The 125,187-nt window shown below is 36.9% G+C and overlaps 3 protein-coding genes across 7 annotated transcripts; all 3 read right to left on the bottom strand.

Annotated features, from left to right (window-relative positions):
• Positions 1-5,424: 5,424 nt before the first annotated feature.
• Positions 5,425-25,437, bottom strand: LOC149794447 (uncharacterized). The gene is made up of 5 exons (XM_089968697.1): positions 24,761-25,437; positions 21,996-22,209; positions 20,074-20,234; positions 12,229-12,444; positions 5,425-9,737 (listed from the first exon to the last, which is right to left on the bottom strand). Exons 1-5 carry the CDS (start codon positions 24,852-24,854, stop codon positions 9,289-9,291), a joined length of 1,134 nt encoding a protein of 377 aa, XP_089824823.1. The 5' UTR covers positions 24,855-25,437; the 3' UTR covers positions 5,425-9,288.
• Positions 25,438-28,523: 3,086 nt separating this feature from the next.
• Positions 28,524-48,183, bottom strand: LOC149794446 (uncharacterized). The gene is made up of 6 exons (XM_089968696.1): positions 47,444-48,183; positions 37,072-37,352; positions 36,622-36,782; positions 35,278-35,504; positions 31,033-31,112; positions 28,524-30,448 (listed from the first exon to the last, which is right to left on the bottom strand). Exons 1-6 carry the CDS (start codon positions 47,761-47,763, stop codon positions 30,237-30,239), a joined length of 1,281 nt encoding a protein of 426 aa, XP_089824822.1. The 5' UTR covers positions 47,764-48,183; the 3' UTR covers positions 28,524-30,236.
• Positions 48,184-54,619: 6,436 nt separating this feature from the next.
• On the bottom strand, positions 54,620-124,895 carry LOC149794445 (uncharacterized). Of its 5 annotated transcripts, XM_089968690.1 has the most exons (12): positions 124,760-124,895; positions 118,805-118,977; positions 114,872-115,079; positions 86,434-86,733; positions 82,474-82,773; positions 77,505-77,614; positions 75,968-76,118; positions 64,891-65,579; positions 64,215-64,375; positions 60,150-60,373; positions 58,177-58,256; positions 54,620-56,090 (listed from the first exon to the last, which is right to left on the bottom strand). In XM_089968690.1, the coding sequence occupies exons 3-12, from the start codon at positions 114,928-114,930 to the stop codon at positions 55,879-55,881; spliced, it is 2,286 nt and encodes a 761-aa protein (XP_089824816.1). In that variant the 5' UTR covers positions 114,931-115,079; positions 118,805-118,977; positions 124,760-124,895; the 3' UTR covers positions 54,620-55,878. The 5 variants fall into 5 exon arrangements, with proteins under 5 accessions (XP_089824816.1, XP_089824819.1, XP_089824818.1 ...); XM_089968693.1 differs by lacking the exon at positions 82,474-82,773; XM_089968692.1 differs by lacking the exon at positions 86,434-86,733.
• Between the last annotated feature and the right edge of the window lie 292 nt (positions 124,896-125,187).

Genomic DNA, 125,187 nt, shown 5'->3' with positions numbered 1-125,187 from the left:
ACATAAGTCATGTAAACTTGATCCAATTCCAACATCACTACTGCTTGAGTGCATAGATCCAGTATTGCCTTCACTAACTGATGTTATTAGTACCTCTCTCTCATCAAGGGAATTCCCATCATGTTTCATAACTGCCATTGTTAAGCCTCTGCTGAAGAAACCAACACTAGACCATAACGATTTAAAGAACTACCGCCCAGTTTCTAATCTCCCATTCATATAACATTTTTTAGAAAAGGTTGTTCTATCCCAGCTTGTATCTCATCTGAATTCAAACAGTATTTTTAACAATGTACAATCTGCATATCGCCCATGCCACAGTACTGAAACTACTCTTCTAAAATTAGTTAATGACATTCTCTCTGCTTTGGATAATAAACCAGCAAGATGCTTACGCTCCTCTTCTGACAATTGTATACTCATTATTCCCACTACGAAAACAAAGTCATATGGACAACGTTCTTTTGCATACCAGGGTCCAGCAACGTGGAATGAATTGCCTACTGAACTTAGACACAAAGGCACAGTGATCACTTTCAAGAGTGCTCTCAAAACTCACTTATTTCGACTGCAAGAACAGACTTAAAGACATAATAATGTTTCCTACCTTAAATATTCTCAGCATGTTTTTTGCTATGTTTTCTAATTTCATGGTGTTTGTTTTTGTAATCATATCATTATATATGTTTTTATGCTATAGGCGTTGTCTAATGTTGTAAAGCGTTTAGAGCATCTAAAGGTTAGGAGCTATACAAAGTCCTCATTATTATTATTATTATTATTTAGTTTCTATATATTTATAAATGAATTAACACAGTAAACAAACCATCAGACGAAGTAAAAGATGTCGATGGTGGTAACAAAGGGTGAGCAAGAATGAATAAATGACCGAATAAAGTAAAATTGGAACCACAAATGGGACTATTGTGATGATGAGGCGATCAATTTGAAATAAATTATATTAAAATATACTATAGCGTGTCCAAGGAAATATTTTGTTAATTAGTAACACAATTTCAAATTATAGTTTTAATGAAACCGGAAAAAAGGCTTGCTGTGATTAAATAAAGAGACGACATCATGGTATTGTGACAGTAGATAGATTTGATTTTCAGATTATGCAATCCTTTCTTACGTTTCCTTTGGTTGGTCAGTATATTGTGGTTCTCATGCAAACGGATGAAAACGTCCCGTGATATAATAAATTTACTTCCTGTGATACAGCTGCATCCAAAATAACGGGTACAAACGATTCTGAAGAATTCAAGAGACAAAACGCACATGGTCAAGCTAAGCGCAATGCTCAGGTGTAAACCGTCCGGTCAACATTAAAAACATAAAAAAACACAAACAAGTTCTACAGACTCTACAAGTAAGAAAACATATTTTGCAACATTACACATATACAGTAACATTTCCGTGCAGCTAGTGAAATCTTTAAGCACATTCGTTAAATTGGAAACTAGAAGAGCTTCTATGATGTTCTGTCCACCGTCGTTCGACCGTCCAAGTTTGTTACTGTTACTCGTACTTGGAGGATTGAGATGAAACGAACATTCATTCTGTGGTTGCGCCGCTCAGGCGTCAATACGTCCGTACAAGCGGCCATCGTGAAAATCTCACCGCTTCTTCTCCTGAACGGAAAGTTATGTTTACATGGTGGTTTCACCAGAAGACTTCGCATTACGTTTAACTGTACCAAAATGATAAAGAGGACATCTTTAAAAAAATAAGTTGTCGTTACTCCTCTAGAAAGAAAACAGATACTAACATGGGATTTTAACAGAAGGCTTCTTATGTTGTTATCCATCTGGTCCGAATTGAAAATAATGCCTCTCAGACATCCAATATATCTGCTATTATGACTATCGCGAACATTTTCCAAACACTGCTTCTTCTAAATGAATGGTAATATCAATATGAGTTTGTCTTTGATAAACATCTTTTGATGTTTCGTTGTCTCTAAATACAAATTGTGCCTTTGTGATGTCGGATATGGCGGCCATAATGACCATATTGAAAATATTTGTATCACTACTTCTTTTAAATGGCTGGTTATATCGAGATTGTGCTTGCAGCTAAACTAGGGCAGATGCCACCAATTAACTCCAATGCAAATAATATCACTGTTGATGTTAGCCTTAACATTCATGTTATTTGCGAACTGCTCATCGTCAAAAGCGATACGAGTCCAGACAAATCAGATGTGAATATGACTAGCTCGCCAGATTTTGACAGTTTCACTAACACAAAAACAGAACTTGACACAGAATGTGGAAACAGACTCGATTCTCATCATCAGTTACACAGCTAAATGTGGCTACACTTTCTCACAAAGATGTGGCTACCACATTGACTGCACCAGGTATAGCCAATTATGCAGGCAATATGACCGGTCGTATTAATGTATCCTATAAAAATGTTGTAGACCCATTGGGTAAACCTCACGAACCGAATAACGCAAATAACGATTTGGCCAACAGATTTTGACGCATCGAATTTTTATTTCAGTGTGGAAATTTCAATTGCTACACTGACAATTATAATAGGTCAAACCCAAGGAAAACATGTGAAGTGAGTCTAACAATAGTAGATTTAGGTAATTAAATGTGGGTGGCGTAATATATGTTGATATATAGTCATCGGGTTTTATCTCACTATCTTCTGAGATGGAACGTTACTGATACACTTGAAGACCGACTTGATACTGCTTTTTCTGCTACCACGAGAGATGGCATCGTACGCAAGATGTAATTCTTTGAGTCCATCTTACTAATCTCTCATCTATTAAGCCATTATTATCTGGTAAAAGGACGCATGTCCAACATGTTGCCTCTCCATTATAAGCATATGATAATTTGATAACATTTCTCCTCCGATATAAATTCCTTTTTCACATATTGAAGGCCTCTTGCGATTGTTGCGGTAGACTGGTTTCTCTCTTTTCATAAGAAAACACGTCGTCAGAAATTCTGAAATAGTTTCGTTATCGGCCTAGGATCTTTGATTCTTTTATTCCTGCCATTGTGGTGTCTTTAGTCATGGTTTGGTGGAATGTTAAAGGTCAAGGTTTTTCCAGATCCAATTAATCTATTTTGAATTTGATTATTGGCTGTATTAATGTTATTTTCTGAAGCCTAGGTTATGTTTTATATGACGAGAATTGTTCATTTGGAAATAAACCTGAACTATGTAAAACAAATTTTATTATCTCGAAAACACTTTTTTTTTGCTAAATGTCAGTTCAATATCCAACAACCAGTAGTAACTTTCCAAAGCCCAATATAATTGATTGTGCTAGAGTTCAATGTCACACTGTGCTCTGTATCGTCTAATTCGTATTTCTTCGTGGATGCAAAGAATTAATAAAGTCACCCGATATCACATGATTAATGTTTTTTGTGCACGAAATTGATGTCTACTATTAGAGTCCTAATATGTGAGATTTTCTATTTTCTTCTGTAAATACAATCGGCCTCCATTGGCTGTTTATCATATTTGGCGTGTAATGTTTAGTTATTTCTGCCTCCTATCTTCTCATTTCCTGCAGCGTACACTATTTTGGTCTCCTTAATGTTGCACACACGTTACTTTTTTGTATTCCTTTTCCATCTCCTTATCCGTTTTTCTATGTTTCATTTGTAACATTCTATACTGATTGTTTCCTTTATTTGTTGAAGTCTAATAACAGTTACTGGTAGATTTCAAATGGAAGTTCTGTTAAACTCACGCCGAACGGAACGTGTTCCAGTGGAATGACGGTATCTTAGAAATCCATATTTCTGCAAACTGCAAAATGTTTAATGAACATGATCCATTTGAGGTGATAGCTCTTCCCAAACCATGCTTATTCGAGTGTGTGTGTGTGTGTGTGTGTGTGTGTGTGTGTTTGATCTAAGTGATAGAAAGTTTGTGGATACAGTTTTATCGTACCTTTAACAACTTTAGTCATATCGCTACGATGTCTGTAGTGTGGCAGTTTATAGCAATTTATGGCAATAGGGCATCATGCCGCAGACATGTAACATCATATCTCACCCAGTCACATTATTATGGCACAAGTCCTAACACAAAGCTCTTGAGGCAGCTGGTAGTATAATTGTTATAGTCTTTGGTACGACTCGGTCGGGGTTAGAACGCGGACCTTCCGCATCAGAGGCGGACACTCTAACCACTTAGGCCATTGGAGCGGTTCTGAAGATGTATTTAAATTGTACGATGTATAATTTTGTCCTCGAAATCTACATTGTTGATAAAGTTGTTTCCGTATATTTTGTGAATAAAACCGTAGAGACGTTTAAATGTCCTTGGGATTGTTTTTGTTATAAATTCACGCACCCGCACTTGTAACCCTTCACGCAGTATTCATTTTGTGCGTTTAATATGTTGTTCATATCTTGTAACTGTTTATCTTTGCACTTCTTCTTTAATGTCATTTAATGCACAGCAAGGACGTTGATTAGATTGTTTTTTCCTTATCACATTTTTCACGTCCACCATTTTACTGATAAATTGTGATTTAAAACAGGCTCACCCAAAACGTAAAGTACATAATATAGTAATAAAACAGGTCAACACTCAGGAATATCGTCCAAAGTCAGGACGGAATATAGGATAATAATTATCAGTACCAAAGACTTTGCTGAACTTGGTCTATCATGAAAAAATAAATTACAGAAGAAAGAAATATAGGACAAAAGGGATCAAATCCCTTCGCAAGCTATATTATTCTTGAAATATTATGACGTCTTTGTGCATGGAATGAGAATATGAAAAAGATATTAAGTACGGAATGCTTATTAGATAACAGGCCATACCATAGTAATTAGGTGCATCTATGCTAAGTACCTATGTGTATATATATATATATATATATATATATATATATATATATATATATATATATATATATATATATATATATATATATAAAATCGATATCCACTGTAATGAGTTGATAGCTAGAGAAAGGTTTGACTATACATACTAAAGCTTAGTTTACAAGAGTGCATTTTGTTTAAATCAAATAGATTTTCCAATAAGGAAGGTCCACTTAATAAAATCCTTGGATTTTTTTTATTGAAGTCATTTGTAGTCTTTTCCACTTCCATTTGTTTGAACATGGAGGATGTCACTTAACGTGACTGATACAGATCCATCCTTACTGAACAACACATTGTCTTATTTGACAACGCTGATCATTACTGACAAACACCCATCTGTCCTGATCAGCACCTATATCCACCAATCCAAACGTATTCTTATAGACTCTTCTGAAATTCAGCGTCACTGTCATTAATCATTTCCTGTTTCTACCATAATGGATGAATTTCAGGAAAAATTAAACAGACTTATAAACACGTAAGAAAAACAAGCTAAATACCAACTTTCATTTACTGTTGAACAAAAGGAAGTACAACAAAATGCCATCAATCGAAGACATTTTAATCATGCGAGGAAATGAACTAGTTGATAAGACAACAAAACACTCATTAGAGAGAAATAATTCATAAATTGGATAAATATTTTAGTACGTTTGCTTTCCAGTGAGAAAGCTAAAATAAAGAACAAATTGTTCTAAGGTTATTTATCCTCAAGTAGAAAAACGTTTCCAATGGTTACTTGTACCACGAGAACAAAGAGAGATAAGAGAATATAAAGATACTGTCAAAGCTGGGGCACCAAACACAGAAACTGCTAACAGAAAACTGAAATATTGTTACCAACCGATAAAAGATGTCGAAATAGAAAGATTGAGAATGAAGAAATGATGGTAAAGATAATATATGTTAAATGCACTTGCCAAATTTTAATTATGGGTTCATAATTAAATGAAAATATGGAGAACACGACTTCTGCAAATGCAACACGGAACACGTTAATGAAATCCCAATTGTAAACTTCCTCTCACGGATAGATTAAAAATGTGTAACTGTTGCTACTACGGCTAACGAGATAGTAAAGACAACGTCGATAGTTGCTCTATCTGCATCAAATTTTGTAAAAAAACTTGTGTAATAACCTCGAGTGAATTAAATCATATCTTTCAGTGTCCAATAGGTGTTTTATAGGGTTGCATGTTGTCACCTTTGATGTTCTCACTTTTTCTAAATGACCTGCAAAATACACTTTCTGATGGCAACAGTGGTAATGACATAGAAACCTTATTGAACCTTTTTCTTGTTATTTATGCAGATACACTGGTATTATTGGCCAATACAGCAATTTAAATAGATCATTTATTAGATATGCTTATCCAATATTGTGACTATTGCAAACTTTAGTATAAATCTTTATTAAACCAAGGTAGTGGTTTTACGAAAGGGCAGTTATATAAGAGGTTAGGAAAAATTGTATATTGGGGTCAAGACTTAATGTTGGTTCTATTTATAAATACTTAGACGTTGTTATCTCATATAAGGAATTCTGAACGAATGTCACTAAATCATTAGTAGCACAAACATACAAGACAATGCGCGCTCTGGAAAGTTTAACATTAGGGCAAATTGTCGGTAAATACGTTATTTAAAGATTTTGACGCTAGAGTTCTGCCCTTTTTGATCTATGTTTTTGAAATACGTGAACTCCGTGACATAAAAAGAGAGCATGATAATGCTTGCAAATATGTCTTACAGTTAGGCATATAGAATCCTAATTGTTTTGTGAACGGATAATTAGGTAGTAACTATCTGAATATGTCTAAATTGTGAGACCCTTCAAATATTGGTTGTAACTATCTGCAATGTCAGATAGTTATGTTATCAAATACAGCTCTCTTTGCTTGAGGGTACAAACAGTAGCTCTATAATTTTGGTCCATACTGTTGAGAAATGTTTTTTTAGTTATCGTTTTGGAATGACATCGCATAATACGGCGAAGGGAACAAAGAGACCTTTATGGACACAAAAGATAAGATTTAAAGATAGACTTACACAAAATAGCAATGCAGATGTGAATATCATTGGCTGGCTGAGAGTATCTAGGATATTAAAGACAGATTTATTGGTTGAAGCTTTTTTGCTCTGCTTGTTTATTTCTTCTTTTAGGAATATATAATTGTAAATTGAGAAGCGGGTTACGTCATGTTAAGGTTAATTCAGCAAACATTGGGAAACTGAAACACGATGATATAATGTTGAACATGTACGTGCCAATTGTTATTACAAGTCTTTTTGATGAAAAAGGACGAAAAACGACCAAGAATAATCCATTATGATGGATGAATTGAGAGCATGTATGCTTGTGAATTCCTATTTCATCTATTATGTTAATGCATACATGTAGTTAATATTTTGATCAAGTAAATATCATTTGGTATCTAATCGACAATATAATTACATTTTTATCACTAAACATTTTCCGATTTACATCTAAAACTTAAAATCTGCGTATTATTCAATACATTTTTTAAACTCAATGCCGTATAACATCCCTAAAATGTCAAAAATATGTCTGCGACGCATGTAGATACAGTCCTGTGACATCCAGCTACAACTAAAGTGAGGTCAAAGGTCTCGCTTTAGATCTGTGAGAATCAAATCGGATCATGTTCATTAATATACCACTAAGAAATTGATTAGTAGTGGACTGCGCATTATTCTCCAAGGTGGGAAAAGGGTAAAACTCCCAAAAACTGTTATATATGGCAATCTTTGAATTTACAAGAAAGTCCATGAAACAACATATTTTAGTGATATATATCGTAATTATTTCTTCTCAAACTATACAATAAATGAGTACATTTTAAAAAGGAAAAGATGTGTATGTGATTAGTTACTTTTACTGTAAATGATTCTTGTTTCACATTGTGTGTTAAAATACCGTTCCATTTTCGTCCTGATGTTTGATGATCTAGACTATATTCACTAGTGAACGGCAATGATTGTCGTAAAACGCAGAAGGCGATCTTTATAGGAAAAGATAGGTGTACTAGTGCTAAATCGCTGTCATTCAATAATATTTCAACAACCCGAAAATGAATATTTTTTATTTAAACAATCTACCTTTACATCAAAAGACACAGACTGAAGATGACTGGAACTTTCTATCCTTTCATGTTTAGTCTTTGAATTTTCAAACCTACAGATGATTCAATTCTCAGAGATAAGTTGGTTGATCATAGTGATATGTATATTTAATTTGGATTGTTTGTTAGTAACGTTTTAATTCATTATATGCTATGGATAATTGTATTTTGGTCTTGACCTGGCCCAAAATCATCAAATTCATTTTCTACCTGAATTATTGTGATTGAACAAAAGACTGTTGGCAAAACACAACGACAGAGGCCACTAAAGGCACATCAACAACGTTAGCGTTGAATTTATCTTGGAATACCACTAAAGTTTATTAAAAACTTAATTCATTGGGACTTGTGTTAGAAATTATACGATAATTTGGTATTTAATCCGCAATACCGTAAGTTCTTTGTTTTACATTTTCACCTTATATACTAGGGAAATAAATTATTTGTTGAAGTTTAAAAGGCTTGTTGCTTCTCACACTTTTCTATAGATTCGTAATAACAGGAAGCATTGGTTATATATTGTTCTCTTTTTCAAAATATGGAAGATGAACTGTTGATCACTGCACTTAAGCTCTGACCGATTGTGAGTGTTCTTAAGGATTTGTTGTATCTCTCGTTGTCCATATTCTTTTGAGACGTACATAGATGTTGTTCATGACCATTTCATGCTGAATATATATGAGGTCCATTTTCATGCTTCATTGATGTGTTTGGTACATGCAGATTGGAGTACATGCAGATTGGAGACGATTGGAGTCAGATGTTACTACATTCATTTTAATTCTTCCATCAAATGAAATTTATATCGAATGATGTGAATTAAAATCTTACAAGTATTTATTATATAATTCATAAAAATATACTTGCTTCTGAGAATTCATTAAGCTTTGATTAAGCTTTGTTTTAGGAGCAAGTTTTGTACATAAAGAAAAGAAAGTTTTCTTTCCCCGGGTAAATAAATAATTCATCTGGTGGTACACTCACTCCAACAGACTTCTTTCACCAAATAAACAGAAAGCAAAATATAGAAAGGAAACAAAGATGCATTTGAAGTCGCGACTTCATCGCTCGTTAAACTATCACATTTGTTTGCACTACACGGCAAAAGCTATATAATATTAATATAAGAACAGAAATTATCCTATATGTATTTATACGATACTTCGAACCAGACTCTAAATATTAAAATAATTCCCTCTTTAATGAGACATAGCAGACCGAACTAATTTGTTAACAATTGTGTCCAACTGGCTATATAACCTTCATCTTGTGAGAAGGAAATACACAACAAGGATTAGAATAAAACCAAAAATAGCAACATGGAAAATGTCCCTAGCGACCACATGAGCCTGAATTATTCCGTTGATCCTGGTGCACCACATGTGTATCTCAGGCAGGATAGATTGAATGTAAGTGATCTCTTCTATCGGTTCTTGTTCAGCTTTAGGAATGGAGACATTACGTAGAAGCTTAAGCAGCTGATTGTTCAGAGTTACACTCCTTTCATCCCATTCGCACAGACTGTCTGCTGAAGAATTCAGGAATCCAACGGTATCGCACCAGTTTGTTATTTTAAAAAGCTTGTATTCTTTGAAACCACGGAATCCAAATGCGCCAGCAATATCGTTTTCGATGGCGTCTAGAGTTTCCTTGGATACCTCACCAGTCTCCACCTTATCCATTTTGGTCAGCACAACGTACATGGCCACATCTGTAAAGAATGGCATTTCAATTTCCATGAAAATATCTTAAGAGGGCATAAATAACATGCACAGATTCTTGTTTTAAGCAAGGACATCGCAAATGTTGATGATAATAAAGCTAACAGATTATACATATGGCTTCAAAGGTGGTATAATGACCAGTCAATCAGATGCAAGATTATCTAATTAATATACTTCGCTCGGTCTTTATTGATACATGCCAAGAGCCTGATAATACTAAGTTTGATTAATATCAGATCACAAATATGGCTTCCAAAGTGACACAATACTTAGCCAGTGAGATGTAAGGTTACATCAATTATACAAGGGAGCCTCGTCAATATCAAAACTAATCCAAGTTCTTGATTACATAAGCACGTATTTCACGTTGGATCAAAATCGAATTAGAAATGTTTCTTCCAGAGCGGTAACAATCTCAGCCAATCCAATGTAAGTATGCGACGACATCGCTCATTGCCGAGCTCATCGAGGACTTTAAGGACATATTCCAACTTTAATCAAAATCAGATCACTTAAAAAATATTACCTCCGGAATGGTAATGAGCTAAATTACCATATGCATGATCACCTAATCAATCAGTGTTAATTTCGCTGCTTACCGAACCTTCTTCGATATTGATAGTATAAGTATATATTTCAAATGTAATCATAATCGAAGCAAAAATATGGCCTGCAGAATGGAAAGAAAAAAATTAGCCAATCAGGTTAAAGATCACCGCATTAGTATGCACAAATCTTCATCAATATCATACATACTTTTTTGAGCTTTGGATGATGCAAGCTCATTATTCCAAGTTCGACTGAAATGGGGCAATCTAAATTAACTCAATATTGGTAACAGGAACTTGCTGACGGACGATGTACAACGGACGCAGGGCAATGACATAAGCTCTGTAGGCCTTATGGCCAGATGAGCTAACATTAATAGAGTTTACAAAATATGATACGACCCACTCCAGAACCTACCAAGAACCCCTTCCAATTAAAAAGACATTTTATTAGTTTTAAATTTGTACATTCTCGCGTATTAGTTTTAAATTTGTACATTCTCGCGTCTTGTAGCTCTGTATAACTTAATGTAATTTTGACTATAGCTAAATTAAGTGGAAACTTTTGAACTCTACTAGGTCCTGTATCGTATCTTCTAATACAGACATTATTAACTTATTGTGTCTTTGCTGTCCATGCATCTGCAAGCGGCCGTAAATCTTCCTTTTTAATAACGGCTTTTTTAAGAACAGATTTTAGACGGAAAATTTTGCAACATAAAACAGCTTTTATTTCAAGGATTGTAACATAGTTTAATCAAACTGGATATTCTTGACAAGCGCACTGTTATAAAACGAGGAGGAGTAACGTTTTATTTACATATTTAATGACATGACGAATGAGCGTATTCCTTCCAAAATTTTGAAAATCCAATCTTCGTATATACCTTACCATGACAACAGAATAATAAATAATATCCCCTGGAACTACAAAAGAATAAGGCTTAATTATTCCTGGTATATCAGCAAACAAAGACTTAATACCCTGTTACGCCAGCATAATAGGACCTAAAATCCCCTGATATGATATCATTATAAGATGTAATACCCGCTGGAATAATATCATAATAAGGTTTCATATCAATGGTATGATAGCAGAATAAGACCTAATGCCCTCTGATATTACAGAGAAATAAGACCTAATAACTACTGATATTGCAGCGGAATAAGACCTAGTAAATTTTGATACTACATATCCCGATAGAACAAAGAAATTCAGCAAGTATATACCACCACTTTGCTATCATAGGGACGGTGTTATTGGTCATGAAAAGTTAAAAGTAATGAAACATTTTTGATTATTTCTTTAACATTTGTTGCAAGTAAAGACGACTCAGGTGTGACTCTTCCCAAAAATTTATTAATGTAAGAAGGCAATTGTTTGATATCCAGGATTAGGCCAAGGAAGTTGATAATTTCTCTTTATTTTAACTTGACATCCCATCTGCTATTGACATCCGTCAACCCACGACTTTGTAGATACGTATATATCTGAATAAGAAATAGGTCCTTTTAATTTCACAAGTTGCACTCTTTTCCCAGAATTGTCCATCGTATCGATTCATCTTACATAGTTAATCTTTTACTTCCCTTGGCTATCGCGTGGATCCTTCATTTATAATTTTTCCTCCTTTGGCCATCGTATCGTTCCTCGTATACCAATACTGTCTCTAACTGACCGTACAGACGATCTATTTATCAGTGTACAGAATTGTCTGTATTTCCCCCATCACCTTCATTATCTCGAACTGACCGTACAGACGATCTATTCATCAGTGTACTGAATCATCTGTATTGTCCCCATCACCTTAATTAATTAAGCAGAACAGATGAGCCGCGCTTTATCGTGACTGCAATCCAAATTTATTCAATTTATGAATTTGTTGTACATTAAAAATGAGTGAAATTATTGATGCGTAAATATTCTCACCCACAGGACTAAGTGTATGTTTTGGTCTTATAACCTCTAGAAGGCACTCAATCAACTTCGTTGGAACGGGCGCTGATGCGACACTGTGTACAAAAATAACAACATCCGTCTTCCATTCCTCTTTGCTTTTCGTATAAACACGTCTTAAGAATCCCACTCCACGATCTCTCAGTAGATTCAACAAGGCATTTATTTGGATACCCGGCTGAAGATAGCCTGCAGAAATTTTGAGATGTAATAATGGTGCAGGAAAATGGAAGAGGAAAGAAATATCGACATACATTGTGCTAATTGTCGTTTGGTAATCACATTACAAATCAAACTGTCCTAACGTAGATGGTCAATAGAAGCTTTGAAAGCAAACGTCTATATAAGTTACTCACCTGAACTGGGGTAAATCCTTATAAAAAAATCATCGCATACATCATAGTATGGCCATATGCGAACAGAGAAACAGTAAATTAATGAAACAGTTATACAAAATTAGGCGCATACGAACTTTTTAAATTAACGTTTAATAATTACCAACACTATTCAAGCATTCTAAACATATAATGTAGCATGACTGAATACAGAGCATTTAACGTTGTCAATTAGCATCGCATTGCTTTACATATTTTATCGTTTAAACATTGAGAAAACAAAACACAAATAATATCCGTAGCTTACAAGCGACATAAATATCCAAGAATCACTTTAGTTGATTTAACTTTTTGGAATTCTAAATCGTGCTCTAAAATGGTGTTTACTTGCGTTTTAAAGGTTCTCAGATGCTCAACTTTTGTGTTTTGACGGCTTGTCAATATGTTTGTTGCTGGACAATCACATTTAAGACCAGTCATACGTCTTCATTAACATCCAAAAACAATTTTACGTCTTTACGTCCAAAATACAATCTTACGTCTTCATTAACGTCCAAAATACAAAAATACAATTTTCTTGCGCATTTAAGAGAGTTTAGAATGCACTTTTTTGTGTGTTTCAGATGCTTCGGAATGATACGTTTATAATGTGTTCAATACAGTTTGTGATAGATAATGTGTTTTAAAAAACTTCTTAAATTCTATGTTTATGTCTTGTATAGTCTCTGCAATGATATATTTTGTCTCACAATAATGTCTCTAAAAATGAGATTTGTATGTATTACATGGTCTTTAAATGTATTTGTCTCATACAAAGATGAGATGCTTACGTCATGTATTGTCTATAAAATGATATAATTACCACGTTTAAATGTGATAGTAATTTTGCCTGTAAAATATCATAAGAGATCTACTTAAAAATGGCATTCCCAGAGAGTCTAAAACGATGTTTTAAATATGATTTTGACAGAGTTTAAACCCTTTTTCTAAAAATTCTTATAGGAATCTTAAAATGGTGATATATATATATATATATATATATATATATATATATATATATATATATATATATACCCAAGGGAACAACGAATGCCGATACGGCTTGGCCCCAACGGCGTCGCAGGGGTTGCCGGAATGACGTTGAAGTCAATGTCAGACCGCCTAAGGGACTCCGTCTCCAGAATTTCTGTCGGGGTTTACTCCCTTAGCCTTTCCCATGAGTGGGTATAGCCGCAAGGCAGCAGAGGTTTGGAATCGGAGTCTTCCTTCTCCTAAATGAGCTACCATCCAAGGTTTACGAGTCCCATCTACCCGAAGGAACTGGTTTTAGGGCGCCAAAGAAGAAATACGAAGACTCCAGCTCTTCGTTTTGCAAACTGGAACATCAGGACCATGTGTCCTGGATTGACCTCTGACCTACAGCAGATCGACGATGCACGAAAGACTGCCGTCATTGACAGAGAACTCTCCCGACTGAACATCGACATTGCCTGCCTCCAGTGGACCCGACTGGCTGACAGCGGCACCATCAGGGAAGCCAATTACACGTTCGTTTAGCAGGGGAAGCCCTCGGATGAACCTAGGCAGCACGGTGTAGGCTTTGCCGTAAAGAACACGCTAGTCTCCTTCCTTGAACCTCCGTCACCAGGTACTGAGAGAATCCTTGCTCTCCGGCTGTCAACGTCCTTAGGCCCGATCAACATCTTCAGCGTGTACGCCCCAACCCTCTGCTCCACCCACGAGAAGAAAGACAAGTTTTATGAGGCTCTGGATCAGGCAATATCCAGTATCCCCAACAAAGAAGGTCTTTACTTACTAGGAGACTTCAATACTAGAGTGGGAGCTGACCATAAGGCCTGGTCCACCTGTCTCGGCTTTTACGGAAGGGGAAAGATCAACGAGAATGGTCAGCGACTGCTGCAGATATGCTGCTCCCACAGCCTATGTGTGACCAACACTTTCTTCAAATGCAAGGAGATCCACCAGGTGTCATGGAGACACCCACGTTCACGCCACTGGCACCAGCTAGACCTCGTCATCACAAGGCCTGCAGAACTGGCCAGTGTCCTCCTCACCCGCAGCTACCACAGTGCCGACTGCGACACGGACCATTCCCTCGTGGCCAGCAAGTTGCGAATATTACCCAAGAAGCTGCACCACGCCAAGAAGAAGGGTCCCCCACGCATCAACACATGTTGTGCAAGCAACCCAAAGAAAACACAGCAGTTCATCAGCAAACTGCAGGAAGCTTTCACCAAAGTGACACCTGATGACACCATTGACTCCAAGTGGTCCCATCTCTGTGACTCTGTGTACAATTCAGCCATCACAGCTTACGGGAAGAGGGAGCGAAAAAATGTCGACTGGTATGAGGCAAACTGGGAGGAGATGGAGCCCGTGACTGAGGCAAAGAGGAAAGCCCTCCTGGCATACAAGGCTGCACCTAGCCCCAGAACACTACAAGCCCTCAGGACTACTAGGAACAACGCCCAGAAGACCGGCCGCCGCTGTGCCAACACCTACTGGCTGAACCTTTGCAACAGTATACAGACAGCTGCCAACACCTGGGATGCAAGAGGAATGTATGAGGGTATCAAGAAGGCGACAGTCCCCCCCCCCACCTCCAAGACCGCCCCCTCAAGTCGAAGACGGGCGAAGTCATCACAAACCAGGGGAAACAACTGCAGCGATGGGTTAAGCACTATCTCGAGCTATATGCAACCGAAAACAACGTCACTGACACTGCCCTGGACGCCATTCCAGACCTGCCTGTCATGGAGGAGCTAGACACACAGCCCACCCTGGAAGAGCTCGGAAAAGCCATCGATTGCCTTGCCTGTGGAAAGGCTCCTAGAAGCGACGGCATTCCGCCTGAAGTCCTCAAGAGCGGGAAACCAGCACTGCTCCAGCCCATACACATACTCCTCTGCCTCTGCTAGGAACAGTGATACATCCCACAGCACATGCGTGACGCCAAGATCGTTACTTTGTGCAAGAACAAAGGAGACCATAGCGACTGCAGCAACTACCGGGGCATCTCCCTCCTCAGCATCGTCGGAAAGGCTTTCGCCCGTGTTGCATTGGCGCGTTTGCAGATCCTAGTCTCCTGCGTCTACCCAGAGTCCCAGTGTGGATTTCGAGCCAGCAGGTCAACTGTAGACATGATCTTCTCACAACGCCAGCTGCAGTAGAAGTGTCGCGAGCAGCAGATGCCCCTCTACATTGCCTTCATAGACCTGACGAAGGCGTTTGACCTGGTCAGTCGGAGTAGACTCTTCAGACTCCTGCAGAAGATCGGCTGCCCCCCACGTCTACTTGCTGTCCTCATGTCGTTCCACGAGAACATACACAGCACAGTGTGCTTCAATGGCGCAACATCGGAGGCCTTCCCAGTCATCAGTGGGGTCAAACAAGGCTGTGTGCTTGCGCCGACGCTCTTCGCATATTCTTCTCCATGCTTCTCCAGTACGCCTTCAAGGACGGCAGCGAGGGAGTGTACATCCTTACCAGGGCTGACGGCAAGCTGTTCAACATCGCCTGTTTCCATGCTAAGACTAAAGTCACAGAGGTACTCATCCGCGAATAGCTCTTCGCCGACGATGCAGCCTTGACATCACACACGGAAGATGGACTTCAGCAGCTAGTATGCCGCCTCTCCCACGTTTGCGAGGAATTTTGACTGACCATCAGTTTGAAGAAAACGAACGTCATGACGCAGGACGCAGACTCCCCTCCCTCTGTCACCATCGATGGGTACAACTTAGAAGTTATTGCGAATTTCACATACGTCGGGTCCAACATCTCCAGCTCACTCTCCATTGATTCTGAGGTGAGCGGCAGGATTGCCAAGGCAGCCGCAGTGATGGCAGTGATGGCAAGACCTAACCAGAGGTTCTGGAACAACCCCAATCTCACCGAGAAGACCAAACTGCGTGCCTGCCAAACCTGCGTGCTCAGATCACTCCTTTACAGCAGCGAAACATGGACCACCTATGCAAGACACGAGAGGAAACTCAACAGCTTCCACCTGAGATGTCTGCGGCGCATTCTGCACATCCAGTAGCAGGACAAAGTACCCAACACAGAGGTTCTAGAACGCGCCAACATCAACAGCATGCTCTCCATTCTCAGCGAGAGGCGCCTTCGCTGGCTCGGCCATGTCAAGAGAATGGACCCAGGCCGCATTCCCAAGGACCTGTTATATGGGGAGTTAACAGAAGGTGCGCGACAGACTGGACGACCACGTCTGCGCTACAAAGATGTTTGTAAGAAGGACATGAAGACGGCCAACATCAATGTCAACAACTGGGAGAGCTGTGCTAGCGACCGTTCCACGTGGCGTCTAGTTGTCAGGCAGGGAATTCAAAAAGCAGAGGAAGACAGGAAAAAAAAACAAGCTAAAAAGAGAGCTAGAAAGAAGGATAAACAAAAGCTTACTCTGGAGCTACACCATCGTCTCCCGTAGATGGACGGATGCCAAGATATATATATATATATATATATATATATATATATATATATATATATATATATATATATATATATATATATATATATATATATATATATATATATATATATATAAACTCGCCAGAACGATAGCAAGAAGTAACAAGGAGCTAACATCTGTCTAAAAGTATAGGCCATGATATTCAACAATCATATTTGTTATACTTGTTTCCAGAACTTTTAGCGCATGTGTATAATTCTCAGTATATATTCCTGACTTAGTTAGCAATGAACTTTATGTGTCAGTCAAGTCTCTCTGAATGTTTCAAAATTACCTATATAATCATATAGATAAATATGTGTTTTAGTTAACAATGCAATGTTATCATCATCAGTGTATTTGCTATTTATCCTTTGGAAGGGTAGATGCTAGTTCCTTCAAACTGATTTTAAGAAATTGTGAAGATGAAATCAATTGTAACTGCCCCAAAATGACATAAAAGTTCCATGTTATTACATATGCATATTCTTCTTTCATTTGATGCCACAGTACCAGACATTATTAAATACCCAGTATATTCCCTCAGACTATAAAATACCACGGGGAATTTTGTTTAATATGGAGATATTTAAATTGTATATCATAGGCTCAATGTGCCGCAACTCTAGGTACCAGTCTTATGGCAAAGGCCTCTAACCTTATCATCGGCTTCATATATCAAATGATAAATATGGCGAAGATTTACATTTTTTTCCATCATTCATCTGTGATGTTCTTGCTAGCTGGATTTATTAAACAAAATCAGAATGTTTTCCGTTTGAACATTTAAACTACTAAGAAATTTTTCAACATGATTTTGTGGGGTGGGGGAGGGTGTTGGGGTGTTTGCGTGATTTGGAGTTGTAACGTAGCTTCAACAATTTTTCAGTCGTATCACTGCGATGTCTACAGTGTGGCAGTTATCGTGATGTCTAGCAATGGGGCATCATGCTTCAGACATGTAGCATCTTGTCCCACCCAGTCACATTCTCCTAACACCAGGACAACCAGTCCTAATACTAGCCTCTTTATGCTGAGCGCCAAGCGAAGCAGCTGCTAGTACCATTTTTCATAAGTCTTTGGTATGACTTGGCCGGGGTTTGAACCCGAGACCTGCTGCATCCGAGGTGGACGCTCTAATCACAGGGCCACTCAACATGATTGTATCCGCGGAATAATACTTGGTTGATTTTAGTGCATCAAATCTAAAAATAATATATGAAAACTACACGAGGTTGCTCCATAATTTGTTCTGTACAATCCCCTTTATTGTTTTGTTTTTTTTGTTCTTGTATTTTTTAATGCTTAAACATCAACATATATTTAAAATGGAACTTTTATCCTATGTTAATAATTTTAAAACATTCAAATATGTTTATCTTTCTCGTGTAGCCGAAGGCATTTTTAAACGATGAATAATAACCTCATTTATACAAAAAAAGAGCCTCTTGAAATATACAGAATGAAAGAATTACGACAATGAATTACATGAGCAATGTCATACGTTGTTCCAGGAAAGACATGTTGGCAGAAAATATGAAATCAATTGAAAGTATTATTATTTATATTGGGTAGCTGTCTATAACGATCCTACAAATGATGATAGTGGACATTTTGATATACTCATTTACTTGATATGAAAATATTCAGTATATGCAATAAATGATATAATGGTTTACTATTGGTATATTTAGTAAATGCGCCTGGAGTATGAACATTCTTAATAAAAATGGAATTGATGTAACCAATGAATTTAAAACAGTCTTGAACGCTAAGCTGCCTGAGAAATTATACTTTGACCAGCGTTGTGAATTTTATAATTAAATATTAAAAAGTATCTCTGCATTAAAACAATATTGAAATGTACGAAGCTTATAATGAAACTATAGTTAATGAAAGGAAATTACCAACATTAAAAATTTCATTTGGAAACACTTCACAGCAAATAACACAAATACATTTTTTGATGTTTAGCAAAAATTATATATTAATATAATTAAAAAAATACATGTGTTAAAATGACAAGTATAGAGACTACTAAAAAAGGAGCAACTTATTCAAGAAATGTATACAGTGATTATGTTTTTAAAAAAGCATTTTTGGGACTATATTATACATGATCATATCATTTTGGAGACTATTTGAGACATAGACATATCACTTGAGGGAACATATGAGACATACACGTCACGTCGGAAACTCTGATATATACGAATATATAAGATATAAGCATATACTTTAATAGATCATAAGACTAACACATCATTTAAGAAATCATATGATATATAAACATATCGTTTTATAGGCTATTCAATAATATGAGTATAATTTTTTTACATATATATCGTTTCTAAACCCTTAAAACATATAAAAACGTATATTCCAATGCCTCTCCAACGCACTGAACATATTTTTGAGATTGATACTCTTACACGTGCTGCAAAACCCATAAACATACTATTCTTATATATCTAAACACATCAAACGACCATTCCAGAGACTCTAAAATACAAAATAAATACTATTTTAAAGAGTGGTCTTCAAAACCTCATTTTATATCATCTTACGTTAGGTAGTGAGGCATTGTATTGACAACCTCAAAATCTCTTCGTATTTTAAGAATCAATTGTGTATTTCTCTCAACTAAAACGTAATGTTAGGAATTGAATAGCTGTAAAAAAAAAAAAATAGGGGGAGGGTAACTCGCGCATATCGCCTTCCATAATAAGCAAAAACCATGCCTCTTGGATAAGTATTAAACATGCTTGCATATTCTGGTAAGTACTGAAATAAACTACAGGCAATAGGTAAATAGATTCATAAATAGATGCATTTATTGATTGATAAATATTTTAAACACGTGTTTGTTTTATTTTTGTATGCTATGCATTGTTTCATGGGGAACATTGACAGGACTAAATGTAATTATTGATGCTTAACATTCAAGGAGAAAAACAATCCTTTAAAACTTTCGGATCAAGGCATTGTTCATACCAAATATTTTCAGCGATAAAACTTCTTTTATTTCATCCGTGTTGGCATCTGAAAGTCCGACAAAGTCGTCCAGATTTGGCAGATATGGTTGAATGATGCGAGCGGTTTCCTCATTTTGTGAGCCTTGCAGGTGATCTTGTGTTATCCCAAAATGCTCATATCTGATGAAGAAAAAGATTGCCAAGTATCACAACAAATTTTCTATAACTATTACATTCATATAGGCTCCATGAGAATTAATTTTTAATATAGTGCTGGAATCACGAATTCGTCCAAAATTACAGCCCTCTCCTCTCGCTGTTTGCACTTGATATCTTAGATACGCAAAAGGATGGTATGATTGGAGTGATACTTTGCTTTAATCTTTACGGTTGTTTATTTTTGTCTTCATTTTTTTTTACACCCGCTATTAATATTATATATTAATTCCAATTTATTCTGTCAAACGACGGTAACTCTAAGTCTTATCCATTTCTGTGCGACAAAGACACTGTTTACTGTCTCTAGTTTCAAAACCAAAACAGATGCGTTAAAGTGTCCCCCTAAAATATTTTCTTTTGTGAGAAACACAGTGTGGAGTGAGTAATGTGTAAACGGTTGTGGAACGAAACCCCGAGAAAGGAAAGAGTGAGGTACAAGAGATATGAGGTGGAGAAATATAGAGCAGACAGCGTATCATTGTAAAATCAGCACTGAACAAACATCAACGTGGTATGTATTTCGACAGATGTTGCATAGACCCCACCCCTAAAAAACTCACAAAATCAGAGCACCACGAACAGTACATATTACGCAAGACGAGTGTTTAATAGACTTCTGTGTATGTACTAGCATAACATTGTTGACTCTGGATATTACTGACCAACGGGCCTCAGTGACCTGTTATAGTTTGCAGTCTTGTACTTTACGTACGGTGCAGATAGAATAAATGTTCTTATTAGACTTAGCATGGATTTGACCTATGACTTTTAGGCCCCAACATGTATAGGTTCAATTCGTAGCCTAAGTGCAAGCAATCCACAAAGAATGGTAAAGAAACGTACTCTTTAACAGTCTTTAGTCTGCAAAAACCTATTTTACTTTGAGCCACATGGACACTGACAGTTGACCTTCAGAGTCCTAAATTACTATGGCTCATTCTTATACGAAACATTTGTCAATAATCAAAGCTATTATGCTAAAAATATATGATCTTAGTCTTTGATCTTTCGAGTCCATAAAATGATGTGATACTTGTCTCCTTCAAGTACAAGCGATAACTCATTCCGGTGACGGTACAATTTCAAGAAATGATTTTTTTGCGCAGATACGTTTTGCATATTTCAGCCAATGTGACCTTTACATTGCAGCTTTGGTCCCGTTCCAAGAGTATTAATAGGCTTGTTCTTTACTGTACAAGCATTATAAAATATTTGCTTCATGTCTTGTGATGAAGAACCAAATATATTGTACCGATACTATTTACATCTCCTTTCAGCAACCACTACCAGCACCTTTAACCATTTTGCCGCCGGGTCACCCCCATAGTTTGGTCTAGGTCTGTGATGTAGAACCAGTGTTATTATGCTAAATTAATTTTTATTTGGGTCACGTTGATCATGATCATAAACATTTTGACTCCCAAATCACTAGCTTCTTTCCTACTCCTAGAGCAAGCCACCGACACGGTATGGTAAATATAGATCTTGTACAACACAGGTTATTGTACGGAAACGAGAAAAGTAACATACAGACTGATGTCCTAAGGAGTTATGGACGTACGTATACAATGACTGATAACGACTTACCATCATAACCTCGTCCTATTTGTAAGACCCATAATGGATGCGTACCTGTGATATTCGTTATGTTAGACGTGATAGTTTGATCCACGTCTGATAATGACCTCCTCATTGTATCATTATCTTCAATAAAGGACTCACCTGTGAGCAGCATAAGTATGTGTTTGTTGTACGCCCTGTCCTACACTTGCTACAGGAAGAAATTTCCCAAGAATAAGGCTTACAAGACTGTTGACAAACGATGATTTTCCAGCAGAAGGAATGCCCACCAAAAGAATATTTTTCACTTTTCTCTGTAGTTTAAGATTACGAATTGTTTCATCCAGTAACCTGCCATTTTCTTCACGTATTTGTGCTGTAAACAGAAAGAAATGAAATAATAATACAATATGTATTCCAAAGCTTTTCAAAAAAATCATACAAGTTGTTGCAATGCATTCATGTATATTCCCCATATGTCCCTCCATCTGCAAATTCACTCAGTTTTGATCTGATATTGCCATACTGTAACCGTCTGCAAGAGTGGTGTTATGCTTAGTCCCGACGCATAGAGTTTATGGGAGGGGTCCAGTATCAAATATACAACATTTTTAATTACAATATAAGATCAAAGATTTTCAATATAAACTTCACATATGCAGATACATCAATAAAGAGCATTAGGTGCTATATTTTGTATGATGATCCCTGGCTTTGTCTGAGGGTTGAGTACGGAGGTTTGAGATGGTATTCACTAAAAAGTCGGTAGATTTAACGATGGTGATCTATTGCCTTTGCTCTTGCTTTCTTAATCAACCATAGTACTACCAAACCCAATGTGCACACTGTACATAATATATAGTTTCACATTTCGCATAAACTAAGTATCTGATTCGTGTCACTTGACGCCGATTTTGTGTGAACTGCATAAGTTGCAAGGTGCAATTTTCCCCTAGGAATTACACATAAACGATTAGGCAACCGTTGCAAGGTGCAATTTTCCCCTAGGAATTACGCATAAACGATTAGGCAACCGTTGCATAGTGCAAGTTTACTTGAGTATTTTAAAGAGATCTTAGTAAAACATGATATTTAGTTATTAATGTTTCTCTTGACTTTCAAACTTTGGAATGAAGTGTAATCTGTCTTTTGGCATATTAATTACAGCACAGTCCTGCTATCATTATTTCAAATCACCGAACACGTGAATCCTTTCTAACGATCAAAAAAAACAAACTCATAAAAGGAACTGAGAGTAGGTATAACGCTATACGGTAATAATTTTTCAATTTTCGAAGGACAGATGATATCGCCTACTTACATTGTCCTTGCCACATAAAGCCAGCGGACAAAGAAAATTCATGGTTAATATTTTAATCTGTCAGTTGGTTAATTAAGATATTTGATTTGATAATAATTAACACCGCAAGTTCACTTAATTCAAGACCTGAGTTTTTTAAAAAAAAAAAAACACTATAATAATAACTTTAATTTTAACGTTATATATCAATGTTTGCCATTTATAAATCAATAGACACGATAAGCTTTTCTAAAGTTTTGAAGCATCTCCTCTCCTATTTTATTAAAATCGAGTCCACTGATAGGTACCAATAGAATGTCACGTTCTACTAACATTCTAATTCACTAGTCAAATCACAGCTTTCAAATTTCTGAAGTGAAAACCGTTATTTGAAACATATTACAAACGATACCTCTCTCTCTCTCTAACACCAAAATCAACATCTTATCTAAGAGTACTAAAGCTAAGCAGACGGCCAACTCCAAAGGCCAGGGGAACGTGAACTTTTATCAGTGTTTGTGAGATCTCCGTGCGGAGGTAGGATATATTGGATTTAATCAGAATGAATGAGGTTGCTTTACCTGTACTAGCAAAATCATATATATATATATATATATATATATATATATATATATATATATATATATATATATATATATATATATATATGCTTACTTATTTCGACTGCAAGAACAAACTTAAAAACCTAATAATGTTTCCTACCTTAAATATTTTCAACATGTTTTTTATGTTTTCTAATTTCATGTTGTTTGTTTTTTGTAATCATATCATTATATATGTTTTTTATCTTATAGGTGTTGTCTAATGTTGTAAAGCGCTTAGAGCTTCTAAAGATTAGGCGCTATACAAAGTCCTCATTATTATTATTATTATATAATATATATATATATATATATATATATATATATATATATATATATATATATATATATATATATATATATATATATATATATATATAATTGCAATAAAGACTCATCCATCAAGTATACTTGACATACATAACTTTACTTTGTTCAAATATTGTCAGTAATCCAAGATGAAAGATATCAAAACTACATGTGTTAAGACATGTACATTCATAATAGGTATTTTCTTTTTTTTTTTTTTATCTTGCGGTGGCGTAAGGTGGGGACTAGATATTGGAGTTTGTTATGCATTAGAAGATATATTTTCAAGATAAAGCTATCACTGTAAACAGAGTCTGTCGCATAATATGTACACGCTGTGTGCTTGCTTTACAGAATGCATCTGACTCTAAAATGCTGGTCTTACCTGGCTATATTTTAAGGCTACTCTTCATTTTTGCTTGACGTTGACACAAATTCGTAATATTATAACAATCGTCAAGGGTTAGTTTGATATTGAAGTTCATCAAGTGATGACTACATGCTGACATATTTTTAATACAAATAGTCTCCTATTTATACACGACACATTTTTATTACAAATAGTCGCATATTTATGCACGACACATTTTTATTACAAATAGTCGCATATTTATACACGCTTCTATATTAATAGATTTACGAGACGAAAGACACTTATGTCACTACGATAACACCAGAGAGAGAGAGAGAGAGAGAGAGATTAGAAACCAGATTACCTAGTCTATCCGGAATGCTCGGTCGAAGTTGTTCTAACTGTATGTTCATGGTGGTAAATCGTATGAGACAGCCTACACTAAACATCCATGACATAGACTCAATGTTCAGTTCTAGATAGCACTGACGTTTCCCATAATATGCGAGCGTGGCAAAAGCAAATATAGAAGAGAGATCTTCATTTACATGTAAAGTGTAGCTGTTAAGTCTATAAATAACCAAATCTTATGGAAAACTATTACGTCAAATTACAACACACTCAACTACGCTACAATAAATAGGACCATTACGCCTAAATGAATGAAGCAGCACATAAGTAACCATTCGACTCTACAGATAAGTAACATTATCGTTATTCAACAAGGAAGTAAGCACCGATACAACACAGCATGGTAATAATCGTGTTGTTCCACTTTTCATTCACGATAGTGGGTCCATGTATTAATGCATTTAAAGGTGACATTGTTTGTAACAGCACTAGCTGATTAATGAAGTATATATGTATCACAGGACTGAAACTTTCTCGAGTCAAAGAAATACAAACACGAACACATGAATTTTCAGTAATAGCTGTAAAAAGGGACACACATTTTAAGACTGTGCAGATATCCCCTGCCCCAACCCCTTCCAATTTTCCCATAATGCATTGTACCAGATTTGCACTAATAGTGTGAATCATTCGCATACTAAATATATATACAGTCGTAATAAGATTATATACAACTCTCTCTCTCTCTCTCTCTCTCTCGTACACGTACATACAGTCATCCGCACTTCAATGTGCTAAGTTAAACGCCAAGTACATTTTATTATTCAATGCTAACCTGTTATTCTCGTCTGTCAGACAACTGATAAAATTGGACACGCTTACACTGCACTTAGACTAATAATAACTAGGACAGAAGGAGTCATGTTCTCTTCCACAGACAAATCTTGAGAATTTTCACAACATCAGGATTGACGCCAGGGGACACTTCAAATGGAAGTGCAATCTTCTGATTCTGATAAGGACTCCAAGGTGAGAATTAAAGCAAACTATAATGAAAGATGCAGTGCAAATTTAGAAGAAAAAAAGGATGGTAGATAGTCTCATATGCTATGAACTTTGTTTTACTGATGAGATTATATGTGCCTGAAATCGGGGGTGCGTAAACATAATTCTGCTGTATACAGTGACAAACAAGAGACTCCTGTTTCTATGACTGAAAATAAATAAATATATTGAAAACAACCGCTCCCTTTAACCCAATTAATGTGCTATTAAAAATCTGACCCCTAGTCCAATGCTTGTTAGTTTTATTTAACCTTAGGCGTGTGTTCGCGTCCAGCAATCATAGCTCAGAGCGAACGATTCGAGTAAGGTGAAACCGGTGGCACAAAAAATGCATACCCAATTACGCAAAGAACAAATAAAGACAAGTGTTCGCAACGTTCATCATGGATTAAATTCATGGTCATTGAATGTATTCATCGTACAATTTTCCACGTTTTATGTTCTTATCTATAATTCGATGAAAATATTAATAAATATATATTACAAGTTAGTAACATTTATGTCGTCAGCAAATAAAAAGAAATCGAAAAATTAAAAAACGTGCACGAGACACGATGCATCAGATTCCATGACGTCACACGACGTAAGTCAGTATATACATTCTTCGCAAGCTTTGTTTCCTTCCAGGTTTTAGCCATTCAGTATTTTCACCTTAAATGTGTTTGTTTCAAATATTTACCCGATGTTCGTTTCACTACCTTACTAAACATTTTATAGCCAATCCCCACTATTGAGACACTAATGACAGCCTATTGGCCTGCCTTTCGATAACTTCCAATCGACCCTCAAACCGGTACTGGGCAAATAGAGCCGCTTTGTAGGCATCGGTGATGATCACGTTTATATGTACGCCGCCCGGATATCATTTTTAAGGGTTTTATAGCCATTCAGCTTTTTCTAAAATAAGCGTGAACTCGTCGTCCGTGGTGGCATTCTGGAGGGGGCGCGATTCAAGATTAGCAATAGAAATATGTTTGCTCTTGGCATCTTTTCGTGCATGTTAAGCTTCACTCGAAGTCGAAGTGTTTACTGCTCAGATAGAGGAAGGAGGCCGCAAGTGAGCAACACGCCATCGACACGGGTCGCTAATGTAGTTAGCACGTCAACGCCTCTCGATGCCGACGAATATAGCACCGGTCCTGGTCGCCATGCCGTCAATAAAGTTAACGGCGCGTCTATTCTTTAAACGGAGTGAACGCTGATGTTCGATTTTAACATGAAGTTGAGCCTAGATATTGCCTCTCGTTTAATGCAATACATCTAGGGACTCTTTTCAGGGACAATCCTTGCGACGTTGGAGGCATCGCAATGCGGTCCCAGGCACACACGTTTAATTTGGCTAGGGTATGACCTCTGTAAGCATCAAGCATTAATGTGATCGTCAACCGTGGTGGTTGTTTGCACCATCCGGATGCAAAGACGTAGCCGGACGTAGAGACAACAATGACAGACATGAGTAAAATCTATTATGAACATTCTTTACTTTTTCAAAGTTAAACGACGTAGTCGTCGCAGCCTGGACCTGAGGTTCCAGACCGGCAGATCGCATAGGGAAGCGTCAAACTCTTTACCAGGTTATGTTATGCTATTAGTCTCACCCACCAATGTGAAACAGTAATTTCGCCCAAAACATCGGTGAGTAGGATAACATAAGGGCCATCGGCGCTCGCCATATTATAATTCCTTCTAAAATAAACAAGATGAGGTCGGACACCTTAAGACGTATATCAGAAGCCGTCAATCTACATTACAGTGTAGACTTAATATTAAAACAAATCGTGTTTGACAAATGAACTTAAGAAATCCCATGATATTATATATAAGAGGGCCTTCCTAAAAGACAATTTACAGGAATCCATCACGAATATAAACACTGAAGTTTGATTTCCGCTATGCACATATACAGCTAGATGTTTGAACGCTTTATTTTTTATAGCTTTTTTCTTTCTTTTTCAGTTCTTTTCTTTCTCTTTTTCCTGAATAACCACGTCTGAAATATGAAAATGAGTATATGTGAAAGGATTGTTGTTTTTCTTCTTTACTTTCATGTAATTTTGTTTACTAGGAATTTGATATTTTCCAGAAAATTCAGTTTGAATTGAGTTTTTTCTTAGATACCTAATAATAGAAACACTTGTTTCTATTTTTGACTTAGTTCCTGGCCTTGATTGAGGGCCAAGTAAACAACTTTTGCTAGGAGTAAAAATAACTGGTTCTTATCAAGGACATACAGGAGCTATGTGACTTTTACATGTAAACATGATCACGTCATCCTTTATTTCGCAGTATATTTCGCAATTACGCATTCCCGAAATGCGAAATACTTAGTGTTAATAATGATGTTTAGAGAGAGAGAGAGAGAGAGATCTCCGAGTCCAGGGCTTTTAACACCTGATGTCAAGTTGTTTTCTTCTGTTGTGACCAGAAATGAACTTTTGAGTTTTTTAATTATTTGTTAAGTTTCTTCAGATTATTTGGACTCTAAAAGATTAATTAGTTTTTCTAGAAATATTATTGTATTCATACAGAATTCTTGAAGAAGGACATTTATTGAAAATTCTGTTTGGATTTCCAAGACCGAAGGATAAATTAGTATGTTTCAACAAGGAACTGTACACGTCAACACAGTACAGGCTACAGCACACGTCATCGCCTTCCATCTTGGATTCTTCGTCGGGACTCAAACTTGAAATCATTAGAACATTTCAATATTCGGACTGCGAAACCTTTATTCGTGGATTATTCTTGTATTATTTTTGGATTTGATTCTGGAAACCGTAAGTTCTCATATGTTTTCATTTTTACAGTATTTTTCCAGGGAAGTACATTATTTGTTACATTTTTCAAAGCTTGTTGTTTTCACTCTTTCTTGCGTTACTGTTTATTCGAGTCTAAACACGTAACAATATATTATTATACCATTTACCATCTACACAAAAACTCAGTTGAAAAATCTTAATTTCCGGTCGTATTCTATATTCGTGAGCCGAGGCCTTCATCAGCTTGTTTAACGGAAATATTAATGCAACTAAATTCAAAGCTTGCAAAACTCATACCAGCCACTTTCAGTTTTACCCCAAGATCCAGTAGGCAAGGTAAGACCTAAGGGGCAATGTGAAATGCATTTCTGCGTTGTCAGTTCGTGCCAATAAAGGGCATGCATATGATGGCTACGGTTTACAAGTTAAGAATGGGGTAAGGATGTCCTTTGTAAGAAACCCAAGGATATACTGTGGAAGTCCTAACAGTTTCCAATTTTCGACTGATGCCAATTCATTCTTTAGGAATGGACCTGTGGGTCAGTGCATAAATTTGCATATTCATGCCTGTAAGTATATATGTGGTCATGGAGTGGGGATCTCAATAGTTAGTATATTGTGATCCAGGGTCTAACTCAGTGTGTCTTGGGGTTGAACCAAGGGGGTGATCGGTAAATTCCAGTTTGCCCTATACTGATACATGCAAATTTTCAGAAGGTAAGACACACAACTCTAGAGTTATATGAGTTGCTGTTTACAAACATCGACGGGGATCCTACATGAAGAAGAGAGTTTAAGTTTCTTAGACATAGACTGATCGCATCTTTGCATGATTACTCTTGAACCGCATAAATCGTGATTTCAAATGAAGTAGGGATTTTCTTGAATATTTATCTTTACCTTACAAGGTTTATTCCAGTTACTTCGCGCACATCTTGTTACATAATTTGTATCATCCTTTCTCTATTAAGAGCAAAATAAATCATTTTCAGAAAAATATTAATCCAATATCCAACAATATCCAATTTATCCAACCCTCTGAGTAAAATAGATTTATGCCACAAATTATTCATGATATAGTCTTTTCTATCCAAATATATCCGCAAATGGCATACTTACATACGGGGACTGTATTGTTAGTTTCCAAACCACCAAAACATAGATGAGAATAACGTAATGTTCTTACACCAGATATCTGGAGATTCAAACTAAGGAACTGTGATGGAAAACGGACAGCATACTTTTCATTTTATCCAGAAGATTGTTTACTAATACGCTCACAAATGTTTTACTGAACATGAGGTACACGACCAATTTACAGGGTCGTTCAAGGACTATTATTATGATACTAATTTCCGGTCACGAACCATATTTCCAGTCAGCTGGTTAGCTTCCGTGATGTTTTTGTAACATCATTAAACTGACTTTTTCACATATGTTTAGACTCAACTGAAGACGAACTTAACTCAAACTAGGCTTTTGTGTTTCAATGTTTTTCAACGAATTCTTATCTTAAATTGGGCATACACGTCTTTAGAAGCATAAAATCAATAACTAAAGAACTAACCAAAAAATAATTATTTAACCAACTATCAAAACAACTATGACATACTTGCCAACCAAATATTGCATTTATAAGGTACAATGACACAAAATAAAATCTAATTAATGACCCTTAAGTTCGTCTGTAACAATTTTACTTAAATGCTCTTTCTGAAATTGTGTCAGTTGATCATATGCACTTATAAAACGAGAACGCCGATTCAAATCAGACAACTCTCGTTGCCTTGTTACGGACGCCAGAGCTTCATTGTACAGTTTCGTGGAATCTAGTTGCTTGGAGTCTTGATCTCGCACGTAGAAAATTACTATTCTTCCTAAAATTAAAAATATTTATTTAGTAAATACATCATCACTTTCTAAATATGGAATGTAAACCAGCAGTATGTTAATTAGTATTCATTCAGGTTAAAGACGTTACTGTTAATTTTTGTAAATGAGAAAATTCTTTATGCATTGCTTTGATATACAAAATGGAAATAAAATAAAGCATTATGTGTTTCAACACTGAGTTTATTTTATAACATGAGTCGGTGGTTAATTGAGGAAATGAGCTTATATTATAATGAACTGTACTAGCTTTCGCATGATGCATGCCAAATATAAAAAGAATTTATCAGAGAATGTAGGAACTATTAGTAAATAAGAAACTTAGCCAAAATCATAATATATGTATTTTCTGATAGGGACTTTCGCGGCTAGAGGATAAAATTAGGTGAACAAGTATGTTACACCCGGAACTGTACTTGCTTCAAAATTATCCTTACTAAGCATGACGAGAATCTATAAGGGTTTCTAAATTACATCCAAATGAAAAACTTTAAAAAATAAAATTAACAAAGTGTTGACACGTCCTGACAAATTAAACGTAACTTCCACGCTCGACACAAATTACACCTACCTCCCATTTTTTGTATTGCTTGAACTGTGGTCAGCCTAAGGTCACCAAGTCCTAAAGTTGGGTCCTCAAGGATCACATTTCTAAGGGGAAAAATTGAACATACTAATCTTACTTATACGTTACTACCAGGCATGGGCAGGATATGTGTTAGGACTCTATGGTCACAAACTTATATAAAAGAAATGAAGCAAAACCAAAACGTTTTATGAAACTTAACAAGCAATTTAATTATCAAAGTTGTAAATGAAAAATGTTAGGAGAACCTACAGTGTTATGAAGTAAATCTAAACTAGTCCCCATAAAGTTCTATGAAAGTCCTAAATGAAAAAAAAAATTACTTATAAATTTCAATACCGGAAATGTACTAATCCTCCGATAACCGTAACGTTGTCCAGATGGCGAAGTCCATAATTCCTTCGAATTTGTTATAGCAGTCACAAAATAATCTCATAGTCAAATAATGAGCACATTATATTTCCACTGAACAGTTCAAACAAATGTTGTTCTCTGGAAAAATATCTCAGTATAACATAAAATATTTCTGCAGACATACAATAGGAACACATAACGGTCCCCTTATATACACCGTATATTGCGACTGTACGTCGCAATAGACCCCACGTGACATCATAAACTATTGGTTTTGTGTCAATAAAGAATATTCACGTGACCTCGCACAACCAATGTGAAGCCATATAATTACTCTGGAAACATTGATATCCCATCAGTTACTGAGAAACTACGCCATAGGCGCCAATTTAAGTATTATTCTTCAGTTTATTATTACTAATTGTCAACATACGTAAACATCTATTTATAAATCCTATGTAATACTATACTCAAGTCACGTAGGCAAGACTGAAGAAAAAATATTCTGCACAAATTTCTGCCCTGAACAAGAATTTTAAAAACTCGATAAAAGAATTATGCACCAGGAATTACAAAAATTATAGATATCCATACCACATGAAAAAGATGTATCAATTTCTTTATAGATACTTTGAGAAGGTCGGGATATATATATATATATATATATATATATATATATATATATATATATATATATATATATATATATATATATATATATATATATATATAAAGAGAGAAAGAGACAGGTACGGAATCTTGTGTATAGATGATACATATAGAATCTACGTTGGGGTTTGGACCGTGACAAGGAAATCCAAGTCAAGGGGTTACATTATTTGTCTCCCCACGAGGCTTGCCGAGGTGGGGAAGCTATATAATGTAACCCCGCGACTGGGATTTTCTTGTCTCGATCCGAACCCCAACGTAGATTCTTTTTTCACCCAATAATTTGCTTTAAAGTAGAAAAGAACTTCTCACTTGTGCAATATAGTTCACGCGCCAATGTTTACATGCGGTGCATTAATACAAATAAGTTAATGAAGACTGTGGCGTGACCGTGTCATCCAAAGTACACATTTTTTATGCGTGAGCCTAAAAAAAATAACAACATAAAATATTGTATAGTATTGAGATATTATGACATTTAATATATGAATGTTATATGAAATTAACAATAAATAGTTAATATTTATTACAAGAAAATGTTTCATTTTCATTAGTTACAATTTAGAAAATTATATTGTAAATAATGAAACGATACTGGGCCCACACCTATGTTGTAGTGTATAGGCTATTATTATAACAAAAAGTTATATGTAGCATGAGTGTCCGTGCTTGGGTTATTCACGGGTAATTAGTGATCTGTGTCAATATCGTATATAACTCGTTTTCAATGGAGGAGGTCAAACTATTTGTGACATATTTGTGTTTTCCTTACTACTGATTGTAAAATTACCTCCGTGGATAAAAGACCCTCCCTATACGGACCCTGGCGGATAACCATGTGCTAAACTTTCAAGTTCACTGATTCTTTGAAAATTTATTTTTCTGTCTTGGAAATATGACACGTGCTACCATGAAATTTGCTTATGGATTAATGTGTTGACGGATAAATGATTCCTTCTGGCTGGTAAGTGCATTATTTGTCATTAAATATTATAGGTATACTTTTGATTCAGCTGGGGCACAATGCAGATGCTTAACAAAATTAGAATAAAGCATGTTTAACATAATACATTTTCTGGCTGTTGCTAAGTTTTTTCTAGTTATTAAGAGAGTTGGAAGTCTATGAAGCGTATAGGTCTATAGTCTATGTGCATGGATCAGTATTTTCTGTCATAGTTCATTTCACACAGCATTGAGAATTTTATCCTATCTGTAGCAGTCATTTTTCAGGTCAGCGTCATTAAATGTAGCTAACAGTATATAATTTGTTTCCCACGAAATATTTAAAACTAGTTACGTAGCTTTAACTACATTTAATGACGCTAACCTGAAAATGTATTTAGCTAGGCCTGCATATAGGATAAAATTAACCATGCTGTGTGGAACGTACTAGCATAATACCAAAAAGCTCGACATCGTATGCGTGTGTGTCTTTGTCACTCTTGAAATATTTTTGTTTGGTGTGTTCTCAAAGATGGATTTACCTTATGTTACTATGTTTTTTACTATGTTTTTGTTATATAGTTGTTATTGTTGTTGTTTGATTTTAGAACAACTACGTCAGGCATAGCAGAAGACAACAAGTGTTTCTTTTTTAAAAGTAGTTCTGAGCTCGTAGACACCTTGACTGAGACGACTGGTCTGAGATGACTAGACTGAGATAAGAAAAGTAAGGTTAGCAAAACAGCTAGATTTCTCTGTCGCATGGGTGGGAAATGGTACATTTACTATACATCCACTTTGAGACGTGGGCCGTAATTGGGTCCATTCCGAATTTCAGTATTTCACTTCATGTTTCCATCCTTCTGTACTTATTGTCCTGGCGAAAACTCCCATACGTTAAACTTGCATTAAACGTTGCTTCATAGGATGAACATGGCATGCACCATAAGTAATTCAATGTGATCCGCATTCCTTAATTTACTATCAACTGCTTATCTTGCTCAGGCGTCGGTTCCATGACCTTTTAAAGTATATAGTGTTTTGACACGATACTTACAAATTGTATTGAATCTAAGGGTGGACCTTTGACCTTTGTCTTCAACTCATTCAAAATTACTTAAAATGTGTGTACATCCTCCTTTTCCGGGCTACAACTTCAATACTTCTACATACAAGCATGTCAAAATCGGGATATTGTTACTTACTTTATGTGGTAAACGATTATTAAAATTATTTCTGTGCTCTGATCCTAATACAGTGACCTCTTTTACGGGATTGTGACCATTACATGGAGATGGTTGTTTCTGTTCCAACTGCAACACCGTTTAGTCAGTTGCCAACAAAGGTGCATTGCATACGAATCTGGCGACTGAATCTTCCACAGGCAGAAACTAAGCTCGTGTTTTCAACTTTCTATGCATTATTCACCACTCTTTTTCTACAGAAGCGTAAACACTTATGCTCAAATGCAGTCTCATCATTGTTATTATTATTATTATTATTAGTAGTAGTAGTAGTAGTAGTAACAATAGTAGTAGTGGTAGTATTCCCATCATCATCATCATGATCATCATTATCATCAATAAAAATCGACTACCCAATGTTTTAAATCTGGATCACTAAGACGCTTTCTGTAAAAGTTCTTTCAATGCTATTTATTGCATAAATTGTGAAAACTGTTGTTTCAGATTGTTTCTATTAATGTAATGCTATCCATATATGATCTCACATCAGCAAGTCGATTATTAAAAGGTCTATATGCCATAATGTGTTGTGTCAAAACTGGTCAAATTCTGCTGAGCGATTTTTATGACGATGTTTTTAAATGAATATCTGTTTTAACAGAGGCAGTTATGCATGATGGTGGAGCGGCATCAATTACATATATTTGACAGGGCTTAATTATAGGATGCATTTTTACAAAGGTTGCCGAGTTATGTTGTCCGGTTTACGAAAATAAGTTTTTTTTTGTAGGGGAGGTGTTTTACAGTTTTGTATTCATATATTTAGCAAATAATGGTCATACTTTCTGGTGGATTGGCATGATTTATAAATATATGAAAACCCTTTATGCCAAAATACTTTCTTTGAAAAAAAAAGTTAGTTAAGGTGAGGTTAATAATTTGTGAGAACGCATTTTAGTTTTTAGTTTTTTATGTTTAGTGGCAATCGAATTCAATTGCATTATTTATGAATACAGCGAAGTATGCCAGAAAGGAGTCTTTATATTTTTTAATAATATAATTAAAAGCCTCATTTTCATACCTCTCATTAAAGTCTACAAACAGAAAGTAGAGGGAGACTGGCGGGATGTTCAATATTTCTTCATGTCTCCGTATAATGAATTCCACAGGCTGAATGGTTAGCAGCTGAGTAACAGACTGGGTCATGCGCATGTGTAATGGGTGAGTCTCCTGATAGAAACTAATGACACAGAGCTTCCTTTCTAAACGAGAATTGACTCGAACTTGACTCAAGATTCTTCCGGCAGTCTGAAACCGGAATATTTTCAAAATATATCGAGTGAAGGAGTGGATTCGTACTATGCCGTCTGAGAGAAATATGAGAACTGAATGTGCGAGATTAAGAAAATATAACAGGAATCAACGGTTCTCTCATTCCATATTATTTTAAGTCATAAGCAGGAGAACAAAACACACAAAAAACAACAAAGCATGGTGTACATTTCTGTGAACAACTGAATGTTGTATACAAGTACTACAACTACTACTACCATATTGTTATTATCATAAATTGTGGTTGGTAGTAGTAGCAGTAGTAGTAGTGGTAGAACCAACACATCATTATTATGATTAATATTAGTTTTTGTTGTTATTGTTATTATTGTTGTTGTTGTTGTTGCTGAAACCTGCCGATCAGAGGTAACTCTGAAAGATACGAAGCTACTTGTTATGAAGAAATATTTTTAAATTTTGTAACGTTAATATCGAAAATGAATTCCATTTAATTACTGACTGTCCACCATATGAGTAATTACAAAAAATAGTAACCCACGTTTATATAAAAATTTAAACTTTAGAAACATTTAGAACTTTTATACAAATTGATAGCAGTAAAATTGTGATGACTACTTTATCAATGTTTTTTATACAATCCTTTAAGGTTAGAGAAACCGTTTTATTATCGACTCCTGCTACCTAAGACTCATGATCAATATGACAATACTTGCTTTATGCAGGCTTTAACGTTCTCTTCAAATTAGCTTTTGCGATTACTGTGTAATATATATCTGTATTTCACCTAATTCGGAAAATGCAATAATGGTTACTTTCACGAACAACACTTCCAATTTGTTACGCACTAAAATATCTTGATGCATGGATATGTGTCACTGACATGTGGCTTGTATTGCAAATAAATAAATATTATTATTATTATCATTATTATTATTATTATTGAAGTAAGTATTAGTAATTAGTATTAGAAATATTACTTTATTACCAGGACTACTTCATTGCAAAGAAACGAATTTTTAAAAGCATATGGCGCAAGATCGTCACATCTTCAATTTTAGAAAGTAACAAAATTATCAAGTATAAAGAGAGAAATGTGACAGTTCGTCATTTATATTAAACAGACAACTCTTACCGAATACGGTGCTGGATTTTGCCTTTCTCCACCATTTACTTGGTGCTGTTCTACCTGGATTGTCCCAGTAAGATGCTGATTAGTGTCCCTACTGGCAACAAGGTATATAATAACCAGGACAAGTAGAACTGTATTGATCATTATCACCACAATCAAGGACACTGTAATGAAATATCAAAGTCGTCACATTGGACATGATGAGCTAAAAGGCTTGACAGGACTTACAAGTGCTTCTTTGCTGAAAATGAACCATAGGGAGTATTGAGTCTAACTTAACAAAAAACCTTATGTAAATGTCATTAACGTCTCTCTCTCTCTCTCTCTCTCTCTCTCTCTCTCTCTCTCTCTCTCTCTCTCTGTAAATATACATACATGCATTTACTGCAATGATAAAATGTACCGATATATTTTTTCTAAGATGCAGTGACAATTCGCTTTAAATGTATATACCTTTATCAAACGTATTCTCCTTAATAACTGATTTTATGTGCTTCAAACTCCCTTCAAAGTCCTTGATGCGAACTGTGGTTTGTTTAAGATCTTGCAGGCTAGCTTCGACACCAGACAAGCGTTTCGAAAACTCTTTTGTGAATTCCAGTAGGTCAGGAAAATGTCCAGGATCAATTTTCGAAGGGTTGCCCGGTTGAGAATAAGGTGCAGAGATAAAATGGCTATAGAATGCCATGGCGAGGGCAATAACAGCAATAACAAGTGCAAATGCATCAAGACGGCTGAAAATAAAGAAAAGAGAAGAAGTAATAGCATAAAGAAATGGGCTATCTGTATTATGTATGTATGTATGTATGTATGTATGTATCTGTGTTTGTATATATCTATGCATTTATGTGTACGTACATGTATATATTGTATAACTGACGGAGTACCCCTCCCCCAGCTCAATTTTTACATAAAAGTCAGTGTGTAGGCATTTGATCTTGCTTGATACTACTTAATGTTACGAACCGTGTTATAGTGTGTATTGCTACAGCGATAAAACAAGTCTGTCATATAATGACCCTCATGAAACGGGAAGGTTGATAAATAATGTTGTTTATTTATCTTATTTTGACACTGTAAACTTCTTCCTCTCATACCGTGTTATTATCATTATTATTATTATTATTATTATTATTATTTCTCAGCCTTAAGTCCCGTGTGGTCCTTTTGATTATTCTCAAAAAATCGAAAGTATTTAGGAGGCCGGCCATTTTCCATGGAACCTCAGGTTAATATGCTACAAAATAAAAGTCATTTATGTAGTTTATTATGATACAAACCACAAATGCTTCCATTCTTTAGAGACAGACAAAACAAATTCAGCATGAAAAAACACTTTTTCCGCGTTATCTTTTTTATTTATTTTTTAAAAACAAAATTCTAGTTTTTATTTTCCTAAGGGTGCTAAACAGGCAGACCCTATTTTGTCATTAGAAAATTCAAAACGAGAGATCAAAATAACAGTAAATATTTTATTATCAGCTAGAGTACATTGATTGGTATTTATGAAATTAATAACGAATTCTGTAAAAATCTAGGAACTATTTAGAACTATGTTTTGTATTCCCTTTCCAACAGACTGGATCTTAGCTGAAAAGTAATAAGTGGTCTCATACCAATATATTGTTTTTAAAATTTACGTATATTTACATCCTTAGACACCAAGTACGCACGATAAACTTGGCCTTGGCTCAGACAACAGTCATATAATTTCCCGTGTTAGCGTGTGTGGCATTACCGTCTGCAGGCATGAAAAAAAAACCAGCTTCCTCTTATATAATCCTTTCTAAAGGAACCTTGACACTGACTTTAAAAACTCAACACCCTTCTTTCCTATCCCCAGTGGGAGTGTGGTGATCAAGCCGTAGGTCATGGCCCTAAATAGCTGAGATAAGTCCACTTCCAGAGGTGACCACTTTGTATATTGTGTTAAGACCCTATGGTCATAAACTAAGTAACAGAAAGAAGCAATGCCAACAAGTTTTGTAAAACTTAACAGTTAATTTAATTATCAAAGTTATAAATGTAAATGTGAGAGGAACTTACAGTATTATGAAGCGAATCCAAATTAATCATGAAACATTTATATTAAAGTCCAAAAGAATAAGTGTTCCGTATAAATTTCAGAACCGGAAATGTTCTGGCCCGCCAAGAATCGTAACGTTGTCAAAATGACGTGACAGATCTTATTACTCAATCTAATATTTCAAAATACCTATTCATGTGATATAACTCATAAAATTAAAATTAACTTAATTCTTCTACGATACCACATGTCGAACTGTCCAATTGGAAAAGGCAGACTCTTGCAAACATATTTACTAATAATTTGTTTACTCGTAACTGTCAACATATACGTTGGCATTTATTTTTAAATGCAATTTACATACTTTAATATCATAAAATAAACCCTATGTACGCATAAAATCCAGTTATAGATAATCACTAAAATTTACAACGAATAAATACTTTAAAAAATTATACTAAATCATGTAACAGGATTTACAAAAAAATATAGATATACATAAAATCTCTCCTCATAATGAAAATACAGATTTGTGCAAAAAAAGCATTCTTTTTCTATATTAATCAAAACCATAAATGACAATAGCAATGAAATTACAGGGAAAGACGAACAATCAATGTATAAAAACGTATACAAAAGAAAGCAATATAGATATCCTTTAAAAGTGAAAGTACACCAGCGATAAAAAATTTGCTTTCCCTTGAAGTCCTGAATGTCTTGCAACACCAAACTCCGTCTAAACTACCTGTGATTTTTAGTTTTCATTTTGTTGATGAAAGTATGGGGGTTGAAATATGGAGCTGAAAGAACTGGTGCACTTTTAAGTATGGCCTTTAACTTATCTAACGCGTCTTGACATTTGTTAGATCACTAAAACTTGGTCTTCTTAATAAATCCGTCAGGTGCTCAGCAATTATAGAAAACTTGGAACTAAATTTCCTATGTCCAGCCACGTCCCAAATAGCATCAGTTGCTTTTTATTGATAGGCACAGCGAATTCAGAGATAGCTTTAACCTTAGCTCATATAGGCTGAACCCCACAATATGTCCTAAAAATGCGACAAAAGCTGGCAAAACTCACCTTTATTTCAATTAATTGTCAAAATTGCATCACTCGCGAACGAATAAATTTCTGGATAGTTTCTAGGTGATCTGTCTAGGAATTGCTACATATAATGACGTGGTTGATATCTGCATTACATCCATCTATACCAGATTTATCATGTTCATTAGGCGCTGAAATGTTGAGGGAGAAGTTTGCTTACCACATGGCATCACTTTTATTTGTAGAGTCCATCTGCAGTTTCAGATGACTGACTTTCTTGTGCTCTATCCGTAAGTGGAATCTGCCAGAATCCTTTTAACAGGTAATACATGGTGACACATTTTGCCTTTCAAATCCAGTCAACACAGTCATCAATTCTTGGTATTGACAATGAGTATGTTTTGGTGACACTGTTCACTTTTTCATATTCAGTGCATATACGGAAAGAAATATCTGTTTTGGTGACATATTTTGCCTTTCAAATCCAGTCAACACAGTCATCAATTCTTGGTATTGACAATGAGTATGTTTTGGTGACACTGTTCACTTTTTCATATTCAGTGCATATACGGAAAGAAATATCTGCTTTGGTACAAGAAGTACACGTTGAACTCCAATTACGTTTGCTTGGTTTAATAAAGTCGTTCTCCAAAAAAATATTCAATTTCTTTTTTTCAACATTCCAGCTTGAGTGGATTCATCCTGTAAGGGTGCTGTTTTACAGGCTTCGAATCTATAATTTCAACATCATAGTAGATTTTGTTTGCTCGAGTTCGAACAACTGGAAACAAGTATTCGTGTTCATTTATTAGTAACTTTCACTTGTTATTTTCCCGTGGCTGTAGATGTTTTAGTTTGTTGTCCAAATTCTTTGATATTTCAGAATTGTGAAGACTTGTTGAACTAAAGTCTGTACAATACGGTTGTACGTCATCTTTGAAATCGTGACAGTGTAGGACAGTAAGAACTAAATTAACTGAATTATTTACGGCGCTATCGCGATCGACATACTATTTCCACATACTCATATGGCAGGTTTATTTATGTTTCAGTCTCCCAGGAGTATCGATGAAATAATTTAATTTACTTACTTTCCTTTTAACTGTATTTGGACCATAATACATAGCCTGAGGTCAAATGGTTTTAGGTATGGGCAAGAGATCCAGAGCTTCATAAGCAGACTTAATAGTTCTTTCTTTCGTAGTTTTGTCGTACTTTACTTTCACTTTTGATTGAGTAAGCTGAAGATTATTTCATGCCACCTCACAAACCTTCGGGAATTTGCATTTAAAATCAGAGACATAATCAAATAAACTGATATCTGTTTCGTCGGTTGACAGAACTTTCCTTTTCGACAACTTCAATGGTCAACAAACGGTGTGTTCAGAAATAAGTTCAAAAGGGTTAAACCCTAGGGACCCTTGAACTGACCCACAGCACACAGTTGTAAGCGAACACCTTCCCAATCTTTTGGGTATCAAAGCAAAACGACCTTGTCATTTTCTTTGAAGTCTGACGAAATCGTTCCAACGCGCCCTACCTTTCAGTGTGTTACGCAGAGAACGTAAATTGTTGGCTACCTAATTAATACATAACTTGGTGTTGGATCCCTGACAGGAAATTAGAGCGTTGATCAGATTGGATGGATTTGGGAAGGCCAAGCCGTGTCAAGAACTTTATTAAGACATTGAATAAAGTTTTAGTTTTAATACTTCGTAATGAATTCCCTTTAGAAACCTTCTTGATACACACAATATGGTCAACAAGTATGGGTTACTTGACTAGGTCTCGGGTAAGTGATCTACAATCTAATAGTAATCAGCTAAACGGTTCGTTAAATGCTGAAGTAGTTTCTCAATGAGCTTTGGATATATTTTGATTGGATTTTCCTACCGTTTGACAAGTGTGACAATATCCAAAATATTTAGAAACATCACTTTCAATTTTTGGCAAATAAAATGCTTTAAGATCTTGTAATAGGTTTTATTGATCTTAAAAGGAGTTTCATGGTCTAGAAAAAGAACTATCTGTCCATAGGAATTAGCAACAATAATTTGATAGCTCAATGATCACTCTGCTGGTCTCCATTTTCTCACAAGGACTCCATTTTTCAAAATAGAGCACGTGGTACCTCTGTAAACTCAGCTTTACTGATGGCCATTTTGAAACATATAGGAGATCTCAGGGTAATCTTTACATTCGACGACAAGTGATTTTCTTTTCCCACCGTGATTAGAATAAACAGTGAGAGGTTAAAAGAGAATCACAATGATCAATACATTTTGATTGATCAGTAACAGGAACATAATACCCTCAACAGAACCCTGACAAATACATATGTGTACCATAGGACTAATTTTCCAATCAACGTCATTCTGAAAAGCTCAGTTTTCCAGACCTCTCGCAACTGCACAAGCAGGATATAAATCAAGGATTTCATTTTCAAATAGACAAATATATTTTCCTCCAAGCAAAGATTGTCAGCTACAAGTGGAGTAACCTCAATCTTATCTCCAGCTAAGTCATTGCCTAGCAATAAATGAACGTCATCAATGGTCAAAGAATTCATAGCGCCGATAGTCATGGGTCCTGAAACTAAGTGTGATATTAAATTTGCAGTTTGGAGTGGAATTTGAATAAAGCTGCATTCTACTCCCCGAACAAGAATACTTTCAGGAGAAGAAGACCTCTCTGAAAAGGCAATGTGCCTGATAACAAAAGACTCCTAGAAAGAAAGCTCCTGTTTCCGTTAATTATTTAATAGGGACAGGATAGGCCGAATCTCCAATAAGTGACAAAGAATCTTTCGACATGTGTGGTTCATAATTGTCCATAATAAAACCAGACGTGGTTTTCAATGACCCTAAACATGTATAGTTTCCAATAAATGACTATGACCATGACCTATAGTTACAAGAGCATATGGAACAGCTGTATCTTTATCCTGTTGCTTATTTTCAACTTAGAGCAATCAGACATAACGTGCCATATTTTCCTACAATAAGTAAACGTAGGAAGAGATAAATATTTCTGACCAGTTAGTCTTATCAAATGTTGGATTCTTATTTGCTGTGCCAGATTAAAAATCGTAGATATTTGCTTGAGACCAAGCTGGTTTCTTGCTGTCCATTTTATGAGAGGAAAACGTATTGACAAATGAAACTTTGTGAGCCAAGAAATAGTCGTCAGCTGTACGAGCGTCGTGTCTAAAGTGTCTAGCTGGCGTTCATCAAGGCAAGTCTTAATGTCACTATGGACGCAGTTCTTGCACTATTCAATTAATATGAGTATCCTAGGTTTGTCATAATCTTAATCAATCATTTTAGATGTACACCACCTGTCGAATAGGTTTTAGTTTTTCCTAGAAAACTCGACATGCGATTGGCTAAATTCTGTTTTGCAATTCCTAGACCTCTGTCGGTATGCCTCAGGTACCAACTCATAACCCTTAAAGATACATTTCTTGACCAATTCATAATCAGCACTTGTTTCTACTGACGATGAAGTATAAACTTCACTAGCTTTGTTAATAAGTACACTCTGTAATAATAAAGTCCAGTCTCTTGGCCATCTTAAACATTTGGCTATTTTTTAAACATAACACAAATATTGATGTACATTTTTTTTTTAAAAGAGGGTACTAATCTAATATTTTTGTAACATCAAAGCCGAAATTTCATGAATTGAGTACTGTCTGCATGCCCGTTCCAAGTCGTTAAATTTCAATTGCATTTCCATGTCTCTTTCTTCTTTTTGTTTCTGCATTTGCATTTGCCGCTCTTCCCATTCCCTTTCTTCATTTTGCATTCGTAATTGAACCTCTCTTTCTTCTTAATGAATTTGCATCACTCGTTCTATTTTCTACATTTTAATTTTAATTTATATTTGTTTTTCTTTTTTAATCAGTTCGTCTCTGTCCTCGTTTTGAATTTGAAGCTCACGTTTTCTTAGCTTTTTTTTCGTCTGGTTTTTCAATATTAATTTTTTTAATTTCATTTCAGAGCTAAATAAAAGTCTTTCTATTTATTCCAAAAGCATTTGCAATAAAAATGTCTTTTTCCACCAATTACTTGACCAAAATATTTTTAATTTCCAATTTTAATAAAGGCAATTTTATATCAGAGAAAGAATAGCGGTTGGTAAGTTCCAACAAATCATCTTTCCTTAAACTCTCAAACCCTTCCTGGGTCGGACTAAAAACTAAATTCTCTGCAGTCGATGAGACTGTGAAAAAGCTTGTTGGTTTCATTATGTAAACTCAAATGATCAGGGATAAAGAAAAGTAAGAAATAAAATGAATTTAAATTTCAACAAGAATTCAATTTCTCTGAAATATTTCTGAAATTCGTATCCCGGACTAGTTCCCAATTTCTGTTACGATTATATGGTCTTAAACTAAATAACATAAAGAAACAATACCAACAATATTTGTACAACGTAAATAACTTAATTATCAATGTTATAATGATAATGCGAGAGAAACCTACACTATTTTGAATCAAATCCAAAATAATCCTGAAATAATTATATTAAAGTACAAATAATAAAATGTACAGCATGAATTTCCCAACCTAGAATGTCTTGGTCCGCCAAGAATAGTAAAGTTGTCAAAATGGCCTTGTCCAGAACTACTTTGAATAATTCTCAGTGGTTCCAGAATAATATTATATTTCAATGAACACTTTCTATTTCTACTGAAAAGTCCAAATAAATTCTTTTCTTCTGAAATAATAACTAAATACAGCATAAAACACGAAAGGAGACTTGATGTTACAACAGGAACAAAAGCAATTAGAATTTTTCACAATTAGGAATAAATCTGATTGCTCAGTTCTCTCCTTATATACACCTTGAAGAGTCTATTACGACCATATGTCGCAATATACCCCACTTGAAAGATCTTACTATTCAATCTAATATTTCAAAATAATGATTCATCCAATAAAAATTAACTTAATTCTTCTAATATATCACCTGACCGTAAGCATCTATTTAAAGATCCAGTGCAATGATACTTACTTTATATCTTAAGATAGACCCTATGCTCTTACTAAATCAAGCTATATATAACCATTACAATATACAGCAATGAATAACAGTTGCACAAGTTAGACAAAATCATGTACCAGGAGTTACAAAACATATAGATATACATAACACTTATCGTGATAATCGACGACGATTTTATTCTTTCCAGCACAACCTTAGTTTTATTTCAAAAACTTGGGAGAGGATATCGCCTTGCTGGAACGGGAGGAGCCTTTGCTCCTTTGGAGGTCTTCCTTCTGCCCCAGAGTTTGACTGGTTTGAATAGACTTTGGGCAAGTTTGGGTGGCTGCCTTGTCACCGGTCTCGACTTGTGTTATCTAAGGGTAGGCATCGATGGCTCCTCACTGACCCCGTGTAGGCTTTGCGGCAATGAGCTGTGGTGGCCCCCACCCCCTGATTGGGGCTAGCTACCGGACGCGGGCTGCCAATATAGCCTACATCATATGATTGTATTCACTTTCGGTGATCTGCTCCTCCTTGAAATGGGCGTTCATTAACTCTGTGCTAGGCATGGCTATATTGGACTATGGTGTCCTATAGTATACTCACAATGCAAAATCGTTGCTGGATGTTGTTGGCTGCCGCTGAAGGCTTCCGGACTCGGAGACCATCTGCATATTCTTTGCATATGCGATGGACGGCAGAAACGTCTGCTCAAGAGTCGAATCCTGCCTCTTTATCTCTGTCCATGAACGGCACAGTAAGTATTAAATCATTTCTTTCCGTCAGGGTTGTACACTGATACTCTCTTGATCATGTTATCTACTATGGTTGATTCAAATACTTGGTGCAATTTTACGCAACTCTATGTCTCAAATTTCATTGTGCAGTCATTTGGACCCGAGAAACTTTGATCAGAATAGTATATGAGAAAGAAAGGTGATAATGCAATATTCATAATGTAGATGTAATGTGGCTTGAGAAGAATCATAATGCACGTGACTGTAAAGAGAAAATGATTGGCAGATAAAATATGATATCATGATGTAACATCAATATGTACTTGCTTAACGTCTGTCTTTATCTCTGGCTCCGACTGCCTATCTGTCACAATAAATCGTAAAAATAGCATTGAAAACTTTAACGGGTGGTGGATACGTGTACACTACTCAAAAATGTGTTTTGCGTTAAAAAAAGGGGGTGGGGGTGGGTGCGAGAAATGAAAATCAAGCTGTAAAACAAGAGGCACTCGAGTAGATTGACGTTCTACTGGCCAAAAATTGTTTCCAGTAATCCAGAAAAAGACAGTTGATTATATTTACCCGCTGAATGTTGAAAACTCTCTGATATTTTGTATTATCTATTTCCAAATAACCATTCACTCAGAAAGAGCAATAATAATACTTTAAAAAGGCAATCGTAGCTGTCATATTTGACACAATATTGGCACTTTTTCATATACAACCATTTGGACTGCAAATGTCTTTCGGTGAAATCACTGAGTCTATATGAACATCTATTCAGGATGAGAAATAAAAGCAAAATTTTCAATATAGATACCATGGTGATCACGTTAGAGTCAGATCGGCGCCATTTTCGCTTAAGACGAATTAGAAATCATAGAGGACTTTCCAGGAAAACCACATGTTGGCATGTCGATCCAACCGGGAACTTTAGTAATAATAATATGTTCAAGATGACATGCTACTTTGGCGGCTTTACTGGCTCTAGTATTATTTATTTCAAACCAACGAAAATTTTCAAATTCAAGTTTAAGCAGAGGAGTTTGAAGATTCGTGAACTTATTATGGAACTGTCGTAAAAACACTCAAAAACAATAAAACATCATAAATCTGGATCCTGATACATATGTACTTGATTTCACATGAGATCATCTAGGCTTTAGGATAATCCGGCAAGCAGTTACGTGGCAGGAGAAAGCTTCATAAATTGTCCCTGTCATATTTCTAAACTTAAGGCTATGGTGTGACTTTTCCAGCTATTATTGTTTATTGATTGAAGATATGGATATATTATAAACTATGTGTTTCGGGTTTGTTTTATTCTTGAAATTGATTTGAGGCATGTATATCTCCCATAGTTACTCTGCAGTATGTAGACAGTGAAATACCAATAGTCAGCTAAGAAGAGCTAGCCCACCACCCCAGCAATAAACACTTGGGTTCATGGCGAGTAGAATATTTCAAACTCGGCTTGTACAGCAACTATTTCAATTGCATCAGCCTGTTTAGTACACAACCTTTTGCAGAACTGTCACCTAGTTAAACGGTCTTTGTTTGCATTGTGAGCAACAAATAGTGTCAAATATGACCATCGGATTTGAAAAATGCAGGTATAAATTTCGGGTTGGGATGCAAAAACTTCTTTCGCTATGAACTGCCATTGACTTCTCTGGTCAAGTGAATAATATTATTATGATTTGTTGTAATACAGCTATCCAAAAATATGTACCTTTTTGACTTCACTTGTGTATTTTATTTTTTACGATTTTTTTTAAATACAAGGCCGGTGAATGCAGCAATAAATGTGTGTATAAAAACTATCTCTTGCACCCTTAAGGAAGAGCAGCGATGTCATTTGTGTTGAAGAACGGAAGGAAGAACGGAGGATAAAACATATGCTATGTTATAAGCTCTTTTGTTCTATCACCATTAGAAGTGAAGTATAGGATTTATAGTCATCTAAGCTACTGGCGTTTCACTTAAAACATGCATTAACGCTCATCTGGCTTGGTATAAATGTACCTTTTATTCCGAGAGAGTTTATCCTCGGCTGCTTGTGAATTCTGCACTTTACTCAAGTCCGGTTTGCTTTTCAACCTTTCATCGTTTTTCCTCCTCTCTATTTTTGATTCATCTCTTTCATGTACTTTGCCTTTTTCATATAGTCGCTCAGTACGAGATTCATTTCTCCTACGTGACACATTATCTGTTTTTCCACTACGTGTCTCAGTCAAATGCGGGTCGTCTTTTCCGTGTGTAGAAACTAGTAAAGGTCCGCTTCTACCACATGCATCATTCACATCATCATCATCATCGCTGTATTCATCGTACTGTTGTGACATTGCAGCCAGCGTAGATATATATTTATGATCTAATTTAACACAATGTTATTGACACCTATATCCCGAGTACATTCGTGACGAATTCCTGTAAACACTCTTGTTGATGCAAGTATTCCCTGCGTCTAGCGTAGTGATACACAGTTTACATACGGTACGAGTTCAACAGAAAATAAAAGCAGAATGGGAATTTCCTGGAAAACTTAATCAATGAAAAAATTTCAATAAAATAGACTATTTTACCAAGGTCACGCCACTCTCACTGCAGCGATGCGAACTATATTTACCTAACGTATACATCCTGAAACCAGGACACCGAGAGGTTATAGTCACGTGTATGAGTATTGATTGGGTACTTACGGTGGTCATAGTCGTAGTTTTTTGGGTACTTGATGATACCAATGTCCGGGTCGTTGAAGAGGAAGGTGAATATTAATGGCCAGTCTTAGCATAATATCCTAAAGGCTGATTTTTTTTAAAACTCTCTCTCTCTCTCTCTCAGCGCTATATAAGTTTATCTACCAACACATGTATTTCTTAATAATTGACTAAGAGGACATATTTATTAATTTTGTAACTTTTCAAAATCTTTTGTGTTAGTAAAACCATCAATGTGGAGATACATTCAAGTTTGTATACATGATACATTAGTTGGAAATGGTCATTATAATATTATACCAAGAAGAAAAAATCGGGGTATTGGTACAAAATTGTTTATATTTTTCATTATCACATACGGGCGTTTGTTTAGATAAAATGTATGTTAGTAAAGATGGGAACATAATACGTAGAAAAAAATGTTAATTTCTGTGCAAATGATCTACCTTAGGAAAAAAAATGTTTTCTGATGATCTACATAATTAGAAAGCTATATGAAATACTTGACTTTGTACATTGTTAATCTAATCTTTTTATTTACTGGCTTGTGTTTCGTAACAGAATAGCTGGCTTGAAAAATTTACTTCCATGAATTAAATTATCTGCCTTATTGACTGTTGACGAATCGCTACTGAACCATGTCTTTGTTTCTTTGTTGTAGTTTTATATTTGCTTGAAAAAATAAAGAATTCGTCTCTATTTAATGCAGAACATGCTTGTGATAGCTGACAATTTCAATGTTCGAAATGTTCCTTGTAATTCCACAGTCGGAAAATTAGTAAGTACAAAGAGGTAATATGCATAATTTGCTAGACAATGATTAGGAACCATATAAAAGAGGAAATTATAAATGACATAGTCACTCTTTGCCTCAAATTGGATAGTTAGTTTCGGTTATCACCACCTTGTCCAATAGATTTCACAATCATGCGAATCTACATATTGTTCTAAATTATTATTGTATCCAGATATGTTCACACATAACGATAGTATGTCTGTGTTTCTCAAGAATTTAACAGAATGAGATGTGGTATTTATAATGACATATCCTCGTAACAATCATGACGAAATTTCATATAAATAATTTATGTGAGTGCACAAAAGCCTTGGTCCATAGAGAAATTCAAAACAGGGTTATTTATCTGACGTGCATCGATGTTTGAAGAAAATCCAAAACATTATCAAGGTATACATTTTTGGTGGGTATACAAACTGGGAAATGCGATTTCTTCTTTCATGTTAAACTTGTATATACTCAAAATGTATATGCTGAATCAACAAACCTGCCCAACTATTTCTTATAGTTTTAATGTATATGAAGTTGCCAACTTTCAGACATTGCAACTTTATATACAACATAATGAACATTACTGATATCACGTACTGCAATGGTATTCTTAATTCTGTCTTTAGAGGGGTCCCGAGTGGCCGAGTGGTCTAAAGCGCTCTCCGTTACGGATCACTGCCATCTCACGTCTGTCTGCGCGGGTTCGAGTCTCGGATTCGGCCAATGTGGGAATGTGAGAAAGACTGCCAGTAGCTTATCGAGGGTCGGTGGTTCTTTCCGGGGATTTCCCGGGTTCTTCCTCTTCATTTCCTCCACCATTAATACTGGTCGCCATGTATAGCCTATCGTGTGCTGAAAAATGGCGTTAAACCCTACAACAACAACTGCCTTTAGAGGATACTGGTTAGTAATCCCAGATACAGTGCTCTATTTTTGTGTGCAGAATGTTCTCAACGTGAAATCACTGACAGAACAACCCATTATTTTCCAATACGCTTTCTCGTATTTTGTCTATAAGAATGCGATAAGTATGTTTTACGATTTATATAAGGGGCCCCGAGTGGCCGAGCGGTCTAAAGCGTTTTCCGTCACGGATCACTGCCATCTCACCTCTGTCTGCGTGGGTTCGGGTCTCGGGCTCGGTCAATGTGGATATGTGAGAAAGCTTGCCGGTAGCTTCTCGTGGGTCGGTGGTTCTTTCTGGGGTTTTCCCGGGTTCTTCCTCCACCATTAATACTGGCCGCCATGTATAGCCTATCTTGTGCTGAAAAATGGCGTTAAACCCTACAACAACAACAACAACGATTTATATAATATTGTTATCATAGTTCGAATGCTCCGTTCTAATATTGAATATAACAAATATCTGTACTTTATTTTCGATCAGAGAGATCAGTGGCATCCAAGGCATGTCAACGTTTTGTGACATTTCCGTTACAAGCCAGATGTGGCGCTCGAAACCGCTGTTCCTTAATATTACGTATTGTTATTTTGTGTCTTAAAGCAAACAAGCTGGAGTTAAATAAGATGTAAGACGATTTGCAAACATTTATGGAATTTCACGTACCTTCAATTTATCCATCTATGCATGTTACACGTTTTCGTAGTTTTTGCTTTTAGTTCTAAGCTGAAACATTTGAAAAATACTGGAAAGATCAAAATAAGATTTAGAGACAGGAATATTTCAACATTAATGCAAACTAATATTTAAGCCATAAAGACGGTGTTATAAAACGCGCCATACCTCAGCATGCAAATTAAATGGGACAACGCTGGCAAAATATTAAAAGACATTACAAGCTCTTCCAAATCAAAATAGAAAGAAGAAACAAACAAAGAAATAAAGACAGAAATCCGTCAGTCGGTGCATGAGTGCATGCGTGCGTACATTCATACATATATGATACATCCACTAAACAAACTTTAATTTTGATAAAATTATATGAAAATGTGTTTATGTGCATACATTAAACATATATTGGTATCGTACCAATAGAATGTGAAGAATCTTGCCACGGAGAACATTTTACCTATGATGAGGAGCCTGACACAGGCATTTATATATGTATTAGTTGTCACGCCAAAGCACCCATGAAAGATTAGATAGCTATGTAATAAAATTATATTTTGTAATCATTCATCATTAATTTTTCCCAGATACATGTACAACCATTTTGTAAAAAGAAAGTTAACTTGTTGAACTATTTTGTCAAGAAAAACGAAACACAAATGTTAACATCATTTAATTCGTCACAAAAGTCATCGTGATTTTCTATACATTTTCATTACCGACAGAAAATACCGATGTACCGGAACGGCGAAAAAGTTCTATTGTGGATACCAACGGAAAAACACACTGCGGTAAACTGGTTAATACAGAGTACATTTAATATTTAGTGACGTGTACAACTTTTCCCTATGGATCCCCGTTTAACTTTCCTAACTCTGGTAGCAGTATTTTGCATGCAAATTTAAGCACTAGGTATATGTACCATAAGAAAAGAGATATGTACCATAAGAAAAGAGATATGTACCATAAGAAAAGAGATACGATTAGGCTAGATGTATCCAAAATCACTCACAAATGTCACCTGTGTCATTTTCATGAGCCAAACTTCAAAAGTACACACTTTTCTTTTCCAGAAAAATTTAAAAAAAAAACAACAAAAAAGATGGCAGTTGACTGTTTGTGTATCCGATAATTTATCCCACTAGTAAAATAAAATATATGGTTGATATCGGTCTATAGGATGTACAAGGCAGTTGAAACATATCCAACTTTGGCTAATGCATCATGAGCAAACAGATAGATGATAAACCATGGATATTGGGCCAAACTGTAAGCTTACATTGTCTTGCGACTAGACCCCGAGACTACAAATGATTCGGTAAAAGACTCAGAGAAAACATTAAGCATTGATGCATAAATTGTTCGATAGACTATTATTATATGCTTATTTGTTTCTCTCATAACGTTACTTACCGCGTCTCCTAAAATAGCATTGTGTTAGGAACTACTTTCGATTGTAAACAAAGTACGCTCATGTAGCAGATGCCGGAGCTTTGATTTATTAAATTTGTGGATGAAATGAACAAGCTGTTTGGTTCATTCGAAAGGAGCAATGATGACATTGACTGTGGATGAGTTCAATGAGTCGCAAAAGAAATATTGACGAGTTCAATGAGTCGCAAAAGAAAATTTCAACAAAGTAAACAAATGAATGTAATATCAACTATGTCCACAACAAACGCGAGACACACAGTATTGAAAATACCATTCTGACCATTAAAACAGTTGCTGAGGGGTTATGTTCATAACTATTCACAAATCAAATGGTTCAGACTTTGACACGTGCTCGTACGGGTCTATACAAATAGCATACTAAGGCATATTACGGTCAAGGACTCTCCCATCTTACCAGATACGTCCCATTTAACAAGTCAGTCCAAACACTAAATTTAAACGAAAATGCAGCTAAAGACGGTGGGTTATGATAGAATACCAAGAATCTCAGAGCCAATAAGCCAAGACGATGACAATGTCTAATTTCCGCAAACAAAATGGGTTGTCTCACTGCAGCTACTTTGCAACTATCCCTGTTTTACTTTTTGAGACAATGTTTACAATTATAGTAGTGATAGAAGTCACGAAGGTTATGTAAACGTACGGGGTCCCTCCAACAAAGTTCATGCAAGTGATAGGGCATAACAAATGTCGACTTTAGCCCGTAATAACAATGACAAGAAATGTACTTACTTTCTGCATCCTAAATTTCCTCAAAATTTACTTTCTTACTAACTTCTGCTTATCAGTATTACATTGATCCACACAGCGAAACTGTATTATAATTTCGACTATATTTCCAACAGAAATCACATTCTCCTAACTGCACTCAAAACGAAATGAAAGTGATACTCCCTAGCAAACAATATTCAATCCTTCTAATATTTTGAGAATTTCAGCATTAAGATTCCAAATAATCAATGACTGAACTGCAACACGCAAGCATGTGCGTGAAGATCAGTCCCTCCAGTCACATGTACATCATATGGAATTGACCCAGCTAATAAATCCAGTCCATCACAACTAGAAAAAGAGAATTTAGATGGATCAACCGAAAAACAAAACCCCTCCATTCCAGACCAGATGAAAAAGTTGTTTCAATGCTCATTCATTCACAGTATGACTCTAAATTTCAATGTTATGTACAACAAAAGTATATTTTAAATGAGCAACTGAGCATGTGAGCAACTTCAAAAGTCAATGGGCAGTGCCATGTGCCCATTAATACTGTTACTGTGCACTGTTGAACCTATAGTTCTTTATTTACTTTGGAATCCAGCATAAATTTAGTTACTTTGTTTCTGGTAGCATGTTCTGTTTATTATTCAGTCTTATTTATAAAAGCAAAATAAGTATAATAAAAAGGTTACTACATTTGTATGGAAAAATATGATCTCCTTTTTTCTGAATAATACTTCACTCCTAAATGTCATACAGTATTCATATTTTCCCATACAAATGCAGTAACCTACAAAAGTCAGTTAAAGACAGGGATTAAAAATTGCTGACATAATGGCAAAATCATTGGCTGTGATTAGGAAGAGATGATCTGTTGGCTGGCCGAGTTTTGTGTCAAGGCTGGAAAGTGTTTTATTTCATGGAAACAAAGATAGCCAGTCATCTTGAACACATTGTAACTGGCAAATTAATAGTGGCCCTAATGCAGACATGTGAAATTTATCTGAAGTGGTCAGTCCTATCATAAAAATTAGTGATTTGTTAATACTGGTGTTTATGAATTTTTTCCAAACTTTAACAAATAATAACGAGGCTTAACTTTCACTTGGCAAATCAGACAAGGTCAGTTCTGTTCTGTTCTATACATGTTCAGCACTAGATTGCAAACATCTCCAATTTATCGTAAGCGAATCAGATATGAATCATTGGATAAATTAGTGTTTTCTCATGATTGGTGATATAAGACTGATATATCCTGCAAATTATGAGATGGTTACATGTTCAGCTACCCACTATTTCTTTTTAAGATAAGTGTGAACTTGAGCAAACAAAATTAATCATCCTCAACTTGCTTCTTTCTTCTAATCCAATATAACTTTTGTGACAAGGCATTAGTTAATATTTTATAAAATAGAAACAATGTTTACTCCCTGTCTGTAAATGTTTGACTTTTTTATATTTGTCTCTTCTGCCAAAATGAATTTAATTATTCAAATATACTATCCTATTTAAAATCCAAATACATTCTTTAAGTAAACTCGTCAATATAAATTTATTTATACTGTATTGGGGGTGGGGGCAAGCTGGCCCTAAAATCAGCTTTCCAATGAAAGGAATTGACACATGCATGTGAGCTCAGCTCAGACAAACTCTTCTTAATTTCTTTCAAGTTAAGGCCTTATAAATGTACTTGTTCATCAATCATAATAAGCTAATTAATGTAAAATTTTGCTAAAATCAAGATTAGCAGAAAATAATCACTAGACATGAATACTTTATATTGACTCATAGACTGGTGGCCCATAAATAGACGGACATAAATGTTAATATGTGACTAACTCATACAGGGTACTCCCAAATCTCCCATAATATATGACTCATGCATGCTGGTGGAGGATCTCTCTAAAATCAATCAACTGAAAAAATCTATTAACTGGAAAAATGCATGCCTGTATGCTTGTATGTACTTTAATATGTTTTCTATGGACATGCATGTATCCATATACATGTCTGTAACCACAACTCGATGGAGACACAAGGATGAACATGTTGTAATATTTTACTTCAGCCATAGATTCTGAAAGCATTTACATTTTAAGTTTAAATTGTTCTGAAGATATGTTAATGCATGTACATAAGAGCAGCATTTCATGACAAATAAGTACAATACTGGCTATACAGTACTGAGTACATTTAAGTATCCCGAAAAATGACACAAGTAAACAATATAACATCCATTGCTTAATGAAGGCTCAAATTATGATCAGACCGGAACAAAAAAATTTATTCACAAAATTCATGTGGACACAGACAAAAAAAAGACATAAAAAGGTGTACAAAGGATTACTCTTTAAAAGACATCAAAAAGGAATTTACATGAAGTAGGGCATTAATGTTTCTTAGATTGGATACATTTTTAATTACTTTTTAACTGCCAAAATAGGGATTTTACTTGAAGTAGGGCTTTTTTTTTAACCGATTGATGTTGCATTGCTTACTGGGTTTTTGTGGACATCTCCTTATGTAATGTACATAATCCTTTTTCTTTTAAAAGCAAAACAAATCATATACATATATTGTTATCCAATACAAGAATCCTCTGAGAAAAACAGTTTTGTGGCACCAAATCTATTTGATACTGACTTCATGTGCAAACATATTCACATGGGGCATACATCCAAAGCAAGACTATTATATTTTTTTATAAAGTGCAAAACGTGATAGGAGAATATAGTCAAGTTCTTACTCCAGATGCATGTGCAGTATTCAAACCAAGGAATTGTGGTAGGAAATGGAATAAAGCACTTTTTATTTTATTGAGAAAAATCGCTTACCAATACTTCAACACATTTTAACAAACATGAGGGCACAAACAATTTGTTGGTTTGTTCATGGACTGCCATTGAAGTATTAACCTGCATTCATGAACCATAGCAGGTTCACTTCTGCGATGCTACTGTAACCTCATTAAACAGACTTTTTCACAGATGTTTGGAATCTACTTAAGATGAACTGAATTCATGCTTACTGTTAATGTTTCAATATATTTCTGTGAATTCTTTTTCTAAACTGGACACACATGATTTTAGAAGAACTTAATCAATACCTAAGCAATACATTTATCAACCATTATCCAACCAATCATTGAACAAACTTTAGCAACAACAAAACATACCAGTCACAAAGAACAATGAAAATAATTAAAATCTAATTAACGACCTTCAAGTTCATCCAAAACAATTTTTCTTAAATGTGTTTTCTGAAATTCTGTTAGTTGATCATATGCACTGATAAAACAAGAACGCCGATTTAAGGTAGACAACTCATGTTGCCTTGTCACAGAGGCCAGGTCTTCATTGTACAATTTTGTGGGGTCTAGCTGCTTGGAGTTTTGATCTCTCACGTAGAAAATTACTATTTTTCCTGAAATTGAAAATATTTATATCAGTAATGACATCAACATTTTCAAACATGAAATTTAAGTAAACAATATAGTAGTTTAAATATTCATCCTGTACTTTGAAGGTGTTATTCTTTATCTTGGATATTTTTAGTAAATAAATAATTTCTGCATTGCTTTAAAAACCAAATGGAAATAAAACAATATTTGTGTTTCAGCAGTGATTTTTGTTTTTGATTTGGAATCATTTTTAATCACATAAACATTTATCTTTCAACAACATATTGTTAAAATCCTGTCATCTAACAAAATATTTACAGAATGGTTTTGAACATGGCCTAATGTGTCCATATCATAGTCTCTGTGACTGCCATATTACGTTCTAATGTGGAGTAATTACTCAATCATCTAACAAAATATTTACAGAATGGTTTTGAACATGGCCTAATGTGTCCATATCATAGTCTCTGTGACTGCCATATTACTTTCTAATGTGGAGTAATTACTCAATCATCTAACAAAATATTTACAGAATGGTTTTGAACATGGCCTAATGTGTCCATATCATAGTCTCTGTGACTGCCAAATTACGTTCTAATGTGGAGTAATTACTCAATTTATCTGAACAAAAATATAATATTTTTGTTATAATAAAAAGTACACTTTCATACACTGTCTTTCACTACCATTTTAGACACATTCTTGAGACTGGGGAATGTTATAAACTATTTAACAATATTAATGCAAAACATTACGGCAGAATATCTACAACTTCTAAATAGGCTGTAGCTATGTTTGAATGATTTGACCACATTTGTCACTTGTTACCATATTGCAAATTTGTTTTACTAGAAACTGTTTTGAGTCAATAAAAAGGTTAGAAACAGTAATGTATAACAGTAAGTCTATAAATATGATCAAGTTAACACTCTTCTAGTATAATGTACTTATGAAAATTGTGCAACAAAGGCTGAAAATGTAACAGTTCATGGAAAGTCATGATGTATCTTATGTTTAATGCTTTTGAGTGTAGATTTTATTCCAATACTCCCAGCAATTTTCACTTTGAACAAATCAGGAAAAAAAGCTGAATTCACATATGTATTAGAATTTTCCAATGGACATATAGCTGTGAATTATGTGACTTATGTTGTTATCCTTGGTTTGTTCGTAACTGAACTCTCAGCACTTTGTTTGGCTATTTCATGACATGGAAATGAGAGCTCAGTGCCTTTTTCAAGGACGCACAGAAGAAACTAGGTTGAAAGCCTAGTTTGACCAGTCAGGCTTGGTAATATTTTAAAGTTAATTCTCACAAGGAAGTTGTAAAAGTTCCTTCTAGTTTTGAATGTCATAGTCTGGGCGCATTCTTAGATCCAATGTATAACGTGAAAGCTTTAAAAAAAGACAATGAGGTACAGTTTCTTTGAAAAAAATAACCTTAAGAAAGACAGAAAAGAAGAAGGATGAAAAAAGGAGAAAGAAAAAAGTTCAACAAACAAGAAGACTAAGGCCTACACATCAAGAATAATATCAGAATACTGTTTTAAAATGTGTGACCTTGACCTCAATGTGAAAAAGTTCAGCATGCATGTCACAAACTGGTTCATCTTAGATTGATAATGATGCATCCAAAGATGAAATAAAATCTATCAAGCGGTGTGGAAAATATAAGCATATGAAAAAACTTGAATCAAAACCTTGATAAAGATTTTCAATGACTTGAGTCAGGGGTCTCAAGAAGGAACCAAAGGAATGCAGAATGGATGGTGTTCCTTTCCGAATAGTTTATGTCAAGAATGATAATATTCTATCATAGAGTGTAGGAAATATTAGTAAATGTAAACTTTCAGCAAAATTACAATGCAAATTGTGTATGACTGGAATGTCCCAGACTACATGTCAAAATGGGTGTACAAGCTTGTCACAAAATGAACTGCCCTAGCTTCATACTGAATCGTACCAAGAATGACAAGAATCTATGGTTTAGAAAATATATGCAAATGAAAAACTTAACCCATAACGTTAACAAAATGTTGACATGTGAAGAAAAAGCAACTCTCTCCTCACACTTCACGCTAAATTGGGCAAGACAAAAATAACAACTACCTCTCATTTTCTGTACTGCCTGAACTGTGGTCAGCCGGAGGTCACCAAGTCCCAATGTGGGGTCCTCAAGGATGACGTTTCTAAGGATAAAAATGGAATTAATGTCTTAAACATCAATACCACGAAATATTCCAAAAAATGTGCCCATTTCATCTTTAGATATTTATTTCAACAATAGTTCTTGAAGAAAAAAAAACTTGCACTTTGGGATGAACATGTGTCATGTATCAGAACTGGGTCACTGTGACCCACTTTTCAAGACTTATTACATAACTGGTTTCCTTGCACATATTCTTCTTCTAGTGCCTATTAAATTATAGTCTTTTGCCACCCAGTTAAATAATGGTACATTAATGGATGGACTTCTGTCATGCACTAAAACTACACCACTTTGACCTTTTTCAATTAGTAATTCAAAGTTGTTTAAATTTTGTATACATCATCCCTTTCTGGACTATGTTACAACTATATGGTCACAAACTTAAGTAACAGAAACGAAGCAAAACCAACAAGTGTTGTAAAACTTACAAATTATTAAAGTTATAAATGAAAATATGAAAGGAACTTATGTATGATTGTTATGAATTGAATCCAAAGTTAGTCTGATCCTTATAAAGGTTAATGGAAGTCCTAAATGAATGAAAAGTTCCCCATAAATTTAAAAAACCAAAAATATACTGGTCATCCAAGAACAGTGACGTTGTCAAGATAGTGTTGTCCAGATTTCCTTCGAATAATTTATAACAGTTCCAGAATAATATTATAGTCCAAATAATTAGCACTTTCTATTTCCACAGAACAGTCCACAAATTACATCTATTTATAGATCCGATGTAATTTGTCATCTAAACAGAGTCAGGTCCTGTACACAAATTTGTAACAATGAATACAAATTATAAAAATAGAGTTACAAAAAATATAAATATACATAGTAACTGCAACTTTTATACAACTACGTTGACAAGTATGTGACATACCAAAATCAGAACACTGTAACCTACCTTTTAAATTCAAATGTAGTTGCAATTATTTCTGTGCTCTAACTGAAATACCATGATCCCCATTATGGGATCGTGAACACTGCTTGAAGATAGTGTTTATGGTCTAACTGCAACACCTTTTAATCAGCTGCCAACAAATGTAAATTGTATATGAATCTGGAGACTGAGTGCATCACACACTAACACTAAGCTATTTTATTTACTTACTATAGTTTGTTGAACACTCCCATGTCACAGGAGCATAAACATTTATGCTTACTTGCACCCTCATCATTACTGATACAGTTATTATTATTATTATTATTATTATTGCCATCCTTATCACCAATAAAATAGACAAAAAACTACCCAGTGTTTTATTCTGGTAGATGTTAAAATAAAAAGACTCAAGTGTGCCTGAATTGGTCACCTGATTGACATCTGTTTTGCATCCAAATGTGAAAGCATCTGTCTAAAAAATCTGGCTCAGTATGATGCTTGTTGTAGGAATATTTTCTAATGCTGCTGATTGCATATGTTGTGAAAACATTTACTTCAAATTTTTATTTTTATTTTGTAGCTTTATCTGACACACATCAGTATGTCCAGTATGAAATGACTGATGCTTTCTGTCAAATTCCATTGAGTGATTTTGTACGTACAAGTCAATTTATCAAAGTTTGGCAAACTATGTTAAGCACATTATGAATAGAAGTTGTTAAACTTTTTCTCCATAGGTTTAGTAAATAGCAGTCTTTTCTTATAGTGGATTGGCATGACTTGTAAACATTTCAAAACCAACTGTCCCAAGGTGCTTTCTATGAAAATTTAACCATGTTCAGGTTTATTGTTTTTGAAAACTCATTTAATTATGTTTCATGTTTAATAATGATGGCCATATGTGGTTGCATTAGTTGGTCATACAACGTAGAATGCCAGAAAGAACTATTTAATTTTTTCAACTGAATATAATTACAACCCTTATGTTCGTACCTCTCATTAAAGTCTACAAACAGAAAGTAGATGGAGACTGGCGGTATGTTTAATATGTCTTCATGTCTTCGTATAATGAAATCATCAGACTGAATGTTTAGCTGCTGAGTAACGGACTGGGTCATGCGCATATGTAGTGGGTGAGTCTCCTCATAGAAACTAATGACACAGAGTTTCCTTTCTAAACGATGGACTCGAACTTGGCTCAAGATTCTTCCTGCCGTCTGAAAGGGGAGCATAGTCGAGATTCATCGAGTGAAAGCATGGATTGGCACTACGCCTTCATAGACAAATATCTGGACTAAATGTGCACGAGTAAGAAAATCATAGCAAACATAACTGTTACATTTTATTTTTGAGAACAAATGCAGAAGAAAATCCTGTACATTTCTATAAATTACTACATGTAAGACTATGACGACTACTATTACAAATCCACTAGCATTATTAACTGTAGTAATAGTAGCAGTAAGCAGTGGTAACAATACATAAAGTATTATGATTATTAGTACCAGTATTATTATTACTGCTGTTGAAATTATTATTAGTGTTATCATTAGTATTACTAGTGCTACCTTGAAGACACAAGAATAGGTATCACCTATCATTCATCAATGCAACTGTTTATATGTTCACACGCTATTGGTTTCGGAACCTTTAAGAACAAATCTCAGGATAATTTGTAAACAATGTATGTGTTATTTAAAAAAAAATTACACTACGATTCATCATTATACTTGTACCAAAATTCAAAACTTAAAACTTTTCATAGCTGCAGACATTTGTTCCATGAAAGTTTATTCATGAGTACCACGTTTTGCTTTCCTTGTTTATAACATCATCTGTTTCAGAGTGGTTGATCACAGCACCATTCACGGCCATCGTAGAGATGAGAGAAGAAATGTACAATCACAGGAAATGGCAAGAATGGCAAATATAACAAAAACTGATCTTAATATGAAACCATATTTTCTTCCCCTATAGATCTATGTATGTTTTTCTTAAGGCTTCTTGGTTATAACTACAATGCCATTTTCTACCATTCTGAAAATCATGCAAATAGCATGTAATACATTTATACAGGTCAGAAACATTTACTGTTTTGTTTCTAAAATTACGTAAATGTTAATGTACCAAAACATAAAAATTTATCTTTTTAAAAAAAATTATTGATTTCAATATATCAGATTACTTCTTTTTCTTTATTCAATACTGAAAATATTAACATTAACATCAACATTATCGAAAAATAAAGGTATTATGAATGGGTATAAAATGTATTAGGCAATTTGATGTTTTTTGTTCATTGTTATTCATAATGTGTGTGTATATATGGGATTTAGACAAGCTCATGGCATTTTCTTAAATTTGCAGCAAAGCGTGACATAACTGTCAAGAAAACTTCTGAAAATCGCGTCTTCAGTTACATGTCCCCAAGAGATATGAACGAAATAAAATGACCACTCCGAAACACATGACGCTCCGAAACTGATTTCACAAAGATATATAAGCATAAGCAAATTTTAGCTCAGGAAATGAAATAATTGATATATTTAGTAATGTTTAGAGCCTTATTGTCTATAAACAATACAAAAGATGCTCTACTGAAAAGGATACTAGTAGTGGCATTAATGGTTGCTGCAGTAGTAGCTACAATAGTTGCAACAGCAGGATCAGTAACAACAGAAGTAGTGTTGTTTGGTGTTGATATTTCTAAGGAAGTGACAAAGGCGTAAATGGTGACATGTATACAACATTTGGTACCTGCCTAGTTACAAACATTATATTTAAAACTCTTAATGGCTCTCACTGAACACCTGTTATTTTATATTGAGTGTTCTAAAGAGAGAAGGATTATCTTTCTCTGTTATTCATTCTCTCTCTCTCTCTCCAGTTATATGTGTGTGTGTGTGTGTGATACTTTATTACTCTAATAAATACTATCTTTCGAGTTGAGTTTTTTTTTGTCTCTGTGTTTTCTATCTCCCTTCTGAAAACAAAGCACCTGAATAGCTCAAAACCTAAAGCTACAATTCACTGATGCTGAACTATCTCAACACAGCCATTCCCTCTATTTCACAGTTTGCTTGCAGTTAAAATGAGCAGGAAGAGAACACATAACCTTCTGCAATGGGGGTTGGTGGTTGATATAAATGTGGTTAGTTTTATTGTACCTGTTTGGAAAAGAGACTACAGCCTGCTTGAATGCATTATTTGGACTCATGGAGGCACATAGCAGTGTTAAGCAAATGGGAATTGATAGTATCTCAAAATAGTATTTTCAATTATCTTTATAACCTGCATAACCTGATTCAAGGAAGCAAATTAAAATGTTATGATGCAACTAATTAACCACAAGATTTTAACAAAATAACTGGCTAACTAATAAACTCATCATCATCGTCATCATCATCACTATCATGAATCCCATGACCCAAGAGGTTGTAGGGGCACCACAGTTGCCTTTACAACCAATTCTCTCCATCTTCTCCTGTTCTCTACTGCCCTTTGGGAATCTCCAAATCCCACGCCTTACCACTCCGTAATTTTGTCTTCTCACCTCTTTTTCTGTCTGCCTCTTATTCTGCATACTCACACTGTGATTACAAGAGTGTTTTTGCCAGTTCAGATGATCTTGAGACTCAAGATCTTCAACTAATCACAAAAATTATTTAATTGCCTAATCTTGCCTAAACAAACATAACCTAACTTAACACAATCTGTCCTAAGCTAACAGGACCTAACTTAAAACAATCTGTCCTAAGCTAACAGGACCTAACTTATCTGTCCTAACCTAACAGGATCTAACTTTACACAATCTGTCCTAAGCTAACAGGACTTAACTTTACACAATCTGGCCTAACATAACAGGACCTAGACCTAACTTAACAATAGCTGGCCTAACATTGCTGTATCACAACAAACAATAGCTTGTTTCACTGAACAAAAACATTCAAAATCCACACATCAAAAGCCATTTTTATGATGCAATTGCTGGTGTGTCACCGCAGCCAATCTCTCTCAATGATAGTGCTATGTCATGCCAATAAAACCATGAGAAGCTATGCATGAGTTAGATCATGAAAGTAGCAGACAGAATAGGATAAACAGATTCTTCTCTTTTTCACATATTAAGCATAAATAATCTACAATTGTAATTTGATTCATCAACTACCTTTTTTCATTATTTCTTCAAAAATTCTGAATGTGAAAAATGTGAGGATTTTGCAATGCTATATATCATGACTCAAAAGCACATCTGATAGAATATGTATGGCAGGCAACAGGCCTGAATATACGTCACATGATCTCTTATGCATATTATTTAAAATATGGCTCTTTTCTACAAATGGTGGCACCAGATCATCACTGTTACAATTTTGTTAAAGATAACCCCGATGATATGAATAGGTCCAGCCACTTTCTGCGATTTTTAAAGACTGATATCTAACAAGAGAAATATCAGTTTTTTATTTGACAGCCCACAGAGTCATCTGCATTCTGGGCCCCTCTCATGCATGCCATGAAAATCCCCTCTCATGATTTCATCAGCATAACATTGTGCTATGTGTTCAAAAAAAAGAGAGGTGTCCATGGTCATGGTGAAAATCTGTAAGATTTGAAATTACTGAAACAAGTTGATGATAGTAGATAAAAAAGCTATGGCTCATCATGGCAAATACCTCACTTCCACCAAGACCCCGATGAGGGAACCATCCACCACATTTGTTACATACATTATGTGCCATCATTCTATGACTGCATGTTTAATATGTGGTCAAGAAACGACTGTCTAAATTTAACTTTTCGTCCCTCTCTGGGACCACAAGGGAAAAGCATAAAATCATTTTCCATCTCACAGATAACTATCACATGAGCAGCATACATAAGTTTGGTAAATTATTTCCACCCAGCTGTTTATTAGGTGATATAGGTTCAGACAGATGGATGGAGACAGGCTATCCCAAATTTCACCATACACCCAGCTCAAGCATGGCAATAAAATAAATTTTTGTAACTCATTAAATGTATCCTTTATATTAAACAGGTGCCTTATACACTTACTGAATACGATGCTGGATTGTCATTTACTCCACCATTTAGTTGCTGTTCTTCGACGTCAATATTCCGATAAAAATGCCTGTTGTTGACTCTTTTTGCAACAAGGTAGATAATTACCACGACAAGTAGAACTGTATTGATCATGATTACCACAATCAAGGACACTGTAAAGAAATATCGAAAATGCTACATTATGATTACCATTATCAAGGACCCTGTAAAGAAATATCGACTATGTTACATCATAATTACCACAATCATGAACCCTGTAAAGAAATACCAAACATGCTACATTATAACCATAATCAAGAGCCCTGTAATGAAATAGCATAGCCGTTACATTGGAGTTGATCAGTTAATGGGACTTATCAAGATTTCTAGAGTTTTCTTTGCTGAAAATGAATGGGTGTGGTATTTGTCACAGTGACCTCAGAGCTTTATGAGAATCAAAATTAGCATCTTGGGGATACCATTAAAATATTGCCACCTGTTCTTCTGACAAATTTTGTTAAAGAACAGACATAAACTGGTTTCATTCAAAATGAACACAGGAAATGCTGAACATGGATCTTGCTGAGCTTATTTCAATCTCTCTTCAAGATATACACACTGGTCAATACATTTGCTAAAAGGTCAGATTAGTAATGCATATATTCCTTGCTTGTTTCAATGTACATACCTTTATCAAATATATTCTCCTTCATATCCTCAGTCCTCTTGTCCAATACAAGGGTCTCAATAGAAATTCCTGTTATGTTCTCAGCTAGATGTTTCACATTGCTGCCAAGGTGTACCACAGATACATTCAAACCATGCAGAGTTTCTTTATGTTGGGATATTTCCTTTGCCATGTCATTATTTTTCTTTTCCACTAACTGTGACTGATCCCCTAATTTCCCTTCCAAAATCATCACATTTGTTTCAAGTTTTTTTTGTTCTTTCTTTATATCCTGAATCTCATCAACTTTCACACCTACTTCATCCTTAAACTTCAGAAACTCATCCTTTAGAACATTAATCACCTCCTGAACTTTTGCCAAAATTTGATCCAAGAGATAGTGTTCACTTTTACTAATTTGTTCCTCTAATTCTTTTTTCTCAACACGTTTAGTAATGTCATCTTTTAAGTCTCTGAAACTTTCTTCCAAGCCTTTTATACGAGCAATTTGTTTATCATCTTGAAGTCTAGACTCGACTATAGACAAACGTTTTGACAACTTCTCTATAAATTCCTGTACTTCATCAATATCTTTAGGATCAAATTTCACAGGTTTGTCCTGTTTAGAATATGGTATAGAAATAAACTGGGTATATAATGCTATGGCTATGGCAACAATGGCAACAGTAAGAGAAAGTGCATCATGGAGGCTGAAAATAAAGAGATGAAAAGGTAACAAAATACATAATACGATCAGCTGTGTTTTAAAACATCATCTACATTCTTTTGAACATCAGTCCATTTATCTACCTATATAACTTATCAATCTGGCAAGAACATATATGTGTGTATGTGTAAATCTGCATCTCAATGAAGTATATATTTTCATCAATTTCTGAGCATGTGAACATCATATTTCAAATCTATACATGTATCATAATATAGGTTCACTGCAATAATGTTGGAGGGTGGTATTTTCTGCTGAAACTGGAGACTAAGGATTTGAAAACCAATTTTTGATATCATATGATTGTGTACAAAACCCAACTCCCAACCTCACTAAACCTCCATTAAACATCAAAGATTTTATTTATCGAAATGAAAACCTGGACAGAATTGTGTTAATCAAAAATATGTGATAGGACAAAATGGAAAATTATCAAAGAAAAAGTTATTGATGCAACTGTCTTCCTTAAGGAAATGTTATGGCAGCCAATTGGGGCTGGTCAGGGTGGGTATTGACTCTACCAACTGATGTATCTTTGCTCCCCTCTGAGGAACTAATGTTATTCTGTGAAAATCAAGTTCTTTTTCAGTCACAGTGGCATGGACCCCTCATCTTCAGATCACATATTGATAGGCATTTTGGGGAACAAATGATTAAAGTTCCAGGTGTTTTTGGAGCATGCATGTACAGTGTTGCAAAGATAAGTGTTGTAGAACCTAAATTATCATGAACATGCTAATAGACAGACTGTGTCAGAGTATAATACTCTGCACCAAAAATAGGGTGCATTAAAGGCATCGTACCCATGACATACATGCCATAACCATTAGTACATTACATACTGTACATTGCAACCCCGACTGTAACATCAATACTAGTTACCTTCCTCTGATGTCATGTCATATGCATCGGCAAGTGTATTCCAAGTCTCATAATGACTGTCAGGCTAATAAGGTATGATGAAATCATATGAACATGGACTACATTTTTCAATTATATTTAATAGATTTTATTCTGCTGTTGCTAATATTTTTCTGAGTAAACATCTATATCTAAACACAGAGATATATTTTTGCAGTTACCATGTGCCTTAACTGAGTACACCTGTTCACATGGCCCTGAGTGCATCATCCAAAAAACACAATTCTCACAACATCCATGTAAATAAATACTATAATGGTATTTGTGTAGCTCTGTGGTATTCTAATAGTATATTGAAATAACTAGCCTAATCCATACGAGTCTCAAGTTTTGTATGACGGATATTACGCTTTCAGATTTTATAAATGAAATTATAATATTCAGCCTTTTCATTCCTAAAAATATATTCATGTAACACCCGAGTGCCTTTAATGCCACATTTTCAAGTCATCAACCTCAAAACTGGTAAAATGTTAGACTCCATCATTTGACAGGAGTGCATTACAAATACAACTAAGAGTATCTAGTGTTGGATACAGAAGTGTCACGGGGGTGGGTGGATGTAAATAAGTAGACGTTGGGGTCTCTGGGATGGAACTCCCTGTAGGGGCAAATAAATTCACACTCATTTTTCATGGGAGATGAAAGGGCACCAGCTTTAACTTCTCCCACTCCCCCTGATGTGTCCCTGACATATACCGGGTAGTCAAAGTAGAAATATGCTTATATCTTTAAATTTTGATCCATTTACCAATAACCATAAATTTATCTCCTTATCACCATCTACAGAAATGCACACATTTTTTTATAATGAGAATATGGGTAATTTGTAACATTTACAAATTGATCAATATTTTCATCAATATGATCCATGAAATAAAAGGGTACAATTCAACATAAAGTGAACTAATATTTGATTTGATTTTTCGGTTCCACGCAGAGGGTACCGACTGTATTAGATGTTGAAGATCGGCTGAGGACCAAGTTCCAAAATGCAAAATCTGGAACAAATCTCGCAATGGGTGAAAGTAGATTACATATAGGTTTGGAGGGACATGATCAGCTGATAATGAAATTTATTTTTTTAAAAGAATCTTTGTGAACTTATTATGTCTGTATATAAAAATAAAATGTAGACCACGTTCTTTTGAAAGAATTTCAATCCTTTCATATACCTGACTTTAGCACACTCATTACTGAAATCAGCACCTGGTTCGAAAGGTGCACAACTGAAAACATGTTTCAAACAGATACTGACTGAAAAAAGTGTCATGGCTCATGTTTTTTTTTTACACAGAAGCTTGCATCAAGGATAACCATAGTATCTACTGAGAAACATAGGTTTAATCATGAACTTATTGAAATTTAAATTTATTTTTTAAATAGCTTGGTCCTTCCATTATTGTAGGAGTTGAATTTGTACCATGCATCCTTCAGTGATTGTACATGGTCAGGTGTCAATGTGAATCAGAGAAGCATAGACCCTAAAAAATAATCTGCCTTATCTGAAAAGCATCAAGTTTGATTTTTGTTTATAAAAAAAAAAACATTGGCAAGCATTGCATGTATTTATTTTTGATGCAGGAACACCAATGTTCTGCTGGAAGACAACATTTTAGAAAATAATGTACATGTACCTGCCCTCTACAAGTTGTCATATTCCAATCTTAAGCCATGTTCAAAGCGCTGTCGTAACTTCTGAGTAATGTTTTATTCATGATAATTAGATTCATCTATTTAACAGTGTTTGCGTTTTGCTGGAGAGAGAGAGAGAGAGAGAGCAAGGTAAATAACTCTTCTGGTCTTGTGTTATAGTCCATACCAACCACTATTACACAGAACCCAACTATTGCAATATATTATGTACAACTGAAAGTTTAAAACAGTAGTTGTAGTTAACTTATGATGAATATACAGCAACGATAGCCAAAAACATGATCCAACTGATCTTGTGTTTCTCAAGAAAAAAATACCAATAAATAAACAAGCTAAATCAACCCTCTGGTGACCTGATTCACTGGCACAGCAACCACCACACACAATAATTTTTCAGTAACACAAGTACTTTTTGCAAAAAGGCATCATACTAAAAAGCGTGCATAGTTGCTAATTTTGTTGTTTGTCCAAAGTTTCTGAAACTGTGTCCTGGTTTTGCATCTTTCTTTTTTCCACAAAAAATAATGTTTGTTTTATTTGAGGGTTAGGTTGGGGTGTGGCTGTAGGCTTTTAAAGCTTTATTGGCTGCATCACAGTGAGGAAAAACCAAATCAAAGCCTTTCGTAAAGACAAACGTGTTGGCCGACTAGGACTGCCCTGTGCATGTATCGAAAACCATGGCCTTTGAATAACAAGTCCTACTCAATACCAACTGAGTTATCATGATTCCCTAAATGCTGTGCTCACTTTGCCCTTTGTCGCCCTTTGTCAAATATTTATCTAGCATTACTACATTTCTTCACAGTGAGCTCAGGGTCTGCAATCAACCTGGCTCTTTACTCCAAAGACAAATCCTCATCAGTAATCTACAGAATTTACCTTTGATCAAAACGAGTGAATGCTGGCAATAAAAATCGACTCACCCACCCTCCCCAAAAAAATTGACTACAACCAACAAAGCACTGCCTTGTTATACAGCGCCACTGGAGACACAGCAATACGTATTTAATTTAAAAACAAGGAACAAATTAGTCCGAGTTTCCTCTGACCCTTGTCACCCCATTTTTGATATTTGGACATTTATGTTGCGGTGTACACCCCAACATAAATGTTCAAATATCAAAAATGAAGTAGTGAATTTGTTTCCATTAGGTGAGCTGAGATCTGAATACGTGTTAATGTGTTTGACACAATCGTAACAAATAATCGCCTCTTAGGTGATCTAAAATGTACTTTACAAAATGAATAAATTTACACGTCACGTGCTTAGTGCCTCTGAATGGTACTTTATCTAATGGAATTAATGCGTGCTATATGGGACATGCCGTTTAATTTAAATAGCTTTAAAAAAATATTCTTGTTCCAATTAATAGCAAAATAACTAGACTGTATTCAATAAAATTCTCAAAATACTCTGGAGGTATACGAGGACAAATCAAAATAACATTACGGCAGGCTCAAAAGAACATCACAGCTCCCTCCCCCACTTGATGATAGGTCCTTTCAACATTAACACTACAAATACCGTACTTGCTCCTGTAAGACTCCTTTCCATTGGTTGCACGAGTATCTTGATCTTTATCCGAATTTGACTCCGCTTCCACGTTTCCTTCGTCACGTTGTTTATCTGGTTTGTCTTTCGGTCTTTCAGACTTGGCTCTTTCATTTCCTTTTCTTGCAGTATTTTCTTGCTTTATATCAGATGGCAATCTACTACTCGAAGCACTATTTGTATTTCTCTCACGTGCTCTAGCCACAGATACCTTGTTTTTACCAGGTGTAGATGTCCAGCCGGTACGAGCCATATCCTCATCATCACTAAACTCCATATTGAAGTAAGAGTTTGGTCTTGATTTTTACAACTGTATCGGATATAGCTCTAGTGCAAATCCAATAATAGCTTGCTTGGATGAAATCTGGTGCAATGAGAACGCTCAATTTTGAAAAAATAAAGTTCCCACGTTCATGGTAGTAATACACAACGTACGTCTCGCGTGAGTTCAACAGAAAAGGAAAGTAGGATGTGAATTCCCAAGTAATCGTCATGAGTTAAAAATAGTAAGAAACTTCCCACTCAGTCAAGGTCATGCCTTGACAGCGACGCCAGATAAATTGACCTAACCTTAAAACGTACATGCTGAAACTAGGAAAGCTAACCCAGTCAGTTGTAAATACTGATTATGAATTGAATGTGAAGATCCATACTAGCATATCAGTTGTAACAAGCGCAGGGGCATAGCACATGCACGCGATTCAGGGAGAAACTAATGTGTACACTCACCAATTAATTGGTACAAGTACACATTAATTTCACCCTGAATCAAGTGCTTGAATCGCGTAGCTACCATATGTGATGAGCATGCAAATCAAAGGGCCCACGAATTATTTTCGTACACAATAGATTAGGCAGGGGGGCATAAGTAAGCTTTGCATAGGGGCTCAGATATCCAAGCTACGCTGCTAGACTGGTTCATATCAATGCCGACAAGAGGGGAGGCAACCGGGAATATATCCTCGGTCCGGGCCCGTAAGGGGACCCGGCCGAACAACGCTTTTTTATTTCATAAAAGAAATATTTTGTTTGAACAAGAACTAGGACAGGCCCGGGTGTTTCGTGTCTCGGGGCGCTTTACGGCCCTGTGACGTTCATATTCTTCACAGGGGCTGCATAAATTGTCAAGGGCACAGTACTGTAATTTCCTAAAAGGTACTAATACATATGGAAATTGGAATGAAACTTTACGAAGGTACAAAATTTTGTAATTGTGCCATAGATTCCTTACTAGGCCCATAAATCATCCCCTCATCCATATCGTCCATCAGTATCAACACGGATCCGAGCAGTTGATTTATATTAGTCCTTGCCTGCCGTACCCTCACTTAACAGCTGTTGTGGATCTGTTACTATAAAGAACCCTATTTTAGGCCAGAGTTTTTATTCTTTATTATTTTAATTCTCACGCCCGTCTCATTAAATAGTCGGTTCCTAACTGGAATTGGTAATTTACACTCTTATTATGCTTTTTATTTTGCCTCCATTAAAATTAACTTTCAATTCATAGATAATAATCGCCGGTCTTCGATGTCAGCTTTAAAAAATAGCAAAGAAGAAAGGAGAAAATCTTGTGTAGTCTTAACATATGTCTCTTTCCGTTACATCTTCTTTGAACTATTCTGTTTGAAAGCAACGGCTGTTGTCGTTGTTATTTGGCGTTGAACCCAGTTTACAGCGCATAATACAGCAATGATAACAGGATATATGATAAATTTCGACTGCACTGTAGGATGCATGGGCATCTGCAGAAATTTGTCCGCATTAATCATATTCATGTAGTTAAAACAAAAGGTGGGGGTATGTTCAAATTGACATTAAAATTTGTGGTGTGACGGGTTGTTATGCCGCCACTGTGGTAGGTGTGTTATGGTTGGGGTGGGGGTGCTCCCAATATTCTATTTAAATTATTATAGAAGTCTCACCTAGGCTCGATTTTGGTTGAAATTTAAATTAGTGAAAGATAGATTAAAGCTCCGATCCCCCAGTCAGCCATGCCGACGGTTAAATGATTGAATATACAAAAAAATGAAAGTCAACGAATAACAATTTAATAGCAATTCAGTAGTCAAGTACTTCAAATTTCCCAGGTACTCTCCTTCCGCTCGATATTGTGATTGCCTATTGCATCATTTGATCAGTAGTGTGAGATAGCTTTCCACCTGTCATTGTATTTTACTCATATGTGTATTCTTTTCTCCTATTCCTTCAATTCCTTCTCCTCTTCCTCCCGACTTTCTCCGAATTCCTTCTCCTCCTCAACTTGTATGTACTCATCCTCCTTCCCACATTCTCGTCCTCGACTCCTTTTCCTCATCCTCCTCGTCTCTCTCCACCGACTAGACTTGTCGACTCCTCTGCTCTGCTAGTCTCACTTCCGTCTTCCTTCTAAGAGATTCGGAATTTAACTGAACCGGAAGTTCTGTCCCCCAAAAAGCTTCCTTTACGAAGCTTTGTCTTTCCTTAGAATCTCCTCTCTAAGTTTCACCGCGAAATTACGAGTGGCTTCCTCGGAGTAACCCTATACTGCTCAGCAATCTTCCTAGGCGAGAATAAATTTTTGCTTGCTAGTAAGAAGTTATAGTTCGGATCGAAATTGTAATCACACCCTCTATCTCAATTCCGATTAGGTGTCGCTGTGACCTGATTCAATCAAATTTAGCGGACAATGTCCTTCTCGTTGTCTGTCCACGTTTGGACGGATTTAGAACACGTCCCGTTCCCCCTCCCCCTCGCGGGTTCCTCTGATCTTAGAACAAAGCTGTAACACATAGGTGGGAAGTCGCGCTATCTAACGCCTGTGCCGATTCAAGATGCGGGTCTTCTCTCTGGGTCACGGTAACCTTGCGTAAGAGATTAGCTCTAGCCTGCGGCAATGTTTAGACATCAAATCATGACTTGTAATAATACCTTAGTTTATACACGACTTACGAACTGGGGCTGAGCAAACGTGACACCGTTTGTGAGTCCTGTGTTAAATCTGACCATTTATATGTATCGTCCTATATGTTTCGTTGTAAGCATTGTGCAGAACATTAACAACTTAACATTTTACCTTTTAAGTTGCACTACTTCTATTAACATTCATTTGGAAGGTTTCTGTGCTGAGGGCACGCGAAATTGCAATAAATACATTACTGACTAAGTCGCTCTATTGATAATGAATAAGAGATTTTAATATATGCACCCAGTTTTGCCACATATATTCAGTAAACTTTGCTTGCTTCATAACAAGGTTTTCTCTTACATCAAGGACCACACAAACCGGTATGCGAGTCTTGACAAATCATTGTGTTATATAAAATCGTACACTCGAACAACTCAAAGTAATTAACCAAGAAACCTTGCCCATCGAACATACATACATACAAACATACATACATACATACATACATACATACATACATTTTGAATGGTGGTTATCGATGTCTATAGGATGATCGACCACGGTGTTATAACCCGGATCGAACGAATAATAAAAATATGAAATTAATGGATGGAATAAATGGAGATCTGAGCAGATATAGATAATAGATCAAGAAGAGCAGAGCATAGCAGTTTATTTAATTAGATAAACAATATCAAATCAATAAAAGACCAATTGTAAGATCAACTTCTACTAGTATACTAAAATTAACTCAAGTTCTAAAAATGCAAAAAGAAATTCCGTTTACATGGATAAGGCAAATTTGATTGAGTGAGCGTTTCAAAATTGAGTAAGCATTTGGAAGTTAAGTGTGTGGCATGTCTGCATAACCAGAAGACTGGTTGCGTGTCACTCTTCAGATTCAACTCAGCGTGTAGGTTTGGGTCGACTTGTTCCATCTGACTTCCTCACGCGTTGCTGCCTATGGTCGTCCACAGTTGTTCCTGTCGTTACTCTAATTCCCGTCATGCAAATATTTATATTAGATGTAGAAGCAGAAGCTATTATCCATGCTTTGAGATTCGCTCTCTTTTCCCTCTAGCAGAATCGACCCTTTACACCCTTGTTTCGTGTCTCTCAAGCACTATCAACTACACGTACCTTGGACAATTGGTACAAAGGAATACTACAATAGAAGCCAAGATCCTTTTGTGTCTCACGCACAAACTTAGACCGACTAATTTTGCGGTGTATGATACTTAGAAAATACGAGACTTCGCCTGGCAAACCCACCCGAGGCGATTATGTTGTCCAATCAAATTTTGGGTTTATCTAAGTAATATTATTAGCACATGTCCCTCCAGAGCTGGAAGAGTTTAGATTTTTCTTGCTATCTTTAAGAACCCTATATATTCAAAGTTTCAAATTATGACAAATATTTAAGCAAGTACAAACCCTGTTTCTGCAACATTTCAACCTTTGTCATTTCGATAACTAAAACCAGAGCCTTACCCCTTAACCATTTTCGCCTGACACAGCGAAAGGAACCTCATTGAGAACAAATCATGTCCATATCAGATTATTAAAATACAGGCATCCTGAAACATACCAGATTATTAAAATACAGGCATCCTGAAACATACCAGATTATTAAAATACAGGCATCCTGAAAAAATACCAGATTATTAAAATACAGGCATCCTGAAACATACCAGATTATTAAAATACAGGCATCCTGAAACATACCATGGATTTAATTCCGTATCACACCACAATTTTTTTAAAACGTTGCCATGTGCCACAATGACACTGCTAAATTCACAGACATCTGCAATTCTCACTGTTAGACATACACACGTACATACATACATACTTACATACATACATGCGAAATTGTGATGTGAAATGGTGATTTAATTAGAAAACCGTTGTGGATCAATGTTTCTCCGTTGCACTGCATTTATGATAATTAATATGGCAAATCTCGAAATCAAAATCCTTCTAAGTGCGAGTTCGAGTGGGTGCTTTTCATTAGGCAGTTAAAGGGAGCTTTAATTAACCAATTTTGACTGATAACGAGTGCGGACTCATTTTTATATATAGAACTCTGTAGTCATGTGGATCATAAGCTCCTGAGCCCGAATTATAGACTGAGAAAATTGGAAATCTTTATATATAAAAAAACTTAGTATTTTGTGATCGGTTACCCCCTCCAAAAGATATGTAATGAAATAAAAAAAAGCAACTCAAGTTGAAATTCGAACTCAAGAGATGTATGATTTCCAGGTCTGGTGAAATTTTTTTTGAACTTTTTGATATGCTAACAAATGGATTTGGATATTGTGGCACCACTTTTCAGTTAAAGCATTGTCCGTAATAAACAAAGTATAACAAAACTCTTAATTACCAATAATTACCGTAAATATTACATCCTCCAAAGTGTTATCTCACATCACTTTGAGGCAGAGTTTAAGATTATGTTTCCAGTCATAGTTAGCATTCCAAACATAACTCGTTTATGATTGGTTGATCCAGATTCGCAATCTCAGGCTGATGATTCTCAGGAAGGGTTGCATTGTCAAAAGCAGCTGGGTCAATATTTACTCGCAACAATGTAAAATGAGGGGATAACAAGTAGTCATGAGGCAACAGGGCATAAATGTAGTTGGGATATTTAATGTGATTTAACTATTTACAGTTGTTCTAGTATTGTACAGTCACACTGATTGGAACCAACCGTCAGGAAGCTTGCTGCTTTTGCAGTCTAAATCATACCAGCAGAATCTGTACAGCACATTTACCCCAAACAACCTTATGAACATTAATATTTTATTTCACCGGTCTAGCTCTGGCCTATATAGTACAGAAAACAACAGACATGTGTGTTTATATCAATTACTTAAAGGGGTACCCACGGTTCTTAGAATTAATTTTACATGTTGAAAACGTTGATGATATTAGAGACAAGATACTAGATTAGGTGGTTCTAATAAGCAACAATAAGGAAATATATATTTTATACTTACACTCGGACAATCTTTGTCGGCACTCTACATCTAAAGTACATTTATATTACATTTCATATTTTGCTGCAAAGGTTGAAAGTGAGTGTGAGCCTGTCAGACATGTAGTCATTATGGACATGTTAAATGATCAACTTCTAGACAACTCATTACTAAGGTATCAAAGGTTTAGTTTAACACAGGAAACACGGATTTGTGTATCAGAAACAATCAAGCCATCCAGAGAAATATGATATCAGGATGTCACCTGTGAAGTCAGCTAGCTTGATATATATGCTGCTTCTCTCTCTCTCTCTCTCTCTCTCTCTCTCTCAAAACCATTAAATATGCAGCCTAAATCTTGCTTATTCTACCTGATAATTCCCCAATGTAGTTGCCACCACCTACGAACAGCTACAACATAGCTATGTGTATTGCTTTCCTCATTAATTTGACTTTCACCACACTGGACCCCAGAATCTTTAAAAGATGGATGCCTGGTGTCAGTTCCTTCATCACCTTTTTCTGCAGGTAAAAACAATACATATTGTTATTATTGTTATTATTATTATTATTATTATTATTTATAGCATAGCAGAAACACCTGCAACCTTCCTGTTGTACTGGGCAGATGCAAACAAACTATAATACTATTAAGAGAAGTAAATAGTATCAGCACCAAGAATAATCATTCTGGGTGTAAACTTAAGTAATCCCTCATCTCACACAAAGAAGAGATCGACATTCAGTCCAGTCTGATAATCAAGAATGATCTCCAGATTTCATCTCTAGTTCACATCTCTCTCTCTCTCTCTCTCTCTCTCTCTCTCTCTCTCCGGAAGCAGCGAAGATAATTGACTCAGTAATGAATGTCATCCGAGGAAGGAAGCAGAAAATAATGTATACAATGATAATGCCTAGTAACTGTAACAAACCTCATATACTCAACTTTCTAGGCTTACTAAAGTTTGACAATCACTTTCATACATTCTCAAAGTTTGACCTACAAACGGTAAAGTAAGGCTGCTATGTAAACATTGTTTAATGTTATGTGCCATCCTTCCGAAGCAAGGATCGTCGATCAACATCGTTCCACATGGGCCGAACGAAGCCTACTGAAAACGCTTGGCTAGAGAAGAAGGTTTATTGGATGTTCATACCGTAATCCGTATATTGGCAAGCTTTCCTGTTTTTGATTGTCCGTCTCTTTGTCTTTGTATTCATTAGTCGGTTTGGGGTTTAAAAACTTATGAATTGACTGTTTTGATTTTCGGTTAAAGAGCCACAGTTACAAATCGTGTTCGCGAAACAGAACTGTTCTAATATAAGTGAGATGTAAAAATGCCAAAGTGTATATATCACCCAGAGAAAACATAATGTAAACTGTAAAACTTTGTTTATTTAGCAACATTCATAACCCTGCTCAACCCGTTGTATGGGTCCTAAAGCATCGCCAATAATAGTTTCAAAAGACAAAGCTAAATTAATGAGTCAATTCTCTATTTCAATTAGTTCTATTCTAAAATGTTTCTGAACAAGAAGGACCCCAGTGTTGAATTAGCTGCAGGGCTTTTTCTCTGAAAATGAGCTCTACTTTTCCTAAGCTTTCAGAAAATATGAGTGGTCCAGTTAATATATTCCCCTCACATTTCCTATCGAGGTGATGTTGTCAGATATTCTTCATTTTTTGGAAACTCGATCGCTTGGCTCTGTATATTACACTCCCCCCCCTTTTTTTTATACAATATTAAGATATTAGATTGGAGAGTGTTCGTAATTCTTATAACATGATCGCATAATGAACGCCCACGAACAAATAATTAATGGTAGTGTATACATTTGTATGGAATGTTAAGGACCCAGCTGATCAAGGTACCTTTAAATACCTTTACTGCATACAACCCAATTTACCTTTTGCGACACTTAAAGGATGTTCATGTGCCTTTGCCCGTGGGATGCTTACACCGGTATTGGTTTGTTGTCCTTTTTGGTCTGCTTCTCCCGAATGTGTCTCGTTTTGTCTAAAACGTACAAATGTTGTATGATTTCCAGGTCTGGTGAAAAGGTTTCTACGAAGTATAATGGTTCTTTTAACTTTCTTTTTAATTTGCTAGCCACTCCCTAATACAATAATAAAAGAGAACAAAACCATTAAATAACCATTCATATTACACAATCCAAAGTGTTATATTACAGCAATGAGTCCGTGTTTAAGATTACGTTTGGAGTCACAATAAATCAAAACGGCCTTCGAGAAGTAATTTGTTCATGATTGGTTCATCCAAACTGGCAGGCTTGCATTGTTATATATATATATATATGTATATATATATATATATATATATATATATATATATATATATATATATATATATATATATATATATATATATATATATATATATAACTAGATGTTCTTAAGGGCGTCCACTGAGGACGTGAGAACAATTAATGGATTTAAATATAAGCATTAAACTACTTTAATTTTTTGTTTCATATGTCCGAAATGAACTTCCGCATAACTTGGTAGCGACGATGCTAAAACTAGTTCAGTAATGCGCATTATCGTGAACAAGCAAAAGAGAACAAGTGATGCAAACAGAACAATTATTCGTGATCCGTTTGTTATAAATTCACATTATAATCATAATAAGCATAGACCATCATTTATTAAGAAGGTGAGCGATGAGATTTAATTATTTTGCAGACTATTCAGTACATACCGTGGCAATGATGAACAACCTGGAGTCAACGTGTACTATCTTTGTTCACGGGGAAATGTTATGTCATAAACGTTCATAAGAACACCATTACGGTACAGTCTGGGGTCAATTTCAAATGCAATGTTCCAAACCTCCATGACCTTAACATTATCGTATTCTCTGGGGTCAAGAGGAAATTAGCAAAGACAGTATTGACCACCACCCATCCTTACTGACCAACACTCACACCTACTTACCGACCAAGACCAAAACGTACTGACCAACACATTCTAACTGACCAACACCCATCTAAACTGATCTACATCCATTCTTACCAACCAACTCCCACACCTGCTGACCAACACAGTCATACTAAGAAGCACCCACAACTTGTTAGCAGCACTCACACGTACTAACTAACGCCCTTTTCTACTGACCAATACACGTCTCGCGACTGACCAACACAAATACGTATAGACCAATACTCATATCTACTGTCCAACATAGACTGAATGACCTGTATTCACACCTACTGACTATTACTCACATAATGTGACCAATCCTCACGCCAACAAACAGATTTGCAATGTTAGGATGTGAAGAAGGGCGTCTAGTAACGAGGGCTAAACCTCCTTATAGACCGGTAATCACTCTTATAACAAGGAAACATTCATCTTTTACAACTCATACAAACAAAGAGATGTCCCAAGGACAGAATTCTGCCTAGCTGAAGCAAATATCCGAATGATTTTATAGAATCCATTACCTCTATATCCCATTATGTTGCAGGTATCTGTAAATTTGCATATATTTTACTTCTTCTATAATAGCTTTAATCAAGTGATCCAACTTAAAGTAATACTAAAATGACCGCAAGTAAAATATAATGCTAAACGTACGAAAGTGTCACCAAATGTAACAGAGAAAAAGCATATAACAGTCTACAATTGCCAACAATAAAAGTAATACTAAATTACGAAACTGACATAGACTTTAGCGGAGACGAAAATAATCCAAGAAAAAGTATATCGAAAAATATAACCTGACTAAAAAAATAATAAATTTCAAAATTGTCACACAATCTAGCGAAGATTACAAAACCGAGGAACATTAAACCAAAATGGCACACACTAAAAGTAGCGATAAATTTATGTAACTGACATCTACCTTAGCAAAGACTATACAAAGAATAAATTACGTATAATATGTTGAACATATTGCACAGCCTAAAGCTAGTGCAAAAATTGCCAAATTGTCACGAGATTTAGCAGTGATTACACCGAACCGGGACAAATATAGCCACGGCTAAACGTAACACTACAATTATGACACTAATATGGACTTTGATGGAGTCTAAAAAGGAATCCTGAAATTTAAAAATTTAATTCAAGATGTTAAAGATTTACAAATGTTAAGTTTATAAAAAAAATATGCAAATAACAAATTTCAGATCGAATAAATTCAACTGAATTAAGAAAAACTAAAAGAGTAAAATCTAAAACATTAGACATAATATTGTTTGTATATTTAAAATTTTAGAAATTCAATATTACAAGAACATAAAGATATTTCTAGAAATCACATTGGCCCTGCAAAGGGAAGTTCAGGGCTACCAAAAGTCTAGGTTTGTGTCGCATGCTACACTCTTCTGAGTGATGAGGTCTAAAGCATTATGACCATCCATTACCCACTTTAACTTTCCATCACCCACTCAAATAAACAAAACTAAGAGGGAAAGGGTAGGTATGTTATTGTCACTAATACATATAACTACAATCTAAGTCCCACTTATACAAATGAAACAGATGATGGAATGTGAATAGATGAGGTCTAATGTCAAATCATCATCCACGACCGACATTTACTATCCAGCACTCACGCATACAAACAAAATGGAGAGGAAAATGGGAAATATAGCAAATCATTAACACACATAACTACAATTTAACACCCATTTATGCAACTAAAATGGGATATAATGGGGCTAATTGAGAAGCATTTATACCTACTTATGTATACCCAACACCCACCATTACTAACCAACACCCAGATACACGCATACAAACTTATCTGAAGGGAAACAAAGTTTTGCAAGTTACTATCAGACATGATTACAATCAAAGACAGGTCATTTGCTATCAATACTCCATGCATACAATCTCGTGTAATACGTATTATAAGTATTACTATAAGACATAATTATAATCCAAAAGAAATCCAACAAATGTTCACGTCCATTCAAACTCATATGAAACTGGATGTAAGACATTTAATGTGTCCTATAACTAACCCTCTTCCTCACAAATAAATACATGTTTTATCATCCAGCACTCACCGTTACAAACAAAACAGACGAGGGTAGAGAATGGATGCATGTGACAATTACTATCACAAATTTACATACATCAAATCTTATAAAATGGAAAGAAACGAGTGCGTTATACGAATCATCCTTAACGAGGTTCTCAACAAATTCGCCTGCTTTCATCCTCAAAGATCCCAAGCATCGTCATGAGCAGTACACGAGGACTACAAGGGCGAAAACGACGGAAGTGGCTTTGGACTCAGACGAGGAAATTGGCTTAATACAATTACAGTTCGTAATGGCAGATCCATTATTTTATTTTGGTGCTCTTTTTTTCGAAGCAACAGTTCTTTTTAGGGTTACCCATAACTTTAAAAGATGCTTCTTCATCATTGCCAAATACAAAAAAATTGCCATAAAATGTGCGAATGTCTATATTATGATGATAATAAAATCAATACTATTTTAACTTTCCCTTGTCTTTGGTATATTCCATTGATTGTGAATCACAATGCAGTTTTAAGCTTGTAAAGATTTTCTTGTGATTATTTTGCTTTCAATTTCTTAAAGGGAATGGGACACACTTCTGGGTTTTTTTAGTTTGTTTTTTTCTTCTTCTAATTTTTTGTGTGGTCTTATTCCTGTCCTCTCTTCCCTCTTTCTTCATTGTCCTTTTTGGTGGAGGGCACTCTAACGACCAGCGTCCTTGCTGTTGATACTAAACATTCGTCTTGGCTTTTGTGTAGGGACCCATTTTATCTTCTCTTAGGTTTAGGAATTCCTTTTCTTAATGATGCTGACATTCTCGGGATCATTATTCATTCTATTTACATATACAACAGCTATCCTCACTTTTATCTCGAGAGGAAATGTGTTTTTTGTGCAGGATGTAAAAAGGTCTTTCCTCTCTGGGTCACCAAATATTTCCAGTATTTAGTAATGTGTGTTTGTCGATGGTGTTGATGTTGTTTGGGGTTTAACGCCATTTTTCAGCACACGATAGGCGATGCATGGCGGCCAGTATTAATGGTGGAGGAAGAACACGGGAAAATCCCGGGTAGAGCCACCGACCCAAGAGAAGCTACTGGCAAACTTTCTCACATACCCACACTGGCCGAATCCTAGACTCGAACCCACGCAGACAGGTGAGATGGCAGTAATCCGTAAAGGAGAGCGCTTTAGACCACTCGGCCACTCGGGGCCCCCTGTTTGTCGATGAGCACATTGATGACGCATTCGTTTCCTTGCATCAGGGCAGCAATTTATTTTAAAGCATGCAGTATTTGGGAGATAAACGTTTCGAGACGCGTGTCAAAGTACGAAAGACGTTTTAGAATATACCCAACAAACCATATCCTCGATGTCAATAATAATAATAATAATAATAATAATAATAATCATTATTATTATTATTATTATTATTATTATTATTAAATTATTATCATTATTATTATCATTATTATTATTATTATTATTATTATTATTATTATTATCATTATTATTATTATTATTATTCAGAATGACAAACAACGGAGTATATCTGGTACTAAACTAGTCCAAGAGTTTGTTTTTTTTAAATTGACCGATTCATTTTCTCGCGTTACAAATGTTCAGTGAAGATGTATCGTAAGAAGTAACGCCTTACAAACTTGTCCCTTCTAAGACTTTTTTTCCTGTGTATAATTTGTAACTATCTAAATGTGACATTTTGCATCAAGACAACCGGACACTTGAGGCAAAAGTATCTGAAATTGCTTTTTGCTATGAAAAGCAGTGACCCACACCTTCCTCACCTAATCCTCATGAAAAAAGCTCTAACTTAACCATCTTAAAAGCTGTATATTTAGACTAAATTACTAAATAAAAGACTTACGTCGATATATTTTTGTTTGCACTTTCATTATGTTGACCTTGCATTAGAATCTTCTTTCCATTTTTACTCTGAGCTTGATCATCATTAGGCTGCGACGATGGTGCTGTGTTAGGACGTTCTTTTGGGCAACCGTCTTTAGTACTAGAGAATTCCATGCTGTCATCCTTATCCGGCGATTTTGGCACAGAACTTGTCTTGGCGGTTATCTGGCCAGCTGTATTAAGAACGTCTTTAGTATTTAATTTCTTGTTAAACTCCGTATCTGCCATGCTTCCCTTCCCAAAAGGTATCTCTGTGTCTCTGCAAGTATTAAATTTCTCAGTATCAATAGTAGCAATTACTTTTAAGCCTCTCTCTCTCTCTCTCTCTCTCTCACACACGTGTTATTTTTGAGAAAACATTCATTATTCGACGATACAGATTACTTTGACTTAAGTTCCGTGTTGACATTACCTTATCTAAAATACATTAAATTCGGAACTGTGCTGTCGTTGCTCGACTCAAATTTTCCTACACGCAAGAATTTGGACAGCAATGAGAGCAAGGTTGGAGAGGGGGCTTTCCGCATTACGAAAATGAACTCTCTATCTCTCTCTCTCTCTCTCTCACACACACACACACACACACATACTTCAATCTATATTTCCGGATCCACCACAACATATATAGAATAACTCTACTCTCTGCGATTATTACTTGCATATCCGTCTCAAATTTGCACTGTACGAAACGGCGACAGAGGCAGGAGTCGCCTTCAGGGCCCTCTCACTCGAAACAAAATTACTGCAAGCTCCGCGAATTCGCGTCCCACCTCCACCCTGGCATAGTCCTTTTGGGCGGTAGTTCGTCTCCCCCGCTCTTACGACTGCCTGATTACTTGTGTTTCACGTTTAAGTTAATTACCCAAATATCTCTGTACAACTGAATGCCAATGAATGTAAACGCATTACATAGAAGTTTTAATATGCTCTTGTACACAAATGCGTCTAATCATGTTTACAGATATACATTCATACATACATAGATGCATGCATACATGCATGCATACATACATACATACATACGTACATACATACATACATACATACATACATACATACATACATACATGCATGCATGCATGCATGCATGCATGCATGCATACATACATACATACATACATACATACATACATACATACATACATGTAAATGCGAGTAACATGGTTGTAGCTACGGAATGGTCTATTTTCAATAGTACTGAAAAAAAGTAATTATGTTCATGCATGCATACAAAAGATATACATACATATGCATGCATACTTTAATAAATAATATATACTGCCCTCTTATATAGTCGTGTATATGTTTTACTCATATGAAACGTGATAATGATACAATTACAGTCTAAGTGTTCGAATGCTTGTCCAAATGTATAAAAGGGGGTGTGTACTTTCTCACTGACTTTAGTTGGAGAGGGCATATTCTCTCGAGGAACATTGTAAAATCAATACAGAGCGTCTCAATTTCGTTGTATTATATGGAATGCAGCAGAGAACCGTATACGCTAAAATTATTGATCAGTTAAATCAGTTTAACTGCTATGTTACTCTATATTATACTTTCAACTATTTTCTTGCTGTTAATATAGTATGCTTCCCAAATGATGTTCAAAGAGTTCATGGTGCTCGTAAAGAACTGAGGAACAAATATAAACAGATACGGAATGATCTTATCCACCCCTACCCCTACCCCATTCCCACCCCCCAAAATGGGCTTTAAACAACCGAAACATTTCCCAGAGTACATTGTCTTTACAGTTAGATGTTAAAACTGTTCCCTGAAAACTCCCATGATGCAAGAGTTTTGACACCCTGAACCCCTTTAGGCTAAAGTCTCACAGACCTCTTACCTATTTGTTTACGTTTTTCTCATACTCACATACGATATAGCTGGATCCGACACTGAACAGCTTTCATATAAACATTATGTTTCAATTTACAATTTTTTTCCCCTGTGTTTCTCAATTTGCTGGTAGACGACATTTTGGTATTTTGTGTTGCTTACTGATAACTAATTTATCACGTGACAAGTTCATCTGTTCTGAGGTAAATTCTTCTGTTTCGTTACCTTGATTTTTCCAACACATTTACCAGGAGAAGCAAACCTCGGTGAGCTCTGCTGTCACATCGATTATATCGTACATTGATCACGTTCAACAGCCAGACAGTTCCCGCTATTCATGTAGGAATACGAACCATACGAACACAGAGAGTTATGAACGCAACGAAAGCTTATTACTGCAGCCTACGGGCGATCTAGGCGGCAATTATTGATTTACTTACAAAAGCGCATTACGTGACTCATCTGAAATTTACTGATTTTTGAATGGTACGTATTTGGGTCTCATTATATTCCCTCGAATTTAGTCGAATGCAGGGGGGAAGTTCTGTGGGAACGGCGTTACCTTACTTTTTACTGCGCTCGCCATTTCCCCCACCCCACCCCCGCATCCGAGTAACATGCGTTCCCTCACTTCTATATGGCGTTCTCCCACATCTTTATTTAGCACTACACCACTGGTCGAATGTGAAAACACAATAATATGGAACGGTATTGATATTCAGTATTCTTTTATTTATTTCGTTCCTAGATTTGTTTCGCTATACTTTAATAGCACCCTCTATATCTTTGCGCTTGGGTCATTTCTCGCATATACTCATCAACATTGATATGTAGGTCCTCTAACAAGTATCTCAATCGTACCCTACAAAAATCAATGTGATCTAGTTTACACGCTTGAGTGCCTTATATATGGTTCAGACTCCTTCATAACATTTTGCACTTTACTATTGCTCCTTCACTCACTCATCAAAACTGGTATGTGGATGAGTCTTAGAAAGGGTTTAGGAATTCCTTTCCTTAATGATGCTGACATTCTCGGGATCATTATTCATTCTATTTACATATACAACAGCTATCCTCACTTTTATCTCGAGAGGAAATGTGTTTTTTGTGCAGGATGTAAAAAGGTCTTTCCTCTCTGGGTCAGCAAATATTTCCAGTATTTAGTAATGTGTGTTTGTCGATGTTGTTGATGTTGTTGTGGGGTTTAACGTCATTTTTCAGCACACGATAGGCGATGCATGGCGGCCAGTATTAATGGTGGAGGAAGAACACGGGAAAATCCCGGGTAGAGCCACCGACCCAAGAGAAGCTACTGGCAAACTTTCTCACATACCCACACTGGCCGAATCCTAGACTCGAACCCACGCAGACAAGTGAGATGGCAGTAATCCGTAAAGGAGAGCGCTTTAGACCACTCGGCCACTCGGGGCCCCCTGTTTGTCGATGAGCACATTAATGACTCATTCGTTTCCTTGCATCAGGGCAGCAATTTATTTTAAAGCATGCAGTATTTGGGAGATAAACGTTTCGAGACGCGTGTCAAAGTACGAAAGACGTTTTAGAATATACCCAACAAACCATATCCTCGATGTCAATAATAATAATAATAATAATAATAATAATAATCATTATTATTATTATTATTATTATTATTATTATTATTATTATTATAATTATTATTATTATTATTATCATTATTATCATTATTATCATTTAGAATGACAAAAACAGAGTATATCTGGTACTAAACTAGGTCAAGATTTTTTTTTTTTTTTTTAAATTCACCGATTCATTTTCTCGCGTTACAAATGTTCAATGAAGATGTATCGTAAGAAGTAACGCCTTACAAACGTGTCCCTTCTAAGACTTTTTTTCCTGTGTATAATTTGTAACTATCTAAATGTGACATTTTGCATCAAGACAACCGGACACTTGAGGCAAAAGTATCTAAAATTGCTTTTTGCTATGAAAAGCAGTGACCCACACCTTTCTCACCTAATCCTGATGAAAAAGCTCTAACTTAACCATCTTAAAAGCTGTATATTTAGACTAAATTACTAAATAAAAGACTTACGTCGATATATTTTTGTTTGCACTTTCATTATGTTGACCTTGCATTAGAATCTTCTTTCCATTATTACTCTGAGCTTGATCATCATTAGGCTGCGACGATGGTGCTGTGTTAGGACGTTCTTTTGGGCAACCGTCTTTAGTACTAGAGAATTCCATGCTGTCATCCTTATCCGGCGATTTTGGCACAGAACTTGTCTTGGCGGTTATCTGGCCAGCTGTATTAAGAACGTCTTCAGTATTTAATTTCTTGTTAAGCTCCGTATCTGTCATGCTTCCCTTCCCAAAAGGTATCTCTGTGTCTCTGCAAGTATTAAATTTCTCAGTATCAATAGTAGCAATTACTTTTAAGCCTATCTTCTCTCTCTCTCTCTCTCTCTCTCTCTCTCTCTCTCTCTCTCTCTCTCACACACACACACGAGTTATTTTTGGGAAAACATTCATTATTCGACGATACAGATTATTTTGACTTAAGTTCCGTGTTGACATTACCTTATCTAAAATACATTAAATTTGGAACTGTGCAGTCGTTGCTCAACTTAAATTTTCCTACACGCAAGAATTTGGACAGCAATGAGAGTACGGTTGGAGAGGGGGCTTTCCGCATTACGAAAATGAACTCTCTCTCTCTCTCTCTCTCTCTCTCACACACACACACACACACACACACACTTCAAACTATATTTCCGGATCCACCACAACTATATAGAATAAATCTACTCTCTGCGATTATTACTTGCATATCCGTCTCAAATTTGCACTGTACGAAACGACGACAGAGGCAGGAGTCGCCTTCAGGGCCCTCTCACTCGAAACAAAATTACTGCAAGCTCCGCGAATTGGCGTCCCACCTCCACCCTGGCACAGTCCTTTTGGGCGGTAGTTCGTCTCCTCCGCTCTTACGACTGCCTGATTACTTGTGTTTCAAGTTTAAGTTATTTACCCAAATATCCCTGTACAACTGAATGCCAATGAATGTAAACGCATTACATAAACGTTTTAATTTGCTCTTGTACACAAATGCGTCTAATCATGTTTACAGATATACATTCATACATACATAGATGCATGCATACATGCATGCATACATACATACATACATACATACGTACATACGTACATACATACATACATAGATGCATGCATGCATACATACATACATACATACATACATGTAAATGCGAGTAACATGGTTGTAGCTACGGAATGGTCTATTTTCAATAGTACTGAAAAAAAAAAGTAATTATGTTCATGCATGCATACAAAAGATATACATACATATGCATGCATACTTTAATAAATAATATATACTGCCCTCTTATATAGTCGTGTATATGTTTTACTCATATGAAACGTGATAATGATACACTTACAGTCTAAGTGTTCGAATGCTTGTCCAAATGGATAAAAGGGGGTGTGTACTTTCTCACTGATTTTAGTTGGAGAGGGCATATTCTCTCGAGGAACAGGGTAAAATCAATACAGAGCGTCTCAATTTCGTTGTATTATATGGAATGCAGCAGAGAACCGTATACGCTAAAATTATTGATCAGTTAAATCAGTTTAACTGCTATGTTACTCTATATTATACTTTCAACTATTTTCTTGCTGTTAATATAGTATGCTTCCCAAATGATGTTCAAAGAGTTCATGGTGCTCGTAAAGAACTGAGGAACAAATATAAACAGATACGGAATGATCTTATCCACCCCTACCCCTACCCCACTCCCACCCCCCAAAATGGGCTTTAAACAACCGAAACATTTCCCAGAGTACATTGTCTTTACAGTTAGATGTTAAAACTGTTCCCTGAAAACTCCCATGATGCAAGAGTTTTGACACCCTGAACCCCTTTAGGCTAAAGTCTCACAGACCCCTTGCCTATTTGTTTACGTTTCACTCATACTCGCACACGATATAGCTGGATCCGACACTGAACAGCTTTCATATAAACATTATGTTTCAATTTACAATTTTTTTTCCCCTGTGTTTCTCAATTTGCTGGTAGACGACATTTTGGTATTTTGTGTTGCTTACTGATAACTAATTTATCACGTGACAAGTGTTCATCTGTTCTGCGGTAAATTCTTCTGTTACATTACCTTGATCTTTTCCAACACACTTACCAGGAGAAGCAAACCTCGGTGAGCTCTGCTGTCACATCGATTATATCGTACATGGATCACATTCAACAGCCAGACAGTTCCCGCTATTCGTGTAGGAATACGAACCATACGAACACAGAGAGTTATGAACGCAACGAAAGCTTATTACTGCAGCCTACGGGCGATCTAGGCGGCAATTATTGATTTACTTACAAAAGCGCATTACGTGACTCATCTGAAATTTACTGATTTTTGAATGGTACGTATTTGGGTCTCATTATATTCCCTCGAATTTAGTCGAATGCAGGGGAGTAGTCCTGTGGGAACGGCGTTCCCTTACTTTTTACTGCGCTCGCCATTTCCCCCACCCCACCCCCGCATCTGAGTAACACTTCTATATGGCGTTCTCCCACATCTTTATTTAGCACTACACCACTGGTCGAATGTGAAAACACAATAATATGGAACGGTATTTATATTCAGTATTCTTTTATTTATTTCGTTCCTAGATTTGTTTCGCTATACTTTAGTAGCACCCTCTATATCTTTGCGCTTGGGTCATTTCTCGCATATACTCATCAACATTGATATGTAGGTCCTCTAACAAGTATCTCAATCGTACCCTAAAAAAATCAATGTGATCTAGTTTACACGCTTGAGTGACTTATATATGGTTCAGACTCCTTCATAACATTTTGCACTTTACTATTGCTCCTTCACTCACTCATCAAAACTGGTATGTGGATGAGTCTTAGAAAGGGTCACAAAAACTTATTTAACAGCCAGTCACTGTGACCTACCTTATATACTTGAATGACTGCGTTTTTTGTGAGATTCGTTTGCACGACCCTTTACATCTTGGACCCTATTTCCATCAACACTTATATGCAACAGCAACTTGCGAAGAAAACCCATAGCAAACAAAAAGTATCAATGTGATCATTTTCTTTCGCATGAATCGCGTTTATAACTTTCCAGGTTCGTTCGTAACACTTTTCATATATCAGACCATATTTCAACTTCACTGATCGAATTCAGCAAAGGGGAGGCATCTTGAAGTACTTATATAAACTCGTTCATTCGATACCCTCAGCAAAATGGACTTTACTTTCATGCGTCCAGCTTCATAATGTAAACTTCAAGTGTAGTCTACATGTGGTGCTGTTGATTCCGAAAAATAACATGTTTGAAAAACCACAACCAAAAGCAGCTAGATTAGATTCTGGTCTTTGAAACTATGAGGCATGATATGTTTTAAACAGGTTATGTTACGTATATTTGATTTAATTTATATCTGATTTAATTTGTGTTTGATTTGATTTGTTGTTTGTAGGTTTTGGAACCTTTTAATTTCTTTACATGTCAATGTAATGTAATTTTGTTTACAAGGAATTTGACATATTTCAGAAAATTCAGTTTGACCTGAATCTTTCCATAAATACCTAATAGAAACACTTGTTTTTATTTTGACATAGTTCCTGGCCATGATTGAGGGTCAAGTAAACAATTTTTCTCGGAGTAAAATGATGGTTCTTATCAAGGACATACAGGAGCTATGTGACTTTTACGTGTAAACATGATCACGTGATCCTTTATTTCGCAATGAAGCATTTCCAAAATTGCGAAATACTTAGTATTAATAGTGATGTTTAGAGAGAGATAGAGAGAGAGAGAGAGAGAGAGATCAGAATCCGAGCTTTTAAGCACTTGATGTCAAGTTGTTTTCTTCTGTTGTGACCAGTATTTAATTTTTGAGTCTTTTAGTTATATATTAATTTTTCTTCAGATTACTTGGATTCTAAAAGGCTAATTCGTTTCTATGGAAATATTATTGTATTCTTACAGAATTCTTGAACAAGGACATTTCTTGAAAATTTTATTTGGATTTTCAAAACAGGAGGATAAATTATTGTGTTTGTACAAGGAACTGCACACTCCAACACAGTACAGGGTACAGCATACGTCATTGCCTTCCATCTTGGATGCTTCGTCGCGATTCGAATTTGAAATCATTAAAACATTTCATTATTAGGACTTCTAAAATTTTATTCGTGGATTATTCTTGGATTATTTTTGGATTTGATTCTGGAAACCGTAAGTTCATATATTTTCATTTTTACAGAATATTTCCAGGGAAACAAATTATTTGCTATATTTTTCAAACCTTGTTGTTTTCACTCTTTCTTGTGTTACTGTTTATTTGAGCCTAAACACGTAACAGTTAGCCCACTACTGAGGAGAGAGGGAATAATGAAAGTCTTTCGAAGCTGGATAAGTTCGCCAAACAAAACAAAAAAATGATATACCATCATATAGTCTAAAAATCGTTAACAACCTCGTGCAATATCGATAGCAAAACATGGAAAGAGTTACCTCTACCGCCATGAAATTGACCTAAAGTTCCTGAAACTGTAACAACCTCGGTTAAGTTAGATAATAAATACATGAAATGGGTTACATCTACATATATGAAATTGACCTACAGCCTAAGAAATTTTGACACCCTCGTTCAATTGGTGTATGTGTGTTATTTGGATTTTTAAACGTAGCTTTAACAACTTTTCAGTCATATTGATACAATGCATGCAGTGTGACAGTTTATAGAGATGTCTAGCACTGGGCATCATGGGGAGGACATGTAGTATTATGTCCCACCTAGTCATACTATCCTGATACCAAGCCGACCAGTCCCAGCACTGACCTCTTAACGCTGAGCACCAAGAGAGGCAGCTACTAGTACAATTTTTTTAAAGTCTTTGGTATGACTCGGCCGGGGTTAGAGCACGAGACCTCCCGCATCCGATACGGACGCCCTAACAATAGGCCACCGGAACGGTCCGTTCAATTTGGATATTAAAAATATGGAAAGAGTTATATCTACCGAAAAGAAAGTCTCCTATAGCTAAGGTACTGTAACAGTTTCGACATAAAACTAATGGAAAGAGTACCCGACATGAAACTGACCTACAATCTGGCAAAAATCTAAACAAAATTGATTAATTCTATAGTGAAGACAAGGAACAACTTACTTCTACGTACATGAATTGTTCCTACTATCAAACCTTGAAAACGACAGTGTTACACGGCGCAAGGAGCCATGTGTGGCGGAATGTCCTAGGGCGCTTGCCTTTACATATTTTTCACATTTCTCCACGTGTATTCGAATCTCTCTTCGACCAGCACCGTTATGTGAGAAAGTTTGCCTGTAGCTTCCTGTAGGTCGTTGGATCTTCAACTGGTTTTCTCGCCTTCTTCCTCTACCAAATATATTGGCCGCCATATATAGCTATCTAGTCCGAGATTCCTCTAACCCTTGTCAGCCCTTTTTTCGATATTTGGACATTTTATGTTGTGGTGTAGGGTCAGAGTCAATTTCTTATCGAAAAGTTGGAAATGGCCGATACCATTTGGTGTCGGCATAGCGTAGCCACCTACTAGCCGGCCTAGCAAACTAAAACGACCGTTCATCGAGATATACCTGCATGAAATCAAAAGGAATATGATTTATTTTCTCAAAAATAGCGAATACAGCATTCGTTATATCTTTAATCAGCTGACAGACGAGATGTAACTATAGCGTTGATGAAATTTGAATGAAACTCGCCATTTGCATTCCGAGTCACATGACTACACAAATCTCGCAACCTATATGTCAATGACATCAGAGGTCCAATAATCATGTGCTATTACCAATATACCATTTTGAAAGTTGTTGTACATAGAATTCGAAAATATTAATTAAAAGTCACGTAATATTTGTACATAAATATAATGTATACTTAATTCCTAACATATTTATTTTGTCGCTATCGCAGCAAGGTGGATAAAATCAGATTCATTAAGTTCTAAGCACGTGTGGCAATGTATTTTGCTGGTATCACCGGACTACCGCACTGACATGTGTTCTCCGCTTGTTGAATATGGTTATTTCCAAGATGCTGCAACACTTACAGATTTCTGGTCGTTGCTTTCAGAATAAATATTTTTAGCAGTTTATGCTCTTTCTTTAATTTTTCTGTAAATAGTACGTGACTTTCATTTATATGTTCGATTATTTTTCCTGCAGCAACATTGAAAACGATTTATTGTTGATATCACGTGACTATGTAGGTCGCGAGATTTGTGTAGTCATGTGACTCGGAACGCAAATAGCGAGTTCCAGGTTAAATTTCATTAACGTTATTGTTCAGGCTAGTCTGTCAGAGGAAAAAAGATATAACAAATGCTCTACTCGCAATATCGGAGAAAATAAATCATATTCCTATTGATTTCATGCAGGTATATCTCAGTGAAAGTTCGTTTTAGTTTGCTAGATCGCCTAGTAAACGACTACCCCCCGCCGACACCAAATGGTGTCGGCTAATTCCAACTTTTCAATAGGGAATTGACTGTGATCCTACACCCCAACATAAATGTCCAAATATCAAAAATGGGATGGCAATGGTCAGAGGAAACTCGGACTAATAGCTATCATGTTCTGAACATGGCATTAACCGAAGAACAGCATAATAAGCAAACAAAAAGTCACGTTTTATACCGCACGACTTAACCTAAACAGATTACCATCCTACTCAAAATACATTAGTAAATATGTACTGTATAAATGTATCACGTCTCTCTCCCTCCTCACTCTCGTTTCTGTAAGTTGAGTTGGATTGTGCATACCTCATGAGTATATGTTTATACCTGTCGAGAGGAGCCATACATTTTACAACTTCTTTCTATCCTCTTGCCTTCTATAAATGTTCTATATGGCAATAAAATATGTTTCAAGTATGCAAATCAAACAGAATAACAGAACCAAAGAAACAGTTGGTCACTACACATCCCTTTTTTTTTTATTATTAAGTGACCTTTTAAAAATGGTCACGTTCAAGTTACTTATGCACTTTTATCGCTTTGCTAGTAACACTTCCATGTTTCCTGTCCTAGATCGTTTACAGGCATCAAACCTGTTATGTTCGTGCATCGTTTTAGTAGTACACGTATATTTTAACTCTTACACGTACTATATTGATCCCCCAATTTACGACGACGTCTTTCCGTTGCGGCCATACCGGCAATAGCTGTCTTACTGGTACGGTACCTTAGCGTATCGGATAACCGGATTACTTGCACCGCTTCATCTTACAAAATGTAACAAGAACATGCCAGCAGTTTTTCCCTGCGCGAAAAATGTTATGTTTAAGTGAATATTCGTATGCATATATAATGTATGTACATATGTATTTATATTGTATATATCGCCTAATGAGTATTGGAATAAATGTGAAAAACTGTGAAGAATTTGTTCAAAGCAAGCTCATTTGTTTATAAAAGTGTAAACAAATGTATGCCAGTCAATAAAACCCTATCGAGGAAAACTACGGGTCACTTTTGATTTTGATAGTGCTACGTACTACCCCTCACTCTACCCACCCCCACTCCCTATAACAATGATTTAGCAAGAAAATAAATAATCAAGATCTAAAATACGCTTGATTTCCTATCTATTTCAGTATTGCTTATATTTTCTTTCTGAAGCATCCCTATAAAACTGTTAATATTTGTTACAAATCGTAGAGTACGAGTACGACAGTAGTGAAGTGGGTCACCCTAGGGACAATGGGAATTACCATTACAGACACCCCTGGGTCACTCTGGGGACTATGTAAATTTAACATGGAGAAAAATCGTGGGTCACTCTAGGGACAAGGGGAATTAGCATTACATGGGAATAGAGTTTGGGTCTGTCTAGGGACAAGGGGAATTGAACATGGGGAATAGAGTTTGGGTCTGTCTAGGGACAAGGGGAATTGAACATGGGAATAGAGTTTGGGTTTGTCTAGGGACAAGGGGAATTGAACATGGGATTTTTTTTTTTAATTTAAAAAAAAATGTGCTAGGCAATTGAAAGTCATTCTCTTTTCGAGAAATATGGGTGGCCCTGAAAAGGGCCTTTGGGTTTATGTTAATGTATCCATTAACATAAAGGGCATCTGCGGCATCTTCTTGTCCTCAGGCTGCGTCTTACTCGAGGGCAATAAATCAGTGTCCTCTTGAGGCAACCTTGTCTTTCTACGTATACTCTTCGTATCCACATACTGGTGTCTGACTTGTCGACAACGGTCCACTTGGACCGGACATACATGAGCATGTCCGTCCTAAACATCATGGAAAACACAAGGGTGGATGATTCGACTGTGGTCCACATCGTGAAGCGACGAGAACAGGTGAATCAATGCACTGAACTGCGCTTATTTATAGGTAGAGGAAGGATTGAAACGGATTGAGTTCATTCACCAATCCGAACACGCGTTACAAAATTCAGTCAGCCCGCATCCAATCCGAAGAGAGCAGTCTGTGACGTCACGTGGTCTATATAGATTCGCTAGCGCTTGTGTACAGTCAATCTATGCGACAGTGATTCAACATGACGGAAACTCAGAAAACGATTCATTGGGGTGCACCAGCAGGGGAGACTGCCCAAGGGAACCCGGACTTACTTTCAGAAGAGGTAAATTGGGATTTTGTGGATTTTCTTACCTCGCAAGAATTTGTTCCGGAACCTTCGTTACCTTCTTCATTACCGCAAGTGGAGAATTTTAGACAGAGACAGAAAGAAGAATTGGAGAAATTTATACAACGACAAAAGGAAGCGGAACAAGCTTTTCTCCTACAGCAGCAGCAAGAAGAAGAGGTAAGAAAAAAACAACAGCAACAACAGCAAGAAGAAGTAGCAGCAAAGAAACAAGAGGGTGAAAATCAAACGGTCACGGTACTGTTGGACATTTTAGCGGAGTTAAGAAGTCTGAAACAAATGTATCAGACTTCTTTATTACGACCGAAGAGAATACGACCTTCCCGAGCGAAACACGTTAACCCTTTGACTAAGCCTACCGTACCACCCTTAGTGATTTCAACCCAATCATTATCATCAACATTACGCAGTCCAGAAGTAGGCCTTGGCCGTGGCAAAGGCTTAAGGCAGTTAAAGTTGATTGCTTAAACTCACCCCTACACCAAAAAGAAAAAAGGCCCTTTTCAGGGCCACCCACATTTCTCGAAAAGAGATAGCCTTTCAATTTGCCAATAACTCAAAAAAAAAAAAACAACCCATTTTACCCCCTATAGTACGTGTCTTTGTATGAGTGCGTGAGTGTACGTTCTTATTTTAAAATCATAACTCAAAGACACTTACCTTATATCATTAATTTATTCTTTTATCCATTGTTACAATCCAATTCACAATTCACAACAGAACACTTTAATATAAAGTTCATTGACTTCTTCTTTCTGCTTGTTTAGTCTCTCTGTTTTTTAAATTTCTTCACCGTCTTTTCCTCTTCTTCCTCCTCACTTTCTTCCCTTCTTCTTTTCTTCTCCTGTTTCTTTGCCTCTTGTAAATAGAATTGTCTTCTTTCTTCCTCTTCTTCCTCTGAAGAATCCCTCTCTTCCTCTGAAGAATTCCTCTTTTTTTCTGACTCCTCTTGTTTCTTTTTTGGGCAATCTGGAGACCAATGTCCTTTTTCTTGACAATAATAACAGGTATCTTGACTTTTGTCTTTTTTAGCCCTTTTTTTTTCTTTTTTGACGGTCTGGACACTCTGAAGACCAATGCCCTTTCTTCTGACAAATATAGCAAGTATCTTGACTTTTATCTCGAAAGGAAGGAGAGTAGTCCGTGGGCTGGTCTGAAGAGAATTTTCTAATGACCCCTCGCAAAGCTCTGACGAAACGTTCGATTTGGCTAGTCTCTTCCATCGTTGTGCTCGGCTTGAGAGTGAAATGAATAGTGAAAGGACAAGACACACACCCTTTTATATACGCTGGTCTGCCATGCCTATAAATTAGTCTATGGTGTTTAAACTTGAGTCATTTGACGTTTTTCACTCAAGATGAAACGATCCTATTCATTCGAGACGAAAGAAGAAGAAAGTAAGAGGCAGAAACGTGATCTATCGCCTCGTACCAGGGCTGAAATCTTGGCACAAATTCATGCCAGTGATTTTGAAGAGGAGATGAGTGAACCAGAATCCGAACCCTCTAAACCAAGTTCACCACCCTTAGTCAACCCTGAAAAATACTATTCCATTCGAGAGACGGAAAAGCGCTCCTCTAGAAAATTTAGAACCACGGCTTACAAATACACGGTGAAGTTTAAAGATTTCAAGGCTGAAGTGCCGTTAGAGAAAGCAGAAGTGTTTATCACTGGGGTGTGGGATTCTTTGCTCACCTCACTCAAGCGACAATGTCAACCCAAAGAAGACGATCGCTTGAGACTTTCCATACAACACGACGGTTTGAAATCCCCTGTTTGGATCGAGTTTAGCACCCCTGCAGAATTGACTGCTTCCAAAGTCATGGACAAGATTCAACACGTACAACAATCTAATGATCAGTTTGACATCACCGATGGTAAAGCCACACTGGACATGACCCACGTCTCTCCTCCTCAAGGGACTGGACGCAAAAAGATGTTATTGGTGGACGACCTTCGCAACACCAAAACAAGTCTCGTCCGAATTCACAACCCTCATGACCAGATGTGTTTAGCCCGTGCCATCGTGGTGGGACGAACCTATGCCAACAAGAACGACACGGTAGAATGGAAAAGAGCCTGGGAGAACATTCGAAAATCGAACCGAGCCAAACAACGAAACGAAGCAGAACTCCTGTTACAACAAGCCGGACTGTCCAAAGACACCCCCTGTGGCATTCCTGAGATGCAAAAATTGCAAGATGCCCTAGCTCCACGATACACTTTGAAAGTGCACCCTCAAGAAATGCGTGGGTCTCTGTTGTTTCGAGGCCAAGATTTTAAGGACGGAAAATACATTCATGTTTATTATCACGATGACCATTTCGATACCATTACCACTATCACCGGATTCTTGGGATATATTTATTATTGTGAGAAATGTGATTATGGTTTTAATAATCGAGAGCAACACAAGCATTGTGGATGGAAATGCTCAGGATGTTTGGCCTCTCCACCCTGTCTGAGCGAAGAACCAGTGCATTGTTCAACTTGTCTGCGCACGTTTGTCAGCCCTACCTGTTACCAACAACATTTGAAGACGCAAGGTTCACAGAAGAAATGTGCTTGTCAACTGCTAAGAATGTGCCCTACCTGTGGACAAGGCATACTTACCAATAATGCCAAGGCACACGTATGTCGAGGAAAGAAAAAATGTCACTTTTGTCACCACATCGTGGACTTGGAACACCAATGCTACGTGCAAAAATACCAACCCCCACCAGAGAAAGAGGACGGTCACAAGAAGAAAGGCAATTTCATCTTTTTCGATTTCGAATGCATGCAAGAGACTGGCATTCACATTCCTAATTTCTGCGTGGCTCATCGAGCGTGCGAGAAGTGCATTCAAGAACCTATATTCAGTCATTGCCCTCACTGCAGCAAGATTCTTGGAGGGCGTGAAAAAATCTTTCGGGGACCGAACACGTTAGCCGATTTTGCCCAATGGGTTTTAGACCCCATCGACAAGACGTGGAGCCAAGAGGACATCGAACGTTACGGAGATTGTCATCGTCATGCCACAGTGATGGCTCACAATTTCTCCGGATACGATGGGCAGTTTCTTTTGAGATACTATACGGAACATGGCACCGAACGTCCTAAAGTGACTTTGAACGGAGCCAAAATCATTTTCATGCAAGTGGGACAAGTACAGTTTAAAGATTCGATGAGTTACTTGGCCATGCCTTTGAGCCGAATGCCTAAAACGTTTGGAATGACAGAAATGGCTAAAGGGTACTTTCCACACTTTTTCAATACGGAAGCCAACCAACACGCCGTTCTACCCCATTTACCTGAGGCTCACTGTTACGACCCCGACAACATGCGTACCGAACAACGAGAAGCTTTCTACGCTTGGTACCAGGCTCATGCCTCGGACCCTTTCGACTTTCAGGAAGAAATGCTAAAGTACTGTCGTTCCGACGTGGACATTTTACGACGTTGCTGTGGAAAATTTCAAGAACTGTTCATGGAACATGGAGGGGTCGATCCTTTGAAAGGAGCTTGCACCATTGCCAAAGCGTGTTCCTTAGTGTATCGACAACGATTCATGCCTGAAAACACCGTGGCTGTCATCAGCCCTCAAACGACCAACTTTGTCAGACGTCAATACTCGGTCAAAGCCCTACGTTGGTTACATTACTTGTGCGACAAGGAAGACAAGTGGATTCAGCATGCTCGCAACGGAGGGGGTGAAAAGACCATCGGAACGTATTCGGTCGATGGCTGGGACTTAGAAAACCCCAAGATCGTGTACGAGTTTAACGGTTGCTTATTTCACGGATGTCCCGTCTGTTACCCTGATCGTGGCACTAAAAATCAGTTTTTGCAACGAACCATGGAAGACTTGTACCAGGACACTTGTCAGCGACGCCTAAAGTTAGAACAGCAAGGATACCAAGTGGTGGAAATGTGGGAACACGAGTACGATCACCGTATGAAAACCGATCCCGAGTTTAAACGCCTCGTGGAAAGTTACCAGTTCATGGACCCGCTGAACCCGAGGGATAGTTTGTACGGAGGAAGGACCAATGCCACCTGTTTGCTGTACCAAGCCGACGAAGAGAAAGGAGAAGAAATCAAATACTTGGACGTGTGTTCGCTGTATCCCTACGTGTGCAAATATTGTCGCTTTCCTGTAGGGCACCCGCAAATGTTAACGGAACACATCGACCTGAAAAACATTCGACAATACGAAGGCTTGATCAAGTGCAAAGTTTTGCCTCCCACGAACCTATACCATCCCGTCTTACCTCACCATTGTCAAGGCAAACTGATGTTTCCCTTGTGCCGTACTTGTGCCGAACGTGCAACCAAGACCAACCTTGTCAGCACACCCAGGAAGAACGTGCCTTGACGGGAACCTGGGTCAGTGTAGAATTGTTCAAAGCTCTGGACATGGGATACCAACTGTTAGAAGTGTACGAAATTTGCCACTTTCCCAAGACACAACAATACCACAAGGGTGATCCCAGTCAGAAAGGCATTTTCGCTGACTACGTGGATGCCTTTTTGAAACTGAAACAAGAAGCCAGCGGCTATCCTTCCTGGTGTCACACTCCCGAAGACCAAGTACAATTAAAAGAGAAATACTATGAACAAGAAGGCATCTCTTTAGACCACATCGAGAAAAACGAAGGCAGGCGATCGTTTGCCAAAGTGATGTTAAATTGCTTGTGGGGAAAAATGGCACAACGACCGTGTTTACCCAAGACGGAATATTTGACAGAATCTTCCCGCTACTTCCAGATGATTCACGACAAAACCAAATACATGAAACACGTGGACGTCGTTCGCGAGGATTTGATCTTGGTCAATTACGAAGAAGATCTGGACTTTGTACAAGACGACCCTTTTGGAAATGTCATCATTGCGGCTTACATGACAGCCCATGCTCGCTTAAAATTATACGAAGCTTTAGAACTGTTAGGGGAACGCGTCATGTACTTTGACACGGACAGTTGCATTTACATCCATCACCCGAGTCAACAGCACCCTAACATCGAAAGAGACCGTTTAGGAGCCTGGACAGACGAACACCCCGACGACAAGATTCTAAGTTTCGTCAGTGGCGGTCCCAAAAATTACGGCTACGAATACCGTGACAAATAAGGAGAAGTGCACACGACGTGCAAAGTGAAAGGACTGACTCTGAATTATCGTACCAGTCGAGTGGTCAACTTTGGGGTATTGAAAGAAGCCTTGCAATCGGGAGAGGATGAACACTTTAAAGTGACCACCTATCAACCCAACAAGATTGTACGTTTACCCACTCACCACATCGTCAGTCGACCCTTGGAAAAAGTCCATCAAATCGTGTGCCAGAAGCGAGTGCGACTTCCCAATCATTTCACCTTACCGTATGGACACGTCGGTATTGGTCTGTATATAAAAAAGGAACCCTAGGCAAGATCGATAGTTCGTTGTGACTACCAAGTCCGAGCGAACAAGATGAATACTTTCAGAGAAACACAAAACAAGTTGTTTAGAAAGGCACAATTCAAGTGTGAGGCTTCTGAAGTGGAATGCGATTGTGAGCCTTGGGATGGGTACGATGCTGTACACTGTGACCTTAGCGATGCCGTAAAGCATCATGGGAACTTTAGTGTCACTACCCCTATCATGGAAAGGGATGCTGTGCGTGTCAAACCTGAGGGATGCGAAAGTGATGCCGCTCGTCCTCTTGGACATTTTACTGGGTTTCGTTTTAAAGGGGAATGTTCAACTTCACGTCTACCCCCCTACGGATGTCATCCAGCCCTGAGCAAACTCCTGTTCATGTCACCCAACCCTCATCGAAACGAACCTGTGAAAGACGAATATTCGTTTCCTGTGCGTTTGTCGGAATACTGCGACTTTGAAAATCGTCTTCAATCGTTCAAAGGAAAATGGCCTAAGTATCTGGGAGGACCGATCCCCGAAGAATTAGCCAGAGCCGGATTTTTCTACTTGGGCGAAGGAGATAAAGTCAAGTGCTTCAGTTGCGGTGTGTCACTTCATTACTGGGAACCGCAAGATTCGGCGTACGTAGAACATGCTCGATGGTCACCGAATTGTCATTACTTACCCTTAGTGGGACCGAGACATTGAAGTAACTTACCATAATCTGTTCATGGATACTTTACAAGAGAACATTCGTGCTTTGCCTGTGGAGTTGAGAGAACACGTTTACCGAGAACTGGTCAAAATACAAGAGAAACGTAAAGTACAATTGCATCCGTTACGTCACCGGTGTTTGAACCACTGGTACCTGAAGGCTATACAAGGACTGATTGAATTGAAAGTGTTCCATTGGATAGACATTGATCAACGATCCCCTAGTTTTAAAAAGGATTGGTTTGTTATGGACGATTCTATCTACTACATCATTGTAAACTTACTGCATCGAATTCCAGAGGAAGAGTTAACGAATTACCAACATCTTGAACACAATGTCAACTTAGTGAAAGAGGAAACTTCTGAACGAATTATAATGTGTAAATTAGTTACTAAACGATTTAAATTCGACACTGAAGTAAAACCATGTCTGTGCAAAGAGTACATTTCTTGTGTCAGACCAAAGAGGATTTAGTATGACCTATTCATGGATACTTTGCTAGAGAACATTCGTGCTTTGCCTGTGGAGTTGAGAGAACGCATTTACCCCGAACTGATCAAAATACAAGTGAAACGCAAACGCAAAGTTATTCAACCGTTTTTAAATTATGCTCTGTTCCAAAGTATAAGAAGACTGATTATGAGTGGACATTACATCAGGCACAAAGGTAAACGAGGCTATTGGCCACCACCCAAGAATTCCAAAAACAGTGTATATACTTATGGATACTTTACAAGAGAACATTTTGGGCTTGCCTGAGGAGTTGAGAGAAAGGATTTACCGAGAACTGGTCAAAATACAAGTGAAACGTAAAGAACAATTGCATCCGTTACGTCACCAGATCTTTAACCACTGGTATCTGAATGGTATAAGAGGACTGATTCGTCAGAAATTTTTTCAGTGGTCAGACCTTGTTGAACACTATCAGTTTGTGAATGATGATGAACTAGACGTTCGTAATTTTGGTTACTTGGAGATTCACTTACTGCAACGTATTGAGGAAGACGAGTTAAAGGATTACCAACATTTGTTACATGGAATCTGCTTAGAGAAAGACGAAACATCTAGACAAACTCTGACGTTTCAGTTACATTATGTAACATTTAAATTCCCTACTGGAGAACGAACATGTCTAGTTAGAAATTACCTTTATTGCTTCCGAAACAAAGACACTATAAAATCAAGTTGCCATGCCACGGATTATGTCACATATTATTGAACAGATTCCGTGGAAGGAACTCAATGACCATATTCAAACCGTGGATCATTACCATCGATTATTACAAGAACTGTATCCATTCAATTTGGGACGACGCATAGTGTGTGTCTTAGTGACTTGTTTTCTGGGATTTCGTTTACCAGCCGATTCCTTGTGGACTCTTTACGATCAGTACTTACCACCTCAATGGCCTTAAATGGTCACGAAAAACTCCTTTTGCTCAAAGCCTTGCGTTTTCATCTGGATACTTCTCGACCTCTACGGGAAAAAAAGATTCGTCAACTTTTAGCTACCCAAGACGTGTATGACGATGTGTGTGTAGCTTGTGACTTACATCCCATTGGACAGATGTCCGTGCCTGGAAAGAATGGGATTTTGAGGCTTGGACCCAAGAAGTGGCCCAGTATGTACGAGAGTTGTTCAAGGAAAAAAGTTACTTTTCAACCCGTGTTAGTGACGGTGCCAGAAGAACCCGTCACCCAGGACAGGACTGTCGTGGACAGGCCTGAAAGACCCTTTCGGGAGGACACTTGTGTGACCTTACCCCCTACTATAGAACTGGTTAGAACATTACCCAAAACATGTTGCTGTACAGACACTTGTGTTTATTCCACGTTAATGGTTATCATGTGCCTTTTATTCTTGTACTTGAGCCTTTGGCTTTTATGTATTTTTGTCTTTCGTATTCATGTTTGAAAACATTCAATAAACGTGGTCTGAAAAAAAGTATATAAAGTCTTGTCTTGTTTGTTTTCGTGTCACAAGTGACATTCCTCACACAATGGCTACCTCTGCTGTCTCTGCTCCCTCTTCCTCTACTGTCAAAGTCATCGACGAACACTTAGATCGTGCCAGTTGGGAGGCTTTGTATCTTCGCCATCCTTTTAACATGCTCATTGCTGGACCTAGCGGTTCAGGCAAAACCGAATTCGTCAAACGTTTGATCGAACATAAACATCATTTGATCGATCGGCCACCTCAGCGGATCGTGTGGTGTTACAAAGAGTGGCAATCGGCGTACAGCCTCTTGCGAGAAAGTCAAGGCGATTCCATCGTGTTTGTGGAAGGCATTCCTAAAGAAGACGACGGCATCGTCTCTGACTCCCGTCAAACCCATTTGGTCATTTTCGACGACATGTTAGGAGAAGACGAAGAAGAAATTAAACTGTGGTTCACGCGCAAAGGGCATCATCGTAATGCCAGTGTCGTTTACATCACCCAAAATTTGTTTCAACAAAGTAAAGCCCATCGCACCATCAGTCTCAATGCGCATTACGTGGTCTTGTTTAAAAGCCCTCGAGATAAATCGCAAGTGCAAGTCTTAGCCAAACAGTTAGGAACGCCTTGGCTGACTCAGGCGTACGACGATGCCACTCAAACGCCACACGCCTATTTACTCGTCGATTTGAAACCGACAACCCCCGAGGATTTGCGATTTCGTACCCACTTGTTTCACCACTGGTGCCAAGACGGAGGGCCTGTCCTGTACACGTCTCCGTCCTCGACTTAATTTCACTCCACATAAAAAAATCTATAAAAACCTCAGACCCCTTTTCGTCTGTATCACACACAGTGTGAACATGACGTCCCTTCAGTCGCATCTTCCCGTCAAATTGATTCGTGCCTTGTATGGCATCAGTCGAGAACAAAATCCACAAATACGAGCTCGTGTCTTAGAAGCTAGACTCAAAGAAGTCTTACGATGGTTCACGGTGACGGCACGTCAAATACTCCAAGGAATCATTCAGATTCCTCATCAAATCAAACGCTTTTTCGATCGAAACAAAGTCGCTTTGGTCCAACTGGCCGATCCCCGCATCGACACTCAAACCAAAAAACAAATCATTTTGAAACCTGGAGGGAGCAGTACTCTAGGAGGGGTCATCATTCGCTCACTCTTAAGATGGGATCCTAATGCCCCCAAAGTTATCCCCAAGAAAAAAGTCCAACGAAGCCCCAAGAAGAAAAAGAAAAAGACCAGGTCCCCAAGGAGAAGAAGAACTTATCCAGTGGCGGGACCCTCCTCTGACCAGACACCACCACCCCGGAAAAAGAAAAGAAGCCCCCAGAAAAAGAAACAGAGAAAAAGTCCCCAGAAAAAGAAAAGCTCACAGAAGAAAACTAGTCGCAAGAGAGGTACTTCTTCTTCGGCCAGGACGCAACCTTACACTCGCAATCCACGACCTGCCACGGCAGTGACTGTGTCTCCGGCAGCCTCACGTTCATCCACTTCTCCGTTAATGACACCAAGAACTGAAGAGTACTTGGAGACGTTGATCACACCAAGAACTTCTCCGTTGATGACCCCAAAAAGAACTTCCCCAGTGGCAGGACCCTCCAATTTAGCGGCAGTGGCTGCTGCTCACAAAGTACCTTCTCCCAAAATCAAAGTCCAAGAAAGATCGGGCATGTTACAAAGTTTACTGGATTTGTCCAAGCAAGAACTGGCTCGATTTAGTCCGTTGCGTACCCCTGCACGACGTGTCATGCCTGTCCTCAAACTGATACGACGTAAAGACAATCAGTGGCGACGCGTTCCAGTATAAAAAAGGTGTGTGACCAAGTAGGGTATCAGTGTTTTTTGGTGCTCCTGAAGACTCAAAGATGTTACCCTCCAGAAAACCCCAAGGAAAGAAAAGGAAAGGACTACCACCACGTTTAGCCAAACATGGGGACATGTTATCTGTCCTGTCCAAAGCTTCTCCACCTCTACGAAAAAAACTCATTCAATCGGCCTCCAAAGAGGTCATCGACACCGTGTGCGAATGTTGTTTGAACGTCTTGAAAGGCACGATCCCTTTGTCCAAACACCAGAAACAATGCTTAAGCAAACATCGTCACGTTCTTCGCCAAATGGTTCAAAAGAAAATTACCATTCGTCAAAAGAAGAAGATGTTGGTCCAACGTGGAGGCATTTTGCCTCTTTTGTTAGGCCCCATACTGAAAGGAGTCTTGGGAACCATGTTGGGAGGATTGGTGGGAGCAAGATAAAAAGGCCCTCGGAAGTCCCAAGATCTCAGAATCGACCCCTGACAACCCCATGGAAGGACGAAAACTAGCTTTAGTGCCTTACAAACGATGGATGGAATACCATCGGTGGCAAGAACAACGCACCCCGCATTTACCTCCCAATCCCAATTTGAGCGAGATGTCCCAGTTACAACACGAACTGCAGTCCTTGATGGATCGCCAAGATTTGTCCGAAAGAGAAAAATCGCAAAAGTACGTTCAACTCTTGCAACGACTGCAACTCTTTCACCAGAAAGCTTTAGACGAAACAGCTCTACCCACTCTGAAAGATTTTAAGACCTTGATGAAAAGTCCAGCACCATCATCATTACCACCACCACCACCACCACCACCACTACTACCGTCCTCAGGGGTCACCAGAGATGCTACCCCATGAAGGCCTGAGGAAGAAGAGATGCGAGAAGTGTTTCAAACACCGTCAGCAGCTCCGATTTCGAGTAAGATTGCAGCATCCTTGTTGACCCCGTCCCCCACACCCGAACGAGAAGAAATGAAAGCTTGGGTTAAAAAGATGATGTCCACTCCTCCTTCGACAGAAGTGAAAAAGAAAGAAGGGAAACCAGAAGTGAAAAAAGAAAAGAAGACCAAAGCCATTCCATTGCCACCTCCACCACCACCACCACCACTACCTTCGACTTCTACTCCCGTAGCCCATCGGACACGTAAATCCGTTTCTAAACCACCCTTTCGACCCACCCAAAGTAGCATCACCGAAGAGTGGGTGACTTATTAACACACCAAAAATGGAAAAAGTCTTAGCCAGCATTTACTACGATCTCTCCCATCCTGCAGGTTACGCAGGAGTTCAAAAATTGTATCGTGCTGCCAAAACTCGACTGAAAAGTCTCCGTTTACCTCAAGTGCAACGACGGTTACAAGAACAAGCTACCTACACTTTACACAAACCCATTCGACGCAAGTTTGCCAGAAGTCGCACCCGAGTGGAAGGCATCGATCATCAATGACAAGCCGATTTAGCCGATGTCTCTCATTTGGCCAGCTACAATCGTGGCTACAAATATTTGTTTTGTGTCATCGACGTATTTTCCAAATTTGCCTGGGTCGTGCCCTTGATTTCCAAATCAAGCAGCAAGTTAGTGCGAGCCCTGCAACGGGTGTTGAAACAAAGCGGTCGTCACCCTCTTCGATGGCAAACGGACAAAGGCACCGAATTTCTGAACCAAGCTTTCCAAAAAGAATTAAAGAAACGTGACATTCATTTTTTTACCACCGAGAATCCCGAAACCAAAGCCAGCATCGTGGAACGTTTTCAACGCACTTTGAAAGAACGCATGTGGAAATATTTTACGCATCACCACACTCTGAAGTACATCGACATCTTACCGCACCTGGTGCAAGCGTACAACCAATCTTACCATCGAAGCATCGGACGTGCCCCGCAAGACGTGACTCCCGACAACGAAGTGTTGATGTTTGAGCGCCTGTTTGGTACGTCCCCGACGAGGGCTGTCTCCAAGAAAAGTGGAGAGTTCACCGTAGGAGATTGGGTGCGCATTGGCAAAACCAAACGCACTTTTGACAAAGGTTACTTACCTAACTGGACGACCGAATTGTTTCGCGTCACTGGACGAGTGCATGGTCGTCATCCTGCCGTCTATAAATTGGAAGACATGAACGGAGAAGTGCTCAAAGGAACGTTTTATTTGCCCGAGTTACAACGTCTCACCAAAAAAGAAGACGACGTGTACGACATCGAAAGCATTCTCGAACGCAGAACCCGTAAAGTGGGCAAACGACGTGTCAAAGAAGTCAAAGTACGTTGGAAAGGATATCCACCCAGTTTTGATTCTTGGATCGAGGCTTCGCAAGTCATCGACTATAAAAAGAAGTGACCATCATGCCCTTTCACACAGACGCAGCTACGTCGACCACTCCTCCTTCACCTAGTTCTTCTGTGCAAGATTTACAAAAACAATCCTTGTGGGTGTGGTGTGGAGAACGTGTGCCTAAAACGCAAATCGTCTTTTTCTGCCAAATCTTCGTGGTGTATTGTGTCATCGGGACAGCCATTGCCAATTTGAGTTTGCAACAAGGAGACAAACAATTGTGGACCATTTTATTGTGCAGTTGCATCGATTACCTGCTTCCCAGTCCCTCCCTGAAATTCTCCTCGAACGGGAACCAAGGGAACCTTGTGTCCAGTGCCAGTGCCAGTCACCACTCCATTAATAACAACAACAACAACCCCATTTTGAGCGGAGACACGCCTCTGACGTCCAGTAACCCTTCGGACAGCCACAGAACTCTGGAATTATGAGTCACCGAAACCAATTTTACTTAACCTTACCCAGTGACAGTTCCATGGAGGTGTTTCCCCACAACACGTTGTGCTGTTACACGGCCAAATTACCTCAAGCCATCCAGTTAGATCACGAAGCCCATTGGGAAGTGGCTTTAGTGGAAATGATTCACCCTACACAAATCCAAAACATCATTGAAACTCAAAACACTTTTGTGGTCGAAATCCTGAACCAACAATTACAAAACTACATGAATGACATCGGCGGGTTTTCAGGGATCACAAGACCAGCCAGCAATCCAGCCTTCAGTATCTACACCTTGAAAATTCCGGCAGGGTTTTATTTTAGTGCCCAACATTTGGTGGACACCATTGCGGACAGGTTCGAGTTAGCCTTTGGCAAAGCCCTGAACAAACTAACTAAACGTGTCATCCTGGAGTACCATAAAGTGGCTCGTCGCTTACTGATGAAATTTCCGGATACCCAAATGATGTCCATCAGTTTCAATCGTGACTTGTTTGATATTTTAGGTGGAGACACAAAAATGGCTCCAAATTTTAAACCGAAGATCAACAGCAATACGGAATTTTACAAGTTTTTTCGATTCCCTGTAGAACTAAACCAAGGACTGAATTTGATCTTTGTGTACTCCGATGTGGTGGAGTACAACGTGGTGGGACACACCTCCGTGCCGTTACTGCGTGTCATTCCTTTCAAAGTGGATAGTACCACAACCAGTGACCAGGAAGATGGGAACACTTACCACGTTCACCGCGAATTTGTCCATCCTCATTATTTGCCTGTCAGCAAGTCTTATTTGGACACGGTCAACATTGCTATAAAAGGAGATCTGGGACAAAATATTCCATTCACCAAAGGAAAAGTCACGGTGAAACTCCATTTTCGAAAACGGTTCTCTCACGACTCGTAAGTCATGTATCCAGTGTACCGAGGGGTTGCACGACAGCGAGGTAACGGTTTAGGAGATATGTTAAAATCGGCCTTTCGTTCGGTGGCCCCGGTGTTGAAACCGATGGTGACACGCGGATTGCACGCCTTGAAAGATGCGGCACTGACGCAATGCAAAGAATTTCTCCAAAATGTCATCATCGACAAACAAAACCCTAAAGAAGCCTTCATGAGGGCAGGCAAAAATGTCTTGCTGCAAACAGGTAAAGAACTTTTAGGCCGACGAGACACACTTATAAATGCCCTGCACGCTACCGAGTCAGGCATTCAGCAAGGACAAGGCAGAAAGAGACGACGAAGAAAACACCCTTTCACCAGACTTCAAGCTAGAAAGGCCAAGAAAAGAAGAACCGTTCGAGACTTAGACGTTTTCGATTATTGAGAAAGAACCAAAAAAAAAAAATGATGCACCGAGAGTCTTGTGCTTGTTCCAAGACGGAACTGGATCTGTTTGCCATGCCACCCACCATGATGACCATGCAAGAATCCCAGTGGGTGGAATTTCATCCCGTCTCCTCATTGACAGATTCAGCTCCCATCGAGTTTGAAATCAAAGGACAGCTCGAAGATTACATCGATCTGAATAGCAGTTACCTGTATTTGAAAGTGAAAGTGATTGAACCACCCAACGCTAACATAGACAATGATGATCTAGTAGCTCCCGTCAATAATTTCATGCATTCCTTGTTTAGCTCAGTGGACTTGTACTTGAATAACAAACTGGTCAGCAGCAGCATGGATACTTACCCTTATCGAGCCTACCTGGAAAATCCCTTGACGTACGGAAAAGAAGCCAAGAACACTCATCTGGATGCTTGCGTGGTATGGAAACCTGACCAAGCGACTAAGTTCAACGGCCTTACACTTGCCGGGGATGCTTCAAATCCAACGGGATTTGTAGAACGACGAAAGAAAATTCATCTAAGTCGTTGTTTAGAACTGATGGATCGTTTGCATTTGGACATGTGGTTACAAGAAAAGTATTTGCTGAACGGGGTGGATGTTCGCCTGAGACTGAATCGCAGCAGTGCCGCTTTCCATTTGATGGCTGCAGAAAATTCCACTTACAAAACCATCATTCAAGAAGCCAGACTCAACGTGCGACGTGTGGAAGTGTTACCTAAAGTAGGTAACGACATCAGTCAGACGTTGAGCAGAACGACCGCCAAGTACCCGATCCGACGAGTGGAAGTGAAAACCTTCACCATTCCTAGGGGACAGCGATCCATGATCGAAGATCATCTGTTTCAAGGACAGTTACCCAAGCGTTTAATCCTTGGCATCGTAAGCAATGCAGCCTTCAACGGAGCCCACAACGAAAATCCTTTTGAGTTTCAACACTTTGGCGTGTCCAAGATCGAAGTCAGTCGCGATGGCAAGACCTTGTGTACCCGACCTTTCGAACCTAACTTTGACAAGAAGAATTACTTGAGGTCGTACTTGTCGCTGTACGAAGCCACCGGCCAGTTAGGAACCAACACCAGTCACGGCATTACGTACGACGATTATGCAGGAGGCTACGCTTTGTGGGCTTTCGATTTCACTCCAGACCAAGGCAGCGACGAGGGACATTTCCACCCTATAAAATCTGGCCAGATTCGTGTGGAAATTCAGTTTGCAAACCGAGACCCTGATGTAACGGTGAACGTCATCCTATATGCAGAATTCGATAATACCATAGAAACCAACAGTTTGAGAGAAGTCATTCTAGATTACTAGAAGTCATGGAAGACTGTTATCCCTCTTTGCCTAGTGGAGAAACTTTGGAGATGGAATGTGAGGAAACTGTGGAAGGAGAATCCCATGACAAAGACGAAGAAGTTGTCATGATGAAGTCAAGATGGCCAGAACAAGAAGCCCATTTAGTCTGCTGTTTTGCCAAACACTTGGCCGAAAAAATGACGGAATTGATCAAGAAAGAGTGTTATGGATGTCAAAACGATCATCCCAGTCAAATTCAACACGATAAATGCCTGATGTTGAGTCAAGAAGAAAAATTGAACGAGTATCTGGACGAAGCTTGGAGTCTCATCTCGGACGAAGACGTGTGGCATCAGTGGTATAAAGACTTGCGTGAACATTCTTGTCCACCATTAACCACTCAATAGATCCATCGTATCGAAGCTCTCCTGAATCAGAGTGAGGAGACGAAACGAAGAAACGGTTATTTGTCAGACATTTTCAAGCAAAAAGTCAGGATCGAATTGATGACTTATTATTACCTGTGAAGAAGAAGAAAAAAAAAACACATGGATACCTGGGAACTTTATTACCTTTTGAACCACAGTTCGTATACTGCTTCTTGGAATCCTGTCGTCTGTGCTAAAGATGAACTCCCTCATCGCAAACCTCAAGACCATCAAGCTTACGTGATCAACACGGACGACAGTCATCTCCCAGGAACCCACTGGGTAGCCGTTTACTTTCCTCAAGAAGGATGTGTGGAATATTTTGATTCGTACGGATTGCCTCCTTTGGAAGACGATATCATCGACTTTATGAGAAGAAATGCTCAAACCACCCGATTGAATAATATGAAATTACAAGGCACAGATTCCTTGGTGTGTGAACAGTACTGTGTGTATTTTCTGCATCATCGCAGCCTGGGCTATTCCTTAGAACATTTAGTGACTCATTTTGAACCTCGTTCTTCTTCTAGAAACGATGTGAAAGTTGATCGATGGTTCGGTGACCATTATGCTTATCTTTTGTCTCAAGCTAGGAAACGTAGTGACCATCAATGGCCTAATGACTTCCAACAGTGGAAATCACAATTTAATTCACAACGTTGTCAGCCCTGTTTAAAGTAGACTGTAAATTGAAAATAAATGTTTGTGATTTGAAAAAAATGTTTGATGTTATATGGTTGGATTATTGTTAAAAAATGTTAGAGTTGTTGTTGGTTAGTGTTAAGTGATTATTGAATAAAAAATGTTGTGTTTTGAAAAAATGCCTTTGTCTATTGTTTAGCTATAAGAATGTTTGATTCATGCTCTTTAATTTCTTACTATCCCTCTCATGTCACTCATTGAACGTTGCGACTCGAAAACCGTGTGGGGGATGTTTTCCTTCACGTCCGCGCTTTGACTTTAAGAACCGGGTTGTTTCCAGTCTAACCATCCATTGTCGACTCATCCTCCTACGAAGATGTGCTCCAAACTAGCTAAGCTAAACGAAGCCTACATGAATTTGCACAGGGTCAGACACAGTCTGATACCGAAGCCAGAAGAGATAGAGAATGTGAGAATGCTAAAAGTCACTGAAGACCTGATAGAAGAGCTCTTCAGAGAAGAAGTGAACAGGGAGAAAGAAGAATGGACAGAGAAGTACAGACTTCAGAGACAGCAGCAACAGCAACAGCAACAACAACAGCAGCAGCAACCTGAACCTGACAGAGGCTTTGTCGATTGTCGTATCGACACCAAAGAGTTCTTCTTCTCTTTCCGAAGAAGCAGACCTATCGTCAGAAAGTCTATCCTCAGAGGACATCGCATTCTTAGAAACTAAAAGATTGCCATAGCAAACAAAAAAACAAAAAAAAAACAAACAAAAAAAACAGCCCTTTTCAGGGCTACCCCAATACTCTAGAAAAGAAATAACCATCAATTTGCCAATGTGTGTAGGTAGAGTAGTGTGATAATAAACACTAACTCTTTTTTTAAAAATGTGAGGGCATGTGTTTGTGTATAGGATTGTGTGTTTGTAAGTGCTCACGTACGTTGGTGTGGATAGTAGATTAAGATGCTGTTTTTTTTTTTGCTGTTTGAGGTGTGGGGAGAGTAGATTTGGGGGTTTGATTGTATTGCTTTGTGTATGTGAATAGTATATTGAAGTGATTAATGAAAATTTTTTAGAATAGTGATGAGCAGTATAAAAAAGTGAGTGAGTGTTTCTTTTAGGTCCGCGCGTTGTTTGGTCATGATCTAGGTAAGATCAATTTTATGTTTTTAGGGGGATGTTTTCCTTCACGTCCGCAATTTCAATATAAATTGAAACTCGCTGGACAGTCTAGCTACCCTGTTCATTCGTTGACAAAACAACGAATACCAGAATTGTGAAACTGCTAGAACTCCAGATGCACCTGGAATATGCCAGGCGCATACTAAATGAACTGGCCGCGGAGGCCATTGTCGAAGAAGCAAGAATGAAAGAGGAGGAGGAGGAAAGAAGAAGAACAAAAGAAGAGGAGGAGAGAAGAAACAAAGAAGAGGAGAGAGGAAATTTCAAAATCCCAGAGACAGAAAATTGGGATTCTGAAGCCACATATCCCGCCTCTGCACTCCCAAGAAGAAAGGTGAAAGGAGACTGGGGAAGAAGATGCGTGTGTGGCGCCAGGCCAGGAAGGTGCCATCATTAGATAGGTGCATCTGGAGTTCAAAAAAAAAAAAAAAAAACAACAGCCTTTTTCAGGGCTACCCAATACTCTAGAAAAGAAATAACAATCAATTTGCCAATGTGTGAAGGTAGAGTAGTGTGAATATAAACACTGACTCTTTTTAGTGTGAGGGTATGTGTTTGTGTGTTTGTGTTTGTAAGAGCTAAGGTCTGTTTGTGTGAATAGTAGATTATGGGTTTGTTTATTGTTTCTTAGCGTATGTGGAGAGTATAGTTAGGGTTTTGTAAACGCTCACGTACGATTGTGTGGATAGTAGATTATGGATTTTGTTTTAATGATTTGCGTGTGTAAATAGTAGATTTGGGGTTTGTTTATTGTTGCTTCACTTATGTGGATAGTATATTATATGAAATGAGAAAAGTAGGAGATGTTTTCCTTCAAGTCCGCGCGTTGTTTGGTCATGATCTAGGTAAGATCAATTTTATGTCTTAGGGGGATGTTTTCCATCACGTCCGCGCTTTCACTATAAGAACCCACCACGTTCGTCGTTCGAACCATTCTACGGAATAACAGATACAAGATGGAAGTGTCGGCGTTGTTTAATGACTTAAGAAATGTTTACTTTTGGATGATGGATGGAGAATATACTATTGAAAGGATAGAAAGAGAATGGAGGTTGAGAAAAAGTCTTGACTATGTCAATGAACTACAATTAGCGAGGAAGATGATAGAGGAGATGATAGAGGAAGAAGTTAAGAGATTGAGAGGATTGATTCAACCAGGGTATGTAAGAGTGGGGACTATAAAAGAGTCTATGGACAAGGTAAAAGGAGTGAGATGCTATTTAGAAGAGCTAGAGAAATGGTCAGAGTGGAAGTTCGTGAAAAGGGGCAGTGAACAACTAAAGAAAGCGGAAGAAAAGATGAAAAAGATAATAGAGGAAGAAGTGCAGAAAATTAAGGACAGGTGGGCAAAAGATAGAAAAGAACAAGAGAATAGAAAGAAAAAAGAAGAATATGAGAGACTCAACAATAACTGGATAAAAATCCAACAGAAGTTCCGAGCCATGGGTCACCCGGACTGGATGCCGGAAACAGAAAAGAAGAAGAAGAAAGGAATGATGGAAAAAATAAGAGGATGGTGGAAGAAGTTAAGGAGTTAGAAGAAGAAGAAAAAAACCCAAAGGCCCTTTTCAGGGCCACCCATATTTCTCGAAAAGAGAATGACTTTCAATTGCCTAGCACATTTTTTTTTTAAATTTAAAAAAAAAAATTCCATGTTCAATTCCCCTTGTCCCTAGACAGACCCAAACTCTATTCCCATGTTCAATTCCCCTTGTCCCTAGACAGACCCAAACTCTATTCCCATGTTCAATTCCCCTTGTCCCTAGACAGACCCAAACTCTCTTCCCATGTTCAATTCCCCTTGTCCCTAGACAGACCCAAACTCTATTCCCATGTTCAATTCCCCTTGTCCCTAGACAGACCCAAACTCTATTCCCCATGTTCAATTCCCCTTGTCCCTAGACAGACCCAAACTCTATTCCCATGTAATGCTAATTCCCCTTGTCCCTAGAGTGACCCACGATTTTTCTCCATGTTAAATTTACATAGTCCCCAGAGTGACCCAGGGGTGTCTGTAATGGTAATTCCAATTGTCCCTAGGGTGACCCACTTCACTACTTACGACATCCACGCACAGTGCTTAGGTTTTAGTTTTAGTGTTGGATCAGATCTGCTACACCACCAGTAAAGTCGATCAGTTTAGGGTTTTAATATGAAAATCGTGCGAATGTCCGATGGCAATACATTGACGGTGCAATTGTTCAAGTACGCATTACTAAGAAACCTCTGTGGTCAACAACACATCTAAGGCTAGAATATTTCTATTGTAAATGCGTTTTACCTTATATAGGGCATATACCCGGATACAGTATGAGGTACAAATTGTGGCATCATCATCATAGTCAGAAAGTGAAGTTTAGGGATATGGCGATTATTTAATTTGGCTCAGTATATTTCATTGGTAAGTATTCGTCTAGCCAAGCAGGGTTGGGAGGTAGAGAGTGGGATTACATCCATTCCCGCAGGCGCCTGTGTTTGTTACAATCTTTCTGCAAAAATAATGATCCAGATAGCTTTCCAAGGTAAATTAATGTTTTGAAGCATCCGATAAATTTCATGCTGGAACACTGTAATTAGTTTAATAGGTATAAGCCTTGGTGTTCGAAAAACATTAAATTAAGCCGAGCCATTTCATTTTAAATTGGATAAGAAAGCAAGTTATTTTATGTACTACACCATGTACACACATGCTGATTCGTCCATTTGTTTAGTTTAGTGTAGCTACCTTTTGGAAATTTAGCTACTATAAAATATTATTTGTTCTCAGGCATAAAATGGCAGCAAATACGGTCCAGAGAACATAACTTAAACATTATTTCCTCTCTTTTTAGATTTCCTAATTGTAATCACATGTATAATGAGAGAACGGTAACTGCTGATATTCAGCTGAGCCAAGGTCTTGATACATGAAACAAAATAACAGGTGTATTTAAAGTCTGAATCACCGATAAATTGTTGCTGTTGTTGTTGTTGTTGTAGGGTTTAACGCCATTTTCAGCACAAGATAGGTCATATATGGCGGCCGGTATCAATGGTGGAGGAAAAACCCGGGAAAATCATGGAAAGAACCACTGACCCACGAGAAGTTACTGGCAAGCTTTCTCACATACCCACATTGGCCGAGCCCGCGACTCAAACCCACGCAGATTGAAGTGAGATGGCAGTATCCGTAACGGTAAGCGCTTTAGACCACTCGGCCACTCGGGGCCTCAATCACCGATTAGGCGGACCGGTTACCGAACCACTGCGTTCGAGTACGAACAGTTATCTTGTCTTCTGCCTTACCATGAATATGAAGAAAATATGTGTAACCTAGACTGTAATGATTACATTGTCTTTCTTTTCTTTTTATTTCCTGATACTCGTGTTCAAAATTCAGTACAACATTGAGCCAGTTCAAAATAAAGTAATTGAAGTAGCTCATTTATATGAAAACACAAACTCAAGATATAGGAAAGCACATGTGTTATATGTGATAATTCAAAATATACCAAAGGGAGATTTGTCTGTTGACCCTCTATCAGGATATCACAACCCGTTCATTACTCTCTTCTACTGCATACATACTGTATGTATTGCCGGATTAGGGCCTTTTAGGGCCCTAATCACTGAAAATATCATGGTGTCCCCCACCCCTACAAAATGTGAAACTCAGAAAAACAATATTAAAAGCAAACACAGTGGGAAAATACCAGTGCTGCCATCATTTCAAACCAAAATACTCGTACATGCTGATCGAAATGGAAATCTGTTTTATCATCAACAATTAATCTGAAATTTTTCTGGTTACCCTGTTGCGCTGGTGCCCGAAGCACGTGCTTAGTGTGCTTAATAGGTAATCCTGAAATGACTATATGTACAATTTTTACTATGTTTTTTAAAGTATCCTTCCGCTTGTTTATTTTTTTTTCTTTCGTTTAAATTTTGCCAAGGTGTCAAAATTTCTAGACAACAACCTGAATGATGAAAAAAAAGAGCAATTTAAAATATTTTGTTGGGTGCGGATGTTAACTCATGATATAAAATATCACTAGGAAAATCGGTTAGAATTCCCGACAAAACAAAGAGACACGTTGAACGTCAATCACAGGATCAAGGACGACTTGGCGGCAATATGTGTCTGTTTTCACGGTTTTTAAAGTAGCATGCGACAGTCTATTATCGTTGCTGCTGCGTGAGGGGAAGTTTAGGCTGTATAGAACGGTAAGCATGTAACCACAATTACATCCTTTTACAAATAACTGTTTTCTAACTTGTACCTCTGTATGTACTTAATCCGAAACTTGTCACGCTCGATTTTATCAAACAACGAATGTCTGCTCTGTTTTTGATGTTACTATAACCATATCATGACTCTGTAACACACGTGAAAAGCATATTGTTACGTCACAAATTACATCATAAAGTCATACAAAAGAAAATCGTTATGACCCAGTCATCCGAATGTATTTCAAAGGTTTTGTCTGCACTTTATATTTTTTGTGTGAAATAAAATTATTATTTTTGTCATGCAAGAAATAGAATATCACTTTTGTCCTAAATTCAGTCGAAATTTTTTAAATCTCTTCGAAAAATGACAATTTTAGCAAGGCTCACAAAAGGTGACTAGTTAAAAAAATCAAAAGGATATTAATTTAAGATCGTCTATTTATATTCGAAGAAAACGTTAAGCTAAATAATGCATTGAGCAATAGTGAAATTTAGTAATTACATATGATAGTCAAAGGGGTAGGAGAACATGCATTGACGGATTTTTAGCCTTTAAAATCTAAAATTACTAATCAAATATATATTTTAGGTTCTTTAATGTTTTAGGTTGCCAGCTACTGTTGATTGTTGTAACCATGGGCTCTTATTTTCTTCAAACAGCCCAAAAGTACAGAAGACAATATTTACCGTTACACTTGATCGATATAGGTCAATATTGGTCGGGGAAGCAGAGGTTCAATAATCAAAACTAAACTGCCATTGTTACATATATATATATATATATATATATATATATATATATATATATATATATATATATATATATATATATATATATATATATATATATATATATATAAATAACTAATACATCAAGCGAGTATTTACCATAAAAAAAGCACTCTATGTGATATATATCTATATACGTTTATTCTTTTATTACACCAGTTCTTGTAAGAGTCATTTAGCTAATGACATTTTTAATTCTTAGATCTCATAAATGATTTGTAATTTAATGAGTCACGTATAAATGCGTACGTCGATTTCATTCATAAATTTCAAGGTATATTTACTACGTTCAAATAAACAATATCACGTGGTCCAATTAGGCGAGTGACGCGAAAGGGGGTTAAAATAACATCATATAATCCAACGAGGACATTTATTCTTATAGAAGGTTCGACTGTCACAGATCCTGGTGGGTTAAATGGGAACAGCTTATCGTGTTTACTGAACGAGTTATTTCGAAATGTAGATAATTCACTGAAATCATGGAATAATATTCTAGACGGCGTAGTATATTAAGAGATACGTTGAGGATCTTCACTTATTTATTTATTTAAATTGATAATCATTCTTTCGATTTGCACTGCTGTGAAAAAATATTTATTCAAAGATATTCGGATATTAATAGCTGAACTGATGATTATTAATTAAATGGACAGTTAGATATTTACTATAATAATCACAGAAGAACATTATTTTGGATTTTACCATTACGTCACTTAAAGACGGGTTGGATTACTTTGGATTCTACCGTGAATTCACTTAACGACGTCTGGATTTAAAACAGTGACTTCGGAGATGTCATCATATAAGCACATTATAACAATCACCCGGAATAACTTTGCAGCGTATTCAGATTGCATCGGATCTGATGGAATTGATAGAACTCTTTTAGGAAATAGGAATTCATAATATACTCTAAGTTAATTTTAATTATATCTTTTTCTATTTTAGGGAAATAAATTATTATTTTAAATGAAACAAAGCTTGTTGGTTGTCTCTCTTTTTACGTAATTTAAGTCCCTAGACCGTAACCGACCTTAGAAAACACCCACACATACACACACATTGTATTCCTGCAATTTTACAATATTAAGCTACTTGATTGATTAATGTTCGGTATCCTTACACATTATATGTGACAGAATGCCTATTAGATCATTAGATCCCAGCTAATCAAGCATTTTTAAGCAACTTTATTGCATGCACACCAGTTTACCTTGTTCAACAGCTGTTGAAGCCTTGGTTTCCGTTACGCTGACTCCCTTATTATTGCTTTGACGTTCACTATCACTGATGGGGCCTTGTTGTCTATTCTGGAATTCAGGTGGTACATTGCTGCCCGGGTTTACCCCATACCCGTCAGTACTTCCCACGGGTGTTTTGTTATTCCTGTACATAAATAAAATAAAAAGGCATTACATACTCTAATCGAAGTCCAGTTAGGACATGAGAGCAAATAACGAGATTAAAATAAACGCGTTCAGACGATCTTATAGTTTAGATTTCCGAAATTTACTTCATCAGAACTTAGTAGTGATTATGCAAAAACATCTTTAATACATACACGTTATCACGGACTAGGAAAGAAAAACAAATTATTCTTCATCATGTTGTTAAAGGTTCGTACTGACCAGCACAGCAAGACTAACCAGCACCCAGACTTTATGACCAGCACTCACACCTACTAACTAACAACCATTCTTACAGATCAACACATAAGCCTACTGACCAACACCAATCATGGCTGACCAGCACTCCCACCAACTGGTCATCACACAGTCTTACTGATCATGCCTCACACCTTCTGACCAGCACCCACACCTACTGACCAACAGTAACACCTACAAGAAAGCAGAAGTGTAATAGTAGGATATAAGGGAAATAATAAACGAGAACTCCTGTTTTTGAAAGTCCCTGGCAGTCACTATCAAACACTCATTCTAATACAAACCTACCGACAAAAACCAGTCCCAAGGACTGCCAACTTCACATTATGCTGTCGGTATTTGCAAATCGGTCCTGATTTGATAAATAATTGTAATCAAGGGAATCCATCTCATGATAACACTAAGATGGCTTCGGATAAATGTAATAGTAAAACTACTAATCTCTCACGGAATAAAGTTTAGTGTACAAATAAACCCCAAAACATATGACTAAAACTAATAATAAAATTACGTAACTGACATGAATCCAGAATATATTAAATTCATAGAACACATATGACATTAAAAAATGGCAAAATTACGAAGCTGTCATGAAATTATGCGAAGACTACATATATGCCAGGATATTAAATAAAAATAACTTACACTAAAAGCAATATCATATTTGCGAGACTGATACTAAACCTTTCAAACTATCACCGAAATATTATATTAAAAGATATGGCCTAGACAAAAACGTTCTGCTAAAATACGACACTAACAAAGAATGTAGCTGAGACTACAAAGAACCCGTGGAAATAGTCCGCGACAGAAAGTAAAGTTAACTTACAAAATTAATACGGACTTTAGACGACTTTAAATTTAAATCCCTAAGAATGTTTTTTAGAAGTTAAATGGAACAAATGTATAAATTAAAAACAAAAGTCAAAAGTAAAAAGTTATTAACTTCCTCAAAACTTCTACCCAATTTAGGACAGATTAAAACAAGTGTGCGTGTGTGTGTGTGTGTGTGTGTGTTTCCTATAAAACTGAACACTAAAAGAATTACATAATAATATTTAAGTTGGCATTAATGAATAACGTTTAGATTTCTAAAACCTCGGGTGTATACAAAATTCATTTAAACATGGCCAAGGGTATGTGGTTACTATTAAACACGATTACATTTAAAGATGTGTGATTCATTATTTAACACCACACTCAATCAAGCTCATACGAAACCGGATATTATAATATCTAGCTAAGTACTACAATCACACAAGACTACATTCCATCACGCGTTATCTACTATGTAGCAAAGGAGCCCCTGGTGGTTGAGTGTTCTAAAGCGATAGTCTTTACCGATCACTCACATCTCACCTCAAGTCCACGTGGGTTATTGTCGCGAACTCGGCCAATGTGACTATGTGAGAAAGCATGTCAATTGCTTCACGCGGGTCGGTGGATCTTACCGGGGTTTTTCCTGGTTCTTCAGCTACCAGTTATACTGGTCCGCCATCTATAGCCTACTGAGTGCTGAAAAGTGTTGTTAAACCCATATCAACAGCCATCCAGCACCTATACATTTATATACAAACCCCTATGAGTAGGGATTTAATACATTTACTGCGTTGTATTCCTCCTCCTTACAAATAAACTCATATGCTTAGAGAAAGTGTGTATGCAATAAATACCAAGACACATTTTCACATGTAACACTTGCAAGATGACATAATAAGATGAGTGAGTTACACGAGATATTTCTGACTAAGTCCTGGAGCAAAACACCTGCCTTACTGCCCAAATTCCAAGCCATGCTAATTACCAGCAGCAGTTGCAGTGATTACAAAATGGAATATTACAATGCACTGAAACAAGTAATGAAGACCATTCATGTCCTTTTAGTAACTTTATTTTATATCCCTTTTCTAAATATCTAGAGCAAAACATCATGCAAATATGATTATGTTTTTGTGTTTTATTCTTGTCTCGTTTGTGTAATTATCCAATGGAATCAGTCGATTCCGAGAGCACTTGGACTGGTTTTGGTACTAGCATTGCACTCCAGCTTCTCGGATTTTTGTCTCACATATTCGAAGTTTCGTGGGCAACACGATCTTTATCATACATTACACTGGATCTGGGATTGATTAAAATTAAATCAAAAGCTAATAACGAGCAGTGTAAAACCAGATTTTTAACTAGACAAAACGCTTTCGACTCTCACAGAGTCTTTGAAAAAGGCAATTACAAACCAAACATAAATAAGACACAAAATCAACCCAAAAGAAAACCTTGAATTTACAAAATGTTACATGCCTGTATATCTAATGGAAGCATTATTTGAAAATCTTAGCTGTCACACTAATTGTTTGAACTCTAGTGTAAAAAAAAAACATACAAAGAAGCTAATGATTGCATATGAGTATAAAATCAAGATCGTAGTCGGTCTCTTTATTATTAAAACAACACAACTGTCTGGGAATTTTTTTCGCATAGGTCCTTAATAATTCACAAAGGACCTTTATTACATTTCGACTACTGGTCCTGTATTCCAAGTTTCCAGGGTGATATCACATAAACAATGTGCCTAACTGAAATGATTGTAATATATTTCTAATTTGTATCATTATGAGCATGATTCGAGACATGTGTATATATATATATATATATATATATATATATATATATATATATATATATATATATATATATATCATCATCATCATCAACCACACTTAGCAAATTATACCAGACTTGTCTCTGTTATCACTCTGTTACGGATACATTGTACAGCATGTTTCATATGCAAAGGGTTGCATTTCCTACAGTTAGATGGCGCAGTGGGATGCGTTTCCTACAGTTTTCATTGCAATTAGTTGGTGCAAAACGGACATGATCTTAGACTGAAGAATAGATTGAAGAATAGATTGAAAATAGAAAAGAAATTCACTTCACTGGCTAGCTGTCAGTGAAAACGCAACACATCAAAACTAAACGCCTTGTAATTTTGTTTTGTTTTCTATGTAAAGCATTAACCTATACAGCTTTATCCCCGCCCTCGACTCTAAACATCGCCATTTTTAAATATGTACCTTAGACTCAATTACTAAATGAGTTGCTTACGATGCTGCATCACTGCCTGTACATTCATTACTCTGGCCTTTCTTACCCACACTATTCCCAGTATGATTTTGAGGATGCAGTGACTATAAAGAACTCTCTGCAGGTTTTAGCTGCACAGTCATTTAGATGAGACCTAATGTCTCTGATGAGTATACGTGCGATGGTTCATGCAATGTTTCCGCTAGTTTTCATTCACATGCACGTTATTTATCCAAATATCACTAAGCGTATATATATATATATATATATATATATATATATATATATATATATATATATGTGTGTGTGTGTGTGTGTGTGTGTGTGTGTGTCTGTGTGTGTAAATGAATGTGTAGGTACATGTAAACACTGTACGACACTTAATTTGCCCTTGTATATACATACATTCGATCATGTTTTCTGATACATACATACATACGAAGACCACTCTTTACACAGCGGTTGTTGTTGTTGGGTTTAACGCCATTTTTCAGCACACGATAGGCTAATTACACAGCGGTAAAGTGGGCTTAATATACACCTTAGAAGCAGATCACGGATATGTTTGCTCCTGTATTACCAGAATCAGAGTAACAAGGTCGCAAATATGAAATGCTCGGTGTTCGTAAGTGCTAAAGTAATGGGCAATTCTGTTCATATAGACATAACAATCTACTTAGGATTAAATATATACTGATATAAGCATGTATACTTCAATACATAAATTTATACTGAGATATGCAAGATAATTTAATACATAAAATTATACTGAAATACATGTAGATTTCAATACGTAAACATATAATGATAAGCATGTATACTTCAATACATAAATATATACTCACACATGCATGTATACTTCAGTACACAATATATATACTGACATGCATGAATAATTCAATATATAAACATATACTCACACATGCATGTATAATTCAATATATAAATGTAAACTGACACATGCATGCATACTTCAGTACACAATATATACTGACATGCATGTATAATTCAATATATAAATGTAAACTGACACATGCATGCATACTTCAGTACACAATATATACTGACATGCATGTATAATTCAATATATAAATGTAAACTGACACATGCATGCATACTTCAGTACACAATATATACTGACATGCATGTATAATTCAATATATAAATGTAAACTGACACATGCATGCATACTTCAGTACACAATATATACTGACATGCATGTATAATTCAATATATAAATGTAAACTGACACATGCATGCATACTTCAGTACACAATATATACTGACATGCATGTATAATTCAATATATAAATGTAAACTGACACATACATGTATACTTCAGTACACAATATATACTGACATGCATGTATAATTCAATATATATATGTAAACTGACACATGCATGCATACTTCAGTACACAATATATACTCACACATGCATGTATAATTCAATACATAAATGTAAACTGACACATGCATGTATACTTCAGTACACAATATATACTGACATGCATGTATAATTCAATATATAAATGTAAACTGACACATGCATGCATACTTCAGTACACAATATATACTCACACATGCATCTATAATTCAATATATAAATGTAAACTGACACATGCATGCATACTTCAGTACACAATATATACTGACATGCATGTATAATTCAATACATAAATATATACTGACTCCTAATACTGCCTTATGTATATTTATCTCACGTAAAACATTCTAATATGATACTGCTACAGCATTTACAATCAACAAGGGATGACTGTTCTTTCGCTTTGACCTCTAGTTGTGAAGAGTCTACTGACTCGGGGAACAGAGTAACTTCAGTATAGCGTGTACCACATGGATAGCAACAGAGAACATTGTAAGCTAACATTGTTGTTCGGTTAAATCAGTATAACTCAGTGGTTCCCAAACTTTTTGGGGCCACCTTGGTTATCCTCAGCGCCCCCATACCTTACCCCCCCCCCATAAGCATCATTCAGCATTAGCGCCAACCTCGATAATTCCACCGCCCACTTTGGGAACCACTTGATAACTGCTACTTAACCTGTATTATACTATCAATTCTTTTCTTCCTGTAAATAATAGAGAACCTCCAAATGATCATCACATGATTCATAAAGTTAATAAAGATGTGAGGGACAGATACATGCAAACATAACTCAAATCCCTTCGGCACGAGTTAAATTGAGGGGTTTCTGTCTCGCAAACCCCTCGGTCATTTGTTTTAGGCCCTCCTCCCCCACCTTCAACGAATATTCTTATACATAAGGAAACAATTTCCCCATTTCTTATCGCAGTATGTTATTATAAGAGAATTAATTTCAGTTGCTTATTGATGACTAGTGTATTAGAGGGCATGCTGCTTGTCTTTTCCGAGATACATTATTCTCTTTACTTACCTTGTTCCAGTCCAATACTGCTTTCAGGAAAGGAAAGCCTTGATTAGCACTGCTGTGACGTGGATTATATCATGAATTGTTCATACTAAGCAGCCAGTGCGTTCACACTGTTGGCGGAGGGATACAAACCAAACAAACATGGTGAGCAAATCAGCAAAACGAAAGTAGATTGGGGGTATTCATTATCGTGGTCTACAGGCGACCTAGATACAAATATAGAAGCAAAGAGGGTTTGTAGTTACCTTGGTGAATAATGACAAGATACTCTTGCATGAGCGTAGTGAAAATTACTGATTTAAATTGTAAATTGAAACATATTTCTTCTTTCACTTCTATACTGCAATACAATATGTGTCAGCTATGCAACTCAGAGTAACCGAAACATGCCAGCTGTTGGTTACAATGAAATCTTTCTCTCTCTAAAGTGA

The sequence above is a fragment of the Sinohyriopsis cumingii genome, chromosome 8 (genome assembly GCF_028554795.1).
Source record: "Sinohyriopsis cumingii isolate HCF-2022 chromosome 8, ASM2855479v2, whole genome shotgun sequence".
NCBI classification, from domain to species: Eukaryota; Metazoa; Mollusca; class Bivalvia; order Unionida; family Unionidae; genus Sinohyriopsis; species Sinohyriopsis cumingii.
This window is presented reverse-complemented; position numbering and strand designations above follow the sequence as displayed.

Coding starts and splice junctions, on each gene's coding strand:
- LOC149794446 (XM_089968696.1), bottom strand. CDS start 47,763: ATGTCACAACAGTACGATGAATACAGCGATGATGATGATGATGTGAAT. Junction 35,505..36,621: donor AAAATCCAGCACCGTATTCG/GTAAGAGTTGTC, acceptor TTCCGGTTTCAG/ACTGCCGGAAGAATCTTGAG. Junction 30,449..31,032: donor AGCAATACAAAAAATGGGAG/GTAGGTGTAATT, acceptor TTTTAATTTTAG/GAAGAATAGTAATTTTCTAC.
- LOC149794445 (XM_089968690.1), bottom strand. CDS start 114,930: ATGATGATGATGCCACAATTTGTACCTCATACTGTATCCGGGTATATG. Junction 86,734..114,871: donor GGGTATATGCCCTATATAAG/GTAAAACGCATT, acceptor TAATACTTGCAG/AGACACAGAGATACCTTTTG. Junction 82,774..86,433: donor GCAAACAAAAATATATCGAC/GTAAGTCTTTTA, acceptor TAATACTTGCAG/AGACACAGAGATACCTTTTG.
- LOC149794447 (XM_089968697.1), bottom strand. CDS start 24,854: ATGTCATGGATGTTTAGTGTAGGCTGTCTCATACGATTTACCACCATG. Junction 22,210..24,760: donor GAGCATTCCGGATAGACTAG/GTAATCTGGTTT, acceptor TTCTGTTTACAG/CACAAATACGTGAAGAAAAT. Junction 12,445..20,073: donor TTTATCGCTGAAAATATTTG/GTATGAACAATG, acceptor AAATTTCTGCAG/GCTATCTTCAGCCGGGTATC.